Source organism: Acinonyx jubatus, chromosome C1 (assembly GCF_027475565.1).
Source record: "Acinonyx jubatus isolate Ajub_Pintada_27869175 chromosome C1, VMU_Ajub_asm_v1.0, whole genome shotgun sequence".
Taxonomy (NCBI): domain Eukaryota; kingdom Metazoa; phylum Chordata; class Mammalia; order Carnivora; family Felidae; genus Acinonyx; species Acinonyx jubatus.
The window spans coordinates 793,581-912,314 of record NC_069381.1 but is presented as its reverse complement, the minus strand read 5'-3'; the positions used below and the strand labels follow the sequence as shown (position 1 = coordinate 912,314).

The following is a 118,734-nucleotide window of genomic DNA, read 5'->3' as shown; positions in this document are numbered from 1 at the left end:
ACTCGCCCGGGCACCAGGTGGGCACCCCAGACTCAGGTCTGCTGTCCCCTCACCCCTGCCAAACCCCCTCCTCTCTGAGCCACCCCCCTGTTGCCTTCCTCCCCCACCCCACCCCCACCCACGCTGGCAACCCCTGACCCCCAAGCCTTCACTCCCCACTCGGACAATTGTAAGGGCTTCTCTTGCTCGGGCTCATTCCTCAGACACGCGCTGACACGTTCTTGGTACCCTGCTCGCGGGTGAGCCTGGAGAACCAGGTGAACAGTCTTTATGGTCATGGACCCCATATTCTGCCTAGACATGGACTCAGAGAAACCTGTTGGAGGCTCACCTCTCACGTACCTAAGATGCTGCGAACTCTCCCTTCTGGAAAAACAAAAGGTTGGGGCACCTGCCCCTGCCCATTTCCCTTTACAGCATAACTTCCAGGAGGCCCGCCCTCACCTCCACTTTCTCCCTTGTCACTTTCTCTTCAGCGTCCGGTCCCCCCCCCCCCAACCCCCCAGTATCCTTGCCACCTCCTGTGTTTTAAATACATGGTCTGGCCCCTCTGAGAAGCTCTTACCCTAGGATGCTGCCCTCTGCCTTCTCCCCTGCTGCTTCCTCCTGGTCTCTTAAAGGCTGCCCCGCCCCGCTTCTCATTTCCAGCCAACCTCCCTTGGCCACACTCTTCCTCGTCCAGTCAGTGCCGGCCCCATCTCTCCGGGTGCTCAGCTCAAAAACCTCCTTCCCCCTTATAGCCGCACCCCTCCATCTGCAAACCCTGGAGGCCTGACCTTCAACGTGGTTGCAGATTCCTAACACAGCCCATCACCTCCACTGCTACCACCTGGTCCAAGCCACATCCTCTGTGCAGGAATTTTTGCAGCAGCCTCCAGTTTCCTTAAAACATAAGTCAGTCCGTGTCCACCTAGCTGGTGTTCAAAACCCCCAGGATTCCCACTGTTCTCAGGAAAAGACCATAGGCCCTCCAGGCCCTCCAGGATCTGGGACCCCATTCTTTTCTGTCTTCGTCTCCCACCAACTTCATCCCCTCCAATACCTGGTCACTTTACTGTCTCTTGCCTCAGGGCCTTTGCACCTGCTGTTCCATCTCCCAGAAGCACCTTCGCCCAGACCCACACTTCCTTTGAGTCTCCACCTAATATCCCTGATGCCTGTATTACTCCCCCCGCCCCAACCCGATGGGTGGTTCCTCCACAGCCCCAGCACGGGCACACAGAGGTCTGTGGCGGTCCGCCACACATGAAGGGGAATGGGGTACAAGGGTTTGTCATGTCAGGGAGCAGCATGGTGCTCATGGGGACGAGGGGGAATCTGCCACGTGACCAGCACCCAGGAGACGAGTGTGTGGGACGCAGCTGTCCCTGAGTCAGGCCCCTCGGTCAGCCCCTGGGCAGCCGTCCAGAGCCCAGCTGGACATGACCTCGGGCAGTGGAGAAGAGCGAGGTTGCATCTCGGTGGGCACGGGCCGTCTCCGGCGGAGGGGGTCCCCCGAGATCCCGCCGCACCTCCCTGGCGCTCCGATTGCCTCCCTCAAAGGCAGAGAAGGAGGCAGCGAACCCAGGCCTTGATCCCCACCCCCCACTGCGGGCAGGAGGGGCCGGCAGATGTCCGTCCCAGTGCACACCAGCAGCCCAAGTGTGGCCCCACAGCCCTTTGTGACCAGGAAGCCCTTGCTGGGGTAGAAGCCTTGAGGGTCCTGGTGCCCCTGTGTGCCCTGGCCTTTCCTACAGATCTCAGCTGACATGTGAACCTCTCTCCTGGAGGCTGGCACCCAGCTCACTGCAGCACCCCCGGGGCCTCAATCTCGGGGAGGGAAGTCCGGAGAAGGGCCTGAAGCTTCGGAGCTTGGGGGCCAGGTCGGGGGGTGTTGGAGGGTGGGGTCTCTGGTCTCCAGCAGGGCTGGGGGAGGAGGAGAGGCCTACTCCAGGAGGAGGGCTGGGGAGGTTTCCACCCCTGGGTCTCACCACCTCCTGCCCCAGGCCGGGGTGAGGGCACACGGGTCATCTGCAGGGCCCGGAAAACCTCCCTGAGGGCCTCCCCCGAGCGTGGGGGGCTTTGGTGTCCTTCCCGGCAAACAGCTCCTAAAACATTGAGCCCCACCTGCCCCCCCCCGCGAATGGACAGCCCCCAGAGGGTGCCCCCCGCCCCCCGCCCGACAGTTAGGGCCTCAAGGACAGAGCGCGTGGCCCTGACCAAGCAGGCGGGTGGTGCCGCAGGCCCTGGGCCCTGGCAACGGGCACGAGGTGTTTGTTCCCAGATTTCCCAACCAGTCCCCACTCCACACGTGGCGGGGGTTGGACCCGGTCAGCAGAGGCCGCTGCCGCACCCTCACGGTGTCTCTGGCACATCCGGGAACGAGTGAGCGAGTGAATGAATGAACAGGTGCAGACCCCTCAGAACCACCAGCACCAGACTGACCTCCCAGCCCCTCAGGTCCTGCTCCGAGTGTCACCGGGCAGGGTTCCCACCTCTCTGGCCCGCCAAGCGAGGGAGCTTGGGAGGGTGGGCAGGGCGGTGGCCGTGGACGCCCAAGGACAGACTTGCCACAGGCCCTGGGGCTGCCTATCAGCAGCTTCTGCGTTTCCCAAGTCTCCCCGCAAACACCTCACGTACCTTCGTGATGACAAACACATTATTTCCAAAATGAAAACGTGCAAAGGTGCGGGCTTTTTACGCGGATTACAAAGGTGATGGAGGTTTGCCACACAACCCCAACAACACAGAAAGGTGTCAGGGGAGGCGAGCCCTGGTCCCCTGCCCCCCCCTCCTCCAGCAGACCCGGCTGGGAGGGTGTCCCTGTCTTGGGCCCCCGGGCCCCCAGAGTAAGTGTGGGGCTGGTGGGCGAGGAGGGTGACCAGGCCCTGTGGAGGGCAGAGCAGGGCTGCAAGGCCTTGGGTCAAGGCTCCTCCCAGCCAGGCCCCACCGAGGGCACCCTCAGATCTTCAATGTAAGCCCTCTATGAGGACTCTCAAACGACTCGGGGATGCCTCAGGGGAAGGGTGGAAGCAGGTGGAGCTTGTGCTCAGTGAGACTCCTGCTGCAGGAGGGACAGGACGTTTGCTCACACACATGGCTGTGGGAGGGACAGGACGTTTGCTGGGCGCATGGCTGAGGGAGGAATGGACAGCAGGTGTTTCCTTCCTTTGTCATGGATCATGGGATTTGGAAAAACTGGCTCAAGAGACAACATTCACTCCACTCGCTCATTAATTTGTTCAACGGATGTTGGCCAAGGGCCCGCTGGGTGCCTGGATACGGTGGGGATTCAGCCAGACATGGCTGCTCCCCGTGAACCTGCATGCCGGTGGGGAGACTGGCCACGGTCATTGGTCACACAGACATGGCAGTCTGTTGGAGAGAGGCAGGTTTGACCAGATCCCTGGAAGAAAGCCTGTCACCGGGATGACCATGTGTGTGGTGGAGAAGGATCGCAAGAGACGCAGGTCGGGCAGCCTGTGCAAAGGCTCTGTGGCCCCAGGGAGCAGTATGGGCCGGAGGCTGTGGAGGCGCGGCTGGAGAGGCTGCTGGAGCAGACCCTGAGGGGCCTCGAGGGCCACATCAAGGAGGGTGGGGAGCCAGCGACAGGGCCCTGGGAGCTTCCAGAAAAGGCTGCTCCATTCACTGGGCAAGGCCCTGCCCAGAGGGAGAGGGAGAGGGATGCCTTCATCTCCGTGGGCTTCTCGGCCCGGGTGTGTGTCCGTGTGTATTGTGCGACCATTCACATTCGGCGTCCGCATCGCGTGTGTGTCGGTACAGATGCTTCCCGTACATCTGTGTCTGTGGGCATCCGTGTGCATCTATGTGCCGGTGGCCAATTGGTTGCCTCTCTGCTCCAAATTCCCCCTTCCCTACTTGGGGGCCTAGATGCCATTCCTTCAGGACAAGGATGAGGGTCTGTCGCCCTGGGCACTGCTGACATTTGGGCGGGGTCGTTCATCACAGCGGGGCCAGCCTGTGCGCGGCAGGTGCCTGGCTCCGGGAGCCGCCGTCCTCCCTCTCTCCCAGCAGAGGGCGCCGGAGGGACGCGGCCGGAGGCGGGGCCCCGCGCGCGAGCGCCGCTCGGGCCCGGGTGGGTGGCCGCGTGGGCGGCGCGCCTCCTGGGCCCCCCGCTCCCCGCCGGGGACGCGGCCCGACTCCGGTCTGGGGAGAGGCGGCCCCTCAGCCCACCGGTACCAGTCCTGCCTCCTGCCTGCGGTCACTGGCCAAGCTTAATGGCCCGTTTTGGTAACTGGTCTCTGTTGGAAACCACCGACCGGACCCCGGTGGATACGGCCTGCCTGTGCACGTGCGCGTGTCTGTGTGTTCCACGTGGGGTCCCTGTGCGTGCTGCACGTGCGCCTTTGTGCGCCACGGGTGTTCCTGCGTGCACTCACTGGAGCGGGTGCCGGAAGAGCCCACCTCCGGCAGAGGCAGGACAGCAAGGAAGGGTGGCTTGCTGGGTGGGGGGCTGCAGGGCCGAACCGCCCCCCGGGACACCGACGGTCCGGAAGGGTTGGATCCTGCTGTGCCAGTGGCTTCCCGCATTCAGCAACTCTCACGAGCCCTGTAGTTGTTGTCCCATCGTACAAGCGAGGACAATGAGGCACCGGCACCTGCAGGGTCTGCACCCTGCCCGTTGGAGGACCCCTAGGCTGTGGGTCTCGTAGGCCCGTTTTCTGAACGAGGACACCGAGGGTCTGGGTGGCCCTGCGCTTTGTCCAGGGCTGCAGGGCCGGGATTGCCGGGGCCGGTGGGGACGCCCTGCACATCTCTGTCTTCCAGCTGGATGTGTCCACAGAGTGGAGCCCCTCTCCTTGGCGCCCAAGACAAGCAGGGCCAGGGCATCACGAGGGAGAGCTACTTCCCAGCCTGGGAGATGGAGTCTGTCCCGCTTTCGCTCCCCTCAGCTGCCTGGGATTATATTTAACACCCAAAACAAGCCTGACACGCATCTGAGGAGGCAGCACGCAAAACCCGCGGTCACCATGGCAATGCCACTCCGTGGGGGCTGCCAGCGGGTGCTATTTCAGCCACGAGAAAACCATAGTTAACTAGAAGCATCACAGGGAGACACAGTGGCAGAGTGAGACAGGTCCCCAGCTGCTTGGCTGAGCCCCCGCGTGTCTTTGTGGGGGAGCTGAGCTCGCCCGGGCGGGGGCCTGTCCGCGTCCGGCCAGGTGTCAGGGGACCCACTGCGCCCTGGTGCCTCCACCTTGCTGAGCTCGCCCTCCCCGGCTTTCTTTGCCTTTTATTCAGAGCCTGAGCTGGTGGCCCCCCAGGCGGGCCCCAAAGCCTACATTGTTTACAGACCGCTCCGCGGTCAGGCATCTGGTAACCCCGTCCTGGGAAGGGATTGGGAGGAGGTCCTCACGCACCCCGACCCAGGGAGGTGCAGCTGGGACCGCCTTCTAGAAGGCAAGGTGACGATATGCATCCGGGGCCTTAAAGGTGTCTGCGTCTTTGGGTGTCAACGCTCCGCTTCTGGAAATGCACTGTAAAGAGGGAACTGCAGGTACCGTCTGATGGTTGCAGGGTCGAGGGTGACAGGTGACGTGGCCCGCTGTGGAGCCGAGGCAAAGTCCACCGCAGGCCCCACCGCAGGCCCCGCGTGACCTTTGAGATCTAACGCTGCACACGTGGGCTCACGCTCACGCAGGCAGGGTGGCTTTGCCAGGACAGGAGGAGGCAGGACCCCTGCCCGTGGCCCCAGATGGCTGTGTGCAGGTGCCACGCTCATAGGAAAGCACCCCAGCGTCCCCGTGCGGGGAAAAGACTCCCTGGGACCTTGTCACCCGGGGTCAGCAGCTTCCCATGGGCCGGGCCCGGGCTGGCATCCCCAGAGGCAACGCGCAGCCCTCGCTGACCCCTGACGATTCCCGTCACCCCCCAGCGACCCCTCCCCAGCAGGACAGCTGGAGAGTTGACAAACTGCTCTCAGGACAGGACCCCACTGAATTCCTGCAACGGCCGCCTGGGGAAGGGCTAAGGCTTTGAGGGCTGCGGCACCTGGCAGGCGTCCACAGAAGGTCCCCGGTGCCTCCGAGCACATCTGTCTACCTCCTCGTCTCAGTGCCTCAGGGGAGCCCCGAGAGACGTGTCTTCAAGGCTGACTGAGGGCACCAGCCCCCAGATGAAGCCAGCCCATGTGCCTGACGGTTCCTGGGTCTGCAGCTGGGTCTTCAAGCTGCCCCAGGGCTGTGCTGGGGGTGTCGGTGTCCTTGGCACCTGGGGAAAAGTGGGGCATCCCAGGCTAAGGACGTGAAGCCCGCGGCCGCCCCATTCAGATGCTTGTGCGTCCGGGACCCCCTGGGAGGGGCCATCCGAGAGGGCCCTGGGAGGACCGGCCATCAGGTGTTTCCAAATGGAGTGGTACATGCAGGGGGGAGGGAGGCCCTTTTAGGGTGGAGCCAGGTGGCCTGGCTCAGGAGGGCAGGAGGCACCGGCCTGGGAGACTCTCAGGACACGGGGACACGGATGCCCGCAGCAGCTGGGATCCTTCCCACCACGTGGTCTGGAGCGCTTTCTTGCCTGGCTGGGCCTCAGGTTCTTCTCCTGGGATGCGGGGACTCTGTAGGTGGGAGGGGACGACCACGGAAGGCACAGCACTGGCTCCTGGCTCAGCTCTCGGAAAGCGGCAGGCCGTCACCGTGGTTCTGTTCGCCCGAGGACGTCTCGGCACCCAAGGGGCACAGCTGGTGCCGCGGGGTCCCGGGCAGCCCCAGGGGCGCCCCCTCTGCTCTGGCGGCCTGGGGCAGCTCTCAGCCCCTTCCGGGAGACTTCGCAGAGGGCGTTCAACAACCTGGCGGGGAAGAGCACGTTGCTTCGGGACTTTTACCCCCGTCCCGCCTTCCTCGAGAGCCCCGTCCACACGGCAGCAGGAAAAAACACCTAAAGCTTTCATGGGAACCGTTGATGCGTTCAGCCTCTGCAGTCCTGCCCAGTGTTCCTCCTCTCTACACACTCGCCTCCCCCGCACAGAGATGGGTCTGCGTGTGGCGGGAAGGGCCGATGCTCGCTCACGGCAGTGTGGCCTGAAGGGGCCCCGAGACCCTGGCTGGGCCTGCTGTGCAGTGACTGGCCCGGGGCCTGCAGAGTGAGAGCAGTCAGCTCCCCGCGGGGCATCCTGTCTGCAACCACAGTTGAGGGATCTTCTGGACTGTGAGCCCTCAGTGGCACAGAGGCCGTCAGAAGACATGAGAGTCCTGGTTCAGAGACAAAGGACCTTATTACTCACGGCACAGAGAGTGGCATGGGCGTCAGTGACTTGGCATCAGTCTGCTTGTGCCCCTGTCCCACAGGAGAACACGGGTGGCCCAGGTGGAGCCCCTGAGCCTCTGTCCCAGGGGTCATGCCACCCAACCTCAGGGCGGCCTGGACGCCTACCCCAGAGGCTCAGGAGAGCAGGCTGGACAAGCTGTCTGACCCTTCCATGCCCCCCTCTTAGCTGTGTTGAGTTTAGAGAGGGAGCAGCCATGCCCTTGATGGATGTCTCTTCCCCTTGTGCACCACACATCACGTGCCATTCTGGTAGACCAGCCGTCTGAAAACCAGAGCCCTGATTATAGTGTTTACTAAATTCCATGGCGTGAAGTCACTGAACTTGGAGTTGGATGTGCAGTCAGCTTCTGTGAGCCTGTGGGAGCCCCCTTCCTCCTCCAGCCTCTGGATGCCTCCTTCCTACAGCCCCCCAGGCTTTCCCCAGGATCAGTCCTCCCCCCCCCCCCCCCGCCGCACACACACACACACACACACACACACACACACACACCCAGGACAGCGGACCTTGGAGCCTGTGCTACGCCGCGCTGAGGAGTAAATCTGAGTCTCCTAGAACTGCCCTTCCTGTGCCAAATGGGAGCTTAAAGAGGGAAATTTCCGAGGCACAGCTGGATTGCGAGGCTATTTTCTTGCTGCAAATCCTATTTTGAATATCGAAACCCAAATACTAACTCTGCCCTTCTCTTTGCATTTCTGCTTTAGCAAAACGAATCACCCCCCTCCCCAAACCAGGCAGGGTGGGTGCCTGGGACCAACCAATAAAAAATAATCGCATTTACTAAATGGTACAAAGTATCAGGCAGTGTTCTAAGTGTTTTTTATTTCTATTTATTTATTTATTTATTTATTTATAATGTGTTTTTTTTATTTTAATGTTTATTTTTGAGACAGAAAGAGAGAGAGACAGAATGCCAGTGGGGGAGGGGCAGAGAGAGAGGGAGACACAGAATCCGAAGCAGGCTCCAGGCTCCGAGCCGTCAGCACAGAGCCTGACGCGGGGCTCGAACTCATGAACTGTGAGATCATGACCTGAGCTGAAGTCCAACGTTTAACAGACTGAGCCACCCGGGCGCCCTAAGTGCTTTTTATTTATGATGATACCAGTTACTCCTCACGACAGTCCTGTACCATCATTATCCCATTTTACAGATGAGGATGTTGAGGCCCTGGGATGTTAAATAACTTGCCCAAGGTTACGCAGACAGGAAGTGCTATCAGGTCGCCCCGAGCCCACACTCCTAACAACTAGGACTTCTCGACCAGGGGGAAGTCGTACTCAGAAAGCCAGGAGAGAGAGAGATGCACATTTACCTGCCCTCCCCCCAGCAATGGCTACATCTGTTACACTGAAAATCCCTAACCTCTTGGTCGTAGGTGCTTTTGGTGCCCTGGGCTCACCTCTAATTTCAGAGCAGCGAGGTAGACGGTCCTCAAGTACACCGGCAGGGTCCTGTCCCCAGTGCTCTCCTTGCCACCCGCTGTGCTGCCCCAGGACTTTCTCAGACATGGTCAGCCCAGGGCAGCCCGAAAGGGTGGGAAGTTACTGCCCTTGGGGGCAATTGTCAACCACTGGGGCATGAGAATTGGCTGATCCTTGAAAGATGGTTCCATGTGGCTCCTCAAAGGGTCTCCAGGGAGGTGCGGACCACCCACCCATGCACGTGAGCTGCCCCGTAAGCAGCCAGCTCAGGAACACGGACCCCACCCGCTTTTTCCTCCTTTCCACCTCTCCCCACTGGCTCCCGGTGACCTCCCGGATCCCCTGCCGGGCGGCTCCTGTAGCCGCCTCTGCCGTCAGGTACTGGCCGTGTGCGTGCGGCTGGGCCACTCACTAGTGTGGTGACCGAGAGGGCGCCCGCCGGTGGGGTGTGGGGTGGTGATCACCGGCCCGCAGAGCCCTCACCGTTATGGGTTCCGAGCCAACTGCGGCGAGCTGTGAAAGCCAGGAGGCCCACGCATCTCAAGGAGCCCTGCTGCCTCCAGCCAGAGGGCAGATGGTGCAGAAAATTGGGCCCAAGATGCAATCATAAGGGTGACAGATCCCAGAGAAGAATGACAAGGGGCCTTGCCAATCTCCTATGCCAAGATCGGGGCCCTGATGGGAAGGCGTAGGACCTGAGGCGGGTTTGCGGTGGTTACCAGCGAACCCACCTGGGAACCCTGTGTCCCTGTCTCACGTCCCGCTTGTTGGAGGGGTCCCAGAGAACACCTCATCTCAGGGGGACACCTGGCAAAGTGATGCTTGCATTAGTTCCCCGACGCTGCTCTAACAAAAGACCATAGACTGTGGGGCTTGAACTTCACCGTCTCGCAGTCTGGAGGCCAGAAGCCTGAGACCAAGGCACCAGTAGACTGGTCTTCCTGGAGGCTCCTGGGGGAGGGGGCGGGGGCTGTGCCTTGCCCCTCCCCCAGCTTCCTGTGTGGCCGGCAGGCCTCAGTGACCCTTGGCTTATAGACACGTCAGTCCAACCTCTGCCTCTGTCTTCACACAGCCCTTCCTCTCTGCGTGTCTCTGTGTCTCCCATATAAGGACACCAGTGGTTGGATTTAGGACCCCCCCCAACCCAGTTTGACCTCCTCTTTACCTGCATCCTGGTTACATCTTCAGAGACCCTACTTCCAAATAGCATCACACTCACAGGTACCAGGGGGGAGGACTTAACAAACCCCGTCCAGGTAGAAGGTACGGCTGTCAATGCCAACCTCAAAGACACCCCCCCATATTCCCATTCAGTTCACCGGTGTCGGCTCTGAACAGACCAGGAGGAGGGCAGCAGTGGCTCCAGCTGCCGTGGTGCTGGGGACGGTGTCTGCCCAGCGCGTCCCCCGCCGCTGGGGCGCAGATTGAGCTGCCCAGGGTCTTCTCCGCCTCCGCCGACGAGGACCGAACATTGTGGCCCTTGCGCAGGCCGGGCAGCCATCCACAGCCACCGTCCCGCTCTCCGGCTACGCTAGCTCTCCTGCACTGTTACAATATGGTGCACGGGGGTCTCGAACAGCGCACATCTGAGCACCTTCTCCGGGGTCCACCTTACCGAGGATATTCTGTTCGTCGGACCTGGTGCCCAGGAAGTGGCCAGGACTCTGTGCGTCCTACTGAGACGCCTGCTTGCCAGAAGACAGAGAAATACTACAGGGACTCGGCAGGGGAGAGGATGACCCTCAGTTCCAGCCTCAGGAACACCTGTAGCCGCGGGCGCGGACGATGGCTCCTTCCGCTTAGCTGGGTCGCCGCTCACTGCTGTTGCTGCTGTGACAGCCACCACCCTGAAGAGCCGGAGGTGCCCTGAGCAGACGTGAGTCCCCACTGCTGTGCGTCAGCCCCTGCCCTGCATTGACCGCAAGGCAGCCCTTCTAGCGCTTTCCGGGGGAGGGGGCAGGGCGGGCCTGGGCTTGCAGGCCGGTGGCCCTGGGGCAGGAGGTGGCCCTCATGCTTCAGAAGGACAATTCACAGAACATTCCACATGTTGGGCGGGGGCTCCCAGTGGGGCAGGGACCTGAGTGCTTCGGGCTGGAGCACCTGGCCAGCTTTCCTGCTTCCTCCTTTCCGGCCTCTGGGACATCACCCCCCCCCCCCCAGGCTTAAACAGTGCCCCCGGCCCCACCTCATGTCTCCCCAGTCCTTATTTGGAAATAAGGTCTTTGCAGTTATAAGGAGGTAGGATGAAGTCATACTGCATTGAGGGTCCCTAAATCCCATGACAGGTGCCTTTATAAGAAGAGGACACACAGAGAAAACGCCGGTGTCGTCAGGCAGAGACTGGGGTGCTGCCTCTTTAGAAAAGAGATGCCGAGGGCCTCCGGCAGCACCGGGAGCCTGGAGGAGGCTGGGACACATCTCCCCACAGCGTCTGGAGGAGATGAATCCTGCCGACTCCTTGGTCTCCGATGTCTGGCCTCCAGTCTGTGAGAAGGTAGATTTCTGTTGTTTTGAGCCCTCAGTCTGCGGCGGCCCCCGGGAAAGTAACCTCCCCAGAATAAATGCCCTGTACCGAAGTCCTTGTCCCAGCCTCTGCTTTTGCATCGTCAGGCTCGCCCTGCCCCCGCCACAGGCGGGAGAGCGGAGCTGGGCCCTGCCCCTGCCCCTGCCCCTCGGCCCCGCAGGAAAGAGCCGTCCCGGCCCTCAGGGAAGCATCTCAGGGTCTGTGTTGCCAACACACTTTCCGGCCTCCGCCAGAGACAACAGACCAGGAAGCCGCCGGCCCCCGAAAACTGTCGGTGCTGCAACGAGGCGCATCTGGAGGCAGCCTCCCCGCCCCACACCGGGCCCAGATGCCTCTGTCATGGGAACTGCTGACACCCCTTTCCCAAGCTGGCCCCTCTCAGCTGCAAACCTTGATCCGCCCGGGCCTTCAATCTGCCCATGTCATCACCACCGGAATAGAACTCCGCGTTTCAAAAGCGCCAGCCCTTCCCGTCCCTTTTTTCTGGCCCTGTAAATATGTGGGCAGAAATAGCAGCCTGCAGGCTGGAGGGAGTGATTGCTGGTTGCGGAACCAGGCGCAGGCTCCTGCCCGGGTGGGCCTCGCGCGTGGGTGCCCGAGGCAGTCACAAAGGCCGGCTTTAAATAGCTCCCTGTGGGTAAGTGCAGCGGAAGGAGGGCAGCCTGCAAGCAGCAGGGAAGGTGAGGAGAGGCGGGTGTGGGTGGGGCAAGATCCCAGCAGCAGGGGGCTTGCACCCAGGTGAGCGGGGCAGCTCCATGAACTTGAACCCACCTGCACCTCCCCTGGGGGCCCAGAAGATGGAGCTGACCCTCCCCGGCCTCCTGGTGGAAGGAAAGACTTGGGACAGGACCCAGGTTGCCTCCAGGGGAGGGCGGGTGGCCCTGAGCCCAGCCTGGCACCTTCAGCACACCATCTGGGGCCTGAACACCTCACCCCCAGGCAGTTCTCCAGGCTCCGGGGAGGAGGGGAGCCGTGACCCCGCGTGGGGCCACGCAGACCAGAGGGTGCCGGGGCGAGGCGGCGAGGGAGAAAGGGACCACTGCCTTGGGCGTCACCTTGCCCTGTTCATGGTGTTAGCCCAGCTTGGCTGCCCCCAAGCCCCCTGCTGTCCAGAGGCGACCCGGATCCCTGGCTGACCCAGATCCAAGCCACCTGCTCTCGGCTCGCCCCGAGGTCCACTCCACTTGCAGCTGCTGGTCACATCGGATCCTGGAGGTCTTGCTTCTTGGCCCATCCCACGGCCTGGCATGACTGTAACAAGTGCTGAAGCCTCGTCCTTTAGAGCAGGGGCCCAAAGTGGCAGCCTGGTGCCAGAAGGGGTCTTTAGGAGGTAAAGGGCCTTGGAGCTAGAGGTGGAGGTGGAGGTGGAGGAGACAGAGAGGAGGAAAAGGGGGAGGAGGGGGAGGAGGGGGAAGAGGGGAAGGAAAGGAGAGGGAGGGGGAGAGGTGCAGGTGGAGGAGGAGGAGGAGGAAGAGGAGGAGGAGGCAGAGGAGGAGTAGGAGGAGGAGGAAGAGGTGGAAGAGGAGGAAGAGGAGGAGGAAGAGGAGGAGGAGGAAGAGGAGGAGGAGGAGGAGGAAGCGGAGGAGGAGGAAGAGGAGGAGGAGGAGGAAGAGGGGGAGGAGGAGGAGGAAGAGGAGGAGGTGGAGGAGGAGGAGAAGGAAGAGGTGGAGGAGGAGGAGGAAGAGGAGGAGGTGGAGGAGGAGGAAGAGGAGGAGGTGGAGGAGGAGGAGGAGGTGGAGGAGGAGGAGGAGGTGGAGGAGGAGAAAGTGGAGGAGGTGGAGGAGGAGGAAGAGGAGGAAGAGGACGAGGAGGAGGAGGAAGAGGAGGAGGAGGTGGAGGAGGAGGAAGAGGAGGAAGAGGAGGAGGAAGAGGAGGAAGAGGAGGAGGTGGAGGAGGAGGAAGAGGGGGAGGAAGAGGAAGAGTAGGAAGAGGAGAAGGAGGCAAAGGAGGAGGAGGAGGCAAAGGAGGAGGAGGAGGAAGAGGAGGAGGTGGAGGAGGAGGAAGAGGTGGAGGTGGAGGAGGAGGAAGAGGAGGAGGTGGAGGAGGAGGAGGAGGTGGAGGAGGAGAAAGTGGAGGAGGTGGAGGAGGAGGAGGTGGAGGAGGAGGAGGTGGAGGAGGAGGAGGAGGTGGAGGAGGAGGAGGAGGTGGAGGAGGAGGAGGAGGAGGTGGAGGAGGAGGAAGAGGAGGAGGAAGAGGAGGAAGAGGAGGAGAAGGTGGAGGAGGAGGTGGAGGAGGAGGTGGAGGAGGAGGAGGAAGAGGAGGAGGAGGTGGAGGTGGGGGAAGTGGAGGTGATAAGCCGGGTTGTGGTTTGGGCAGATGGACCAATCCCCTCCTTTGCCCTTGGACGCAGCCTTGGTCTTCTGGGAGCGGCTGCCCGGCATCCCCGTGCTGGAACACCTGGACCTCAATGGTCCACTGAGCCCTTTTGTGAGTGGGCGTCCTCTAGCGTCCCGTCCCCAGGGCCTGGAGACACTGCAGACCCCTGGGCAGTTTGTGCAGGCTGGAGGCGGATGGTAGGACCACCCGATTCACAAAGTCTGAGTCACAGAGTCATCGTCATGCTCCCCTTGAGGTGGCTCGGGCTGGGGCCCACCAGGAGGGCACCGCGGGGCCAGCAGGGCAGTTGCCCGGCTGCCTCCTTGACCACAGCACGGCACGGACCTGGCTGACCTTGTCCGTGGGAGCCGGCTTCCCGGGCTCCACAGCGGCCGCAGAGCAGTCCGGTCCTCTCACTGCCGCTTCCGTTTCCTCCGAGTGTGAAGGCTCACCTTGCTTTGGTGCCATGGAAAACCCGAACACCCTTAGTAAGAGCTGCCTGTCAGATCTCCAGTGACGAACAACTCCCATCACCCTGCTTGCAACCGTGTCACCCCATGTGCGTGGTGGGAACTGGGGACTCAGTGGCCCCCTTTTACCCATCGCCACATCCGAGAAGGCAGTGTAATGGCACCCTGGCCACGGGACCAAGAGACCGAGGGGGGAGGGAGTGACTCCTCGAGCCTCTCTCCAGGACCCTGTAGCTCTGCCCCTCCCACCAAGGCCCAAGGACGTGGCCACATGGCTCTCCTCTGGGACACAGCTCCAAGCCCCTCTGTCTCGAGCCCACGGAGCCCCCAGCTCCAGAACAGCTCTCCGGGCAGCCAGGGTGCGGCCACGGCCCAGCCGCAGCAACAGAGAACGCAGCCAGCAGCCAAACGCTTCGTTTTATTTCATGCTGGGACCAAAGGCCCGTGGACGCCCTTCTCCACCGCTTTACCAAGAAAGTAGCACCGCCCACTCCCAGCCTCCTCCCGTGACCCGGTCCCAAGCCCACAGAGCAAGTGCCTAGAATCAGGATTGTTTTGTGAGTCAAATGCATAGCTTCCCAGAGGCCACGAGCCTGCCTGGCTCAGCCTTGGGTCAGGTGGACCCTGCCGCTAAGGGGGAGCTGGGCCGGGGGTCTGCAGGAAAGGTGCGTGGGAGAGCCCCGGGTGGTCTTCCAGGTGATGGCGGGGACAGCGCCTGGGGTACTTAGGGAGGCCGAGGCTTTCCTCTTGTTTCACGCGGCCTGTTGTCACGCCCCCTTCGAAACAGGCAGAGGGGGCAGATCCACCCGAGAGCCTTTCGCTCGGTGGCCGTGGGCTCCAGGATAGGTACCTGCAGCCTCACATGGTGTAGGCTGCCCAGTAGACGACATTGACCGCCACGAAGGCAGCAGGGAACACTGCGCGGGCGTAGATGTCGATGGTGTCTGCGTCGATGGGCTTGAAAAGCCCACGGAGGCCTCCCTGGCCCCCCGAGCGGTGCCCGCCCCGCTTCTTGGCCTCCCCCGTCTCCATCTCCACACACCTGTAGGTGCCCATGAGGTTCCCAGGCGTGCGGCAGGGCCGGCGGGACACTGCCAACTCCTGGGTGACGCCAGCGGCCGACAAGGAGAAGAGCACAATGGCATTCTTCACGTCCATCTGCACAGGGGGACGGGGCAGGGCTGAGCCAAGGGCGGGCTCCGCTCCAGGACCCCCCACCCGGGCCATGGCTGAGTCCCTCGGCAAGTGTCGCCGTGAGCAGCAGCAGGCAGGGCCTGCTCTCCTGTGCCCGGGGGCTGCAAGCGAACCCCCAGAGCAGTAGGCAGAGGGTCCTGAGTCGGTCCCGGGAAGAGTGGCCCCACCAGCACTGCCCCTCTGTGTCGGTGGGGGGGGGGGGGCGCGGGGGGGGGGGTGGAGGGCATGGGGGGCTGTCCTTGGTGCTGAACACAAGAGCGCCCACAGGCTCAGCCTCACCTCTGTTCTCTGCTCTGTGGCCTTGACCTTGGCCTTTTGCTTCTTCCGGTAGTCAGCATTGAAGTGGGCAAAGGCATACTCCACCAACGCAGCAAACACGAAGACGTAGCAGATCCAGAAGTACACGTCCAGCGCCTTGATGGCCGAGGCCCGCGGGAGGGAAGAGCGGGCACTCACCATCAGCGTGGTCATGGTCAGCACCGTGGTAATGCCTGCCGGGAATGGGTGGTGCCATTGCTGGGGCCCCTGCCACCTCCCTGCCCTCCCCACCCCTGCCCCAAGCCCAAGTGAAATTCAGACTCTTGTGACCAGGCCTGGCTGGCCACTGGCTTGGAACAAGGGGCTGGAAGGCAAAACATGGGCTCATGGGGAGCAGGGTTGGCGTCCTGCTTCTGGGCTCCCGCCCTTTCACCAGCTCCCTCGGAGGAAAGGTCAGGGCCCCGTACCTAGAGACACCCTGGCGGGCACCGCTGCCTGGCTGATCCAGAAGGAGACCCAGGACATGGCAACTAGGAGGATGGAGGGCATGTAGGACTGGATGATGTAGACGCCCCGATTCCTCCGGAGGTGGAAATGCAGGCTGAGCCGAGGGAACTGACCAGCTGCGGGAGAAACACTCCCTGCTGGGACCTGACCCACCACATACTGTGGCACCGGGGGGCAGGGGGTGCGGGTGGAGAGGAGGGCTTGGCAGGCACGGAGGGGGGCACCACTTCAAGCCTCAGACCCCTGCCTTCCCCACTTTCCCCACACAGCCTGATGGATCAGGAGTCTCCTGTGCCCTGGGCCTTGTCCTGGGAGAGAGGCAGGGCCACCTGGAGGCAGGAGAGGAGAAAGATCCCAGTGCTGCACTGGCCCAGGGCACTCTCCCGGAGTGTGGCCAGCTCTTCCAGCCCTCCCTGGAGCCCAGCCAAGCGAAAGGAAAGAGCCAGCTGGGCTGGCTGGCACCAATGAGCAGGCAGTAGGAGCTGGGAAGGGGCAGGAGGGGTCAGGACAAAGGCAGCCCCAGGTGAGCCCCACACCCTTCGTGTCCCCCCCAAACCGCAAGCACTGAGAGCCTGCAGGAAGCAACCAAGGACCGAGGAAAAAGGCAGAGAGAGCCTGACCCATATCCGCACTGTGGCGCCCTGAGTCCCTCGGTCGGGTGCAGCCTGTGCCCATCAGTGCTTTTCCAGGGGCATCCTCAGGGGGTCCTCAGAGCCAACTAATGGCTTGGTTAAAAGTGCTAGAAGACCGCGAGCCAGGCTCCCAAGAAGAGGCCGCGAGAAGCCGCGTTACCCGATTTGAAGTTCATGAGCTCCGTGGCAAAGTGGTAGCTGGTGATGGTGAACTGGGCCAGCTGCAGCTTGTTCAGCCCGTGGATCTGCTCCTGGTTCTCAGACCAGTAGTACACGATGTCCTCGGATGAGTAGCCATCTGCAGGAGAGCCCCAGGTGGTGTCCCCCGGCACAGGGGGCAGGGGACAGCACAGGACACCCAGCCAGGGTCGAGAAGGCCTGTGGCCGTGCCCAACCTCCGGCAGGCAGACAGGACCAGGAGAGCTGGAGAAAGGGCAGGCCGCCATCTCTAGGTGACTCGCAGGGGCTGTCACGCTGGCTCGATGACACAAATACATGCCTTGCCTGGGCTGCACACCCGTCTGTGACCCGTGGGAAGAGGGTCGGGCCGCCCAGGCCTTCCAGCTCCCTCTCTGCCTTCTCTTCAGCCCAGGCTCCTCGCTCCACAAGTCCTATCCCAGACGCTTCCCTGTCCCCGAGCCAGGCCGGCTGCAAAGGTCCCTGGCGGCCCGAGTCCCCTCTCCCCCCGCAGCACAGTTGCCGAGCAGAGCCCCCTGCCCGGCCCCGGAGGGGCACTCACAGCTCTCCAGATGCAGCATGCACTCTTGCTCGTCCATGGGGTATTTGGCCAGGTCCATGTCGCAGGCCACCGTGGAGGTGATTCTGCCCAGACAACATGCTGGTGAGGCCTCCAGGAGCGAGGCCAGCTCCCGAAATCCTGAGGTCCTCCTGCCCCACCCCCCAGATTTTTTTAATCTCCTGGTTTTTAAAATGTTGGCCGCTAACTCTGTTTTTAAAAGACACAGGTCAGAAAACACATATTCATACATGCACATGTATGTTCGGGACAGCTCAACACACAATAGCCAAAAAAGTGGAAACGGTCCAGTGTCCACGGACGGATGAGTGGATACCATGTGGCGGAAGGTTACTCGGCCGTAAACAGAAATGACATCCCGGTAAACACCATGACCCTCAAAAACACTGTGCTGGGTAAAGGACAGAAGGCAGACACAGAAGGTCACGCGCTGTATGATTCACTTTATCCAGAAGGTGAGGTCGGTGGGGCGGGCGGACGGATGGAGAGCGAGCACTAATGGGCGTGGGGTCTCCTTCCTGGGGAATGAGACCTTCTGGAGCCAGACGGGATGTTTGCACAACACTGAGAACGTGCTAAATGCCACTGGATCCTTCATGTTCAAATGGTGAATTGTATGTTATGTGAATTTCACCCCCACGTGGAAAACCAAAAGCCACCGTGTTGGCCACAGAGCTGCATCCGTGGGCTTCTTCCCGCGGCCGCCTCTGCAGCTGCCGTTACCAGGCGGTATGGGGCGCCGCCAGAGGACGGACGACCCATCCGGGCTCCCGTCTGAGCATCTTGGGGGGCCGGTCCAGGGCTCACCGGATGCTGTACAGGATCACCCCGTCAGGCTGCAGCCGGATAAGCTTGTTCTCCACGGTCACGTCGTGGAACCAGGCGGACTTGGCATTCACAATGAAGGTGTCCGGGAGCCACAGCTTGTCCACGAAGCGGCTGTCCAGGCCCAGGGTCTCGTTGGTGTGGTTGTAGGCCAGCCTGCTGTCCCGCCAACTCTGGTGCAGGAACACGGTCATGGTGTATTCCTGCAGTGGGAGGCGGGAAGGGCCACTGGCCGTCAGCCCCGCTCCTCTCGTGGGGGTCCACAGCCAGGGGTGGGTGGAGGCTGACCAGCACCTACCATGTTCACCTCTGAGATGTGGTCGATGCTGGCCACCTCGATGGCGAGGGCCACGTTCACAGGAGGCCCTGCAGGGAAGAGGCTGAAGCCAGGCTCCCCACCCAGTGCCAGCCCAGGCAGGCAGGACAGGGGTCAGCCAGGGTTTTGCAGGGAAGACCATGTTGGAGAGAGTCTGCCACGAGACCCTTCTGAGAAGACCCACCTTCCCAGCTGTCTCCTGGGGGCGGGGGGCTACCGTCGAGGTGTGACACATGCCCTGGGGACCACAGACGCACCCCTCGAGGGAGCCAGCCCAGGGCCGGCAGGGCTCACCCCCACAGCCGGACGCAGGAGACTCCCCCGTGCCCCCACTGGCCGCCCTCACCTCCAATGCCAGGCCGGAAGTTGCGAGCATAGCCCTCTATCAAGCCATCCAGGTTGGGAAGCCAGGATATCTCCAGATTGGAACCAACATAGTCCCCAATATCATTCATTGCTCTGGAAACGCAAGGCCCACTGGTCACAGGCAGGGTGCCAGGGACGGAGCCCAGCTCCCTTCCTCGGCACCTAAGCCAGGGGTGGGCGGGGGAGACCACGGCGAGAGCCCCTCCAAGCTGGACCTGGCCAGTCCCAGTGAATCCTGCCAGAAACGAGGAGCCCCAGGACCCTTCCACCTCACCCACCAGCCTCTGCTCAGCTTCCGCCGGCCCACCTAGCCTTGAGTGAGCCTTCCAGGTCACACAGAGTCCCCAGCCTCCCTCCACAACTGGTTCGAGGAGGGTGGCCAGCCCAGAGCCCCCGCCCCTGGGGACTCTGGACGAAGAGCCTCGGAGGACCCTGACAAGGCACATGGCCCCCCGTTCAGCCTCTGATGGCAAAGTGTCCTGCAGGAGGTGACCTGGGAGAAGAGCTGCGTGACCAGGAAGGTGAGAACAGAGAGCAGGAGGGGATGGGTGACGTCCCACACCTGACCCAGGCCAAGGCGAAGGGCCCATGGGGACGCTGGAGCCGACCTCCTGCTCTCTGTGCCTTTCCAGGCAGGCCCAGCCCTGGCGGCAGTGATCCCCAGTTGTCATGTGCTCCTGAGGCTTAGCCTGACCCCAGAGTGGGTCACAGACTAGTCCAAATGACAGCCTGTGCTGGTCGTCTCTGGCAGGGCTGCAGGGGTGTTCCACACGTGGCATCTTGTGGCCTGTACACACCAGACTGCCCAAAGCCCCCCAGCAGTCCACCCACCCACCCCTCCTTGTGCTTACCTGTCCTGGGGTGAACCGGGTCACCCAAAACTCACGTCCACCCAGAACCTCAGAATGGGACCTTATTTGGAAATTGGGCTATAATTAGTTAAGATGATACCACGCTTGATTGGGGTGGCCCTCAATCCAATGAGTGGTGTCCTTGTAAGAAGAGAAAGCAGACGCACAGGGAGAAGGACATGTGACAACAGAGGCAGCGACCAGAGACATGCAACCACAAGCCAGGGGACACCAAGGGCTGGAGAGAAGCATGGAATGGATCCTCCCCCAGAACCTCCGGAAGGAACCAACCCTGCCCTCGGACTTGATCTTGGGCTTCTGGCCTCCAGAGCTGGGAAGGAATAAATGTCTATTAAGCCCCCTAGCCTGTGGTCACTTGTTACTGCAGGCCCCAGGAAGTCACACAGCCACCCCCTCCCGCCCACAGGGCAAGGCCCATCCACAGTCAGGCAGGAAGTGAGGGGGGCATTCAGGAGGGCATTCAAGAATGACTCTCTTGTGTTATCTGTAATGACGCTGCACTCACAGGTGGGTTCTCAAACACCTGGAAGGCTGCCTGGGCTAGGGAAGCACCAGAAGCTAGGCACCCAGCCCCTCCTCTGTCCCACACGCTGGTCCTTGGAAGAAGGCCAAACTTGAACCAGGAGCTCCCTAGCCAAGGACACTCACAAACCCCTGACCTATCCCGTAGGACCACCTTAGGCAACGTCCCGGTCTGGTCCCGGGTGGGGGTAGGGCCGGTGATTTGCTAACAAAGTATAAGGAGGAACTGAATGAAGTCCTGGACCCAAGTAAAGCACAGTGAAAAGTGCACATGGAGGTCACCCTAACGATCAGACGTAAAGGGACTCGAATTAGGTTTTATTTTTGGACTGGCCCAGCTGCCATCTTGCTGCAGCGGCTTGCCTGCCGGGAACAGGGCTGTCCAGAGACATACCATCCTTGCCCGGCCTCAGGGTGGTGGCACAGGCAGGCGCCCCTTCCCTCAGCTGGGTCCCATGCCCACTCCCAGGCACAAGGCAAGGCCACAGGTAAGCCCCCGGCCACAAAGCTCGCCTTGACGTGGCAGGATGCCAGTGGACTTCCTAGACTTCGCCACCCCCAGGAGGTGTGAAGGGAACGGACTCCCTGCCCCGTGTCACGTCTCACCTAGCACAGGGGCTGTTCATTTTTCCAGCTGTGAAGAGATGCCGAGGGCCATCCAAGGAGGATGTACTAATGCTAGCCCGGGTGCTGGAGAGCCCTGCTTTCCTCGCACGGTTTAGGTGGGCAGGTAAAGGAGTGGACGGGGCACACACTCTATGTGGGGGGAGGTCGTGGTGCCTCTGATCAGCACCTTGGGGGAGAGGTTCTGCCTCATCTGGTCGCCTTGAAACCCAAGGTGGCCTAGGGTGGGGGCTCCCGTTGTGCAGACAGAGAAACTCAGAGACACATGCTCAAACTCCTGGGGTGAAGTGGGTGCCATGAAACACTGGCGGTGGCTGCTCGGGCGCCATCAGGCCTCCCTCCCTCGACTGGCCCCTTGAGTAAGCAAGCCCACCCTTGTCACTTGTCCGTGCCCCTGGGGCCAGAGAGGAAAGGTGGGTGCAGCTGAGCAAGGCGGTGGGGCTCTCCTCCCTGCAAGGACCCTTCCAGCGTGCACACACAAGCCCACAGTCCCTGGCAACTCTGCTCTCAGAGCAGCACTAGCTGCGCTGGCCCCTCAGTTACCAAGGATAAGAGGAACAGCACGACAGTCGCACGGTGAGCTAGCAAAGCAGGAGCCACACACACAGCTTCTCCAGGGAGGTGGAGGTGCCAGCAATCCAGAGGGCCACCCACGAGGGTGTGCAGCCGGCAAGCTCGGGCCCCTGCCACATGAGTGGGTCTTCAGACTCAGGGAAGGCACAGTTTTGACCCAACCCACAAACGCTGCGCAGCACATTTATTCTAACCCACCGAGACTTTCCTGCTGGGAAGCCCAGGATGTGACCTGAGCAGCGGCAGCCAGGACAGGCATATCCTGTCCCCCTACCACTCCGGATGTGAGGACCTGGAGACCGAGGGAAAGGAGGGTGCTGACCTGCTTCTGGAGTGGAGGGTGAAGGGACAGGAAGCTGGCAGGGGAGGAGGCGCCAGATTGACAGCACTGCACTGTCTGAAGGTCGCCCGCCAAGGCCCACAAAGCCCAGAGGCTCTCCTTCCGGCCGGGGCCACAGCCTTCCAGCCTTCCTGCACGGGCAGACGGGCACACCCGTTACCCCCACTTCCAAGCCAGATGTGGGACAGAGACCAGGATGTTTCAGTTTTTAGAAAGGCGATATAATGTACATATGGACTTGGGATGGGGGCGGGGGTGGTCTGGAGAATTTCCCAGCAGGAAAGTACAAACAGGTCCCAAAAGTAGGGTGAGTGAGCTTCACGTCAGAGCAGAACAGGCTTGGCCACCAAATGAGTTTTGGTGTCAAACTTGGGCTGAGGCTTTGAGGTTCAGAGCAGCTTGGACTCCAGAATCACAGCTACGTGGCTATGCTGGACCAACAGCTGATCCCAGGCCTCCAGCACATACATCCACGGCCACGCCTCAATGCTTTGCCCTTCCCCTTACCTTGAAGTAGGAAAAGGGAAAAGGGCCATGGAGCTGGATAAGAGAATGAAGCCTTCCGAGGACAGGGGCAGATCAACATTGCCTGTGACCTTCGGCACGATGACCACCCTATGGCCAGACTCAGACCTTCCTGGCTCTGCCCCCCCACCCCACAAACAAGGACATTCTGACCACATCCCCCCACCTCCGTGTCACATGCTGCCTGAGTGCCTACAGCCCAAACACAGGCTGATGTTCAACCATTTCCAGTTTCTAAGGCCTTTGACAGCAATTGATTGCCCAGAAGTCCGGAATGCTGGGGGGCAGAGGGGTGTGCTGTATTTGCTCTGGTTGTCTGCAGCCCATGCACTAAGATGATTTTCAAAAAGGGCCCTCACAACTCCCAGGAAGGTGGCGGGCATATGGCCATGGGATGCCAGACTACCTGGAGCCCATTTCAAGTCCCCAGAGAACAGAGAAGACGTTGGGGACCCTACTGGTCCCTAGAAGCCAAAGGGAGGAAGCCACAATCCATGGGGACCCTCCTTCTTAGCCTTTTCCTTCCTTGGGGAGACAGAGCCCTCCTCCCCTCCCCCAGCAGTTAGAAATCCTGAGTCTTCTCTGTCCTCCACCCCCTCACCGCCCCCCACCCCCAGAGGCAGCTCGCTCCTTCCCACCTGCATGCTCCAGAGTTGAGTGGCTGCCATTTGAAATGGCCCCTGGAAGGAGACTCCACAGCGTCCTGGGCCCGAACTTTCTAGCGACCACACACAGCCCTCATGCCGTCCCCCCAGCCCTGCGGGCTGCAGCGGAAGCGTGTCTGTGCAGCTCGGCTCCCATGGGGAAGGGGAGCCTCCTCCCCCGTGTCCGCGGGATGGTTCCTGTCTTCCTCCCTGCAGCTCGTGCCGCGCCGAGCGCTCAGCCCGCGCCTGGAGGGGCACCAGCAGCCAGGGACCGGCCAGGTGCCGCTGGGGCCGAGGACCCCACGCGAGCCCAGGCACCGGGGCGGGGGGTGGGGGGGCGGGAATTGGGAGCGGCTCCCACGTCCGCGCGCAGCTCGGCGGCGCCGGTTCAGCACCGGGACGGCGGACAGCACCCGGGGGCGGCCCCAAGGGCAGCGGTGAGTCCGAAGCTAGGGGCCCGCGGGGGACATGGGGTGGGGGTGGGGTGCTCGCGGGGAGAGGGGAGACGAAGACTGGAGTCGACGGGGGAGGTGAAGACGGGGGTAGACGGGGTGGGGGCGGGGAGGAAGACCGAGGGCGGCCCCGGGCGCCGCGCGGACCCGGCTCGCTCACCTGGCGCCGCGGTGCTGCTGCGCGCAGAGCATCAGGAGCGGGGGCAGCAGCCAGGCCAGCGCGTCCATGGCCTCGGCGCTCGGCGGGGACCGGGGGCGGCGCCGGGGTCCGGCCGGTCGCGGGCGCTCGCGAAGTTCTTCCCGGCGGCCGCGGCAGCGGCACAGGCGGGGCGGGGAGCGGGGAGGGCGCGCGGCGCGGGCGCGAGGGCGGACCGAGCGCGGAGCCCGGAGCCCGCCCCGCCCCGAACCGGGCCGCCCCGCCCGTCCGCCCCCACCTGCCGCCGCGCCCCCGCCGCACTTGGGAGCCGCGCCGATTCCTCCCCGCCCCTGGGCCACGCAGCCCTGCCCCGCCTCGGGCTCCCGCCCGGCCTGGCCGCGCCCCCCTCCCTGGCGGGCCGCGCTCCGGGCCCGGGGAGGGGGAGTCCCGCACTCCCCGTCGCACCACCGCTGCCAGGGAGGCGACCCAGGCCCACGACCCGCTTGGTCGCAGCCTCCCGCTGCCTGGCCAGGCGCCTGCAGACAGACGGGCGCGGTGAACTTCGTCCCGGGGCTGTTCGTGGGGGTCACAGGTCCCGGAGACTTGGCGGGTGCGGGGAGGGGGCTAGCGTTCCTGCGCCTTACCGGCTACTGGGAGAGACCCCCCCGCCCTCCAACCCTCAGCTCCTTCCAAGCCCCTCACACTCGCGGCAGAGCCAGAGCCCGAGCGACCACTGCCCCCACTGGGTCGGCCTGACGGGGAGGGAAGTGGGGGGGTGGGGGGCAGTGCGGCTGCTCCTCTGGCTGAGGTCCTGGTCACAGGATGCAGCGACTTCTCTGTCCCGCCTGGTCAGGCTCCGTCACACCTGTGCCCGCCTCTGCAAGGGCACTGCAGATGGCTGGGCTGTAAGGAAGGTGACATCTGCCCTCTGCGGCCCGCGAAGCGCTGAGGAAGTCAAGGCCCTAAGCATTCTCTATTTGAATTCTTTCCAACAGAAGCTGTGTGCAATTCCCCTCAAAAGACATCACAAACTTTAATCTCTGTTGGGTCTCATTTATTCACTTCTGGACTCCATATCAGCTGACAACAGAAAGTGAATTCCCATGAAAACACTAAGGACGGGCAAACTTGTCCCGGAGGGCATTAAGTCTGCTCCCATGACTGCAGACGCTGGCCAGAAAGGGGCAGGGAGAAAGGGCTTTGCTGCTGGGAATTTCCAGCACAGTCTTGAGTGCCAAGTGTCCAAGGATGGGACTGGTTCCCAGCTTTCTATCCTGAAGCCAGGAACAGGCCCTAAGAGAGCCAGTCAGGTCTCAGCGTGAACGCCTCCCTGCAGGGCTGTGCCAGCCCTCTTTGGGTATGGAAGCACTGATCCCAGAATGACCACACGCTGCACATATGTGCGTGTGCTCTGGACAAGTCTTGGGGCCTCCTGGCCTCATTCCTGGGTGTCCTTCTGCACACGTTTTGGGAGAGTAAGGAGTTCATCCCTCACAAAGTGTCCAGAGGACGGCCTGGCACAGAGCACGGGCTGTGAGCACCCACTGGCACTGTTATGACTCCCCCACCGGAACAGGGACCTTATCTGCTTGTTTCCTCACAGAACCCCTCATGTCTAAGCCTCTGGCACATAACAAGTGCTTAATAAATGTAGGAAAGGACACAGGCTCAGAGTCTCCAAAAGCCAGCAAAATGAGCCTGGTCAGCAGCACCTCTGCTGCTCAGGGTTTCTGCCTTTCAGTCCCAAGCTTTGATCTCTGTGCTGGTCAGGCAGCCAGGCGGGGCTCACCCACACAGCCCTTTCTGCACTTGAGAAGGTCCAGGGGCTGACAGCCTCTGAGAAATAGTGTTAACCTTGAATCACTTGATTCAATTAGTTCAAGGTGAACCAGACTCTATCGCTATTTTCTTCACTTGCCTCTATTACCTGAGGCATAAAATTAACCTTAAACCTCCCACTGCAAAGCTGTACTGGACGGGTATTTTAGCCATAGCTCTGGCTGTTTTCTCACCAAATCGCCTCATCTTCCTCGAGACCTGGAGGCAAGCATGTTTCAAAGCCGTGAATAGAGAAAGAGGGAAGGAAGTGGCGGGCACACACACGACCTGCCACCTGCCGTATGGTGCACCTCCCGCAGATCTCTCTAGAAGCAGCTCTGTCCGGAGTAACCAGGATATTTAGTGACCTTCAGTCGAAACGCTTAATTTCTTCCCCAGAGCCTGTAAGCTTCATTCTAGTTCTCCATTGCCCCTGATTGGTCTGTTTGGATCTGAAGAATGGGGATTTTCATTATTCCTGCTTCAAGTGTTTGGAAAATTAGCTTCTGGCCACTTCTGGATGTAACCGGGTAGTGCCCCCCCTTTTTCATTCTCAGCCCCATTCAGACAAGCTCCAGCTGCCCCAGCACAGAGAGCCAATGCAGGGCAGCCCCACCAAAGGTCAGGAAACAGGCCCTTGGTTCTGTGTTGGCCAGCCACCGGCCTGGCTGAGGCGAGCCCCAGACTATAACATCATCCACACCTGTGAAATGGAAACAGCCTACTTCTCCCCTCCCTTGGAGGATTCAGGAAATGCTCCCCGAGTCAGAGGTCTGGGTCAGGCCAACTCCCTTCTCTGGAAAATATGTAGGTTACTCCCTGGGTTAATTCCATGCCTGTTATGGCGGGGGGGGGGGGCGGAGAACCCACCCTCCAAGTACGACTCTGATGAAACTCAAAATCCGTAAGAAGAGGTCTCCCCCAGTGGAAGGCTCTTTGTTTCAGATGAGGTCTGTGCTGTTTCCCCAGACGCCCCGACAGCCCCAGCCCCTTTCTTGGTACCACCAGGAGCACAGAACAGGAGGCCTGGTGCCAGACCACAGGAATGAAGATAAAAAAGAAACTCAAATTTCAAACCTAACGCATTTGATCCCTGCACATCTACTTAACTTGTCCATGACCTCCCTTCGACATGGTGACCTCTCCGTCAGGCAGGACCCATGCAGAGCCCTCTGGTTTCAAGCTCAGGGCAGTGACGTCCGTCTCTTTCTCCTGTTTAGTGCAGGGAGGCGTCATGCTCTCCCCATATGGCACTGAGCAGGACAATCATGCATTCGGCCCTGGAAGGTATGGAAACCGTCTCCTTAGTTAGTCCCCGGGAGTCACGGGCAACACTTCCCCGGGACAGAGCACACCAATGCCCTAGGCTGCATCTAGAAAAGCCACAAAAGTGTGGTCTGCTGGTCTAGTTGGTTCTTGAAATCATCGGCCTGCAGCTTTTTTGTATTATTTACCTTTTGGGTAATCACTTTGCCGGGTGCTCACAGCAAAAGGGAAGGGACGGCACTAAGTCTGCAGCTTGGGCAGAGAGCTGGCCTGAACCCATCCTGGCAGCAGGATGGGCCCCGGGAGGTAGAGGTGAGTCATAGGGATCCGGGAGGGGAAACAGCACTAGCTAAATTTAAAATCCCTGCCTGATATATTTGTGAGGTTGCTTTATTATTTTCCTGGGGAAAAATGCACCAAATAGAGAAATGGCAGGGACACAGAAGAATTTTCTCGAGCTCAGGATGTAATTATTAACGCTATGATTTTCAGATGGAATCTATTCATTTGAGAAGCTGAGGAAACTTGGCAGAAAAGATCCAAAGCAAACTACTTGCAGTCGCCTGAGGTCGTCTGTCTGCTTAGACAGAGGACGGGCCCACAGGAAACAGGGCTTAGCTGGGATGCTGTTCTCAGTAATCAAGGCCCTGAGAACCGATGCACAATCGAACTTGGCCACTCAGAATGTTTTCTACACGAGTTAAATAGACACGCAAGTACAATTGGTCACGTTTAGGGGCACCTGGGTGGCTCAGTAGGTTAAGCATCTAACTTCAGCTCAGGTCATGACCTCACGGTTTGTGGGTTCGAGCCCTGCCTCAGGCTCCGTGCTGACAGTGCAGAGCCTGCTTGGGATTTTCTTTCTCCTTCCCTCTCTGCCCACTCATGCTTCCTCTCTGTCAAAATAAATAAACTTAAAAAAAACCTGGTCATATTTAATGTGGAGAAGTCAGAATTCTATTCTTCTATTTTGTATTTTTTAAAGCAGTGATTTGGGGATGCCTACGTGGCTCAGTCAGTAAAATGTCTGACTCCTGATTTCAGTTCAGGTCATGATCTCACAGTCTGTGGGATCGAGCCCCGAATCGGGCTCTGCACTGACAGCATGGAGCCGGCTTGGGATTCTGTCTCTCTCCCTCCCTCTCAGCCCCTCCCCCCGCTCACTGTCTCTCAAAAAAACAAAGTAGTGATTTGAATTCTTTCACGCGGCAGCAAACATTAAACACAAATTAGCATTCCTAACAACAAAGGCGGTCAGTCCAGTGGGGAAAACTTTCCACTTGGGATAGAGCCACACGGAATCAACCACATAGAAACTCTCGGGGAGCCGCTGGGGAGAAGGGGGTCCCGCTGGCAGCTGGGGTGAGGCTGCCCCCCGAACTCTGTGACAGGAAGACACTGTGCTTCCCTCACCTCTCGCTGGTCCTCCGTGCTGGTCCTCTGGACAGGACGCTGGGAAAATAAAAACAGTAATCTTTTTTATACTTAATATTCAATTACCTTCATCAAACTTCCTCAAGAAAACCCCACACACAGATCAATGTTCATTTAGCCAATATTAGTAGGATTATCCAGCCTGCTGCATGCCAAGTATTCGTCTAGATGTTGGGTGCGAAGAAGGTATAAAAGGTCCCGATCCCCACTGAGCTCCCCTTCTAGAGGGTGGAAGACGGACCATTAGTAAACGAACAAACCATTGTGAAGGATGAAATGCCTGCTGTGAAGGGGGACAGTTAGGGCGGTCAGGAAAGACCTTGTGGTGAGGTAACATTTTAGCTGAAACTTGAATTATATCCTATCCCTCCTGGAGCAAAAGCCAGCCACATCAAGGCCCAGGTAAGTGCTCTAGGTAGAGAATAGAAAATGCAAAGGTCCTGGGGTGCCTGGCTGGCTCAGTCGGTGGATGTGCAACTCTTGGTCTCTGGGTTGTGTGTTTGAGCCCCACATTGAGTGTAGAGATTACTTTAAAGTTTTTTTTAATTAAAAGAAAGAAAGAATGAAAGAAAGAAAGAAAGAAAGAAAGAAAGAAAGAAAGAAAGAGAGAGAGAGAGAGGAAGGAAGGAAGGAAGGAAGGAAGGAAGGAAGGAAGGAAGAAAGAAAGAAAGAAAGAAAGAAAGAAAGAAAGAAAGGAAGAAAGAAAGAAAGAAAGAAAATGCAAAGGTCCTGAGGCTGGAATGAGCCAGCAAGTTCAAAAAGAGACAAAGTCAGGCCAGTGCGGGCTGTGACAGAAGACGTGAGGGAGGGGAGGCAAGTAAGGCAGGGGGGGGGGGCTCCGGGTCAGGTCAGGCATGGCCTGTGGGGTTGTGGCCTGGATCTAGGTTCTGTTTCATTTTATTTCATTTTCCATCAGTTTTGTTGACATACAATTTACATATAATAAAACGCACCAACTTTAAGTATACAATTTTATGGGTTTTGAGCTGTGCGTAGGATTGCACAGCCACCATCTCGATCAAGACATTACACCTTTCCACCAGCTTAAAATGCTCCCTCCTGCCCCTTTGCGGTCAATCTCCCCCCGGCCCTGGTCCCAAGTGACCACTAGCGTCTGCTTTCTGTCACTCTAGTTTTGTTTTTCTAAAGTATAATATAAATGGCACCCCACAGCATGAGGTCGGTGGTGGCAGTCGCCTAAGCGATCCATGCGTCCTGATACTGGGCAACCCCTTCCCTGGCATGGGACCCGCATCCACGGACTTGTTTCAGTGATAGGTCAACAGTGACGAAACATCACTCCCAGGATCAGCTTGTAAAAAAACTGTGACTTGGGTCTAGCTGGCACTCTATTTGCTCACTTTGACGAAGCCAGCAGCCATGTTGAGAGCCGATATGGCAAGAGGCTCAGCGGGCCGGGAACGGGGGACTGTCAGCCCCTGGTCCAACAGAGCTGACAAACCTCTAGATGACTGTGGCCCTGGCCAATATCTTAGTCACAGCTTTGTGAGAGACAGAGCTGGGACCCCGACCTACAAAAGCTGGGTGATAACTGTGCTGTTTTATCCACCCTGTCCGTGGCCGTTTGTCACACAGCATGAATTCCTAGCACAGTAGTAACAAAGCAGACTTCTTTCACTTAGTACAATGTTTGAGATTCACCCACATAGTAGTGTGGATTGGATGTTTATTGTTTTATTGCTGAGGAGTGTTCCTTTGTATGAATATACCCCAGTTTGCCTCCACCCACCTGCTGATGGACATTCGGGCTGTACCCAGTTTTCGTCCATTTGGAATACAGCTGCTTTGAATGCTCAAGTGCAAGTCTTTGTGTGGTCACACATTCTCATTTTCTTGGAATAAATACCTACTTCTAGGATTGTGGGATCTTAAGGGGAATGTATGTTTATGAGAAACTACCAATCTATATTGGTGTGGCTGTACCATTTTGTATTCCCACCAGCGAGGGATAAGATTTTCAGATGCTCTGCTTCCCTATCCACATGTGCTTAGGAGTCTTTAATTTTGGCCATTTTTGTAACTATGTAGAGACATCTCATCGTGGGTTTAATGTGCATTTTCTTAATGACTGTTGACACTGAGCATCTCTTCATGTGCTTCTTCAAGTCTTTTGTCAAGATTTAAAAATGAGATCGTTGGTCTTCTTATTGAGTTGTAAGAGTTCTTTGTATATTGTAGATACAAGTGCTTTGTTGGATGTATGTTTTGCAAATACTTCCTCCCAGTCTGAGCTTATCTATTCATTTTTCCTCCCTTTTTCTCTTTCTTTCTTTCTTTCTTTCTTTCTTTCTTTCTTTCTTTCTTTCTTTCTTCCTTTTGACAGAGAGAGAGTGCATGCACACATGCAAGCAAGCAGGGTGGGGAGGGGCAAAGACAGAGAATCTCAAGCACGCTCCACATTCAAGGCAGAGCCTGACACGGGGCTCAATCTCACGACCCTGGGATCATGACTTGAGCCAAAATCAAGAGTCAGATGCCCAAGTGACTGAGCCACCCAGGTGTCCCATTGTCTATTCATTTTTTGCAACTATTCTTTCAAGAGGTAAAGGTTGGGTATGTATGTATGTATGTATGTATTTTGAAACAGAGACAGCATGAGCAGGGTAGGGGCAGAGAGGGAGAGACAGTATCCCAAGCACGCCCTGCACTGTCTGCAGAGTCCAACTCACAAACCTTGACCTGAGCCGCAATCAAGAGCTGGACATTTAACCGACTGAGCCACCAAGGCACCACAAAGTTTTTAGTCTTGATGAAATCCATTTTGTCAATTTTCCCTTATAGCTCGTGCTCCACCTGGGCCCCCCTTTTCTAAGTGGCCTGGGAGCTTTCTCCAGGCAAGAAGTGGGGATCCCCAAAGGGCTCACCTAACTTGCTCCCATCTCTCAGGGATCATTGTCCTTAATTCCCAGGTGTCCAAAAACCTGACAGCTGATGTCACTTTGTATATACATATTTTGTTCAGTTTCTTAGTTGTTTCAGGCAGGAAGGTAAATCTGTCTCTGTTACGCCATCTCAGTCAAAAGCAGAAGCTTGCCGTCGTTTAAAAAAAATTTTTTTTAAATAACAGCTTTATTGCCATATAATTCACATGCCATAAACTTGCTTTCACTTTTCAAAGCTGTTCTGAGTACAGAAGTTCCAATGGTCAGTGGTTTTTATTTGTTTTTCTTCTTTTCTCTCAGTGTCTTCGAGTTGTTGCCCCATTGTCCCTGGATGGTGTGGTTGCTCTCACTCAAAAAGATTATTGACATCCCTTTGTTGCTCTGTATGCAGTGCGTTTTTTCTCTGAGCGTTCTAAAGAGTTTTTCTTTAATTCTCATTTTCATCAATTTGATTATGATGTGCCCTGGTGCGATTTTCCTATATTTATTCTGCTTGAGGTTTGTTGAGCTTCTTGGATCTGTGGGCTTATTGTTTTCATCAAGTTTGGAAGATTTTCAGCCACTTTGGCAGCAAGTTTCCTATCCCCTGGGGTCCTTGCCAGGGTATTAAATCCATATCCTGAGAGAATGCCTTACGTCAACAAACTCTCCCTTTTATAGTCGCGTGTTTGGCCCCCTGATCAAGCACCTTCAAAATCCATTCCATGGCTCATTCTCGCAGCTCCTTTGGCAGATAGCCCCTGATAGCCTTAAAAATAAAACTTCCAGTTACCTTACCAGCAAAAGATAGGTTTATGGGGGAATAAAAGAGAATTGCCACGTGGGCAAGCAAACTACAGCAAAACCACTGGTGAGTCCAAAGAGCAAAGGGGAGGCGGACTCTTTTAAAGAGCAAAGAGGGGGAACGTAAGTTGGGCCGGCCGTTATAGGCACAAAGTCCAGGGGAGCAAACTAGGAGTTTGAAGTGAAGTGTCTTCTCATTGGCTGGGCTGTGAGAGTCTCCCATTGGCTGGGCTTGTTAGTCTCTCATTGGCTGGGCTGTTGCTGGGGTGATAAGTAAAGCCTTTCTTCCTGCAGGTGGAGTAGCCTGAAGTAGCATCCACCCGCAGGGTCCCTCTCTTCTTGGGTGAGCAGTTGATGAGGAGTGATAGGGCCTGAGAGCGCCCCCTGCATAACCTCCCAGCTACATTTTAGCGATTTTTTTCTGCTACTAATTTTCACACCCCTTTCTCTCTTATCAGGCCCAGCATTGATTTAATGAGGCTATGCTACGACTTTTCCCCAGTTGTCCGGCTGGCAACCAGGAGGGGGTGGGGGTGCAGATACTGAAAGGGACCTTGTTGTCTTGTTTTCGAAGCCTCTACAGAATCTTCCCGTAAGGGAACGCTAGCTCTTCCTAGTTAGGGGTGAGCAACCGTTGCAGGCTCTAAAGTTTCAGAAAAGTCTGAGGAGCCAAAACCTTTAGGGGCATCCACCCGGATATACTCATTGGATGTGTCAAGGTTTTCCCAACCAGGACCCTGACCTTGGCATTGCAAAGCTACCTTGAGTGAGATTCAAGGCAGCTCTATTTTTAATTTTTTGAGGAAACTTCATGCTGTTTTCCATAGTGCTTGCATCGATTTACATGTCCACCAAAGTGCACAAGGATTCCGTTTTCTCTACGTCCTCGCCAACTCTTGTTAATTCTTGTCTGTTTGATAGTAGCCATTCTAACAGGTGTGAGGTGATATCTCAGTGTGGGTTTGATTTGCATTTCCCCAATGATTAGTGACGTTGAGCATCTTTCAATGTACCTGTTGGACATCTGTATGTCTTTGTTTTCCTTGGGACAATGTCTATTCAAATACTCTGCCCATTTTTTTTTTTTAATCGTCAAATGGTTAACATACAGTGTAGTTTTGGCTTCAGGAGTAGATTCCCATAATTCATCACTTACAGACAACACCCAGTGGTCATTCCAACAAGTGCTCTCCTCAATGCCCATCACCCATTTTTCCCACCCTCCCAACCTCCCATCCACATCAACTCTCAGTGTCTCTGTATTTAAGAATCTCTTATGGTTTCCCTCTCTGTTTGTATCTTATTTTTCCTTCCATTCCCCTACGATCATCTGTTAAGTTTCTCAAAATCCACATATGAGTGAAATCATCTATCTGTCTTTTCTGACTGACTTATTTCACTTAGCGTAATATACTCCAGTTCCATCCACGTTGCTGCAAATGTACTCTGCCCATTTCTTAGTTGGATTGTTTGGATTTTTTGCTATTGAGTTGTGCGAGTTCTTTATATATTTTGGACATTAATCCTTTACCAGATACATGATTTGCCAGTATTGTCTCCCATTCCATAGGCTCCTTTTTATTTTGTGGATGGCTTCCTTTGCCGTGCAGACGGTGTTTAGTTTGATATAGTCCCGCTTGTTCATTTTTGCTTTTGTCACCTTTGCATTTGGTGCCAATACACTTACTTTCGGTTATTTGTTAACTGTCTCCAACTTCTCAGATCCCTGGACGGGGTGCCAGTGCCAGTCAGCATCAGCGAGATCATCGTGCTTGCATGTCTCTGTCACCCTCCCAAACAGACATCCTTCTCAGTCACTGTACTAACCACTCTTCTCCCAATTTATTCCTGGTGAAAATGTTGCCAGTGGGCTGCCTCCTCGTTCAAGGCGTCCACACACTATGCGGGATGAGCTGCTCACTACCAGCTGGGCAGCGAGTGATCTAGTTACAAATCCCCGCCTCACCATCTACTTTCTCAGACCATTGCTGCTACCAACCCTGTTAATTTGGGCCCTCTAGTAAGCATACCGTGAGATGCCATTCAGAATGCAAGAGATTCATTGGGGGCTCATGGCTATGAAAGATCAGGAGTGGGGGTGGGGAGTGAAATTGGGCCGAGGAAGTCGGCAGACTGCAATACTGATCTGAAGCCTGTCAATGGAAAGTGGGAAGAAGTAGGATCGGGCAGAGAGAATCTAACTCTAATGCAAATCTAGCGAAGTTTGGGCCAACCCAAAGGAAGGGGTTGGAGGAACTTTGGCGCAGAGATTGTCCATTAGAGGAGTCCCGGGTTGATGGGTATGGTCCACCTACAGCCCCCGCCATGCTCCATCTCTGACCAGAGACGACCCAGAAAGAGAGTGAACTCAGCGTACTGAACCCGGCGGGCAGCCACGGGCACTCCTAGCAGTTGAATGAAAATTCTCTCTGGAAGGGAGATCAGAGTGGAGCCTCCTCCATGGCTGGCTGCTACCACAGAATAGTCACTTAGTATCCTAGCATCTGTCAAAGATGATCAATGAAGATTTTATTTTTTTAATGCGCTCATGGATATTAACACATTTGCCATGCTTCAATCTGTTACATTTACTTTTCTTTTTGATACTCAAATTGTCCTTACTTTGGCTAGTGGCAGCGCCTCCGGCTAGCGAATCCTCTGATGCAATGCTAGTCTCACTGATAATTTCCTTGCTTTCTGTTGATAAGAGGCTCCAGGACCATCTTGTGTGGTTTTTTTTTTTATGTTTATTTATTTATTATGAGGGAGAGACAGTGCCTGTGCAAGGGGGAGGGGCAGTCTGGAATCCCAAAGCAGGCTCCGCACTGTCTGCACAGAGCCCAACACAGGGCTCAAACCCACAAACCGGGAGATCATGACCTGAGTCAAAATCAAGAGTCAGATGCTTAACCAACGGAGCCCCCCCCAGGTACCCCCATCATGTGTGCTTTCTGCCTCAGGTCTGAAATCAGTCATCTTCCTATGAAGCTATGGTTTGTTTTGGTGGGAAATGGCATGCAGGGACAACAATCTGGGTGCTAAGAGTGCTCGCTTGTCCTGAATTGGTTTGTTTTTAGACCAGTGCAGCCCGGGAGAACAATGAGAACTTTTTATATCTGCCCTAATATAGCAGCTACTAGCCACACGGGGCTATTGAACGCTTGAAACCAAGAAATGGAATTCTTAATGTTATTTAATTGAAATGTTTTTCTTACAGTAAAATATACATGACATAAATGTTACCTTTTTAACCACTTTTAAGTGTACAGGTCACAACATTGTGCACATTCACATTATTTGCAAGCATCACCACCGCCCATGGCCAAAACCCTTCCATTTTCCCAAACTGAAACTCTGCCCCATTAAACACTAACTCCCCATTTCACACCCACCCCGCCTCCTAGCAACCACTGCTTTACTTCCTGTCTCTCCGAATTTGACTACTCCATGTACCTCATAGAAGTGAAATCAAACAATATTTCTTCTTTTGTGTCTGGCTTTTTTCACTCAGCATAGTGTCTTCAAAGTTTACCCATGTTGTAGGTGTCAGAATTTCCTTTCTTTTTATGGCTAAATAGTCTATTATATCTATATATACATATCACATTTTGTTTTTCCATTCTTCCACTGATGGACATTTGGGTCGTTTCCACCTTTTGGCTATTATGAATAACACTGCTATGAACATTGGTGTAAAGATATCTGTTCAAATATTTAATTTTAATTAATTTAAAAAATTTTTAAATTTATTCATTTTTGAGAGACAGACTGTGAGTGGGGGAGGGGCAGAGAGAGAGAGACACACACACAGAATCTGAAACAGGCTCTAGGCTCTGAGCTGTCAGCACAGAGCCTGACACAGGGATCAAACTCACCAACCGTGAGATCATGACCTGAGCCAAAGTCGGACGCTTAACCGACTGAGCCACCCAGGCTCCCCTTTTTAATTTAATTTTCAATTTAAATAGCCACATGTGTCCAGTGGCTACCATATTGGACAGTTCTAGACCTTTCCAGTGGATAGAGCTAAGAAATACATTTTTAAAAGATATTAAGTCATACTAATATTTCCCATTGAAATCCAAGATTACAGGTTTTTAACTTATTTTCCATCTCTTCTCTCAAGCTAAAAGCATTGATATTTAAAAGTATCTAATATTTACAAAATTTTTTTTTAACGTTTATTCAATTTTGAGAGGTAGAGACAGAGCATGAGCAGGGAAGGGGGAGAGAGAGGGAGACACAGAATCCAAAACAGGCTCCAGGCTCTGAGCTGTCAGCACAGAGCCTGACGTGGGGCTTGAATTCACAAACTGCGAGATCCTGACCTGAGCCAAAGTTGGAGGCTCAACCTACTGAGCCACCCAGGTGCCCTTATTGGCTCCTAATATTAACCACACTAGGTAATTGCTCTATCCCACTTCACACAATTCCAAAATAGCAACGGCAATATTATTACCAAGACCAGGATTAATGCAAACAGTTTGAGATTTCTTTGCAGCTCTTTTTGCTCAGTTTGAGACTTCTTTGCAGCTGCCATTTCTTTGCAGCTACTTATGTACAAAGTGTTGGGTTTTAATGTCACTTGAATTATTTTCTGTGTGGTTAAGCCCCCAACCTGACATACCGTTAGGATCATTTGTTTCATTTTGCTTCCGATTTTTAGGAATTGATTTACTTTTGGCTTTGTCATTACACAGTTCCAAAGCCAAAGGGACAAGCACACGTGGAGAAATCTAGTTTCTGCACACACCTCACCTTCCTGACCCTTGTGGGTAACCGTTTGTACGTTACTTTTCAAGGTAGGAAAATAGCCACGTACATTCTTATTGCTTCTACCCCTTCTTAGTAAAATACCACACACGCTGTTCTGCAACTTTATTATTATCTTTCTTAACAATACGTTCTGAAGGCCACTCTGGGACAGAACATGGGAGCCGTCTTTCACAGCTGCTCCAGGGCGCGGCTGCACACCTTCGGGACACCTTCTTCCCGCAGCTCCTACTGGTGAACACTGGAGTGTTTCCAGTCTTTGCTCTCCTTTCCTTCTACAGTAGAAAGTGTATTGATGGTTAATGTGGAAAGGCCCAGAAAGGCAAAGCTGGGGAGAAAGAAGCCCCGCCATATAGCCATGTGCGTGGGTGGGGAAGAGAAGTAGAATTTCTGGTAAAGGGGCTACCACCGGGGGCTGATACGGTGACCTCGGTCTCCCCGAGGTCCTTCACTCTGAGCAGGGAGAAGCCCTGGCCAACACCAGCGAGCGATGAGGGCGCAGGAGCGTGCTGCTACCGGCTGGCTCCCACCGTTCCCACCTTTGCTGCGCTTTTTGCGAGGCTTGGTGGCCCTGATGGATCGTCTTCCCTGCACAAACTTAAAGGACTTCCTGGACCTCACTGTGGCACCAGGAGGCAGGGGTCAAAGCCAGCACGCGGCTAGCGGGGCCAGCCACCTTGCAAGTCACATGCAAGTCTCTGCAAAGGCAGAGGTGCACCCACGCCCTCGGGTGGCCGGACGCCCCCTGCGTGGCCTGGCGGGAGGTGCCCTTCGTCACACACACTCCCACGCCAGGCAGGTCGCCTGACAGGAAAGGCGGGCAGGAGTTACGGTATAACGGCGACCCCGGGCCTCGGGGGACGGGGGAAGGGGGGGAGCGAGGCGAGGCTCGATTCCGCTCCAGCGCAGCCAGCACGTTGTGCCCGCTCCCCCCCACCCTCCTTGCGCAAAGCAGGGCAAATGCCGATTTTACGTGAACACACCTAGTTTTTAGGGTTGACAGCCCGTCCGAACTTAGGTCGCCTTGGGCCAAACCCGGAGCGCCGACCCGGCGCCGGGTCCGGTCCTCCCGGCGGCGCAGTCCTCTCCGAGCCCCTCCGCACGCGGGCTGCATCCCGGGCGCACTGCGCTTGCGCGGGGCGCGCCGGACAGAACCATCGCGAGAACGGGGGTTGCGTGCGGCGCGCTAGCTGCCCCGCCGCGTGGGGCCGCCCGTTGCCATGGAGCCTCCCGCCGCCGACGCCGGAGGAGCTTCGGAGGAACCGCCGTGCGCGCCGTTTCGACCCGCTCCGGTCGGCAGAGAGGTGGGTCCGTCCGCCGCGTAGCTCCTCGGACGCGGCCCAGCGCCCTCGCCGCCCAAGTCCTGCCGGGCCGGCGCCTGCTGCGGCGGGTCTCGGGGGCCCTTGCGCCCGACGGTGCGCGCCCGCCGCGGCGGTGAGGGGACCTCGGGCGGGGTAGGAGGGCGCCCTGCGGAGTCCCCAGGGCCTCCCGACTCGGTTCTGCAAAGGATAACCGGGTCTGGGAAGCGGGAGGGCTTCCGCTCCGACGTCGTCCACCAGCGGATACTCGTTTATCCGCTCGCAGTTTTGGCTTGAGCGAGCCTTCCTTGAACGTGTGCAAGGACTGGGCACTGAGCAGGTGAGGAGCAGGTGAGGAGCAGGTGGGGACTGGGCACTTATTAGGTGAGGGACAGATGAGGAGCAGGTGCCGAGCAAGTGAGGGGGCAGGTGGGGGGCAGGTGGGGCCTGGGCGCCGAGCACGTGAGCAGGCCCCAGTCTGGTCTGCAGCAGCTCAGAAGACTCCCGCACTCACTCTCTGCGGGTAAGCCGTGCAGAAATTCATGCGCACAGCGTACACATTGGTTTTAAAGTGAACATCGGTGGCGACCCCCCAAGTCCAGAAATAAAAGCGTGTTAGCACCGCACAAGTCAACCCACCCCTCTCCTGCCTGGCAGACCTCCCCCCAGGACCATGAGCTGGTTTGTGAGTCTAACTCCCTTGCTTTTCTCTAGGTGTCCCACCTATGTGTGCATTCCTAAGCAATATGATTAAATTCCACATGTTGTTAAACTTCATATAAATGGAATGATACGGTGTATATTCTTTTTCAATTTTGAAACAACCCCAAGTTGGCATAAAAGTTGCCAGTTGAACACCAACAATCTTCCTTTTCCTGAAGCATTTGAGAATGAGTAGCTTGCATGAAGCTTTATCACCACCACCGTACTTTTGAGCATTTCCTACCTGCAAGGGCCCTCTCGGGCATGACCATGGTCCACATGACCATCAAGGTCAAGAGAGTCACATGGATGTGTCACTACTGCTGGTCCTCAGCCCAGTCAAGCACATTTTGACAGTTGATCCCGTAAAGTCACAAAAGCAAAAGGACTCAGTCTGGGACGTCGCACAGCACTCGGTCATCATAGCGACTTAGTGTTTGTTCGGTGTCTTTCGGTCCACAGCATTCCCCAGCCTTTCTTTGGCCCCCATGACCCTGGCACCTTTGATGGCTGCAGGCAGTGACTTTGTAGAAAGCTCTTCCATTTGGGTTGTCTGATGTTTCCTCAAGATTAGATTCGCATTATGCATCCTTGGCAGGAAAGTCACAGAACTTATGCACAACTTTCTTCATCCCATTCCATCCTGTCAGGTGGCTCATGGTGGCCCATTTGTCACATTACAGATGATGTTTGCCTTGATCACTTAATCAAAGTGGTGTCTGCCAATGTCTCCGCTGGGAAGTTACTTTTTCCCTCTGTAATTAACGCGTATTTTGTTGGGAGATACTTTGAGGCTAGTGGCCGCGTCACCTTCCCAGGCTTGAGCTGGGCGGCTCACCGCAGGCTCCCCCTCCACCCTGCTTGGGCTCTGGTGCCCTTCTCAGCGCTGCCTTCCTCCTACTCAGGCCCTGACAGCCAGCTCTGGGCCACCCCGGGTCCTACTTTGCCTGCCCCTCCTGGGGAACCTAGTCCGGAAGCTTCCAGAGGGGAGAAGGGTGTGTGCTGTGCACCATCTTCCCATCAGTCGTGTGGAAGAGGCGCACCCGCTCTGTGACACGGCGCCGGCTCCTTCCTCGTTACCATCCAGCACTCTGTAGGCCGGATCACGCTGTCGGTGTTTTCTGCTGTTGGTGGCCATGGGGCTTTGTTCCCAGAGTTGCTGCTGCTCTCTGAGGTCGTGTTATATCTCCTGTTGTTTAAGTCTGTGATGAATTGAATTGTGTTTCTTCAGGGGAAAAAAAAAAATCACAGGTTGAAGCTCTAACCCCTGGCATCTCAGAATGTGACCTCATTTGGGAATAGGGTCACTGGGGATGGAATTCAGTAAGATGAGGTCACACTGGAGGAGAGTGGGCCCCTGATCCCATATGTCAGGCGTCTTTATGCAAAGGAGGTATTTAAGGGGTGTCTGGGTGGCTCAGTAGGTTGAGCGTCTGACTTGGGCTCGGGTCATGATCTTGAGGTTCATGAGTTTGAGCCCTGCGTCGGGCTCTGTGCTGCCAGATTCTGTGTCTCCCTCTATCTCCGCCCCTCCCCCGCTCATGCTCTGTTTCTCTCTCCTTCCAAAATAAATAAACATTAAAAAAAAAAAAAGAGGTATTTGAACGTAGATGTGCACTCAGAGCATCACACGGAGGTTGGAGTTGCCCTGCCACAGGCCAGGAACTCTCGGAACCTGGGAGGGAGGCCTGGGACAGACCCTGCTGTAGTGCTTCAGAGGGAACAAGGCCCTGCCGGCACCTTGATGTCAGATTCCTGGCCTCCGGAAGTGTGAGAGAATACACTTCTGTTGTCCTGAGACGCCCTGTGTGCCATGCTTATGCTGCGACAGCTCCGGGACACGAGCATAACGGCTGAGACTTTCCATAGGGCACACACCTAGGAGAGGAACCGCTGAGTCAGAGAGTAGGGGGGCGCAGAATGGTGCCCAGAGAGATCCAAGACCTAATCCTTGGAATTTGGGAATATGTTAGATGACGCGGCAGGGGAACTGAGGTTGTTACCCAGGTGTCTGGAGATGGGGAGATTGTCCTGGATTATCCACATGTGCCCAGTGCAGACACAGGGTCCTCAGAAGTGGGACAGGGAGGCAGGAGAGAGAGAGTCAGGAGGCCCCAGGAGAAAGACCACACTGATGCTGCTGGCTTTGAAGGCGGTCCAGTGGGTCCAGGAGTGTGCGTGACCTCTGGAAACAAAAATCCTCCCTAGAGCGTCCAGAAGGGAACGCTGTCCTGCCCACACCTTGATTTTCACCCAGTGAGACTCATTTCAGAATCTGACGTCAGGATCGTAAGGCAGTAAATCTGTGAAGTCACTGGATTTGCGGGAAGTTGTTGCAGCAGCGGCGGGAGAGCCGCACGGAGGCGCACGCTCGTTAACTCTACCGGGTGACGCCGGACTCTCTGGAAGTAATTGTCCCTGCTCTCGCTCCCACGCTCCCGCCATGGCCGAGTGAACGTTCCCGCTGCTTCACTCACGCACCTGCCACTGTCGGGCTTGTGATGTCTTACCAAGTGTGATGACCACGTAACTATAGGAGTTTGTGACTTTAATTTTCGTTTCCCTAATTACAAATGAGGTTGGACAATTGTTGTTGTTGTTGTTGTTCATTACCAAGAAATAGTTTATCGTCCAAAGCACGACTTGGCTAAGAGTTAAAGGGAAACACTCTTTTTTTTTTTTAACGTTTATTTATTTTTGAGACAGAGAGACAGAGCATGAACGGGGGAGGGTCAGAGAGAGAGGGAGACACAGAATCCGAAACAGGCTCCAGGCTCTGAGCAGTCAGCACAGAGCCCGACGTGGGGCTCGAACTCACATACCGAGAGATCGTGACCTGAGCCAAAGTCGGACACTCAATCAACTGAGCCACCCAGGCGCCCGAAACACTCTTAATAATGCCAGGAAAACAAGCATGAAGCGGGGCACGCGGTCACACTGGACACATGGCTGCCCCACTTCCTGGCCATTTGAATGTCCTCAATGGTTAAGTGCCTGTGTGGGTCCTGCCATTGCCCCCGGACTGCCACCTTCTTTACTGATTTGTGGGTAATCCTTGCGTGGTCTTGATGGAGGACCTTTAGGATAATGTGTTGAATTTATCTTCTGGCTTGTAACTTTTTTCTCACTCTTCCGAGGGCATCATCTGAATGACAGTTTTTCATTTAAATGTACGTGACCACCTGCCAGCTTTTCCTCTCATGGCTAATGACTTTGGTGTCCTGTGTAAGAAACCCTGGAGGAGCCTGGGTGGCTCACTCGGTTGAGCATATGACTTTGGCTCAGGTCACGATCTCACGGTTCGTGGGTTTGGGCTGGTAAATACAGCTCCAACGGCTGAAGACTCACTTTTCGCATAACTGCAAAATCATCATCAACCCCAACAAAATTAACGTGAATTTCTTAATAAAATCTAATGCCAATTTGTGTTCACTTTCCCACATGATCTCAAAAACGTCTTTTACAGTTGCTTCCAAACAGGACCCCCACACCGCAGGAGGTGGACTTTTGTCTTCCGGACCTTTTCACTTAAAAAGGCCTCCCGATCCCTCTTTCCCCCATGACACCCACTTGTTGAAGTGTCAGGATCGTCTGTTCCGTGTATTTATTATTTAGGCCTCCTTTGCCGTCACCCGGTGAGGCTCCGTCATTTCCTCCTTAGCGGTCCTGCACCCTTTTGTTGTGTTTGTCCTTACGCGGTTCGTATTTTTTGGTGGGATTGTAAATGGCAGCTTTTCCAAATCTTTGATAAATGGGAATATATTTGGTTTTTATTATTGCATTTATATCTAACGACATTACGATATCGTCTCAATAACTTTCATGAGGGAGGTCTGTATACTCATTTGGATTTCCTATGTACACGGCTACGTTATCTGAAAACATTGCGATTTCTGAATGCCTTTTTGGTCCTTTTACCCCTAAAGGTTCTAGCTGGGAGGCAGGAGTGCCAGTGGAAGGAAGTAGCTCAGGGAAGCCCTTGTTTTGTTCTCCGTCTTTTTCTTTTTTTAATTTTTTATTCACCTTTTGGGGGGGGGAGGGGCAGAGAGAATCCGAAGCAGGCTCTAGGCTCCAGCTCTCAGCATGGAGCCTGACGCTGGGCTCGAACCCACGAACTCTGAGATCACGACCCGAGCCAAAGTCGGACACTTAACCAACTGAGCCACCCAGGCGCCCCTGTTTTCCGTCTTAAAAGAGCATTTTTAACGTCTAGGATGACGCGTGATGCCTCCTGTCCATTGTCGGCAGCGTGTAGCCTTTGTTACATGAAGGGAGACTGTTCCTAATGTAAGATTGCCAAGTTTTTTTTTAAAGCATAAGTGGCATGTTGAAGTTTATCAATACTTTTTCCCCACACTTGTCGAGTTGATCATATAATTCTCTTCCTTCGGTCTGTTACCGGGGTGAATTAAGCTGACTTCCGATGCTAAGTAAACGTGCCGTGGTCCTGAAGTTTTATGCCGTGTTGACACTGCGGATCCAGGCCAACGATGCCTCTCTCTGCATTTTCGTGTCTGCGCTCTGAGCGACAGGAGCTCCCCGTCTCCGGTCTCCGCTGTCGGTGTTGGGCTCTGGTGACGAAGGCTGCGTGAGCCCCACGAGAGAAGTCCGGACCTGCCTGTCCCTCCGGGCGGGGGTGCGTGTGAACCCAGTGGTCTGCGCCCGGCGTGTTTCCCACAACTGGATGGGGAAGCCTCTGAGCCTGGAGTGTTCTTCCTGGGAATGCATTTGACTATTGATTGAGTTTCTTTTATGTTTATGGGACTTTGGAAGGTTTTTTTGGTCAAACAATTCTGATTAGTAATATTTCTCTAATAATTTGTCCGTTGTCTACATTTTCAAATTTACTGGCATAAAGTTGTTCATGACTTCTTTAGTTTTTAATGTTTTCCTGACATATTTATCAATTTTAGTCTTTTAAAAATACAAACTCTTGGTTTCCAGGAACATCTCGATCACATACGTTCGTTTCTGTTGCATGAATTGTTAATATTTTCAATCTGCTTTCTTCCACTTTCTTTGGGTTCATCTCGCAGTTCTTTCTGTAGCCACTCGAACTGGATGTTTCGTGCATTAACTTTTAGCCTTTTCCTAATGCCGTATATGTGTGAAGTTCAGGAGTTTGCTCTGCGTGGGGTCAGCTGCGCTATGGTTGATTGGAGCTACTGTCCTTGTAACTCAGCTCAAAGTATTTTACTGTTTCCAGCATGATTTTTTTCCCTTGACCCATGGGTTATTTAGAAGTATGTTTCTTCTTTTCTAGAAATACTTCTCTATTTGTTATTGATTTGGGCTGGTGACTTTTGGTCAGAGAACAAGCTTTTTATGATTGTTTTTATTGAGGAATAATTGGCATACGATATTAATATTGTGTTTGTTTCAGGTCCACCCCGTAGTGATTTGATATTGTACATTGCAGAGTCACCACCGTGACAAGTGTAGTCACCGTCTGCCACCACACAAAGCTGTCACAGTATAACTGACTATGTTCCTTATGCTGTACAAAGCCTTGTACATTTTAGTCTCTTAAAATCTATTGTGACCTGCTTCGGGCCCAGGAGACGGCTTTTGTAAATATTCAGTGTGTGCCTTCAGGGAGCACTTACAATTCTGTCGCTGGTATGCTCTCTGTATGTCTGTCACGTTCAGTTTGTTCATGATGTCGAGTGTCATTAATGACTTCTGCTATCTGCTTTTGTTATCAGTTCCTGAGAGCGGTGTGTGAAATTTTCCCACGAGAGTTTGCATTTTGACTTCTTCCTTGTTCTGTCGATCTGTGCCGTTTCCTCTGTGACTCCATTAGTGAACACACGTGGATGTAAAATTGTCGCTTCGGGACGCCGGGGTGGCTCAGTCGGTTGAACGTCTGACTTTGGCTCAGGTCAAGGTCCCACAGTTCATGGGTTTGAGCCCTGCATCGAGCTCTGTGCTGACAACTCGGAGCCTGGAACCTGCTTTGGATTCTGTGTCTCCCTCTCTCTCTCTCTGCCCCTCTGCCACTTGCCCTCTCTCTCTCTCTCTCTCAAAAATAAATAAACATTAAAAAAATTTCAGTGCTTCTGTAAGCTTGTGTTTTAGATGTCTCTCCAATAGTGGACAGTTAGATTTTTTGGTTGTTGCTATGGGTCTTTTAATCCAATTTAAAAGGAGACCTTTTTTTTTTGTTTTTTGTTTTGTTTGGTTTTTTTTTGTTACACCTTGGCCCTTTCACCTGTTTACAATCTTGCCTTCACTTAGATTTTGACCTGATGATTTCTTACTTTCTAGTCAATTCTTCAAGGTTCTTAAGGCAATTAACATACAATTTTATGCGGCATTTGTGGTTATTTTTAGTGTGATGGCTGGCACGCTGGACAGCCACATGCCTAAAATGGAAATGGAAGTTCCAACTGCTTCTTACGCATGTTTTAGCAAATCTGTTTCCGATTCTACTTCATCCCCATAGACACGGAGTTCTGGGGCCTTCCACGGGCAGTGGGGCGCATGTGGGTTTTTATGGCTCAAGTTTTCCCTTGGAGGTCGGTCCGTACCTCTGCCTGCAGGGCTGCTACCGCCTCACACTCCCGGCTTCTGTTTTGTTCAAACTGTTTATTCTCCCATTTGCCGTGTCCTTGTAGATGCGTGTGTTGAAAAAACTGAATCCTTCTGCTGTGGTTTTAGTGAGAATTTAAGAGGCATCAGAGGCTCCCTGTCTGGAACTGCCCTGTTTCACTGGACATTCAAAGTGCATGTGGTTCAGCAGCACCTGGTGGCTCAGTACTGTTGAGCGTGTGACTCTTGATTTCATCTCAGGTCATGATCTCGTGGTTCGTGAGATCGAGCCCCATGTCGGGATCTGCGCTGACAGCATGGAGCCTGCTTGGGATTCATTCTCTCCCTCTCCCTCTCCCTCCCTCTCCCTCCCTCTCTCTCTCTCTCTCTCTCTCTCTCTCTCAAAGTAAATAAATAAACATTAGAAAACAAGAAGTGTCGGGGCACCTGGGTGGCTCAGTCGGTTAAGCGTCCGACTTCGGCCCAGGTCATGATCTCGCGGTCTGAGTTCGAGCCCCGCGTCGGGCTCTGTGCTGACAGCTCGGAGGCTGGAGCTGCTTCAGATTCTGTCTCCCTCTCTCTCTGCCCCTCCCCCACTCGTGCTCTGTCTCTCTCTATCAAAAATAAATAAAATGTAAAAAAAAATTTAAAAAAGAAGTGTATGTGGTTTAATGTCATCTTCAATGGAACTGTATGTGTGATGATCCACCTCGTACCAGGCTGCCATCCATCCGGGAGACAATTGAGCTGCGCTGTGATGAGCACATGGAGTTCATGAGCGCGACAGACTCGGCCACTTTGTAAATATGTTCTAAAAGCTCTGCCATTCACAGATGGGGGGGGGGGGGTTAATAGGTTTTCTCAAGTGGGAGGAATATTGTTGGCATTTGACAAGATGCGTTGAAATTTTGCCTCTCAGAACTGTAATGCGTGATTGTTTCTTTGTAGCATTTTTAAAAAGGAATCGCTGGCCTTGACTTATTGATTCATCCAGGAAACATTATTAGGCTTTGAAAATATTTTTCAGTCAATTATTCCGAAGCAATTGTAAAGTGAAACATGAAAGACAAATTCATCTACAATTGTAGCATCTCCTACATAATATCAACATTCCGCACGGAGTTCTGGGCAGGCAGGCTCCTAAGGTCCCTCAAAGAACTGAAGCGTGAGGCATGTTCTGAAATTCCTTAAGGGTTGCTTCTGACCTGCCCCGTAACACGCGACGTGCTATATAGCACGCACATCCCGAAGGTTCATTTGGATGAGGTTTGATCATCACGTGTGCAACCACCGCTAGAAACGATGCAGAACATCCCCCACCCCACTGTGCCCCTCGCGCCCCTCCCACTCCTTGCCTTTGACCGCAGATCCACGGCCGCCGGCAGGTAGTTTTGCCTGAATGGGGGTTTCCCGGTTCTCTTCCGTGTGTGGCTTCCTTCACCTCCGGCGAGGCTCCTGAGACATGCTCGTGCGCATCCGTTCGGTTCCTTCTTGTTCCCGAGCAGCAGCACGTGCTCACGATGACGGGCACTTGGGTTTTCCGGCTGGGGGCCCTCTGGGTAAACACTCGTGTGCCAGGTTGTTTGAGGGATGTGTTCTGGTTTCTCCCGGGCACGTCCTGGAGGAGGATTTCCGGGTCACGTGCTGGGCCAGTGTTCGTATTTTCGATTTGGCGCGTTCTCACAGGTGTGCAGCAGTGTCTCATGATGGTCTTACTTCACGTTTCCCCGGGGACTGATGCTGCGGCGCGAAGTGTCACAAGCTCGTTGGCCATCTGTGTATCTCCTCTTGCCACGTCTGTTCTAAAATTCCTGCCCCTTTTCAGTCGGAGTTTGGACTTTATGTTGTTGATGTTTAGGGGCTCTTTATATATTCTGGATATACGACTGTTGTCAGATTTCTCTGCTGCGGATATTTTCTCCTAGTTTGGGCTTGTCCATTTTCTTTTCTTCTTTTTTACAAAAGTTTATTTATTTATTTTGAGAGAGAGAGAGAGAGGGAGGGAGCGTGCACCTGGGAGGGACAGAGAGAGAGGGAAGGAGGGAGAATCCTTAGCAGGCTCTGCGCTGTCACCACAGAGCCCATCGTGGGGCTTGAGCCCACGAACCATGAGATCATAACCTGAGCCAAAGCCAAGAGTTGGGTGCTAAACTGACTGAGCCACCCAGGTGCCCCTCATCCATTTTCTTAATGCCTTTTTACAAGAGAAATTGTTAATTCGTATGAAATCTGATATTTATGTTTTTTAACTATGATCCTATTCATCTATACCTGTTACAATTTTTTTTGTAGCTAATTTCTGCTTCCCGAGATGGAAGAAGACGCTAACCAGTTCCCTACGAAGGAGCTTTTGGACAATGTCCCGATTGTGGAAGATGGTAATAAAAGTCTTTTCACAGATAACCGGTGTTTTGGCAACAATGAAGATAAATGATGTGCTTTATAGTTTCCCTGAATTCCTTTTCTTTAGAAAGACTATATCTTTTAGCCTTATTTTTTTTCCTCAAAGTTTATATCATTCTGTCTTTAGTTGGAAAAAAAAAGATAAATTATGGCCGAGATTCTTGAAAGCAACAGATTATAGTTTTCTCGTTTCCAGTGTCTCTATTGAGAAATAGGATGCCATTTTTATCCCTTTGATTGTGACCTATTTTGGTTTTCTTTCCCTGGAAGTTTATAGATTTAAAAATAATCCGATAATCCAAGATAGGCCTTGATTTGGGCTAGTGCTGGACACCAGGCGAGACAATCAAACCTGGACTAGTTTCCTCGGTCCTCCATCTAACTGCAGCGCGGCTCGTTTCTCAGTTTCTGAGCTGTGGTGAGGTGAGGTGAAGCGTGAGGTGAGGTGTGGTTAGGTAGGTGGGGTGAGGAACTGTGAGGTGAGGTGAGGTGTGGTGAGGTAAGGTGTGGTGAGGTGAAGTGAGGTAAGTTGTGGTTAGGTGTTGTGGTTAGACGCGGTGAGGTGCGGTGAGGTGAGCTGAGGAGTTGTAAGGTGAGGTGATGTGTGGTGAGCTGAGGTGAGGTGAGGTGAGGTATGGTATTTGTGACGTTTGGTGAGGTGAAGTGAGGTGAGGTACGGTAAGGTGAGGTGTGGTGAGGGGAGGCACAATGAGGTGAGGTGAGGTGTGGTGAGGTGAGGTGAGGAGTTGTGAGATGAGTTATGGTGTGGTGACGTGAGGTGATGTGTGGTGAGCTGGGGTGAGAGGTGAGGTGAGGTGTGGTGAGGTGAAGTGGGATACGGTGAGGTGAGTGAGGTGAGGTGTGTTGAGATGAGACGTGTGGTATGCTATGATGCCGTTTGTGGTGTTGTGAGGGTTAGGTGTGTTGAGGTGAGATGAAAGGGGAGAGGTGAGTTTGGTGAGGGGAGGTGTGGTGAGGTGAAGTGAGGTAAGTTGTGGTTAGGTGTTGTGGTTAGATGAGGTGAGGTGTGGTGAGGTGAGGTGAGGAGTTGTAAGGTGAGGTGATGTGTGGTGAGCTGAGGTGAGGTGAGGTACGGTGAGGTGAGGTGAGGTGAGGTGAGGTGAGGTGAGGTGAGGTATGGGGGGAGGTAGTAAATTCGTCCCCACCTTGCCGTCTTCCCAAACGTGTAGGCTTTTTGTCTACTCTCTTCCTGTACTCCTTGTGATTTTCACTGACGCCTTGTTGGATTCCTTTGTAGTCATTTTCACTGAGATTTAATGAAGGGGAGAGAGAAATTGCATAAGTTCGATTGGCCATGTTTGGCTCGAAGTCTACAGTGATTCTCTAAGATAATAATTCTCAAACTTTTTTGTCAGAGAACCCCTTTACATTCTTAAAAATCGTTGCAACCAGAAAGTGTTTTTCCTGTCGGTTACTATTTTTTTTTTTAACTTTTTAATGTTTATTTATTTTTGAGAGAGAGACAGAGCATGAGCAGGGGAGGGGCAGAGAGAGAGGGAGACAGAATCTGAAGCAGGTTCCAGGCTCTGAACTGTCAGCACAGAGCCTGATGTGGGGCTCGAACCCATGAACCGTGAGATCATGACTTGAGCTGAAGTCGGATGCTTGACCGACTGGGCCACCCAGGGGCCCCTCTGCCCTGTTTATTTTGATGCTCAATTTGTTCTAAATTTGGCCAGTAGGACCCTTCCCACTTCTGTGTTCTCTTAAAATTCTTTAAGCACGACTGAGCCACCCAGACACCCCTATGTCAGTTACATTTTTTAATATCGAGTGTATTAAAAATTAAAGCTGAAAAACTTTTTATATGTATTCAGTGAAAACAGCAAAACTGAACGTGTTGTATGTAACGAAAAGAGTCTGGCTCGTCAGAAGACAGCTGGATTCCCGTTCGGGCGTGTTAGTCTGTTGTGACACAGACGTCACGTGGACTTTGGGAAGCTCCATTCCACACTCGTGAAATGAGAGAGAAAGGACAAACGATGTTTCTGTACTACTAGGAAAATAGTTTTGACTGAAGATGCTCCGAGAGAGTTCTAGGCACTCCCGCCAGGGTTCCCCGGGCCGCGCTTTGACAACCATTGCTCTAAGGCCATCAGCATCGTCGCCTGCAGTTGCGAGCTTGTCTAGGTTCGTCCCAGTGCTTCAGACTTGAACGTCTGCATCTACTTTGTGTTTTTTCTCTTGCCTGGATTTCTAGAAAGAGATGAACTAGAGGCTCCAGAGTTCCAGGTTGAATTTCTTCCTCCGGCAGCTGAGAAGGGTGCCGACTCGGGAGGCCGCCGGTAACTACAACCCCGGGCGGGCCCCTTGCTCCCCGCACCCCAGCCTGGGCACCCCCGGCCGAAAGGTGGAGCCGGGCGGGGGCGAGCAGCGCGCGAGGGCCGCCGCTGTCCTTCCGCATTAAGCCCGGGGAACGCCGATGCTGACCCAAGTGGGAGGAAAACGGCCGCCGCAGCCAGGTTCCAGGCCTGTGGCCTGCGGAGGACCTTGGGCCGCCTGGAGACGCTGCAGGAGGAGAAAGAGCTGCTCGTTCGGAAAACCAGGTGGGCTCGGCGGCGATGGCGGCGGGTGGGCGGGGTGAGCAGGGGGCGGGGCGGCCGTCGTGGGCGGGGCGACCCGTGCTCCGGAGGCTCCAGAGGCTCCGGCTCTGCCGGGCCTCCGACCCTGGCGACCTCGGGGCCGGCCTCGATGGACGGATCTCCCCCTGCCCTCCTGGCCGTCACGTGAGGCGTGCAGAGGGTGTCCCCGTTGGTCGTGCGGGGCCCGGGCCTCGCTGGTGGCCTTCGTGGGGCTGGGCCCCGGGTCGGCCCGTCCTGCCCCGGGGTCCGCTCCGGCTTGACCCGCGCTAACACTGGTAGCGCATGTTCCCCAAACGTCTGCGAAGAGAAGGTCATACGGGAAAGTGGAAACCACACGGTCCCCGCCGTGACCCCCGTGCCCCTGCCCACCTTCGCCTGTGGGTTCTTTTCCTGTGGGTGCGTGTGCCTGTGATTTCTGTCTGCTGAGTGTGTGACCGCCGCCTGCAGGCATCACTCCTGCCTACTTGTCCCCGGAGCAAGTAAAAACCTCCTTCCACCGGACCTCCGCACGGTTCCTCCCCTGAGGAAGTGGGCATCTCCCGGCCGCGCAACCACGGCGGTTCCCTGCGTGTCCTCCAGGCTGGCTTAGAGCCCACGCTCTGGGTTTGGTTCTGCTGTTCTCATCACAGGAGCTAGAGTTTTGAATCGGATTCGATCCAGGCCCACACGTTGATCGCTTGTCCTGTCGGGTCTGGGAGTTCTAGAACGCTGACGAGGTGCTGCAGCTGTGTGCCGGGTGTGCGGCCCTCCCAGGCCTCTCCCCGGTGCCCTTACACGCCTGGCCACGTTCATGTGTGCCGGTTCCCGTGAACTCTCATTTGGGCTGGGGTCACACAGGTGGCCCCTCTGAAGGGCTTTCAGGAAACAAGACCCTGATCAGGCAGCTTGATTGTGTGAGAGAAATCCCTGGAAAGATGATGTCACCTCAGCTCCTAACCTGGGCAAGGGGGACAGATGACCGGGGTCCCTGGCCTGGACGAGGGGGGACAGATGACCAGGGCCCCTGGCCTGGGTGAGGGGGGACAGATGACCGGGGCCCCTGGCCTGGACGAGGGGGGACATATAACCGCGGCCCCTGGCCTGGGCCACGGGGGACATATAACCGCGGCCCCTGGCCTGGGCCACGGGGGACATATAACCACGGCTCCTGGCCTGGGTGAGGGGGGGCCGAAGACCGTGACCCCTGCCCTGGACGAGGGGGGACATATAGCCGCGGCCCCTGGCCTGGGTGAGGGGAGCTGAAGGAAGATGGGCTTCCATCCGAGGCTCCTGAGGGAGAGCGTGAGGAGAGGCTCGATCCCAGAGAACTGCTTATCCGGATTCTGACTTCCCTGCAGAGGAGAGCTGTGTGCTTGCCGCCAGAGGATAGAGCTCATCGCCAAGCAGCAGGCGAGCGTGGCGGCCGAGGTGGCTGCAAGGAGAGAGGCCAACAACACGTAGGTCGTGCGCCCCGGGCGCCGAGCGGGGCGGGTGGCGGGGGCCCCCAGTGCCGCAGCAGAAGGCGTCCGGTCACCCGACTGGTCATCTGTACTAACACCTGCTGCCTTCAGGTGCACGAGGAAGCAGACTGGCCACCCTCCAGGGTGGGGAACAGACGCACCCCGATATGGAAAGAGACCGGTGGTCACAAGGACAAGAGAGCTGGTGGCCGTGAGGTCAGGAGAGGTGGTCACTTTGAGGCAGGTGGCCAGGGAGGCTTCCTGAGGAGTTGCCTCCGGGCCGGAACCTGAGTGAGAAAAACAACTTGCCTGCAGTGACTAGGAAGGAACATTCTGGGGTGAGGATGTGCAAAGCCCTAGAAGTGCCCAAAAAGAGAGGCCACTCTGTGGGGACAGGGCAGGGACACCAATGAGCTTAGGGGAAGAAACATCAGGACTGGCTTTGTCTCGATCGACCAGCCAGGTAGTGCCACTACCCAGATGAGGGGACAGGACAGGCAGGGGGTCAGAGGCCTGCGCGGCTACCTCACGTGGACACATCTGCTTGGAGCTCCCCGCGCCTGGAGCTGGTGTCCACAGGTGAGCCAGGTGGCGTCCATGCACTTCAGGCCCTATCGGTCTCACAGCAGCCCTTTGAGGGACTCAGGGACACTAAATGAGCTGCCCGGGGTCACCCTGCTGAGCGGGGACACGGTGGGACGTTGGTCCTGGCGCTCTGAGCCAGAATCTGAATGTAGCTGCCCCACTTGCTGCCAGGAAGGGATGAGCGCCAGGCCCCACTGGCCCCAGGAGGGTAGAGGGCCTCCTGGCGGCTGGAGGCTGGAGTCCTGGGGGTCACAGGACAGACAGGACAAGGTGCCAGACAGTTCACCCAGCAGCAGCGTCGTGAGGCCTGCAGCCCAGCCCCCTGCAGGCAGAGACAGGCTCTTTTGTAGGACTTTAAAATCCACCTGATTCTATGGGACACAGCAGGCTGGATGTTGAGAAATGAGGGCCACACCAGCTGCTGGAAACCCACTCCCCAGCCGTACACGTGTGGGGTCCTGATCGGTGGTATGCACACACCAGTCCTGAGGTCTTTGTCACCCAAGGCTATTTCCACACAGCCCCACTGGCCACCCTGTGATCATCTGTGATTATCTCAGAACATGCCTGAGCGGTCGGGTGCCTGGGCGGTGCACTGAGCCGGCCACAGCCCAGGACAGAAGAGGGTGCAGAGTGGACTCCCTACCTAGAGTCTCCCAGGGGCGTTTTGGCCGCCTGACTGCTTCCAGTCGGGCAAGTGTGCAGGATCCTTCCCTGATCGGAATGGGCCCGCAACTCAGACAGGCTGGAACCAGGGGATCCGGCTCCCTGACCCCGGGAGGGAAGTGGGCACTGGTGTGGCCAGGGCAGGTGCTCTAGCGGCTTCTGTGCCTGGCCAAGCAGCCAGAAGTAGGCAGAGGGGCAGCTTTTCTTGAAGGCCTTTCCCGCTGGCCGGTGTAGACAGATTTCTCTCTTGAAAATGAAGAGGCCAGCTGAAGGCCTCAGTGGGATAGTGGCCACCAGGGGGCTTTCTCTGGGGGTCAGGCTGACGCCACCTCCCCGCCCCCCCACTCCCCTGCCCCCCTGTCCCTCTGCCCCCTTGCCTCAGCAGCGCCTCCGTGGGCCGCCTCCAGGTGGTGTCCAGACGCCTATGCACAGAGCTGGACGACGAGAGAGCCCTGCAGTCCCAGCTCAGAGCCACGTTGCTGAAGAGCGAGTGAGTTGGGTGGGGGGGCTCCCTGCGCACAGGCAGGACGCGGCCCGCGTAGTTTGCGTGCGACTTTTAAGCTGCCTAAGAGCGGGAAGGGAGCCCGTTAAATGAAATCATTGAAAGGATAAGACTTCACGTTTTTTGAAATGTTTCCCACTTTCCCCATGTTTGTTTGCATTTCTGAGAACTATGACACCTGCTTCTTTTCCTTTCCCCTCTTTCCTGCTTCCTGCTTCCGGAGAACCACCAGCACCGTTTAAACAGTGTTTCGCCGTTTCACAACCTTTCTAGAAGCAACTCCCAGCAAAGACACTGGTGCTTGGGTTTGGGTCGTAAACAGCAGCATTGCCTCTAGCTAGCTGCCACAAGAAAGGGGGTTTAGGAGGGGATCAGATTCCTGGTGTCCCTCGTGCCCTGCTTCCCCCCCCCACAGCGGCCCCCTTCCCCAGACGCTGGCCGGGCAGCCTCTGGGAAACACGCAGGAAGGCACAGAGGGCCAGGACAGGGCATTGGCGGCAGGGCACCCGCTGCTGGAAAAGCCACAGCTGTCCCCTGCCCCTCCCGACCACAGGGACTCTTGGGGAGCGGGGGGTGGGGACAGGAATCCGTCTCTAACCCAGCCCTCCTTTAAGTTAGGCACAGTCCAGCCCTGGGTCCTGTGGTGCTTTAGCATAATCTAGTGGGGAGGCGGGAGGACAGAGAGGTGGCCGGGATGGTAGGGCCATCTGTGAGTGAGCACGGGAGGACGATGGACGTTTATGTGGCCCTTGTTTGACGGCGCAAAACACCCCGAGCCCCCTTGGCCCCAGCCGTCCTAGTGACATCCTTTACGGCAAGGGGGTCCCACTTGGGGGTTGCAGGGGGTTATCCCATCTCCAGCCAGGAAGACCCCTCACCCTTCCATGACACTCATGGCCTCCACACTTTGAAGATTATGGGCCAGTGAAGGCCCCTTAAGTTGTCTTTGCCTGATGCTTCCTTGTGACTGTTGGCTGGAATACCCCCGAGTGATGCCATGTCCTTCTGGGGGGGCCTCTCAACGAGGCGCATGATGGCGACCGGTCCCGTTTCCGGTGGGGGGGACTTTGGTGGCTGGGTCGAGGTGGTGCCCGCCGGGGTTCTCCACACAACGCGACACCTTTGGAAACGAATCCGTAATGTGTGGTGGACACTCAGAGACTCTGGGATCCTGTCCTTGCCCCCTTGCGGGCGCTGGTGTCTGAATTCAGTGGTGTTTCTTGCCTGCACCAATCATGATGGCGGTGGTGATGGCGATGATGGCCCCCAAAGACGCTCTAAGTCCGCACTCCTTCCGCGGCCGCGGGCCGGCCTTCTGGTGTGAAGAACAGCGTGTCTTCTCCACATCCATTTGCTTATCGGCGTAGACTCTGATTTCTGTTTTAGTCAGCGGCATACGGTCACTTCCGTCATTATTTGCCTTGACCCTCCGGTCCTCCCAAGTTGGCTCCTAGGCCCTTTGACACGTCCCTGTCCCTGTCACTCTTGGAGTGCTCTCGGGCACCAGGACACGTTCCACGCCCCCCGATTCATCCTCCCACCCCAGCTCTGGACTCAGCCTGGTTTGTAACGGAGGAGTGGGGTTTGGAGGTCTAGAGCTGGGTGCCGCTGATGCCCGTGGCCGCAAGGACCTTGCTGCTCCCAGGCCCGTGCAGCAGGCGGGGACAGCAAACCCGTGCACGTCTGTGTGTGTCCCTGTCTTGAAACCAGTTCCAACAGAACTGCAGGCTCGTCCCCACCCTCCCCCGCCGTGTCTGCACCTCCTTCCTGTGGCAGTGACCAGCCTGCCTGTCGCTACCCTCAACGTTTTCACTGGTTTCCCCGGTCCCCACGTGTAGCCAGTCCGCCGACCCTTCCAGCGATCGTCCTGGGACCCGCCTCCTGCGGCCTGACCCCAGCAGCCTGCCCACCGGCCGCTGCTCACGTGGGCCTGGCTGCTGCCGGACTGTCATTTGCTGCCTTGTTAATCAGCTTTCCCTGAGTCTAATTTACACACGAGAAAATGTATCCCAGACGTTCCCTTGTGCCTCTCCTCAGTCAGCAGTCCTGCCCCAGGGGACCACTGGGGACCGCTGACACACTCTGTCCCTTCCTATTAAATGTGTTCAGTGTGCCGGGGCACCTGGTGGCTCAGTTGGTGGAGTGACTGACTTAATTTCTGCTCAGGTCATGATCTCATGGTTCGTGAGTCTGAGCCCCGCATCGGGCTCTGCATTGACAGCGTGGAGCCTGCTGGGGATTCTCTCTCTGCCCCTCTCCTGCTTGCGCTCTGTCTCTCTCTCAAAAATAAATAAACATTTTAAAAACATGTTTTAAATGTGCAGAACCATACCTGTTGACCCGGCGCCTGGTTTCTCCAGTCCACACAACGGCTCCCAGTTGCATCTGTGGTCTTGTGTGGAGCGGAAGTCCGGGCGCATCCGAGTTTTTTGTAATTATTTTAGACAGAGAGCAAGCAGGAGAGGGGGGCAGAGGGAGAGAGAGTATCTTTGGCGGGCTCCATACTCAGCACAGAGCCCGACATGGACCTCGACCCCCGCAGCCCTGAGATGACCTGAGCCACCCAGGCGCCCCCACATCCACATTTCTACATAGCAGGAGTCCAGGCGCGTCTGCAGGTTTTTTTTTTTTTAATGTTTTTATTTATTTTTGAGAGAGAGAGAGACAGAGTGTGAGTGGGTGAGGCGCAGAGACAGAGGGAGACACAGAATCCGAAGCGGGCTCCAGGCTTCGAGCTGTCAGCACAGAGCCCGACGTGGGGCTCGAGCTCACGGACTATGAGATCATGACCTGAGCTGAAGTCAGACGCTTCACCAACTGAGCCACCCGCATGCTCCGCGTCTGCGTTTTTATGTAGCGGGAGTCCCAGGTGCATCCAGGGTTTGACACGACAAGCATTATTACCTCCCCATCCCTGGATAGCCAGGAACCAAGAGCAGCGTAGCTGGGGTTCTGGCTCGAGATCTCCCAGGAGGTTACGGTTGAGATGTCAGTCAAGACGGCATCGTGTGGAGGTTCGCTGGGTTGGACGGAGGATCAGCTTCCAAGCTCGCTCAGATCAACCCCCCGCAGGCCTCTCCTGGGGCTGCTGACGAGGGACACTGAGCCCCCAGGGGTGAGCAAAAGCCCCAGTGTCCTCTCGGAAGTGACATCGCATCACCTCTGCCGCATTTGGATCAACCCTGAGACCGGGTGGGCGCGGCCTGCTCAACGGTGTGCGTGCAGGAGGCAGGGTCATGGGCTGTCATCCTGGGGACTGGTCACCTCATACTGAGTCTCACATAAGCCCTTCCCCCAGCAAAACCGGCTGCTGCGCGTGGCGCCTTTTGGGGGGGGGGGGGGGCGGTACACTGAGTGTTCCTCGCGCCTCTGTGCTTCCACTGTAAAATGTCATCGTGTGGACGTCCCGGCAACGCAAGATGAGCTGAGCGACTCTAGCCCCGCAGAGAATCGCAGCAGGTGACAAGAACACGGGTGGAGAAGGAAGCCCTGTGTGCAGAGGAAGTGACCGTTCCCAGGAGCACAGATCGCCACGCCTGCCTGGGTCCTGAGGGGCGCGTGTACCAGAGTGGGGCACGGCCTGCTGTCTGCTGCGGGCGGACAGGGCGCTCAGCGGATTGAGGCCAGCGCAGCCCTGGAGCGGGCGGGTCCGCGTGGCTGGCCCATCGGCCTCATCGACAGGAGCCTTCTCTCAAGTGGGGTCCTGACGTCCTCATGCACTGGGCCCATCCTGGGAAGTCCCGCCACCAGCCCCTGGGCCACCAGCCACACCACGAGCGCCGCCGCGGGGTCTCCGCGGATCTGTGCCTCCACAAGCGGTGCCCCCGGACGCACATTCTTGGGACTCTGCTCTCAGGGATGACGCGCCTTCAGGCCCTCCTGTGTCGCTGCCGACCACACGCTGGGCAGAAGCCCCCGTCAGCCAGGGACTCCGAGGAGGTGGAGGGGTGGGCAGGCGAGGCAGGCCCCTCCAGGGGCTCGTGTGCACTGGGGTGCAGGCGGGACGCCTGAATCTGTGGCTCCGTGGCTCAGGTAGTGCCGCTCACTCATTCGACAAACGGTAGTTGAGAACCTGCTGTAGGCCACACTCCGTTCGAAGCATTTAGGGCTCGCCGGTGAATAGAACAAGTGAAAAGCCGTGTCCGGGGAGCCTCTGTCTTCGTGGTAATGGGAGGCAGACGATCAGCCAAACGTGAAGTTCGGGACGGGTGGCCCGTGTCACGCGGTCCCTGCGTCCCTGGACTCGAGCTTCTGTCTCACCTGGGTCCAGCGGCAAGGCCAAAGGCCACGGGCAGCCTCGCACCGCAGGCTCCGTGCAGGGGCCTGGCCACGCCCGGGGCAGGGTGTCTGCCGCAGGGGCCCGGCTGAGAGCCTTTGCTGGCCTTCCTTCCGGCGCTGTGGCAGGCGGCACACGCGGACCTCGCGTCCCCGAAGGTGATGCCCACACAGATCTCACTGGGCTAAAACCAAGGGGCTGGCAGGACTGCCTTCTTTTCTAGGGAGAGCCTCTTTCCAGCCTTGTCCAGCCCCCAGACGTGCCCTCCTTCCTGGGCCCACGCCCCTGCCCCCTCCTCTAGGCCAGCAGCACCTCTGTGCCTCTGATCTTCCTTCCACCGTCACCTTCTCTTTATTCAGAGAAAGTGGGACGTCAGTCAAATCGCCCTCTTTTTCAGGCCTGGGGGCCAGCAATCTATCAGCCACGGTCAGACGTTCCCGCCGCCTGTCCACGCCCAGACACCTCCCCTGTAGGTCACAAAGGGTGCTCATATGGCAGCAGCCCACTTCCCCTCCGTGTCCTGTGCTGCCCCCCCCGGCCCTGTCTCTCGCTGCCGTGCCCCCGTGCCACAGGGAGCCTCTTTCAAAGGTGGCATCTCCCACCTGTGTCCCCGGCCTATTTCAGAGTGCCACACCGGTCCTCGGGCCAGCCGGGGACACTCAGGAAGTGCAGATCCACGTTCGAGCCAGGCCGGGGCCCGTAGTGCCGTGGGTGAAGGGGGGAGCCTTCCTCTCCCCTGCGGCTGCAGGCCCAGAGGGCTTCCAGGAGGAGGAGCTGCCCTTGACTGGTGGTCGTCAGAACTGCGTGGCCAGGCCCTCCCGGACCCCCTGGAACGGACGCTCCTCAGAGGGTGTGGCCTTGGCCGACACAAACAAAAGTGCCTCTTGTTTGAAGGAGCGCCACGTGGCACATTGCGATCCAGAAGGGACAGCTTGAGGATGTCCAAGCGTCTGCCCAAGAGAAGGAAGCAGCTGCCAGGAAGGGCCTCCGGGCACACGCGGCCGAGCAGCTGCCCCGCGAGGAGGAGGCCCTGAAGAAGGCCGAGAGGACCCGGCTGCTGAGGGTCAGGTGGGTGGCCAGGACCTGCGGGGCCTCAGCCTTCTCCAGAGCCAGCTCCTCTGTGGCCCCACCTGAGCCCCTGGCCAGGGCCCGCCCAGGGCCTCCTGTTTGGCCAGGCCGCTGAGTAGGGCAGAACAGCACCTGCAGGGGTGTCACAGGCCCACTCCTGCTCCCCAGGTGCGGTCCCCATTTCCTTCCCTCCCAGTCCTCGTCCAGGGTCCTCCCCACCCCTCCCCCTGCTCACTCCATCCGGCCCGTCGCCAGCTTTCCCTGCCGCTTCTATGTGAGCCAAGCCCCTGGACACCGGCAGCGCTCTCGCCCTGGGCACAGGTGCCGCCGGCCTGGCTCTCAGGGACACCTGTTCCCTCAAGAGCCGGTGCTCCATGAGTTTCCGTTCCCACTGTCCCCCGCCACCGCAGGAAGGCCATGCTTCTGCAGAAGGAGCACGGGCTCAGGCACCAGAAGCTGGTGGAAGACGCCAAGAAGAATCACAAGATCGCGGTGAAGTTCCTGAAGGCTTCCCTGGGAAGGTAGCGTCCTCAGACTCCCCCCATTGATACCCTGGAGGAGAAATATAAGAAATACAAGAATCTTTTTTTTGTTTTACTGTCCCCGATTTTATTATTAAATCATTACCCTACTGTCAGAACGTAATAAAGCTGTATTTTTAGTTTCGAGCTGACTTCCTGCTTGTGTTCAGAAAAGGACCTGCGGTGAGTTGCCAGGGGCCTGTCCAGAGAAGCCTGTTTCAGTGTTCCCTAGAAATTGACATTCAACATAACGCTTTCCATGTGTCTTTAACGTGGTCACGTTTAATTATTTCCTTGACGGACGTGACCACCGTGCAGTTCTGTAACCGCAAGTCAACGTGCCCCGGTACTCGTGGTTAAAAAACGTGCCTTCTTCTTCCAGAATCCGCGAGCAGGAGAGGGAGAAGGAGACGGGGTCCCAGGAGCACATGAAGAGGCGCATGGACGCCGTGCTGGCTTTGAAGAACAGTATCAGTGCCAACAGGGTAGGCGACCTGTGTCCACCCTTGCCCTCGGGGCACATCGCACTCCAGGAGGGACAGCTTGACACCCTTGGGGCCCCACACAGTCCTACAGGAGCCCTCCAGGCAGACGTGTTTCCTTCCAGGCGGGGGTCCACACCTCGACCCCTCAGCCTGCCCTGCCCTGTCATCTGGCTTCCCTGCCCCTTGGGACGGGGGTCCCGTGTCCTCAGACTCGCCACTCAGTCGCTTCCTGGGGGTTACAGAGCCTCCCCCCACAGGTCTGTTGCCCCTGGGCCCGTGCTGGCACTAGCCAGCTGCCCCGCCGGGCAGGAAGAAATCAGCGCAGGCCTGTCCTCCTGGGGCCTGGTCCACGGGAGGAGCCATGGCAGGGCTCCAGGGGGACCGGGGCTCAGCGAGGCCATGTACAGGGGTCCAGCGTCCTGTTGGAGGAAGTGATATCCCCCTGGGGCCCAAGGGTGTGGCAGTTAGGCCTGGAGAGTGGAGAGGGGAACAGCATTTGCAAAGGCTCAGAGGCAAGAGTGAGCAGGCCTCTTGGAGGGGAGCCCAGCATGGCAAGGGGGCAGAGGCGAGGCGCCAGTCCTGCAGCGCTGTGGACGACAGTCAGCTCGGGGGGCGGGAAGCCCCTGAGGATTTTAAGGACAGGTGGTCGGTGGGTGGGCGGGACCAGGCAAGGGTGGGGCTCTGCAAACCTGTGCTCCGGCATCTCAGGGCTGAGTTAACGTCACCGGCTCGACTGAGGAGCTGCCATGTGTGTGTGCGCACTTGTGTGCACACGCGTGTGCATGTGCCAATGGTATACCCTCACTTTTCTCTATTCCCAAGGAAACACTCCGGAAATTTCAAGCATGGGGCCAGGCCAGGGCAGAGCTGGCTGAGCAGAAGGCCCGGGCCCAGAAGGAGATGATTCTGGCCCAAGGTGGGGACGCTTTCAGACACCTTTTCCATCAACGCCAGCGCCAGGAGCTGGAAGCCCAGAACCGGTGAGTGCGAGGTGGCTTCCTGGGGGAGGTGCCCGCCTGGGCCGAGGGAGGCCTGTCCCTCACAATTAGCCAAGCTGCTTTCCTCCCTGGGCTTCTCCCCAGATGGGGCTCCAGCCCTCCCTCCACACCCTGCTCCCCAGACCCCAACAGGTGAGGCCTCCCGTGGGCCTCAGAGCACAGACCTTTCGACCCCCATCACCTCTAGTGCGGCCCCTGGCCTGGCTTCCTGGTTTCTCAGGAGCTGCCCCAAGCCCCCGACGCAGCTCACTCTCTGTGTCTCCGGGCTCTCCGGGCCCCTCCGTAGGGGGCCGTGGGGGGTCTGGGCTCACCCTTCACGCCCTCATGGGCTTCGCTTTCCGATTTCCTCCAAAGGGCACTCGGTGCTGCCTTCTCAGTATGCCCTGCACCCTCGTCATTCACCCTGAGAACCCCCCTCAGCCCTGCAAGGTCCCAGTACACAGCTCTCCAGGCCACACTCTGCCCTGCCTCCCGCCCCCACACCCCCCGCAGGCGTGGGCTTCCTGAGATCCAGAGGTCCGCGTTCTGGTCCTGCCCACCTCCTGAAGGGCACATCCCTTCTCCCCCCCCCCCCCCACACCCCCTTCACAGGCACGATTGGTGCGTACCCAGGTGTGGCCTCCTGGTCCTCTCCCTGGGGACAGCATCTCCTGCCAGGGAGTCACAGTGCTCTGGCTGTCACCACAGGAGCTGTGCCATCAGTCGTCCCGTTAGGGGCTCCCAGGGGTGGCTCCACCCGTGCCTTCGTCTGGCGCAGGCCGGGCACATAGGAAGAGCCAGGGACAGAGTTGGAATGAGTGAAGGAATGAATGAGTGAAGGAATGAATGAGCACGTGAGTGAATGGCCTCGAGCCCTAGTGAGGCCGTGGTTTGTGCCTCGCTGGAGTGCCCGGCTGCCAGCCTGGAAACCTGGAGTAAAAGGCACGTCCTGTGGGGTCAGGTTTGCTGTGGGGCCCCGGGCGGGGCAGGAATTTCAAGGCCCGGGTCTCCGGCCTGGCAGCCTTCCTGGGCCTCATCTGTCTGCTCCCTTGGGAGCCAGGGGGCCCGGCCAGAATCAGCTCCCGGCAGCCCTGAGCCCAGCGGGGCGGCACCTCCTGGGGGAGGGGCCCCAAAGGCAGCTCGCAACTCACCTTCCCTGGTTCCACATGGCGTTTTCCCACAGCGCCTTCGAGGAGCAGCAGAGGCTCAGAAAGCAGGAGATCGTAGGTCGGATTCTGAAAGAAGAGGCTGCGGGAGAAACCAGGAGGAAGAGGCAGTCTTCTCCCACCAAAGCCACGGGCCGGCTGACCCTGAGAGATGAGACGTGGGGCTACATCTCAGACGTCTGCGAGGACAGGGGCACGGTGGCCCTTCCCCGCAACCTGCCGGTGAGCCAGAGGCCCCTGTCTGGTCACAAGTCCCCGGGGACGTGGTTGGGCCTCGAGACATTGTGTGACCACCTCCGGCTAAGATCCCTCAGCCGAAACCGTGTGGCCTGCACCAGGCTGTCTTCCGGCCTCCCTGCTCCCCGGGGGCCCCGCGGGGGGGACGCGTTCGAGCTTCCCCACGGCTCCTCTCTGCGGCACACAAGATGGCGGGCCACACGGTGTCCACCTGGGAGCTGTCCTTTCCCAGGTGACGGCGCAGGTACAAGGGGCCGAGACCCAGGTCTCTGGTGGCTCATCCGCCACAGGATCCACCTCTGCGGACCCCACTGCAGGTGCGGAAGCCCGTAGCGTCCTCTGCAACAAGAGTGGCTCAGGCCGCCTTACCTGTCCCTAGACAAAAAGGCAGTGACCACAGGCCAGTCCCGGGCCACGGGGCTATCTGTGCACATGCCTGTCACCACCCTGGCACCAAATGCTCTCAACACCCCCCAGAGACCAGCCGCTTCCACGTCCTGTACTCCCTCGCCGCTTGTGCGTCATCCTCCTGAGGGCCGGCTCCAGGCCAGCACCCCCACCCCACCCCCGGGGCTGGTGACCCATACCTGTCCCCAGGAGTGAGGGGCAGGGACATCAGGACCCCTCCTGAGCCCAGTTCAGCACTCCCACTTCTGCCTCGTGCACCTCGAAACCCAAAGGTGCGGGTCGCCGGCTCCCCTGGGCCTCTGCGGACTCTTCACTCTGTTCCCAGGCATTTTCGGTCTCTGCCCGGTCCCTGCCCGCCACTGTGGAGTCTGCCCCTCCGGGCCGTCACCCCTGCCACCTCCTCCCTGGCCCGCCCCAGCCGCCTGCCCTGCCGTCCACACTAGGTGTCCTGTGTTTCTCCGTGTCAGCACCCAGTCTGCTTCCCCGGGAGCTTTCCACACGTTGCAGCCACATCCCCCTCTGTCTACGACTGATGCTCCCTAGAGGGAGGCCCCACGCCGTCCCCTCTGAAGCCCAGTCCCAGAACTGGTGTCCTCCCGAGGGAGGGCTTTTCCAGGGCGTGGTTTATATAAGCAAAAATTAGAAATAACACGAAACTGAGGATGGTGAAGAAGATTGTAGTAGGCCCATAAATCCATGTTCTGTGGACTCTTTTGTGGGTATTGGAGAAAAATACGTAATGATGTGTCTGAAGTTACTTATATTTGAAATGAGAAAGGGTTACGAAACAGACGGTGTTCTAGTCTCCGGGTAAAGAGGAAAAGAACCCGTAGAAGAGCCAGGTTGTCCGTGGCCATGTGCCCGAGGGTCTTGTGATGGCGGCTATGTTCTTCTCTCGCTGATCTGTAGGGTCCCTTGTCTTCTGTGATTAGCTCTGAATTTCTCTCCCCGACAGCAGGACAGCGAAGCGGTCTCACCCCCCAGAGCCTCTCAGTTACTGGAAGCCAACTCCTATGAGTCCGTCCAGGGGGACTCGGGGAGCATCACCCGGGAACATGACACGCTGGCCGAGCCAGAGATCCCCGGGCTCTGGAAGGAAGACTATAAGCCGAACCAGGTAAGCGCTTCCCGCCCTCAATTCCGAGAAGTTGGATAGCAGCCCCGACGCCGGCTGACCTGGAGTCAAGGCCGCAGACAGAGCCCCTTCCCCACTGCTGTCCCTCAGGGAGGCACCTTTATTTGTGCTGCCTGAGAAAACATGGCTCCGGCTAAACATTTCAAACCTTTCTCTTGGCCTAATTGAAAAATCTAGAAACCCCCCGCCTCTGCCGTCACTTCGCACAAATCCAACGGGATCCTGGACGTGCCTGCTCGTCCCTCTTTCCTTTTCCTCTGAAGTGAGGACCGCCAGCCTCGCTCAGGCCAGGGCTCTCTAAGTGGCCTGCCGGGCGGTCGCGCTCCCCCTGCCCCAGCCGCTCTGGGCCCTGACGCTGTGCCACTAAACTTCTGCGGCCCCCGGCTGCCCTAGGCCACCTGGAGCGGATCGCCTCGCTGGGCCTGGGCTTGCCCTCGAGCGCGACGCTGTTTCTGTGGAAACCCAGGTGCCGAAAGAGGAGGTGGACAGGAAGCCCGTGGGCGGGACAAAGATGGACAAGGACATCCTGGCGCGCACCATGGAGCAGCTGCGCAGCAGGGTGACCCACAGGCAGGTGGCATCCGGGCACGAGTTCAAAGGTCGCCCCTTCAATAGCAAACCCAAGCTCATCCACTTCAAGGTGAGGAGGGGCTGCTCGCCTGGCCTGGTGCTGAGAGTGTTGAGAGGGGTCGGACGCCAGCCCCAGAAGGGGACCTGGCCCGGGGGACAGCCTCCCTGAAAGGGACAGTGGGAGGTCGGTCCTCGCACGTAGTCACAGCCGCCAGACTCTGCAGGGGAGGAGGCTGGCGGGCTCCTGGGATGCCACACGGGCCCTAGTCCTTCAGATGGAGTGGGGTGCCGGCCCCAGAGCCCACACCGTCCGAGGTCCCCAGGAAGCCATTGCCTGCCCCCGCTGTCCCTACTCTCCATGCGTCCCCAGGGGAGTGCTTCCTGAGTCAGGAAACCTTGGGACTTGTTCCTGGTCTCCTATCAGGACGCTCCTCCGCTCGTCACCGAGACCTTCCTCGTGTGGTCACACGCTGGCCGTCGGGGGGCACACGAGGAGAGGCCGCCAGGCGCTCACACGGCGCCTTCCCCCCGACGGCTTCAAATGACTCCTCTGACTTTTCCAGGACTTCGACGTCGGCAAAGTGTACAAGAAGAAGATCACGCTGATAAACGCCACCTACACCATCAACCACTGCAAGCTGGTGGGCGTGGAGGAGCACCTCAGGGACTTCGTCCACGTCGAGTGAGAGCCGGCGGGGCGCGGGTGCGGGTGCGCTGTCCTCGGCCTTCACGCCCGCCTGGCGCTCGCTCTGGCGGCCGCTCCGTCTTCTTGTGCTGATGCGGCCCGAGGCCAGCCCAGGTGTGCGTGATGACTCTCCTTCCGGGTCAGAGTTTCGGTGCCCACCCCTCTGGGTGAGACGTCCCTGGCGGTTGTTGGGGCTTCTCGGGGTGAAGGTTCGAGCCGTCCCGCTTCAGGACTGTCCCCTCCCACTGTGTGCGTGTCCCCTGTGTAGCCGCGTTTCTGTTTTCCTTCTCTGAAGCCCCGCTGGTGCTTGAGAGGCGGCCCCGTCTACCATTTTCTTCCTGGCCCCTTTAATGCTTGCTCATGTCCCGCTTTAAGTTTTCCTCATTTTTCTCACATTCTTCTGTGTCTCGCTGCGTCTGCTGTAGTGTCTGTCTTTTCTCCTGCTCCGTAGCATTTTGCCTTTGGTTTTAAGAAGGTTTCTTCTGGTTCTGCCAGCTTTTGATAGACGGGTCTGCAGGCCCGAGATGGCCCAGGATGGCTCCCCACCGCCCGTCCCCACGGCCTCTCCCTGTGATCCGCACTCGCTGACCGTGGGACACACTGTTCTCTTCCGGGGGCTGCTTGTGGCTCAGACGTGGGATCTCTGTTCCCCCTTCTCTCTTTCCGCCAGCTTATCTGCAAAGGCGCGTGTGGGCAGAGCGTGGCCAGAAATTCCTGTGTATCACTAACTGATTCTGTCCTGCATTCGTGCTGGAGGCGCAGGATTTACTTGTGGTTTGCTAGTTTTTCATGTTGATCTGCGGGTCTCTGTGGGACTTGGGGCCCAGACTCGCGGTATCAGCCCCCCGGCGTCCTGAAGCACTCCTCCCCAGGACCGGGCTGGGGTCTGATTGGCGGCTGTCTCCCCCCCCACCCCCCACCATGGAGATTATCACCCTCCATCTGCTGGCTTCTGTGGCTGCTGCTGGGAAGGCCCAGCCCTGGGTCGTTGTCTGGCTTCCCGTGTGGTTGCCTTCAGACTCCCTTGCCCTGAGGTCCAGCAGCGCCTCCGTGGTGTGTCAAGTGCGGTTGATCTGCTTAGACGGGCTTAGGGCTCACTGAGGATTCAGACCTCCGAAAAAGCCTACACACTTCTCAGCCCCACCCTGTCCTCCACCCCTGAAGTGTGTGCTGTAGCATTTTCTCGAATCCAGCACCCCACTGGCCCTTCTCTCTTTGTGTCTCCAAGAGCCTCGTATTTCAGTGGCCATACTTCTTGTTTCTGGAAGCCTGGACTCTGCCTCAGGTCAGCAGCCACCGGACACTGTCTTCTTCCTTTGTCACCTCTGTGATTCTCTATTTCCATCTTGGATAATTTTGTTTGTCTTTAACTTTTTTTACGTTTATTTTTGAGAGACAGAGTGTGAGCAGGGGAGGGGCAGAGAGACAGGGAGACAGAATCCGAAGCAGGCTCCAGGCTCTGAGCTGTCAGCACAGAGCCTGACACAGGGGCTCGAACCCACGGACCGTGAGATCATGACCTGAGCCGAAGTCGGACGGTTCACCGACGGAGCCCCCAGGCGCCCCACCATCTCTGATAATTTTAACATGACATCTTTGAAAGTCTCCATGCAACCATTCTCTTATCGGAGGCTCTTGGAGTTTGGCCCTGCCGTCTGCATGTGCGTGGCTGGCTTACACGTGTCCTTTCCAGCCTGGGATCCCCATCTTCTCACCAGGGGGGGCTCCGTCCCCTGGAGTCTCTGTGATATAGTATCCAAAAGCTTCCCTCCCCCCTGGAGAAGTTTTGGATTTCTTCTGCCTGGTATGTGGGGTCATTACCAGGCAAGGGAAAGCAATTACATTAAATTTTTAGCTTGTGTATTTCTAATCCAAGCACCTTAGGTAAAATTCAACCTTGTGAAAACACACCTCACATTAGCAATTCTCTGGAAGCTGCTTTTCCTCACCCAGGATCCAGACCAAGACAGACCGACTGCCTTTGAGTCTCCCTGTGAAGCGGGGGCTCTTTTCCTGGCTCCTTCACTGAAAGTGGGGTTCAGAGGGTGCCAGCTGTGTGCAGGGTCCGCGCTAGCTCCCAGCTGGCTCCCAGCCCTCACGCTAGCGTTAAAACACGAGGCCCTTGGTTCCAGACCTGACACCGCATGTCCCCAGGGAACCGCGGCCACCGCTTGGCCCCTGGCATCCGTTCCCTCTGGGGACGCGCCTCACTCGCCCCTTTACTCACTCTGCACACATTCAGATGTTATTCGAGTGTCTCCTGGGGCCTGGGCACTGGGGCACAGCACCCAGGATGGGCAGGGAGCGCTCCAGAAGGCCCACTCGGTGCCTGCTCGGGGCCGTGGCTGTTGGGAAGTTCCAACAGCGCCTCCCCCGTCAATCTGATGACGAGCCCCATGGATTGTTGTGCCTATAGCTTTGACCCCCCTGGTCCCATGTCAGCCGGGATGTCCTGCGAAGTCCTTGTCACCTTCAAGCCCATGGTGAGTGTTCCAAAAGCAGATGATGCGCAGGGATCTTTCTCACCCGTTGTGAGTGGGTGGTGGGTAGAACGGGGTCTCTGCAGACACAGATGACGGGGGAAGGACTGCAAGGGCCTCAGCAGGGGTCACACACGCCCCTGTGCCGCTTTATCTCCAGGCACATGCGGCACGTACCTGACATTGGTCGCAATTAGGGGCCTGCGCTGAGGGTTCGTAGCCAGCAGGCGGGTCTGTAGGTGCTCTTGGGTCTAAGTGGGGTGTGTTAGAGTGTTCGGACGGGCCCAGGCCCAGCCCGTGGTTGTAGAGACACAGCCCGTGTCCCTGGGCAAAGTTACAAATGTTATGGTGCTTGGGTGTTTTATTTTTTAGATAAACAAGGATCTGGAAGGAAGCGTCTCATTTCTGGCTCAGACGGGTGGATTTTCTGTTCCACTGAAGTGTTCCACGAAGAAGTGTATGGTAGGTTCAGGGACGCCTGAGCTGGGTGGGGCTGCACCGTGCATCCTGGGTCTGGGCCCAGGTCCGAACAGCTCAGGTCAGGCTGGGGCCGACCCGGGGGTGGATCGGAGCACGCAGGCCGTTCTGGGGAGGTAAACACTCACATTGACGCTGGAAAGTGGGGTGCCGGGGCGGGGGGTGGGGTAAATCCCGTGCTGTGTAGAGCCCAGGTCACAGGAGACCCTCGGGCCCATCTCAGGAGATGCTGGTCCCCTCAGCAGCCCTGGGGTGTCCCCTCGATTTCCCTTTTAAAGCGTGGTCACCAGGCTGTGCGTTACGCCCCCAGAACCGATAACTCAAGTTTGTACCCTTTGACCCCCTTTCCCCATTTCAACCGCCCCCCTGCTTCCTCAACCACCACTCTGCTCTCTGTGTCTATGGGCTTGACTCCACACCTGTGTGAAGCCACACAGAATTTGTCTTTCTCTGTCTGGTTTATCTCACCTAGCCCAGTGCCCTCAAGGTCCATCGGTGCTATTACAAATGGCAAGATTTCCTTTTTTTTTAATTCCACTGTGTATATGCCCCACCTTCTTCCGTTCGTCCATTGACAGACACTTAGGCTGTCCTCACTGGCTGGTTATTGTAAATAATGTTGCTGTGAATATGAAGGTGCAGACAGTGGGGGTCCCCTTAGTGGTTTCATGTCCTTTGGATGTATTGTCAGAGGTGTGATGGCTGGGTCTAGGGTAGCTCTGTTTTAACTTTGGAGGAGCCTCCACACTGCTCCCGAGGGGCCGCACCAGCGTGCACTCCCCACAACGGTGCACGGTCCCCCTGTCTCCGCATCCTCGCCAACACCTGTTGTTTCCCGTGTTGTTGATTGAAGCCAGCCTGACAGGTGTGAGGTGGTTGCGCCTTGTGGCTGCGAGTGGTATTTCCCTGATGATCCGTGATGTTCAGCATCTTTCCATGTACCTGTTAGCCATCTGGATGTCTTCTTTGGAGAAATGTCTATTCAGATCCTCTGCCCAGTTTTTTTTTTAAATTTTTTTAAATGTTTATATTTGAGAGAGACATAGCATGAGCAGGGGAGGGGCAGAGAGAGAGGGAGACACAGAATCTGAAGCAGGCTCCAGGCTCTGAGCTGTCAGCACAGAACCCGATGTGGGGCTTGAACTCATGAACCACGAGATCATGACCTGAGCCAGAGTCGGATGCTTAGCTGACTGAGCCACCCAGGCATCCCTTTAATTTTTTTTCTCTTGAGAGAGAGACAGAGCATGAGCTGGGGAGAGGCAGAGCAAGAGAAGGACACAGAATCTGAAGCAGGTCCCAAGTTCTGAGCTGTCAGCACACGGCCCGACGCGGGGCTCAAACTCACAAGCTGTGAAATCATGACCTGAGCTGAGGTCGGACACTCATCAACCAACTGAGCCAGGTGCCCTCTCTGCCCAGTTTTAATCAAATTGCTTGGTGTTTTGCTATTGAGTTGTGTGAGTTCTTTACATTTTGAATTGCAAATATTTTCTCCCGTGCCAGAAGTTGCCTTTTCGCCCTATTTGCCTTTGCAGTGCAGAACTGGTTCTTTTTAAAACTTTATAATTAATTTTTAATCTTTATATTGGAGTGGAGTTGACATGCAGTGTCACATTCGTGTCAGGCATGCGACAAGGGATTCCGCACCTCCGTCACCTGGTGCTCACTATGGTAAGTGTAGTCACCACCCATTCTTCTTTTGATTAAGAAAATTTCAAACATAAGGAAAAGCAGGAAGCACAGCACAGTGAACGCCCGTGTGCCGCCTGGATCCCATCTGTTGGCATTCACCACATTTGCCTCGTCTGTCTGTCTGTCTGTCTTGCTGACCCACTTCCAAGTAGACCAGCAATAGCGTAACACTCAACACCGCACCCTCGCAAAACTTCCACACGCATCTCGAAGAAGGAGGTTCTGCCACAGAAACCGCCACGTCATCGCCTCTCCCGAGCGAGCAAGTCAGCACCGAGTGCGGTGATGCTGCGGAACAAAACCTCCTACATCTAGCAGCTTATCACAGCCACAAGCGTTCCGGCTCACGGTCACAGACACGCCGGCGACTGTGGTTTGGCCGACCCAGGCCGGGCTCGGCTGGGCGGCTGGCTCCAGGCTGCAGGTGACGGGGCCTCCTGGCAGGAGCCTCTCGCGGACGACGGTCGTCGCCCAGGCAACGAAGGCCGGCCACAGGAGCACATTTGACACCACTCTTGTCCCCTGTCGTAACTATGCTGACTAAAGCAAGTCGCGTGGCAGCGCCCTGCGTCAGTGGAGCAGAGAAGCCCCCCCGTCCCGGCAGCACGGGAGGGCGGGCCGAAGGAGGGAATGGATGAGGGGCGACTCCGGTCTGGAATTCTCGCCCGGAACATGAGCACTCCTAACCAGCGCCCGTTCCCGGTCCACGTTCACGCGCGCCAGCCGCCCCGAGCCGCCTCCTGTGTCTTCTGCTCTGTCAGCCGGGCACCGGCGTGTGACTGCTGTGTTGTTGGAAGCCATTCCCTTTTCTCTCTTCCATCTTTCGTAGTGGCAAAACACACGCGGCACGGAGTGCACCGTCTTGGCCGCGCGAGGGTCCGCGCTTCGGTAGGTTAAGTACATTCACAACAGGCAGGCGCCGCCCCCATCTTTCCGGAACTCTCCCACCTTCCGGAACCCAAGCTCTGTCCTGTGCCGCCCTCTCCGCCCCCGGGCGCCTCCTCCCCACCCTGGTCTCCAGGGATTTGAAAGCTCCAAGTGCCTTACATAAGTGGAATCACGTGGCACTTGTCCTTTGTGACGGGCTTCTGTGGCTTAGCACGTGTCCTCAGGAGCCATCCGCGCGGCAGCATCGGCCAGCTTGCTTCCGTCATGTTGCCCCGTGTTTTCACGCGTCCCTCATTTCCTGTGTGGCTGTCTTCTTTTGTGTTCAGTTGATTTTTTTATAGCGAAATGTTTAAGTTCCTTTCTCATTTCCTTTTGTGTTTGTGCTGTAGCTATTTTCTTTGTGGTTACCAAGGGATTACGTTCAACATCCTGAAGTTAAAGCATTCTGATTTGGATTTATAGCAGCTTAAATTCAGAAGCCTGTGAGACGTCCGCTCCTTTACAGCTCGGTCCCCACTCCCTTCAGCTGTTAATGTCACAGAATTGCATCTTTGTGACCGTGTGTCCAAGACCACAAACTAATAACGTCTCAAATGCATTAGTCTCTTAAAACAAAACGTGGAGTTACATACGAACCAAAGTGATGATAACATTAGCTTTTAGACTAATACCTGCTTTAAAAAAGAAAGTATTAGACTGTGAAATCATGTAGAAAACACACAGCGCGGTTACAGACCATCGTTACAAGAGCTCTAGCTTCTTTTTTTAATTTTTTTTTTTAACGTTTATTTATTTTTGAGACAGAGAGACAGAGCATGAACGGGGGAGGGGCAGAGAGAGAGGGAGACACAGAATTGGAAACAGGCTCCAGGCTCTGAGCCATCAGCCCAGAGCCCGACACGGGGCTCAAACTCACGGACCGCGAGATCGTGACCTGAGCTGAAGTCAGACGCTTAACCGACTGCGCCACCCAGGCGCCCCAAGAGCTCTAGCTTCTATACTGCCTGTGTGCTCGCTTCGATGGGGCTGTATTTCCCCTTAATGCTTCGAGCGACTGGCTTGTGTGCAGGAGCGTCTCCTGCAGGGCTGAGTGCCCACGGGGCTGTTCATCTGGGAATGTGGTTTCTCCCTCACTTTTGAAGGACAGTTTTGCTGGAGAAGGGTTTTTGGTTGATGCTGTTTCCTTTTGGCCCTTTGTATACACCGACCCACTGCCCTCTGGCCTCCGAAGCCCCTGAAATCTCTCCGAGGCCTAGTGTGCTGGGTCACATCTCCCCTGCAGCCCTCAGGAGTCTCTCTGTCTCGCAGCAGTTTGATTATGACGCGTCTCGGTGTGGGTCTCTTCGGGTCCATCTTACTTGGAGTTTATAGAGCTTCTTTGATATTCATATCCCCTTGGGAATTTGGGGCCAGATTCCTCCTTTTCTGCTCCTGGGCCCCCTGTGATGGGACACTGGTCCACCCGCGGTCCCGTAGGCCCTACTCGCTTTCCTTCAGACTCGACACCCTCGTTGTCCTGTCTTCAAGTCCCTGAGTCTTTCTTCCCACCTGCGCTGGTGCTGCCGCCAAGACTGTTCTCCTGGTGACAGATCTCCCGGGGATGGACCTCCTGGTGACAGAGTTCTGGGTGACAGGTCTCCTGGTGACGGCTCTCCCAGCGACACGGCGGCAGATCACTGTGCCTTGTACCCGGGCACGACAGGGATTGCCACCTCCCTACAGAGCAAGGCTGCCCCCTGCAGCCCCTTCCTCCGTGGGGGGGACAGGTCTTCGGTGACAGCTGTGCTTCCTCCGCCCGGGGCTCCGGAGGGAAGGCCGCTGATGTTGTTTTCTGCATGAAGCTGTTGCTTCTCATGTTCTCCCTCCTTCACTAGTGCTCCGTGTAAGGAGGGGTTGGAACAATTATCATTCCCCACGGCCGGTTAGCTTCTCTTTTTCCTGTTTTCTTGTGGATTTGTGGGTGTTGCGTGCTCTGCATGTTCCGATCGTATGGTCTCCGTTCTCCGCACTCAGGTCGCTCCGCCGTGGCCATGGCAGCCCTGGGCCCTGCCTGGGTTCACACACGGCCCGAGTACCGTGGCCTGGATGGTGGCAGCCCTGCCGGGGGCTGCCGAGCCTCGCTGAGGCCGTGGAGAGCCGACGTCTGCTGTGGCCTCCCGCACCCCTTGCCGCGTGTACACCCCCTTCTCGCAGTGGCCCAGGCAGCAGGGCTCGCTGGGGACAGGCCCCCAGAAGAAGCACGTGCGTGCCGGAGTCAGGATTCACACATAGGACCCAGCGTGGTGCTCCCTGCGTGGTGTGGCCTCGGGCTCCTTTCTGGGCAGGCCCGGAGGGTACTCACCTGCTGGCCCGGCCCTTCGCCAAGTGCACACGAGGCCAGCGCCCTCCAGTCACACACCCAGCTCGGGTCGGAGTGCCTCTGGCCTCCACCGAACCATCAGGTGGAGCTGCCGCGACAAAGGCGCCCTAAGCAAGGACTCATCTCTGCCTCCGATGCGAGGGTCTGGGCTGCGCCGCCCTGCCACCCTCCACAAATGGCTTCCAAGGCACCATCCCTCCTGTCAGGTCCCCTGCACCAGCCGGAAGTGACTGTCGCGTGGTGAGCCCTGGCTGCAAGGTAGGCTGGGCAGTAGAGTCTTCCCAGGGCGGCTCTGTGTCCCGCTGACGTTCAGGGCTCCATCGTGCACAGGAAAAAGGGAGAATGCCCCGCAGTATCGCCCCCTAGCCACGCAGTCGCGTGTCATCACCTGTCACCCCCATGCTCAGAACACACCGGCCTCTGCCCAGGCCCTGCCTGCAGCTGTGGGAGCGGCCACCCTCCCATCCTGCGTAGATGTGGCTCCTGGAAGTCTGGTGACCTGTAACCAGGAGACGGGTCACCTGCCACCTACTCCATACACACGCACGCGCGCTCACACATCCACATGCAGACGCACACCCATGCACACACGTGCACACCCACGTATGCGCACAGGCTGCTCCGTGTCTGGTCTGTGGGAAGCTCTCGTCTGTCTGCCGCCTCTGGTCCCGCGGGGGCAGAGAGGAGAGTGGGGCCCCTGGGTCTCCAAAACTGGCAGCCAGAAAAGCTGCCCGGGGTGGCAGGCTGCACACGACCTTCTTAGCCAGCACCCAGATGGCCAAGATGCCCATGCCCACGAGGGTGGGGGGAGGTGTGCCCTGGGGGATGTGCCTGCACCACATTGATCTCACAGGGACGGCAGCCTCGTCCCCAGACCCTCTGAGCCTTGCTGTGTCCACTCAGCCCCACAGCGAGGGGTGTGGTAGCTCGGCTCGTTTTGAAATGACTTTATTTTCTAGAATGGTTTTGGCATTAACACAAAACATGCGATTCTGGCTGACTCCCCACCCAGGTTGCCCCAGAAACATCTTATGTTAGTGTAGCATGTTTATTAAATTATTAACCAGTGTTGACGCGTTATGATGATTGTTAGCTGGAGAAGACAGGATATTCAAATTCCCTTCGATTTTACCTCACGTCCAATTTCTGTGCTGGCGTCACACCCCAGGAACGTGGCACGTTCCTTATGCTGCTGTTTTGCCGTAGGGTCTTTGCGGCCGTGACAGTTTCTGGGACTTTCTCTTTGTTGATGACCTGACGGTTTGGGAGGGTGCCAGGCAGTTGCTGTGTAGAATGTCCCCCGCTGGGATTTGTCCAGAGTTTATCTCATGAGTAGACTGGGGTGGCGGGTTTCTGGAAGGCTGCCACGGTGGTTCTGGCCGAGTCCCATCACAGGCGCGCACTGCCACCCAGCCTCGCGCTGTGACGTGGCCTTCACCGCCTGACTTCTCACCGTGACGCGTCTCTGCCTTCCTCCCGCCAAACCGCGCTCCGTGGGAGGCCCGGGGCCGGGAGGACTGGACGTCCCGGTGGACTGCTTGGAACTCTCTGTGAGGGACACTGAGCTCTTCCTCGTTCATTAATCCATAAAATCGTTGATTTATTTCACTCTCTGGACCAGAACCAAATACAACTTTCTGTCGCTGCTCACACTTTTCCCGTCCGCACCGTGGGAGCAGTTTCAGCTCCCTGTCCCTCAGGCGCACGGTTACACTGTGCTCGGAGCATTTCCCGTTGAGGACTTCCGTTCTTGCCAGACAACGCCCAGGGCTCACGTGCCCATCTCCTGTGCCAGCCCCGGAGCGAGACCTCCAGCAGCCCAGTTCCTCGTTCCAGACGGGGCGTGAGAAAGTTGTGCGTGCACAGGTGTGCCCGCCGCTGGCACGTCGGCCCTTCCACCTGCACCGACCGGACCAGCCTCTGCCCTTGCCTACCTGTGAGCTCCCGTCCAATAGCGGGGGCGGGGCTCCTGCACCTGCTGCCCGCACCCTGGTCGCCTTCAGCCCACAGACCCCACTCTCCCCCGGAGCGGCTCAGCTCACACCTTTCCCGACTCTCTGTCATCAGGCGCTTCATCAAACTGACCGAGCCAGATCGTGCCCCTGCGCCCACACACAGTTGTCCCCACCGTCGCCCTCCCCTCCGAGGGGCCGTCTGTGGCTGCAGACAAAGGACAGGGACACGGCATGGTCTCCCAGGGTGCCTGGTCTACAAAGGGTCGCTCGCTGCTGTGCTCTGTGGTTTGGGCAAAGCTGTAATGACGCACGGTCACCACTGGGTCACACGGAGTACTTTGACCGCCCCCCCAGATCCTCTGTGCTCCGCCTGTTCATCCCTCCCTCCCCACAAATCGCTGGCATCCACTGCTCTCCCTACTGTGTCCTGAATTTTGCCTTTTCCAGAATGCCACACAGTTGGAATCATGCCGTATGCCCTTTTCAGGTTCTTAGTAATGTGCATTTGAGGTTCCTCCGTCTTTCCAGGGCTTCATAGCTCGTTGCTTCTTAGCTGACTTGACTGTTCAAAATTTGGACTCAGGAGCTCCCAAATTGTCACGCTTCAAACCTATAATTTCTAGGACGCGGACCCTGTTCCTGGGGTGTGTAGAGGCCCCGCCTGGAGCCAGATGCTGACCCCGACCCTGAGCCCGAGTCCCCAGGGCCGCAGGGCCACAGGTGGGAGAGGAGAGCTGGCCGCAGACTCGGCGGCCGCCCTGGCTCATCCCTGGCTCTCTTGGCAGCTGTCTCTTGACAAGGAGCTCGTCGACTTTGGCAGCTACGTGGTGGGTGAGACCGCCTCCCGGATCGTCACGCTGACCAACATCGGAGGTCTGGGCACCAAGTTCAAGTTTCTTCGGGCATCGGAGTCCTGTGAGATGGACATCTCCCAGTCGGTCGCGAAAACAGTGAGTGTGTGGCCCGCTTCCGATCAATAGCCGTGGCTACTCAGCCAGGGGCACGGTGTGATGCCGCCCCCGCCCACGACACAGTCCTGGCAGCGTAGAGCTGGTGGTGAGGGGGAGGAGTCTGTCAGCGCAGGGCTGGAGGAGAAGGGGGAACAGGGGTGCCGTCGTCAGGCAAAGTGGGAGAGACTGGTCTCCGTAAGGAGGACACCTGGAGCCACCTGGCAGGTGCGGTGGCAACGGGACACTGACCCCTCTTGAGGGTGCGGTGACCGACAGGGCGGTGGCCAGGAGCTCCAAGCCTGAGAGCCACAAGGGTCCACCTTTCTCCTGACGCACCTGTCAGGTCCCAGCACGGGGCGGGCAGGCCGGGAGGACCTTTCCAAAGGGGCGAGGTGAGCCGCGGTCTTCTCCTGGGAAGGCTGTGCAGACATGCTCCTAAGTGAACGGAAATAGCCTGAGGGACATAGGTGGGACCCCATCTGTGGAGGCAACTCTGTCACAGCCAGGGGACGCTGGGAGGTCTTTCAGGGGTGTAGGGGTGAGGAAGGGTGAGAGAAACTTCCCACAGGAAGCCCTGAGCTGCTTTGCAGTTGGGTCCACTCGTTAAGGGGTCTCAGGAAAGACCCTGGAAGTGTCTCCCCTGAGGAAGGACAGGACCGATGGGGTGGGGGCAGAGGTGTGAGGGGCGGGGGGTGTGAACCCAGAGCAGGGCGAAGGGGTGGTGGGTGAGGTGGGGGGCGCAGGCCGGGCCAGCTCTCAGGCCCGAAGGCGTCGGAGCTGAAGCCAGGAGAGTGTGGAGCTGGAGCCTGGGGCCCCAGCCACACGCGGGTGGAGGAGCCAGGCCTCCCAAGGGAGGAGGGCACACAGTGCGGCGAGCACGGCAGAATTCACGACTGGGTGTCGGTGTCCACGGGGAACAAGGAGGAGCCAGCCAGCCTGGGCTAGAGACAAGAGAGGCGGGGGCCGGCCCTGGGTCCCTGGGCAAGGAGGCCCTGCTGTCATCTGGGTGCCTGGCTCGGGACAGAGTGGGAGCTGGCGAGGGGATCACGGTCGGGCTTTCCACGTGGCCCCCCGACAACGGGGGTCTGGGCAGTTGAGTGGGAAAGGCAAGCAGGAAACTGCCAGTAAAAGTCTCATGTTCTCTTTTTAGAGCAGTCTGTTCACATATCAAGATAAAGGTATTTACGATAAAATCACCACCAGCTTTTCTGAGCAAAAGATTGAGGGCAATGAGTCCCCTCCCATAGACATGACAAGCCAGAAGGAGTCTGGGAAGCTGGACGGCAAGAAGCAGGAAGAGGGGCGCCCTGCAGGTGAGCAGGGGTGGGGGTGAACCGCGTTACGGAAGCACATCGAGCACCTGCCGGCCTCCTGGGAGGCTCTGAGGAGCCCACGCTCCAGAGGGCTGGACTGTGTGGGGTGTTTCTAGGGCTTCGATGTTAAACAACAGTGTATTAGAGAGTGTGTGTGTGTGTGTGTGTGTGTGTGTGTGTGTGTGTGTGTTCGTGTTCAAATAAACACTGCTTATGGAGTGGATTGACATTTGTAATCATAGTTAAGCTAACATAACGTTTAAAGGAAATCCCAGCCTTGGACCACCAGGTCGGCCACAGCAGGCTTGCCTTCCTTGTGGCTCTTGGGGGTCCTTGTTGGGACAGTTGAGGAGTCCTGCTCCAGGGGTGTAGCAGCTGGGTGGAGGGCGGGGGTGGGGGGGGGAAGACCCGGAGGCTCCGCTGACTGGGTCATGGGGGAACAGGGCTGTCTAGGGCCACCCCGAGCCCTGCTGGTACAGGAGTCCCTATGACAGGTGAGGACAGTTCACAGAAGAGCCGGGAAATAGGCACCACTGCCCCCAGCCCCGGGCCGGTGAACTGGAGGAGGAAGAGCACTCCCCACAGGCCTGGCCTCGCCCCGACTCGCCCCCTTCTGCGCCAGCGACTACCATCGGAATGGTTTCCATCACCTCCCTGCCTCCGTGAACAGTTTCATTCAGCACACATCCAGAAATGGCAGGATTCCTCCTGTTCCAGCCTCATAGAAACAGAGCCTCGGGCAGCCTGTTGTTGACATTGCTGTGTAAGCTGTTGTTTCTGTTTCCGCGGCTGCGTGCCACCTGCTTCCGTGAACACACCTCGAGTCGCAGACCCGCTGGCCCTCGTCACGTGTGGGGACTTCAGGGTGTGTGGCGGCATCCCCGGGACCACGGCTCCCTGCGCGTGAGCATCTGCAAGGCGCACCCGCTGCTCTCCTGCTGCCTCTCTCCTTTGCCAACGTTAAGTTCTTTTTCAACGTGTTTGTGCTGGTTCAGACTCCCACCAGCAGTGTTGGGACCGAGCAACCCAGCACAGCTGCCACCAGCCTCTGTCTGTGGAAACCAACAGTTGGTTCCCAAGTTCTTATGGAAACCCCAAGGACCTTAAATTTCCAAAACAATTCCAAGAAAGAACAAAGTTGGAAGACTCAGACGACATCATGTCAAGATTCATCTGAAGCCACAGTGAGAAGACAGTGTAGTGCTGGCCAAGGGAGGGACATGGAGACTCAGTGGAACAGAACAGAGTCCAAACACAGACCCACACAAACATGGCCAATCAGACTTCACTAGGGATGCACAGGTAATTGCTCGGAGGAAAAAACAGTCTTTTCAACAAGTGAGACCTTAACAGTTAGATAAACATATGTGGAAAAAGTTAACCTCCATCCAGTCCTCATGCCATAAACAAAAATTGCTCAAAATAAATCATAGACCTAAATGTAAGACCTAAAACTATAAGCCTACAAAAACAAAACATAGGAGAAAATCTGTGTAATCACGTGTTGGTCAGAGATCTTTTAGAAGTGACATCAAAAACATGATTCATGTTTTAAAAATTAGAACCTGCTTTGGAATGCAGCAAAAGTGGCTCTAAGGGGGAGGTTTATAGCAACACAGGCTGACCTCCAGAATCTAGAAAAGTCTCAAACAACCTAACCTTCTAGCTAAAGGAACCAGGAGAAGAATAGACAAAACTCAAACCCAGCAGAAGGAAGCAAATAATAAAGATCAGAGCAGAAACAAATGTTCTAGAAACTTAAAAAACAAAAGAACAGATCAAGGAAACCAGAAGCTGGCTCTTTAGAAAGATGAACAAAATTAAGAAACCTCTAGCCAGACTCACCAAAGAGCAGGGGTGGGGCGGTGGGGACCCAAATAAATAAAATCACAAACGAGAGAGGAGAAATAACCACCACCAGCACAGAAATACAATTATAACAGTATTATGAAAACCTACGGCCAAAAAATTGGACAACCTAGAAGAAATGGATAAATTATTAGAAACACACAAACTACTAAAACTGAAGCAGGAAAAAATAAAAAATGTCACCACTCCAATTACCAGCAAAGAAATTGAGTCAGTAATCAGAAAACACCCAATGAACAAAAGTCCAGGACCAGATGGCTTCACAGGTGAACTCTACCAAACATTTAAAGAAGAGTTAATACCTGTTCTTCTCAAACTGTTCCAAAAAATAGAAAAGGAAGGAGAACTCTCAAATCCATTCTGTGAGGCTGGCATTACCCTGATACGAAACCAGATAAAGACGCCATTGAAGGAAAGAACTACTGGCCAACGTATCTGAAGAACACGGCTGCAAAAATGCTCAACAAAACTCTAGCAAACCAAATCCAACACTAATTAAAGGAATCATTCACCACAATCAAATGGGATTTATTCCTGGGTTGCAGCGGTGGTTCAGTGTTCGCAATCAACGTGATATGTCACAGCAATAAGAGAATAAAACCCATATGATGGTTTCAATGGACACGAAAAAAGCATTTGACAAAGTACAACATCCATTCGTGATATTAAAAAAAAAAAACCCTCTGCAAATAGCTTTAGAGGGAACATACTTCAACATGATAAAGGCCTTACATGAAAAATCCACAACCAACATCATCCTCAGTGGGGGAAAATCTTGAGAGCTTTCCCGCTAAGGTCAAGACCAAGACAGGATGCCCACTCTCACCACTGTTATTTAACACAGCAATAAAAAGAAATAAAAGGCATCCAGATCAACAATAAAGAAGTAAAAATTTGACTATTTGCAGATGACATGATACTTTTACATAGAAAACCCTGAAGACTCCACCAAAACACTGCCAGAACTGATGCACAAATTCAGGATACAAATTCAAGGTACAGAAATCTGTTGCATTTCCATACATCAATAATGAAGTTGCAGAACGTGAAATTAAGAAAACCATCCCATTTATAATTGCACGAAAACAAATAAAATACTGATGAAAGAACTTCTCAAGATGTCACAGGGAAAGGAAGGACATTCCACACTCATGGGTTGGAAGAAGAAATACTGTTAAAATGTCTCAATTACCCAGGGGGCGCCTGGGTGGCTCAGTCGGTTAAGCATCTGACTCTTGATTTCAGCTCAGGTTATGATCCCAGGGTCACGGGATCTGGCCCCGAGTTGGGCTCCACACTGACAGCATGGAGCCTGCTCGGGATTCTCTCTCTCTTTCCCTCTGCCCCTCCCTTGCTCATGCTCTCCCTCACTCTCCCCCTCTCAAAATAATAACTTTGTAAAAAAATAATAAGTAAACATTTTAAAAAATATTTATTAAAAAAATGTCTATACTACCTACCCAAAGCAAACCACAGATTTAATGCAACCTCCAGCAAAATGCCAATAGCATTTTGCACAGAATTGGAACAAGCGATTCTAAAATTTGTGCCGAGCCGGAAAAGACCCTGCGTAACTGAAGCAATCTTGAAAAAGAAAACCAAACTGGATGCCTCACAATTCTGGACTTCAAGTTACATTACAAAGTGGTAGTAATTACAACAGTATGGCACTGGCACGAAAATAGATGCTTAGATGGATAGGATGGGATAGGATAGGATAGGATGCCACAAAATAAACCCACAACTATATGGTCAGCTAACCTTTGACAAAGCAGGAAAGAGTGTCCAATGGAATAAAGACAGTCTCTTCAGCAAACGGTGCTGGGAAAACTGGACAGCGACATGCAGAAGAATGACACTGGACCACTTTCTCACACCAGACCCAAAAATAAATTCAAAATGGATGAAAGGCCTAAATGTGAGACCCAAAACCACAAAAATCCTAGAACGGAGCACAGGCAGTCATTTCTCTGACACGGATCATAGCAACATCTTTCTAGCGATGTCTCCCGAGGCAAGGGAAACAAAAGCAAAAATAAACTACTGGGACTTGATCAAAATAAACAGCTTCCGTACAGCAAAGGAAATCAACAAAACTAAAAAACCTAAACCTACCAGATGGGAGAAGATATTTGCAAATGACATACCCAATAAAGGGTTCGTATCTAAAATCTATAAAGCACTGATACGGCTCAACACCCAAAAGACAAATAATCCAACTAAAAAATGTATGGAAGACATGAACACACATTTCTCCAGAGAAGACATCCAGATGGGCAACTGACAACATGATGTTCATGTTGTCAAAGATGTTCAACATCACTCATTCTCGGGGAAACGGACATCAAAACCACCATGAGATGTCACCTCACACCTGTCAGGGTGGCTAAAGTCAACAACAGGTGTTGGCCAGGATGTGGAGAAAGGGGACCCTTTTGCACTCTTGGTGGGAATGCAGACCGGTGCAGCCACTGCGGACAACAGTATGGAGGTTCCTCAGAAACTCACAAATAGAACTACCCTACGACCCAGCAATTCACTACTAGGTATTTGCCTAAAGAACACAAAAACACGAATTCAAAGGGGTACATGCACCCTGATGTTTACAGCAGCATTATCTACAATAACCAAATTATGGAAGCAGCCCAAGTGTCCCTTGACTGATGAGTGGATAAAGAAGAGGTGGTATATACGTACAATGGAACTTTACTCAGCCATTAAAAAGAATGAAATCTTGCCATTTGCAACAACGTGGACAGAACCGAGTGTATTATGCCAAGTGAACTAAGTCAGCCAGAGAAAGCAAATACCATATGATTTCACTCATATGTGGAATTTAAGAAACAAATGAGCAAGTAATAAAATTTAAAAAAGAAACAGAGAGGTAAACCAGGAAACAGCCTCAACTGTAGACAACACACTGATGGTGTGTGGGAGGTGCAGGGGCGGGGGTGAAATAGGGAATGGGGATTGAGGGGTGCACTTCGGATGAAGAAGTAAAAGAAAATAATTCAAAAATAAAAATGAAAGCGATAGGGGCGCCTGGGTGGCTCAGCTGGTTAAGCATCCAACCTCAGCTTAGGTCATGATCTCATGGTTCATGAGTCCAAGCCCCACATCGGGCTCTCTGCTGTCAGCTCAGAACCTGCTTCAGATCTCTCTCTCTCTCTCTCTCTCTCTCTCTCTCTCTCTCTCTCTCTCCCCCTCTCTCTCTCTCTCTCTCTCCCCCTCTCTCCCCCCCTTCCTCCCTCCCCTGCTTGCTCATGCACTCTCTCTCTCAAAAAAAATAAACACCAAAAAATAAACATTATATATATATAACAAAAGTTGTAACTTGGACTTCATCAAAACTAAACATACCTGCTCTTCTAAGGATACTGTTCAGAGAGTGAAATAGTAAGCCACAGTTTGGCAGAAAATATTAGCAAATTACATGTCTGGTAAAGAACATACCCAAACTACGTAGAGAACTTTGAAAACTCAATTAGAAAACAAATAACCCAGTGTATTCAGAGAATCCCAAGCAGGCTCCACACTGTCAGCACAGAGCCCAGTGCAGGACTCCATCCCAAGAACTGAGAGATCACCAACTGACCCAAAATCAAGAGCCGGCCACTCGACCGACTGAGCCCCCCCGGGGTGGGCGCCCCAGCTGTCCTATCGAATGGTGTCTTCACGGCAGAATCGCAGAAAGACCTTCTCACACAAGAGGAATCAGCACCTGCTTTCAGGGGCCTTCCCGAGAAACGGCCAGGCTGGGTCAGAACGCTCGCCCCACCGGTGGGGAACATGGCAGCAGCTCGCACACAGACAAAACGAACTCACTGGCGATTAGGCTGTGACATTTGAGAGGCGATATCGTAGACCTTCAGGCCCCGGTCCCTCTGCTCCACCGGCCACCAGAAGCTCCTCCCACCCCTAGGCCGCACCCCAGCGCCTCTCCCCTCCCTCTGCATCAGCCCTCCCCTCTGCAGGGCCTTTCTGTTCCCCCCCTCTGAGCCCACTCTCCTGTCCCCAGACCCTGAAGGGCTGGCTCGCTCCGTCTTCTGCTCCGACGCTCAGGCCGCTGTACCCCATGGACCACCCCCACCCAACTCCTCTTGCCGGCCTGCCCTCCCCTAGCCGGGGTCCTGAGCGACTCCGGCCCCCTCCCACCCCCAGCCTCCAGCTGCTGAGGCCGTGGTGGCCGCCCTGCGTGTCCACTGGGGAAGCCCTGCCCCACTCTGCCCCTCCTGCACCGCCAGGTGGCTCCTCCTTGCAGGGCAGGGCCAGATGGAGGGCTGCAGCCCCGCCTAGGTCTTATCAGAACGTGGCTCAGTCGGTTAAGCGACTGACTTGGGCTCAGGTCATGATCTTGCCGTCCGTGAGTTCAAGCCCCACGTCGGGCTCTGTGCTGACAGCTCGGAGCCTGGAGCCTGTTTCGGATTCTGTGTCTCCCTCTCTCTTACCCTCCCCTGTTCATGCTCTGTCTCTCTGTCTCAAAAAATTAACAACAACAACAAAAAAAAACAACGTTAAAAAAAACGACAGCCGGTGGTCCAGGAGAGGGAGGGACCAGATTCCCCAGCACCCCAGCTCTCCCCTGGCCCCCATGGGCTGCCCAGCCAGCCCTCGCATCTGGACTCCCTTGTCTTCCAGAATCAGAGGGAGTGACCATGAGCACTGTGATGACCGTACCTCCCAACGAGGAGCAGACGGAGATCTCTCTGGGAGAGGTCAGCCGGGCCCGCTGGCTCCCAGCCCCCCTTCCTGAGCCTCCCCTGCCCACCCCGCCCGCAGGGTGGCCCAGGGTGACCCTTCCACTCGACTGGTCTGGACTCATAGCCTCTGCACAGTTTGCACTGTCAGTCAGCCTGCGGCCACCCCCGTCCCCCTGGGGCCAGGCAGGACTGGAGCAGCAGACACCATGTCCTGGGTGCAGGGCACTGGGTCCCACTCTGAGAAGACACGAGCGGGGCCTCCCAGGCTAGACCATGGTGTGCATGTGTGCGTGCGTGTGTGTGTGTGTGTGTGCGCGCCCGTGTGCAAGGGCCCTGGGGCATCGAGAGAGCAAGTACACACACGGGCAGGAAACATGCCGGGAGGGGTTCAACTGTGTTGCTGGGCAGTAAGTCCTCGAAGGGCAGGGCCAGGCCACCCAGGGACACTCCCACTCACGGTGATGCTGCCTGCGGTGAGGACATAGGGAGGCGCCTTGATAGAAACGGGAAGCCTGGCTGTGTCTGCGGCAACTGTCTTCGCCTGCAGGTGGCAGAGGGGGAGATTGGCCCCTTCGGCTCCATCAAAGTGCCGGTCGTCTTCACGCCCATCATCCCAGGAGCGGTCTACACCAAGTTCAAGGTCGTGTTTAAGAATCAGCAGTGTCCCACGGTGAGTACCCAGCCTGGGCGCCAGGGTCCCTGCCGCTCGCACTCCCCCCACCTGGACAGCCAGCTGGTGGCACAGATGGCCGGCACCGCCGCGCGCGCGCGAACGTGCACGTGCTCCCACACCCGTGCGCGCACACGGAGCCCTTGCTCTCCACTGCTAGAAGCGCCTTGCCTGGTTTCCAAGTGGTTAAAATTTTTACTTGTTAGTTTTTATTATTTATTTACTTACACGTTTATTAAATTTTTTCAGAGAACGTGATCTGCATACTTTTTTATTTTGTTTTTTTATTTTTTAAATTTTTATTCATTTTTGAGACAGAGTCAGAGAGGGGGCAGAGGGAGGGAGACGCAGAATCCGAAGCAGGCTCCAGGCTCTGAGCTGTCAGCACACAGCCCGACGTGGGGCTCGAACCCACGAACGTGAGATCACGACCTGAGCCCAAGGCAGATCTAACCCCAAGGCATCCGAATTAGTTGTTCGTTGTAACCAAAGGCAAGACTGAGATTGTAGATGTGACGCCAGCACCTGTCTAAGGGCTGCCAGCGGATTCAGGAGTTAGCTCGTTCCCCTCGGTTCCACCCTCAGTGCTTTCCGGGCGCTCGCTCCCAACAGACGGCCACTGCCGCTGCATCCTCGTCCCCGTCCAGCTGTGTTCCCGCCCGGCAGCCGGCCCCCTGCGCGACCTCCTGGGTCCAGTGACCGTGCCCAGGCCCCGCCAGCTCTTCTGGGGCTTGTGTCTGCCCACGCTGCCCGTGTCCCCTGACACCGTCCTTCTTGCCGGCCCCTCTGACGTCTTCAGTCCCCGCTGGGAGAGCCCAGCGCCCTGGCACAGCCTGGCAGGAAGTTGTTTCGCTCGGTCCCTCTTACTTCAGGCTGATTGTGTTACTTAGGGGGCCGTTGGCTCTCTCGCGGTTCTCTCGTCCACCCTGGCATGAGCACGTTGCTATTTATTCCATTTCCCCCTTTATCTGGAAATTCCACTTTCCATTCCACGAAGGGCCCCCCAAATCCCATGAGACTTTCTCTTCTCGGGTGGAGGGGCCCTCAGAGCCAGACGCTCGCCCTCACGTGCTGAAGACCAGACCACGGTGCAGCTTGGACCCTTTTATTTACCCCTTTCCTGGCCCTCAGCTACTCAGGTCAGCTAAGATTTCTTCCCACGGCGCCCATGGCCTCGGGGGCTCCTCCCTGACACCCACCACCCGCCGCCAGGATGACGGCCACCTCCGCTCAGGGGTGACCATTTGATGACGTGTCCGCCATCACCACATTCTCCTCATCCCCCTTCTCCTCGTTAGGTGTCTCTGCTCTGGAGAATGAGTCGTCAGGGCTCAGGGATTTGAGACGGCAATGCCTATTTATAACAGGAAGCCCCAGGCTTAGGGAAAACCCCGTCACCATACTGCACAGGCACCTCCAAACTCAACACTGCTCCAAGACATCCACAGTACCCATGGTGTCCCGCAACACTCCACAGGCCCCACAGCAACCCCACAGGACCCCACAACAGTCCACAGGACCCACAGTGACCCCACAGGACCCCACAACACTCCACAGGCCCCACAGTGACCCCACAGGACTCCACAGGACTCTACAACACTCCACAGGCCCCACAGTGACCCCACAGGACCCCACAACACTCCACAGGCCCCACAGTGACCCCACAGGACCCCACAACACTCCACAGGACCCACAGTGACCCCACAGGACCCCACAACACTCCACAGGACCCCACAACACTCCACAGGACCCACAGTGACCCCACAGGACCCCACAACACTCCAGAGGCCCCACAGTGATCCCACAGGACCCCACAACACTCCACAGGACCCACAGTGACCCCACAGGACCCCACAACACTCCACAGGCCCCACAGTGACCCCACAGGACCCCACAACACTCCACAGGCCCACAGTGACCCCACAGGACCCCACAACACTCCACAGGCCCCACAGTAACCCCACAGGATGCCACAACACTCCACAGGCCCCACAGTGACCCCACAGGACCCCACAACACTCCACAGGACCCATAGCGACCCCACAGGACCCACAGCGACCCCACAGGACCCCACAACACTCCACAGGACCCACAGCAACCCCACAACTCCTCGGGACCCACAGTGACCCCACAACACTCCACAGGCCCCACAGTGACCCCACAGGACCCCACAACACTCCACAGGCCCCACAGTAACCCCACAGGATGCCACAACACTCCACAGGCCCCACAGTGACCCCACAGGACCCCACAACACTCCACAGGACCCATAGCGACCCCACAGGACCCACAGCGACCCCACAGGACCCCACAACACTCCACAGGACCCACAGCAACCCCACAACTCCTCGGGACCCACAGTGACCCCACAATACTTCACAGGACCCACAGGGACCCCACAGGACCCCACAACACTCCACAGGACCCACAGTGACCCCACAGAACCCCACAACACTCCATAGGCCCCACAGTGACCCCACAGGACCCCACAACACTCCACAGGACCCACAGCGACCCCACAACTCCTCGGGACCCACAGTGACCCCACAACACTTCACAGGACCCACAGTGACTCTGCAGGACCCCACAACACTCCACAGGACCCACAGCGACCCCACAGGACCCCACAACACTCCACAGGACCCACAGCGACCCCACAGGACCCCACAACACTCCACAGGACCCACAGTGGCCCTGCAGTGACCCTACAGGACCCCACAGGACCCACAACACCCCAGAGTGACCCCATAGGACCCATAGTGACCCCACAGGACCCCACAGTGACCCCATCCCCACTGGACCCACAGCGACCCCACAGGACCCACAGTATCTCACAGTGACCCTGCAGGACCCCACACCGCCCCTACAGAGGTGACAGGAGGGAACAAAGTCTAGAACTTGGTGACCAAAAGCTCTTAAGAAGCCGGCCTGACAGGGGCTGTGACCTTGGGTCGCGGTGGCTCTGCTGGGTAATCTGGGCAGCAGGCACCCTGGCTGCTCTCCCTCCCTCTGGCCTCCCACCAGCAGGAGTGGGGCGTGCGCGGTCCCCACGCCGTCATCCTCCCCAGCTGAGAAGGGGCCTGCATCTCGAGCCCCGCTGCCCATCTCCAAGGTGGGCCTCCCCCCTGGCGGTCCACAGACGCTGCCCACTGTCTCTGGCGAGGACAGCCCCAGTGAGGGTGGCTCTCCTTTCGCAGGCCTGCGCGAGGCTCTGTCACGGAACCCGGCTGGACTGCCGCGCGGGGACTCCCATTGCGGGCAGCCCCCATTGTGGGCCCTCCGAATGTCCCTCATCCATCCTCCAAGTCTCTGTCTTTCCTCCACCTGGCATGTCCCGTGTCACCCTCCACCTCACCTGGCTGCTGACTCGGGTGCTCACGGGCATCGCCCTCCTCCTAACGGTTATCTGACGGCGCAGTCAGGCTCCTGGGCCTCATGACCCTCTGCAGGGGTGGCTCCATGCCATGAATCAGCTCGGCCACTTGCTAGGCACTCAGCCGCTCCCCCGACCTCGGAGCGATGCTACCTGCTTCCGCCCGAGTCCCCTCCTGTCCCCCGGCAGCCCATCTTCCCAGCGGGTGCCGTCTTTGTTCCCCACGTTCTTCTTGTCTCTGGCGCCAGAGACCCTGTGGCCTCTGGCCTGCTCGCTGATGTGTTCTAAGTGTCACAAGTCCTGGGCTCCGTAGCCCCCACCCCATCCTGTGGGCAGGTGGCCCCGTCTCAGGCTGGGGGTCCTGGAGGAAGGCATGTGGAGTCCTCAGCTCACCACCATAGCAGCAGGACAGGACCTGCCCTGCCAGGGCTCTGCCCAGCCCGAGGGACACATGCTCTCCCTGCAGGACACCCACAGACCCCCCAACCTCCCCAGACCCAGGACTCAGTTTGGCCAGAGGAGCCGGCAGCCGGGAAGGGGAGAGAAGTGGTTCCCACTCCTCCTCGTCCCTCAAGACCTCTGAGCCTCCTTTCTGTGTTGACTGTGACCGTTTTATGAAGTGTCCATCCCATCGTGTGATGCAATATTCTGTGATAAAAGGGTTTTTTTTTAAACAGCTAAAAATGTTGATAATTACGAAGCTATGTGATGGGCACATGACAATCCATTATACCGTTCTTTTTTTAACATTTCTTTACTTACTTTTTTGAGGGAGAGAGAGATGTGTGTGTGAGCTGGGGGGGGGGGGGGGGGGCGGGGCAGAGAGAGAGAGGGAGAGAGAGAGAAACCCCAGCAGGCTCCTTGCTGTCAGCACAGAGCCCGATGCAGGGCTCAGACCCACGAACAGTGAGATCGTGACCTGAGTCGAAATCAAGAGTCAGACCCTTAAGCAACTGAGCCACCCAGGCGCCCCACCATTCTATCTTTTTATGTTTGAAGATTTGGATAATAAAAAGGATTGTTTAAATGATCTGATATGAAAACGGCCACAGAACTCCAAAACATAGTTGGTTTAAGTATGAAGTTCCCAGCACTCGTAAGACTTGTAAAAAGCCTAGGCTGGGCTATGTTGGCATTCTCTGTCATTGCCTGCTTTGTGGACAAAAGCGTGTCCTAACATCACACCTTCAAACTTAGTTATATTTCAGAGTCACAGGCGTTGCTATCGACGTGCCCGTGTGGGTGCCAAAGCCCAGCGTAGACTTGAAGATCTGCATGTATGACCGGCTGTATCAGGACTCCATCCTCGTCCACACACGGTGAGCCCGGCAGGCAGGGGAGCCCGGGACCCCGGGACCCCTCCACGCCCAGGCCCTTGGCCCCTCGTGGACACAGACAGGAGAGTGGGGAGCCCAGCCAGGAAAGGAAATGTGGACAGAGGCCTGAGGAAGGAAACGTGTTTTCAAAGGCGTCCAGACCAGAGCAGTCAATTCTAAATACTTTTTACCAAAGTACAACTTAGGTGGAGAAAAGAGGGCAAATGCCATGGTTAGCGCTCAGTGGGCGCTCATTCCCCAGACCGCCTGGTGCCGGCACCTGCTGACACCAGGCCCACCGGGTGTAGCCCGGCCCTGCTTCCAGCCACAGAACAGCCTCGTAGGGGTGGAAGTCCTGCAGACTTCCTCTGTGACCATCCTTCCACATAGGGGACTTGCCTGTCTCAGCTTCAGGACCACAAATGTCAGGGGCCTCGAGAGGGGCTCCAGTGGATTTGTTTGGGGAACAAGGGCTGGCCAGCCTCTGCCAGTCAGTTTATCTCAGGGTGCAAGGTGCAGCCACTTTCTGGGGGAGGGCAGGGAAAGAGGAGGGGGGCAGCACTCGGCCTGTGGGGTAAAGGAAGACCCCAGCTGCATATGCAGGGCGTGTGTGTGTGACAGAGTTGGCCAGGTGACTTGGTTTGGTAGAGACTCGAAGAGAGGCAGGGGCGTGGGGAGCCCCATGGCAGAAAACAGGAAGGTTCCAGGTGAGGCCAGATGGGGGTGGGGCTCCCGGAGGCACTAACCAGAAGCAGGTGACTGTGTGTTTGGGGGCGCACACGGCTTCCTCCAGCTGCTCTGGAGTCGGAGGCGGACAAAACCTAGAGAAGCCACAAGGCCTGGCCATCCTGGGTCCTGTGGGGCCCAGCCTCCCCCAGAACCTTGGCCTGGGCAGGAGGCAGGCAGAGCTCCAGGTGGGTGGGGGTCCACCTCTGCCCCCACACCCCTCCAGGTCCTTGCGCCAGGTGCCTGCCCGGCAAAGGTCTTCCCAATAAAGTCTCAGGTTTCTGAGAACCACCTGGAGACATACTTTGGTGGCAGTGTTTCTGTTTGTAAGAATTCCGCAGCAACTTCTTCCTCGGCATGTCTCTGGAGGCCAGGGGAACAAAAAAAAGGAACTATTGGGACCCCATCAGGATAAAAGCTTCTGCCAGCAAAGGAAACAATCAGCAAAACTAAAAGACAGCCTACAGAATGGGAGAAGATATTTGCCAACGACGGATAAAGGGTTGGTATCCAAAAATCTAAAGAAATTATCAAACTCAACACCCAAAAAACAAATAATCCAGTGAAGAAGTGGGCAAAAAACATGAATAGACACTTCTCCAAAGAAGACATCCAGATGGCCAACTGACACATGAAAAAATGCTCAACATCACTCCTCATCAGGGAAATACAAATCAAAACCACAATGAGATACCACCTCACACCTGTCAGAAAGGCTAACATTAACAACTCAGGCAACAACAGATGTTGGCGAGGATGTGGAGAAACGGGAACACTCTTGCACTGTTGGTGGGAATGCAAACTGGTGCAGCCACTCTGAAAAACAGTGTGGAGGTTCCTCAAATAATTAAAAATAGAACCGCCCTACGACCCAGCAATTGCACTACTAGGCATTTATCCAAGGGATACAGGTGTGCTGTTTCGAAGGGACACATGCACCCCAATGCTTATAGCAGCACCAATCGACAATAGCCAAAGTATGGAAAGAGCCCAATGTCCATCGACGGATGAATGGATAAAGAAGATGTGGTATATACATACAATGGAGTATTACTCAGCAATCAAAAAGAATGAAATCTTGCCATTTGCAACTACGTGGATGGAACTGGAGGGTGTTCTGCTAAGTGAAATTACTCAGAGAAAGACAAAAATCGTATGACTTCACTCATATGAGGACCTTAAGACACAAAACAGATGAACATAAGGAAAGGGAAACAAAAGTAATATAAAAACAGGGAGGGGGACAAAACAGAAGAGACTCATAAATACGGAGAACAAACTGAGGGTGACTGAAGGGGTTGTGGGAGGGGGGAGGGGCTAAATGGGGGAGGGGCATCAAGGAATCTACTCCTGAAATCATTGTTGCACTATATGCTAACTAACTTGGATGTAAATTAAAAAAATAAATTAAAAAAAATTTTGGAGATGCAAAGTAAAAAAAAGTGCCTCATCAGGAGATCTGCCCCTTAGCAAGCGAGCTGTGAAAACCCACTCGCCCTCTGCCTTGTGAGGGCAGGCACCGTGCATCTGTGGGATGTCTGGCCCGTGAGAAGTGTGCCTGTCCCGCGGGACCAGACGCACAGCGTCTGTTTGATGTCCTTCCGTGTCCTGCAGGTCGAAAGTGGCCCTGCGTCTGAAGTTTGAAGTGTGCAAGGAGCTGAGGGGCCACATGGAGCTCCTGCCGGAGACGGGCTACATCCAGGCCCAGTCCTCCTGCACCGTGCAGCTCAAGTTCCTGCCGCGGTGAGCGCCCGGAGGCCGCGGGGCTGGGAGGCTGGGGGAGCACATCTCCTGACTCTTAGATTTCTTGTATTTCCTATCATTTGTAGCTCCTGTGTGACCTAAAACACACTCACAGGTCAGCTCTACGGTCGTTCTCCAAATATAAAGGAGAAAAGTACTTTTGAGCGCATCCTATCTCTTTCAGACACTCCCTCCCAGAAGATGCAGGGAAGTATTTCGACAAGGAAAGCAGAGTCCTGGAGGCCCCAATGACAATCCGGGTGGCTGACCAGGTCTGCATGGGACACTTCCCAGGAATGCTGGACACTCTTGGGGACCCGAGCGCCTCCCCCAAAAGGCAGGGCCCTGGCGGGTTCCGATGACCTGACCCGCAGCTCTGTCTCCCACCCTGGCTGCTGCTGCACAGTGGAGACGAGGAGGGGGTTGTGGATCGGAGGGAGAGACCTGAGGGCTGTGCAGGGCCAGCGGGGCGTCCCCCTGGCACCTGAGCCCGCACGTGCCCGGATGCACACGCCGAGTGTGCTCACGGCCACACGTGCACACTCACGGTGCACACTCGTGCGCACTCATTCCCTCCCGCGCCCCGCCCACCTGGGGCTCCTCCCCTCTTCTTTGGCACCTGCTTCCATGCCCTCCCAAGTCAGGCACCACAGGGAAGTGGCCGAGACAGAGAGTGTCGTGCCTGGGAAAGGGCACACCGTCAGCTGCCAGGTGGACACAATGCTTGTGCCCTCCTTGTCGGTGGAAACATTTGCGGAGACGGACGGGCAGTGACCGGCGCCCACTCGCCCTTTGCACTTCAGATCAAGCCAGTGGGGTTTACGGTACACGCAGTGGTCACCACCTCGGACCTGGAGCTCAGCCCCTCGGCAGTGGACTTTGGCCACTGCACCGTGTACGAGGCCGTCAGAACCCAAGTCAGCCTCTGCAACCTCTCCCTCCTGCCCCAGGGTTTTGGGTTCGTCAGGCTCCCCAAGGTGCCTCACTCGGTCGGGGAGGGGCACAGGGTGCGGGGACAGAGTCGGGAAGCTCTGGGGACGTACCGGGGCAGCTGCCACCCCAGGGTCCGGGCACCCAGCACCAGGTGGCCTCACCCCTCCCCAGGCCCCACGCCCACGCCAAGAGCCTCGGCCTGGCGTCTCCCACTGCCCGCACCACCGCCTCACCTCACCTCTCTCTGTCCCAGCCTCTCCCTCCTTCTCTGGCCCACTGCCCTGCCAGGACTTGGGACTCCCCTCCCTCCCTTCCTTCCAGAACTCCTGCCTGCCTGGCCCTGCAGGGCAGCCAGGATGGGGCTCAGACCAGGCTGCCCCCCCCAACCCCACCCACCCTCCACTTACATGCATGCAGACACACGTATGCGTGCACGAACATCACACTCACAGGGGTGTGCTCACGTACACGCACACACTCACACATGCACATAGACGTGCTCGCATATACCCGTGACCACACGTGTGGTGACAGACATGCCCCAGACACGCCGACACTCACGTACACACGAACGCGCTCACAAACACCACGTGCCGGTCTACGGTCGCTCCTCCATACACAGACATGCTTACACATGCCCGGACAGACAGACACTCACATCCTCGCAGACGCACTTACACACCCATGCGCTCACACCCCTGCCACGCGTGTCCACGCAGCCCCCACGATAAGCCCCAGATCACCGTGTTCTCACTTCGGCGTCGACGGTTTTCCATCCGCCAGTTTGTGGACGTCCAGCCCAGTGACGGGTTTGGGACAATCCTGCCGCTGGAAACGCTGCAACTTGACGTGATCTTCCAGCCCACCAAGGCCAAGGAGTACAACTTCGAGCTCGTCTGCAAGTCGGAGATCAACCGGTGAGCCTGGCAGGCGAGGGGCGCGCAGAGGGCCCCGTTCGGCAGGTTCAGCTGGCTCCGTCCTCGAGCGCTGGCGGCCGGGTTGACCGCGGGGCTGGGCTGAGACACCGCTGGCTGCAGGGACTTCAGACCCAGGCACAGGCTCCTGGGATCCGGAGCCTCGCACGCCGGGCCAGCTCGCCCATCTGTGTGCGTGCGTGCGCGCGTGCCTGTGTGTGTGTGTGAGTACATGTGCAGGAGAGCATGTGTGTGTGCATTGTGTGTGGGTGCACGTGTGGCCATGTGTGTGCGAGTGTGTGTGGTGTGTAGATTGCCTCTCTGCACTCAGGAGGACCTGGACATGAGCCCCACTTGTGCTGACATGCTGTGTGATGGGAACAGACCCTGGACCTCCCTGAGCCTCCCGTTCCCACCCTGACAGATGGGACGGAGGAAGTGGTAGGGAGAGAAATCGAACAGGATGCAGACCGGGTGGTCCGGGACGAGGGGCCGGTTCCTGTTGCTGCCCGAGACTATCAGTCCCCAGTGAGGAACGTCCTCACTGTCCTGTGCGGGTGTCCAGCCGGGCGCCGGACCACCTCCCCACAGAGCCGCGCCGCCCACCCGCCTCTAACCCTGACTCTTCTCCTGTCCCCACCTGCGTGCCAGCCTGTCTGGTCCCGCCTGGGGGCCTGGGCGGCCCCGGGTGGGGTCGGGCTGGCCAGGGCCCACGGGCCAAACCCTCTTCTGGTCCCGGGCATGTGACCATGGGCAGGAGTGGTGGCCACCTGGGATCTGACAGACTCGTGGGGGAGCAGGGATGAGTCCACGGGTGGGAAGAGTTGAGGGGGTGAAGTGCAGAGTTTGTGTATGTACTGAGTCCTGCACTTCATCCCTAACAATAACCCCAGTGTCTCTCCACCCACAAGGATTTGTTTTAACATTTAGAGCCTGTGGTCACACGACACAAAAAAATACATTTCAATATTTCAACATATGAGCAACATTACCATCACAGAGCAGTGTCGACATCAGCCTTTAAGGCATTAAAATATGCGTAATTAGGATGAAATCCAACGAGGAGAGCGTAGTAGCAATCAGGGTTCGAAGATCTGGAGTGTAAACATTCCACCAGCTAAAGTAACAAATATCTGTTCTTTTTTTTTTTAATACGTTATCTTATTTTATTCATATTCCAGTGTGATCACATGTGGTCCAAGAACACTCGCCCACGCACAAACACACCCACACCACGGAGGTGTGTGGACTACCTGTCTTTGTTTGAGACAGGTAATGACAGAAATGAACTCACTAGGGTTTATAGATTCCTGTGCTCGTATTTAAAGAGCAGTTTATCAGTTTTATTGTTTTAATGTTTATTTTTGAGAGAGACAGAGACAGAAACAGAGAGAGAGACAGAACATGAGCAGCGGAGGGGCAGAGAGAGAGGCGGACACAGAATCCTAAGCGGCTCCAGGCTCCGAGCTGTCAGCACAGAGCCCGACGTGGGGCTCGGACTCACGAACCGTGCAATCACAGCCTGAACCACCCAGGCGCCCCTATCCGTTTTATTTTCAAGTGTCAATGAGTGTCTAACAAAAATAAGCCAGAAATTCCCTCCTCAGCAAATTGGGATGAAATTTTTAACTGTCCACTTTTTTGGCTTCTGTGCAGGGGTCTGTGGTATTTTCAAAAGCTAGTAAAATTCATCAATGAGATAGCAAAACCTGAGCCACCGTCTCCGTTGGAGGCCACCTCCCACAGCACCCGGCCCCACGGCCAGCACCGCCTCTGAGCCACCCACACCTGCTCTTCCAGGTGCTTCAAGCTGTCGTGCCGAGCCGTGGGCGTCCGCCCGCCCCTGGGGCTGTCCCACTACCAGGTCAAGTTTGCAGCCACGTCCCTGTACCACACATCTGTGGCCACGCTATACGTCATCAACTCTCACGTGAGCATGAGCTCACTGACTCACTCCGCTCCCCGAGTCGGCTCCGAGGACGTCCCTCCCGTGGGGCCCACGACCTTCGAGTTCCTGCCGCCCCCCGACTCGCCCATCACCATCTCGCCCTTGGTGGGGACCGTGCTGCCAGGAAAGGCAGGTGTGGGCCCCCCAGGTGGGCCGGGCGGGGACGGGGGAGGCCTGGCCCGGCCCCAGAGGCAGGGGCACCCGCGGGCGGCTGACCCCGCAAGCACCTGCCTGGGGGCTCTGGCAGTTGGGACTGAGGGCACACAGACCCCCGGACCTCCCAGCAGCTGGGCACAGAGGGCCTGGTCACTAGAAGGGCAGGGTGTCCGTCCACTCCATTGAGAAGGGCTCTCTTGCCTCTGCTCTGCCTGACAGAGCTAGGGGGCCTGGAGGCAGTGGTTCCTCTCAGCCAGTCCCAGGGCCACCCCAGCCTCCTGGGGCTTGGGGTGGCTGCCACAAGGGCCAAGTAAGGAGGGGCATGTGAAGGTGCTGGGGACTCCTGGACCCTGGCAGGTTTCAATTAGTGTGGTTCTTTAAAATGCGTTTCTTTAAATTTAGCCAATACTGCCTAAGTATGGGTCCCCAAAAGGGGTGTTGCAGTTGGCTTCTGTGCTCCCTCCCTTCCTCTCCCTCCCTCTTTCCTTTATTCTCTCCCCCCAACCCATGCCACCTGCTCTGCCGCATGGTGTCCCGAGCACGGGGACACCTAGGATGAGCTTCCGTGGGGCCCGGGGCTACCCCGCAGCTGCACCAGCCACAGAGACAGGTTAGGGTGGACAGCTGAACACGGTTTCCTTTCCCACTCGGCCTCGTGAGCTGTGGGCGGGGTCTCTGTCGCCGGCCCCCCACCCTACGTGGTAAGAGTGGACTGGATGATCAGGCACTGGAACCTACCCAAGCCCCCAGGGGCAGTGCTCGGGGAGCATCTCCCTGGAAAGGGCCTTCACGAGCTGAAACCCCACAGGAGTGTCAGCGAGCCTGACCTGGGGGCACCCAGGGGAGGGGCACAGCGGGAGCTGAGGAGGGCGGGGCACCGGAGGGAGCCAGCTCCTCCCTCTGGGCTCCAGGCTCCTCTCTCTGCAGAGGTGCCTGGTCCAGGTGGCCTTCCGGCCCGTGCTCCCCACCAAGCTGATCCTCCAGGAAGCCCTCCAGACCCTGACCAAAGAAGCGGAGGTCAAGTCGGTACGTGGGGACATGGAGGAGAAGGGTGTGGGGCACAGGCTGGAGGGCTGAGTCTTCCTGCACAAAGGCTTTCAGCCGAACACCAGCACCACTTGAGGCTCCGGGACCCGGGCCAGCTTGCCTGCGGCAGCACTGCTGGGTCCCCAGAGGGCAGTTTCGGGAGGGCGAGCCACGGCAGGGCACGCTGATGGGCAGGTGTGGCTTCTTACAACCGGAAAGGAAAGCCCATGAAAACAGCCTCACACATGTAAACTTGAGGGGCGCCCGGGGGGCTCGGTGGGCTGAGCGTCCAACTTCGGCTCGGGTCGTGATCTCACGGTTCGTGGGTGCAAGCCCCGCGTCGGGCTCTGTGCTGACAGCATCCACCTGCTTCGGATCCTGCTTTGGATCCTCTGCCCACCCCTCCCACCCCTGGCTCTCTCTCTCTCAAATAAATAAACACACACAAAAATGTGAACTTGAAAGTATCAGCCCAGGGATAAACCCCACCCAAGGGCCAGGCCCCGCTGCCCCAGCGAGCCCCAGAGAGGTTGCAGTACGTGGGTTCCTGCCAGGAGAGGGGGTCCCACGGACCCACAGAGCTGTGCAGTCACATGGCCTAGAGCGACGCCCGCCCACTGCTGCCCTGGGGACGCACACTCGTCCAGCGTCTCGTGCCACCTTGAGCTGCTCCAGCACACACGGGGGGGAAGAAGCCCTTGCCTCCCTGCAGTGAGTGAGGGGAAGAGGCACCAGGAAGGAGGACCCCGGGCCCTGGACAAACCTTTACCCCTCTTTTGCCTCAGTTCCCTTGTTGCTGAGGGCAAACACGAGTTGGTGCGCAGGCCCACAGGGGTCTCTGCACTGGGAGCCTGTGTCTCCCTCTGGACACTCACCTGTCTCCGTTGCACCTGCAGTCAGTCTTCCTGATGGAGCCGCTTGGTGTTTGGGTCCCCATCCCCTTCGAACCCATGCCCCTGGGGTTCCTGCAGGAGTCAGTCCGCCGGGGGCCACAGCTCCCCCTCATAGCCCCTGCTGGGCTGAGCAGGGCTGGCCTCCACCCCGCAGCCCTGCAAAGACATGGTCACCCAGAGGAAGAACCTAAGGAGACAGTCCTCCACGCTGCGGCTGCAGGGCCGGGACCACCCGCCCCGGGCCTCCACCACCCAGGCTGCCAAGCTGCAGAAACTGGACCTCAAGCCCAGGTAGGCCCAAGAGAAGGCCACACCTCCCTCCGGGCCCGTCTGATGAGACCCCACCCTGACCCCCATGGAGACTTTCCCCACAGACGGCCTGAAGCAGAGCTGTTTTGAACCATGTGACCGCAAGTCCAGGGCTGGGCCGGCTTGAGACACAGTTGAATCTGGGCACCACTTCGAAGCCCCTCAAGCTCTGGCTTCCGAGGCATCTGCCCACCTCATTCTCCTGGGCCCGGTGTCCCTGTGCACAGCCTCACGCCGCGGGCTGGGGGAGACCCTGCTGTCCCTGACCCCTGTATTCCCAGCTCAGCAACCCCAGCCTCCCCGGGTGCAGAGTGAGGCTGGGAGAGCTCTGACGGGCTCAAGTCACTTGCCCACCCTGGACCCTTGCCTGGGGCCCCAGGAACGCGGCCCTCCGGTTAGGTGCCTGATCGGCACCCTGGGGTAGGGGAGGGCCCCCCAGCAAGCAGGGAAGGGTGGGAAAGCCAGCTGGTCAGACATACCTGGGACGGCCACAGCCGGGGCCTTACCCCTCCGGCCCGGGGCCCGGGAGAGTGTGGCAGGGCCCCCCGGGGCTTCTGGGGACAGTGTGGGTACAGGGGCGTGAGTGTGCGCTGCTGCTTAATTCCAGTTCGGACGAGTACCAGGCTGCCCAGGCCACCCTGGCCAGATCTTTCCAGGGGAGGTTTGACAAGTTTGTGGTTCCCTGTGTCGTTGCCAGTGGTGACACTGAAGACAGGAAGGGGACGGAACCCCTGAGCTTCAGGTGCAGTGCGCTGGTGGGGGAGGGGGTGTCTTCCAGAAAGTGGCTGTCCATCCTCTGCTACGAACCAGTTCTGGGGGCCCAGAGGGAAGGGCAGGGAGGCTGAAGTGGGCAGGCGAGGGCGGGGTGCAGAGCACAACGCCCCCAGCGCACCCTGCCCCACCCCCAGTCCCCACAATACCCTGTACCTGGAGCTGTGGTGTCCAGCCGTGGCACCGTCTCTCGTGGTGACCTCCGACAAAGGCAAAACCATCTTCAACTTCGGTGACATCGCTGTAGGTGAGCCCCAGTTGGGCCCAGCCCACCAGGCACACCCCCGCCCCGGGGGCCCAGGCCTGGGTGCCCGCCCCCCACCCCCGGGCCTCTGACTCCACGTTCCTATTTCAGGACACCGTGGCATAAAAAAGGTCTCCATCCAGAACATCTCCCCCGAGGACCTCACCGTATCCTTGTCCACACCCAGCCCGGGAAGCTCGCGGGGACCCAGGTGGCTCGCGGGGATGGGAGGGAGCAGCTGGGGGGGGGGGGGGGGCTGCAGCCCTGCTCTTGCCACCTCTCCTTGACACCGGGCCACAGGTGGAGTTCTCTGTGCTGAACCCCAGTGGCCCCTTCATCTTGCTGACCCCCATCGGCAAGCTGCCTGCAGGCGAGACCCAGGTCCTGACACTGTCCTTCTCTCCCCGGGAGAGCATCTTGGTGAGTCCCCGGGCCCACATGCTGCAGCCCGTGCGCTTGGGTCCCCGGAGGCAGTGGGTCCCCCGCACCGCCCCCCCTCCCCCCCCCCCCCCCCGCCGCCGGGCCTCACCTCTGGCGGGCAAGCAGGAGGAGGCTAGGGAGCTCAGATCACTCTGCTCCAGTCTGCCCGGACCCAGCTGCTCCCAGAGCCCCAGCACACGCCTCTGACAGATGTCTGCTCCGTGCTAATGGACGTGGTCTTCTCAGGCCCGAGAAACACTGGACATCATCACCAAGAGAGACACGCTGTCTCTGACCCTCGTGGGCACTGGCGTGGCATCCACGATCACGTGCTCCATTGAAGGGGACGTCCTCGACATGGGTTACGTGATTGCCGGAGAGTCTGCGTCCTCAAGCTTCAAGGTGAAACACATCACGGGGGACCTGGTGCCTGCCCTGGCCTCCGAGGAGAGGGCTCCACCCTGGGAGGGGTCAGACCCGCCTTGGTAGGGGAGCTAGTGGAGGTGCAGGCCCCCCCCATCCAGCCCCTACCTCCAGCAGCTGCCGCCTCCACTGCCCAGTCCAGCAGGGGGAAGGCTGAGTGCCCCTCCCTCCACGCCTCACCAGCTCCGCCTCTTAGTGCTCCCTGTCTTCCTGCCTCGGGGCCTTTGCAGGAGCCACCCCACCTGGGATGAGGAGGAGCTCAGCTTGGGCACTGCTGTGGAGGGTGGGGGTGGGGTTACAGACTTTCCTGGTGACGTGACACTGCCCTGTGGCCTCCCACCCCCTGTGGGAGGGCAGGCCTGGCTCCCCAGGTCTCTCCAATGTCTGAGGGACTCACCAGCCTTGGGATCAAGCAGCCAACTGCTTCCTCCACCGGCTTAGGTCGGGACCTGGCACCAGGTCCAGGATAGGGATTCCCTGAAGTGTTTATTGAGGAGGGGCGCTCTCAGAGAGGGGCGAGGGTGTTGGTTCAGCTGAAGGCCAGCCTGAGCCTGGCAGAGGGGGGCTCTGTGGAGCCCAAGGCGCACTACCACGGAGTTTCCCTCCCCGAGGCGCGTGGAGGGGGCTGGGCGCACCGGCCGGGAAAGGGGGCTAACGTGAGGCTGGGTGAGATGGACCAGCAGCCCAGGAAAGTGCCGGGAGCAAGGCGAAAATGGTTGGGCCGGAGGGCGGCTGGACAGCCAGCAGGGCGTGACCCCCAGCGAGGGCGAGCTGAGACCCCCTTCGCAGTGACCCGCGCGCCGGCGGTGGACGGCAGTGCGCTGAAGGTCCCTGTCCTCACAGCTGCAGAACAGCTCGGCGCTGCCCATCAGGTTCTCCATGCAGCTGGACAGCCTCTCCAGCTCCAGGAGGGGCAAAAGCCAGCAGCGGCTGCCGCAGTTCCTCGCCTTTCCCGCCCAGAGGACTGAAGTCGTGGGTGAGCTGGCGGGCGGGGGCGCGGGGCGGCTGCTGGGGAGGGCAGGTGTGAGCGGAGAGCGAGCCCTGGGGGCGGGGCAGGGGTGGAACTTGGGGCGAGGGGGCGCGGCCCGGGTGGGGTGGAGGGCGGGGCAGGGGTGGAGCTTGGGGCGGAGGGCGCGGCCTGGGTGGGGCGGGGACGGGGCAGGGGTGGAGCTTGGGGCGGGGCGCGGCCCTGGTGGGGCGGAGGGCGGGGCAGGAGTGGTGGGGGACGGGAGGGGGTGGAGCTTGGGGAGAGCGCGGCCCGGGGCAGGGGTGGCGTGGGGGGCGGGGCGGGGGGTGGAGCTTGGGGCGGGGGGGCGCGGCCCGGGTGGGGCGGGGACGGGGCAGGGGTGGGCCTTGGGGCGGGGGGGGGGGGGGGGCGCTGCGGGCAGTGGATTGGTTGGGGGCCAGAGCGTCGGGCTGGGGAGGGGCGCTGCAGGCGGAGCAAGGGACCCGCACGTTGCCGACCTTCGCGCAGGCACCCAAAACCACAGCGGCCAGAGCGTGTTCAGCGTGATCCCCGTCGAGGGCGTCATAGACCCCGGCAAGACGCAGGACTTTACCGTGACCTTTAGCCCGGACCACGACAGCCGTTACTTCTCCGACAGGCTGCAGGTGGTGCTCTTCGGAAAGGTGCGGCTCCACGAGCCTCGGCTCGACCCCCCCCTTCCCGCGTGTCCGGGGCCCTTCCGGCCTTCCCTGCCTGCCCCCCTTTGGAGACCCTGGCCCGTGCCTGAGGGCTCCACGCCGGGCTGGGTGTCGTCAAGTGGAGAGCCCACTGTCCCCGGTTCCACGGGCCCCCTTCCTCCTGGAGACCCCCCCGTCACGGGGACTTGGAACGAAACTGCTATGGTCCTTGTCCCCAGAAACTCTCCCACCAGATTCTTCTGAAGGGCGCGGCCCGTGAGCACATGATGTTCGTAGAGGGTGGAGACCCCCTGGACGTGCCTGTGGAGTCCCTGACCGTGATCCCCACCTGTGACCCTGAGCACAGAGAAGGTGTGTTTTCTGAGGTGTGGGAGCCCCCTCGTGGGGTGTGAGGACAGTAGGAGGAGCTGCCCGCCTGCACCCTTAGCCCTAGGAAGCCTGAAGGGTGGGGTGGGCATTCTGGCCCATCCCCCGGAGGGCGATTTCCCGAGGACCAGCTAACCCCTAGGCACCTCCATCACGCCCCGGGTGGCACAGCCCCCCACACACTGGCCCCCAGCCGGGTCCTCTCTCTCCAGAAGCCGAGGAGCTGAAGCCCATCCTGGTGACCCTAGATTACGTCCAGCTAGACACAGACATGCCAGCCCCTCCTGCCACCCGAGAGCTGCAGGTGGGCTGCATCCGGACCACCCAGCTGTCTCCAAAGAAGGTGACCAGGTCCACCCGGCCCCTCTGCAGCGTCCCCTGCCCTGGGTAGCCTGGTCCCTCCTGGCCTTGCCCCTTGGTGGATGTGGGTGGGCAGCCTGCCAGTCAGGGCTGAGAGGGCAGGTGGAGTCGGGCATCCTCGACCCCTGTCACACTGCTTCCTGGGCGCTGTGCCCGGCCTACCAGCCTACCTGTAACGCCAGTGCCCTGCAGACCGTCGAGTTCAGCCTGGACGGCGCTGCATCTCTGCAGCACAAGGGCTTCACCATTGAGCCCTCCAGAGGCTTCGTGGAGCGTGGCCAGACCAAGACCATCAGCATCTCCTGGCTGCCACCTGCAGACTTTGATGTAGGTGCCACAGACTCTGGCCAGGGAGCGCTGGGAGGGATGATACCCCCGCCCCACCCAGGTTGGGGGCTGTTGGGCGGGCCCTTGGCAGGTGAGGTGGGCAGTCGACTGAGGGGCTCCTTCCTTCCTCCCCGCCCGTTCCAGCTGGATCATCCACTCGTGGTGTCAGCCCTGCTGCAGCTCAAGGGGGATGTGAAGGAGACTTACAAGGTCTTCTTTGTAGCCCAGGTGGTGAGCGGCCCCTGAGGCCACAGGAGTCTCTCCACGCACCTCCTGCTCTCTCTTGAAGCCCTCCTGTGGTCCGCAAACCAGGCCAAGCCACCCGCAGGCCTGGGACCTGGGCATCCCCTGCTGGGCAAATTCAAACGTGCAGCCCTCTTCATGGCCCTATGGCCGGGACACCCCAGCCCTGCAGGCATGGCTGCTTCCTGCTGACCTGGACCCAGCAAGTCTAGAGGCCAAGAGCACCCCTCCCTGGCCCCACTGAGAACAAGGCAACAAGGCCAGTCCTACCCACACGTACTCTTACCCTGAGCCCCTCAGAGCCCCCAGCCCCACCAGTACCCTCCTGCCCAGCCTTTAGAAGCCCTGGTGCGGGGAAGAGCTGCCCCCACAAGTCTGCCAATAAACCTTCTGAGCTGCTTCGTACAGGCCTGCAGTGTGGGATGCATACTGAATGAGAGATGGGGACAGAGCCCTGGGGAGGCAGCCCCGTGCCTTCTACCCCACCCCACCCCCACCATGCACACAGATCAGTCCATATGATGAACTCTGCCCCTGTGGAGGGTGGGTGCCTGCAGCATTGGGGGAACAGCTAGCAGGACAGGGTGCTGGGGGTAGAGGGCTGGAGTTGAGACAAGCCCAGACCTAGGAGGCCCATCAAGGAGGGAGAAGGGTACAGGCGGCTTCAAAGCCAGGGTGACCCCTTAGGCTTCTCTGCTGCTCCCAAGTTTCAGGTTCCCTGGTGACCCTAAGCAAGGAGGGACCAAGTGTGGGGGACTCATGCTCGTGTCCTCCTTCAGAGCTAAGCTGGGGTCCAGGGTGAGACCCAGAACATGAGTTTGGTTTTCCATTTTTCTGGAACGAGTCCAGGCTCAGCCTTCTGGGCTCCAACAGGTCCTTCAAGGTAGAAGCCCCCACAGGCCATACAATACTCTTTGCAGCTCAGAATGTACCCATACCCCAGCCCCTGCCTTCTGGATAGTGCTGGTTGGACAGCGACCCCACAGAGCACATCCGGTCTGGCCCCCCGTGCACAGCATGTGCAACCCACCAAGCCTAGTCTCGCACCTGCCAGCAGGAGAGCAGGAGTGGAGGGTGTGGTGCATCTGGGGACCATGCTGGGCACAGGCTTCGGGATACCAGCCTGGAGCCACCTGCCCTAGTCCCAGTTCCTTGGTGCCCTTCATCCCCGGAAGCCTGCCATCTCCCTAACCTCAGGCCAGTGACAGTGACCCTAAAGTACTGTTTTGCAGGACTTCTGTCTGTGCCCTCACCAGTGCTGTCCAGCCATAGCCCAAGCCACTTTCTCACTAGGTAAGAGGAGAGGGCAGGTCCAGCAGCCCAGGCCAAACCCAGGCTCCAGGAGGGCCTGCTCCCTGCAGGCCATGGTCCTCGCGTCCTGCCCTGGCTAGTGGGCAGGAGGGTTAAGCCACTGTCTTGTAAACCCCGGCCTAGCTCTCCTGCTAACAGGCCCTGGTACTCACTGGCCAAGGCTCTGTCTGAACTCCTGTGCACTGGCTGGACTTCTGTCCATCCTTCTCCCTCCCATCCTGAGTTGGGCCTCCCAAGGCAGTGAAGGCAAGAAGGAGGAAAGATGGTCAAGAGCCAAACTTAGCCAGCTTGGCTACAGCAGGGTGAGCAAGGGGGCCCTTGGGGAGGGGGGGGGGGGGGCGGTGCCTGGCACAGCCTGGAGGTGTGGGACAGCTTCCAGGCAAAGCCCAGGTCAAGATCAAGCAAGATCAAAGAGCAGGTGCCTGGCAGGTCCAGGTGGGAGAGCCACGCCCAGGAGGCCCTCCCAATGGGGGAGATGCATGTAGAGTATGTCTTGAGTGCAATTAAGAAAGACAGGTCAAAAGTGGGGGGGGGGGGGTGCCTGGGTGGCTCAGTCGGTTGAGTGTCTGACTATTGGTTTCAGCTCAAGTCAAGATTTCACAACTTGTGGGATCGAGCCCCCCATCAGGCTCTTCACTGACAGCATGGAGCCTGCTTGGGATTCTCTCTCTCCCTCTCTCTCTGCCCCTGCCCTGCTCTCTCTCTCTCAAAATAAATAACCTTTAAAAAAGAAAACGAAAAGAAAGGTCAAAGGTAGCTTCCCCCCCCCCTCCCCAAACAAGACAGACCACCCTGCATCTTGCTGTACCGACCTCCTCCCTTAGCGTGACCACCGGTGGTGGAGCAGAGGGGAGAGGAAACCGACGAGCGCACTCAGCCTGGTGAGAAGAGCGGGGAGGTGCCAGAAATGGCCCCCAGTCTTTCCTAGAAGAATGGACAGCGGGCATTGTCACGGCCAGGCCCAGACACCACAGAGGCCACATTCCCTGGGTTGAGCATGGCTTTCAAGGCGAAGTGCGCCTGAAACGTGGTTTGCTTCCAGGGTACCGCAACGTCCGGGAGCCAGGGTTGGAATCCGGGTGGGCTTGGCCCGGGCAGCCCCAGGCAGTGAGCGCCCGCAGCGCGCCACCAAAATAAATACCGTTGAACAACACGCTTAGAACCCCCCAGAGTCTTGACTGTTGAAACCCTTCACCTTGAGCGCCGCGGTGTGTGAGTTGGCCCACATGTGTCCTGGCCGCCACCCTCCGAGGCCACACACCCTGTGCGGCCCTGGCCACAACAGGGCTGGCCCGGTCCGCACCGAGCCTGACTGCAGGACAGGCCTGGCCCGGCCGGGATGGGGGCTCTGCACCGCGCGGAGAGTGAGAACCTCCCCCACCCCGCGACCCGAGGCTCTGAGACGCGGAGGACACTACCCGGCGGTCGCGGCCCTGCGGCGGGACCCATGTTGGGCGCGGCTTCAAGGGGCGGTGCCTCTAGTGGGCGGGGCTCTAGGTCAGGGGCTCCGGGGTGTGGCCACGGGGCCGGGCCTCCGATGGGCGGAGCCTTCAGGGGCGGGGCCTCGTGAAGCGGCTCGGCCGTCGTGGGGCGGGGTCTGCGCGGGGCGGAGCCTCCATAAAGGGGCGCGGCGGGCGGGCTCAGGCTCCCTGTCCGTGCCGAGCATGGTAGTGGGGGTGCCGGCCGCCCGTGGGCTCCTGCTGCTGCCGCAGCTCCTGCAGCTGCCGCAGGTGGGTCGGCGGTGCTCGGCGCGGGCACCGCGGGGCGGGTGTGAGCTCGGCGCGCCCCGGCCCGGGCTCACCCTTGTCCCCACAGGTGGCGCTGGGCTTCGGAGACGGCAGCTGCGACCCCTCGGACCTGTAAGTCAGGGGGGTGGGAGCCGGGGCCTGGCCCCGCCCTGTCGGGAGGCTCGGGCGGGGCACTCGACCCTGCTGGTGCCCCACCTGCTCCAGGTGCCGCCGTCCCCGCAGGTGCCCGCCCCAGGCCCGCTGGAGCAGCCTGTGGCACGTGGGGTAAGTGGAGGCCTCGGCGCTGAGCCGGGTCCGACGGTTCTCCCCTGGCCGGGCCCACCAGACCCCGAACCCTCTCGGCCGAGTCGCCAGGACCTCCTGCCCTCAGCACCAGGGCAGCCAGCCTCCCACGTGGGCCCTGCCCCGATCCCGGACAGCTCTGGGCACACAGGCCCTTGGCTGGACTTCCTTTCATCGCTTGCTTCCCGCCCCCTCCTTCCTCACCCCTGCAGGAGGCCCCCTTGAGCGCGGTCATCGGTCTGGGCACAGGATTGTGCAGATGGCCTGGGACAGTGTGTCCTGGGAGTGAGCCCAAGGCACTTGTGGCCAGCCCTGGAGACAGCCAGGACAGGCCCAGCAGCAAGAGGCCAGGAGGGGCCAGCTCCTCAGGCCCAGCTCTGGCCTGGTGAAAGGTCTCTGGCCTGGAGAGACACTCATTCTCTGGTTTTCTTTTATCCTGCCCGTTGTCCTGTCTTGGGCAGTCGGGCCCTGACTGCCCCTGGGGAGCAGGCTCCTGGTGGCCAGGGGTCAGTCCAGTGGTAGGCTCCCGCTCCTCCCTGCACAGGCTTATCTTACTCGCTGTCCTTCTGCTGCTGCTGTGTGGGGTCACAGCCAGCTGTGTCCGGTTCTGCTGCCTCCGGAAGCGGGCACACACCCAGCCACACCTGCCAGCAACACCTCAGCCTTGTGGCCTGACGGTCAGCCCTACAGACAGTGACAGCCCGGTGCACAGCACTGTGACTTGTGAGTGCCTGCAGGGGGAGTGGGGGGGCGAGTGAGAGCCAGACTTATCCCCACACAAACCCACTCTGGTTCCCTGCAGCTTACAGTTCTGTGCAGTATCCGCTGGGCACGCAGCTGCCTCTGCCCTTTGGGGAGCTGGACCTCGACTCCATGACCCCTCCTGCCTACAGCCCGTATGCCCCTGAGCTGCCACCCTCCTACGAAGAGGCTGTCAAGATGTCCAAACCCAGACAGAAAGAGCCACCCTCCTCTTAGTAACCCAGGCTTCTCCCTGGGGCCTGAGGCCTAGAGACATCAGCAGGGCCCCGGGAGCCAGGCTCCAGTGCCCAGCACCCCTGGCTGTAGCCCTGGTGCCCCTCAAAGGCAGAGGAAGGTCCTCTTGAACCTCCCAGTGCTGCCAGCCACCCCGTGCTCAGAGGGACCCGGTGCGAGGGCACTTGCAGCCGGGGACCCCCCAGCACACCCCTACCATCCTTCCCCAGGGAAGGCTGGCCGTCCAGCACATTGCTGCAGCCCTGGCCTCGTTGCTATGTAACGCCAGGCAGCCAAGCCGGCCGGCCTCGTGTTGGCCACACACACACACACACACACACACACGCACACACGCACACACGCACACACGCACAGGCATGCACACGAAGGCTGCTGCATTCAGCCCTGACCCCACAGGCCTAAGCCTCAGGCTGGCCGTGACAACCCCGGCTTTTGGAGACAGAATAAAATTTGTCCCTAAGTGATCTCCTCTGTAGGGGCTCCGGGAGGGGCCTGTGGGTGGTCACCCCCCTCCCCCATGCAGGCAGGCAGGGCAAATGGTAGTCTTCGCCCTGCCCCCAACCTGGCCTTCAGGCTGCCGTCCAGAGCCCAGAGCTGGGCAGCGGGAGGGACAGGCCATGCGCCATGCGCCATGCGCCATGGCTGCCTGGACAAAACCCTCTCCTCTCTCCAGACACACATCTCTGTCAGCCCCTCCTTTCCAGGCTATGGACAGTAAAGCACACATGAGTCTGTCTGGAGTGTTTATTGGCCGGGGGGGGGGGGGGGGGGGCGGGGGGGGGCAGGCTGGGCAGCAGCGTGGGCCGCAGCAGGCAGTGGCCTTCTTCGGGCAGGCCTCCCAGGGCCATAGCACCTGCTCCTACTGGACTAGCTTGAAGGACTCTCCGGTCATCATGGCCACAAACTCTGGGAGCAGGAGGACAGGTCAGCCACCGGCCTGGCCCAGCCACCCAGCTCCCAGGCCTGTCCCCGACTCACCCTCATAGTCAATGGTTCCGTCTCCGTCCTTGTCAGCCTCCTTCATCATCTGCTCGGCCTCTACCTCATTGAGGGGCTCACCTGCATTCATGAGCACGTACCTGCGGGGCCCCCACACTGAGTGACAGCCCATAGGGTTCTGGCCCTCGCCCACCCCCTGCCCAGCCCCAGGCCCTACTTAAGCGTGTTCCAGTCGATGTAGCCCTTGCCCTCCTTGTCGAAGACACGGAAGGCTGCCCTCAGCTCGCCCTCCTGGTTCTGGGCCTTCTCCCAGTAAATCCCCATCAGGGCCAGGAAGCTGTCACAATTGAAGAATCCTTTGTCTGCAGGGAGCAAGCAGAGGGCCAGGCCGCGTGAGGGCAGGCGGCTGCAGCCCTCCCCACTCACGCTCGCGGGTGACCCCCAGCCGCCCTGCCCCCTGCCCGGCCTCACTGTCTCTGTCCACGTCCTTGGCCATGGAAGCCAGCTCGCTCTTGGTGGGGTTGATGCCCAGCAGGCTCATGAGCCGTTCCAGCTCCGCCGTCTTCACCTCCCCGTTGCCCTCCTCGTCGAACATCTCAAAGACCCCCTTGTACTCCTTGATCTGCTCGGCCGTCAGGCGCTCCGTCTACAGGGACAGCCGCCCGGCTTCACCAGGGCCCCCCTCTGCCCCTCCGTCCGAGGGAGCTCGGAGGCCCCGGCACATGTGGCACAAGGCACCCTGCCCCGTCCATCCGTCCGGCAACCCGTCGAGGCCTGTGCTTACAAAAGGAGGCCCCCGGCCCAGAGCGGCTTCCGGATAAGGTGGCACAAGCGACGGGTCTCAAGGAGGGAGCGGGAGTCCGCCAGGCAGGGTAGAGGGACGGGCACGAGGGGCAGAGACCAGGTGTGGGACACCGAGGCTCGGGCCAGCCACGGGAGGGAGGACCGGCTGGGCCAGGCCCAGTCTCTGGGACGAAGGCAGGGGACACCAGGGGAGACCGGGCGAAGGGCACCGTGGGGGAGCACGACACAGGTCAGGGTGGAGGACCCCAGCCTGTTCTGGCGTTTCCAGGGGTGGTCTAGCCCCCGACAGCCCTGCCTGTCCCTGCCATCGCAGCCTTCAGAAAGGGCTGCTCTGTCCCGGCCCCCAGCGCGAGGGTGGTGTCAGCAGCCGGCGAAGCCCCCACTCCGCCCCTTCCCTCTAGCCCGTGCGGGTGCCTGGAGGCACTGACCCGTCCTCTCTCCCCCTGGGCCCTGCTCCCAGCTCCCGTTCCACCACCCGGGAGCCCACCGTGGCTCCGCCGGGTGCCGGGACCAGGCTTACCATGTCTGTGGCTGGCTGGGAGAACGCCTCTCGGTGGCACCAGATCTGCTGTGCACACAGTACGAGGTATGGGGTGTCGGCAGCGTTTTAGCTGGGCCCAGCTGCCTGGGGTCCCCAGGGTCCAGATTCCAAGAGCCTTGTACGGCCAGGAGATCCCGCAGCCCTATTTGGGGGCAGGTTTGGCCCCGACCCACAAAGCCCCTTTCTGGCCTGCCCTGGCCTGGGCATCCCCTCACCCTGAAGCTCCCCCTCGGATCCTAGGTCCCAGGTAAGGCCCCTGCCCCAGCCTCAGCCGTTCTGCCTCAGAACCCTCTCAGCCTGTCATCGCTTCAGTTGCGAGGGTTCTTTTGGGATGCCCACCCTAGCCAGGTGACACTCTCGTATCCCCGCGGGCCAGATGCTTCGCAGACACTCTCTGAAGGCAGGTGGGGAGAACACACCAGGCCAGAGCGCCCCCCCCCCACCCCTCGCAGAAGGGGCTGGGGGTCTGCAGCCCAGGGAGGAGACAGCTGGCCATGGGGTGGAGGCAAGAGGGGGTGGGACAGACAGGACCAGGGCGCTTCACCGGCTCCCGGGAGGCCAGACCAGGTTTCCTCTGCGCGGCCAGAGGCTATTCTGGGGTTTCTCCGAGAAACCTGACCTCCCTTCCACTCAGAACAGCAAAGCTGGCTCTCAGGGGAGCCTCGTGGCCAGGCTGTTCGGTGACAAGATGTCTCAGCAGCACACACACCTGCGTACGTGTGCTGAGCCCTCACACACACCCCGTCACGTCCAGCGAGCGCCTCCCTGCTCCCCGCACCCACCGGCAGTGGGCACAGGGCTCGGAGGCTGGCAGGTGCTGGTCAGAGCCCCATGGGCTGAGGGGCGCCTCCCGTCCCTGCCTCCGGTCCCCCTGCACCGGGGAGGGTCGCAGATGGGCTCCCACCTAATTGCCCCCCCCCCCGCCCCGTGCACGGCCCCCGGAGTCACGTGGGCACACGCCCGCCTGACGGATCCGAGCAGGTGGGGTGTGCCCGGCCCCGCCCGCTCGGCTCTGGGCCTGACCGGGTATCCGAAGCCTCCGGGACTTACCCCACTGAGGCCCAGGCCAGCTGCTGAGGCCGCAAGATTTGTGCTGACGGACGGGATGGCTCCGGCGGGCACAAGACCAGCGGGCCTCGGGGACGGGGCGCAGCAAAAGCTGGCCCCAGGTCTGGGGGGGGTGGCCCGCCTCTGCCCTGGCTGCTTGCTCCGGCCCGCTGGCTCCAGGCTTGGTGATGAGGAGGAAAGACTTTCCCACCCCTTCCCTCAAAGATGTCAAACCAGAACAGGAGTCCAAAGTACGACAGCTCTTCCGTGACACTAGTCACATCTATGAGCCCAAACCACGCGTGAGGAAGTCAGTGGGGACCGAGAGCAAGACAGGGTCGCGGCGCCAGGAGCAGGACAGCCCGACGGCTGATTTCACGGCTCTCGCCAGGGCCGCAGTGCCCAGAGTTGTCCAGATACTGGTAAGGTGTTGCCGCGAAGGGTTTTTCCACATATATTGATTACAGTGGCGAAGCTAATGTAAAATATCACTCAGAAAGGGGAACTGACATTCATTAAACATCTATCACATACCACGATCTTTTTTTTTTTTAATTTGTGGCAACCACACACGTACACACAAGCACGCACATAGAAATTTACCATCCTAACCGTTTGTGAGTGCACAGCTCAGGGGCATTGAAAATTGAGCACATTCACACTGCTGTGCAACCATCCCCACTGTCCATCTCCAGAATTTTCCATCTTCCCAAACTGAAACTCCCCATTAAACACTAACCCCCCCAGCCCCTGGCGCCCACCATCGACCGATCTCCATGGATCTGACTCCTGCGGGCCCTTCATATAAGTGGGCTCACTCAGGATTTGTCCTTTCGGATGGGCTTACTTCACGAAGCATGATGTCTTCAGGGTCCATCCATGCTGAAGCAGGTGCCAGCATTTCCTCCTTTTTAAGGTGGAATAACATTCCACTGGACAGAAAGAACACAAAGCTTTCCTAGGTGTGATTAACATTTAAATCAGCAGATGACCCTCGTAATGTGGGCGGGCCTCATCCAATCAGTTGAAGGCCTTAAGAGAAAAGACTGAGCTCCCCAGAGGAGGAGGGAATTCTGCTCCGGAGGGCCTCTGGGTTCGAGCTGCAACATCAGCTCCTTCCTGGGTCTCCAGCTGCACTCGCCAACCCCACTGTCGCCACAACTGGAGCCCATTCCTCAAAATAAATCACCCTGTCCCTCACTTTCTCCCTGCCACCCACCCCTAGTGGTCTGTTTTTCTGGAGATCCCTGGCTGATACAGAAGGCCATCGAGGGCAGTGCGTTCCAAGAACCTGGGCACCTGTGCACGTGCCCCCGGGGCCATCCTCCGACTGCAGGGCACACGGTGTTTCCTCCAGGCAGGTCCGGAAGGGAGGCTCAGGCACCTGCAGGGAGCAGCTGAACTCACAGACTGAAAACCCAGGCCAGGTTGTGGTGAAAGACTGCACGTGCTTCCCCAGTGACCCCTTCCTGGAAGAGAGGAGCCCGTAGACTTCTCCGGGGTCCCCGGGGTCCTCCGGGGTCCCCGGTGGGAAGACGCCACAAGGCCCCCCACCCCTCAAGGGCGGACCAACTGTGCCGCCGCGGGGCCCAGGTGGAGCCTCGGAAGGGGTTATCGCTCCCGAGTCCGCATGGCTGGCCTGAGGCTTCCTGCTGCACAGCCGACTTCCCCCACCCGATCCTGCCCCCTCCCTGCCTCTGGGACTGACCCCTGTGCGTAGTGTGAACGCAAACCCCATCCCGGGGTCGGCTTCCTGAGGGCCCACTCCGCAACTAGAAGGGGTATTGGAAATGGATTCCTCGCCGCCCGGCTGCAACGAGGTGCCGCTGGGGTCGGACACACACACGTCTCCCTAGTGGCCCACCCGCCCCAGCTGTCACTGTGGCGATCGGGCAGGGTGGGCCAGAGACCAGGCGGCCGCTGCCCAGCCCCTGACCGTTGTCAGAACCTCGACAGGGAAAGCTGGGACCTCGCCATGTGGGTGGGGGACATCCAGGTGGGTGTCCTTCGGAACATTCTGCCTCTGCAGGGTTTGCTCACCTCTCCCTGGGAAGAGCCGCACCCCCGCCCCCAGCCGAAATAGAACGCGGAGGCCTCATCGTCCCCCCTGCCCTTGCCAATCCCCGGCAACATTTGTCCCCTTCAGGACGTCCACCTCCCCTCCTGGCCACTGGGCTGACACCCAGGGTTAAATTGCAGCATAACCGGGCTGGGGACGAGCTGGGTCTGACAGCTCAAGGACGGCGGAGGATGAAGAGACCGATGGGCTGTGTTGGCAGGAGCCGGGGACACGGGCGGCCCCAGCGGCTCCGCTGAGGGGCCGGAGCACGAGCCAGGCAGGTGTGAGACCCCACACGTACCAAGGGTTCTCAAAGCCCCCCTTCTTCTTGCGGCTCCTGCCTGAGGCTTCCTGAGCCAGCACAGGGCAGGCCAGAGTCTGGAACCCACACGCTGCACGGTGCCTGCAGCCAGCCCCCTCACCCACCGGCAACGGCGTGCACCCGTGACACGTCTCCCCTGGGTCCCAGTGTGCTGAGTACGGTTGCCCAGGAACGCCCCCTCCCCACCCCCTCTTACCTCATACGCCCAAGAAAAATTCCGTGCCCTAGTCTTGAGTCTTTGTTTCAGGGTCCGCAAGGGGAGCCTGGACCAGGGGAGTAAAATCAAGCCAGCCCGGGACCATCAACCGTGGCAGGTGGCCAGGAATGCAAGTGTAAGATCCCAGTCCTGTTCAGGGATGGCCAGCGCCGGTGACTGAGGTGAAAATGTGATGTGAGGGGTGCCTGGGCAGGGGTGCTCCGTCAGCTGAGCGGCTGACTTCGGCTCAGGTCATGATCTCGCGGTTCATGGGTTCGAGCCCCACGTCCGGCTCTGGCTGACAGCTCTGAGCCTGGAGCCTGCTTCGGATTCTGTGTCTCCCTCTCTCTGCCCCACCCCTGTTTGTGTGCTCTCTCACTCTCTCTCTCTCTCTCTCAAAAACAAACATTTTTTAAAAATTTGTTAATGTAATGTGAAACTTTAAGGTAACCACTAAAATAATAGAAATAAGTTGCATCAAGTCCACATCTGTGGAGGGAAAAAAGAATAAAGAAAATGTAATGAACCTAACAAAATGCAGGACAGAAGACAGAAGCCTGAGAAAAGCAGCATAACTTGAAAGCAGAAAGTAATGTCATGCAAGTAAACCGAGCCACCTGACGGAGCTCCCGGGGGCCAGTGCAGGAACAATGAGAGCAAGAAATGAATCAAGCAGGATCGGATTATAACCGCATATATCCATTGTGCACGGAAGCATGCCACCAACAGACCGGAAGAAAATACCCACAAACCCCATCTCTGATGAGGGATTCGCGTCCAGAATATGTAAGGGATTCCTACAACTCGGGCCCCTGGCTGGCTCAGTCGGTAGAGCATGTGACCCTTCCTCTCAGGGTCACGAGTTCAAGCCCCACATCGGGCATGGAGTGTACTTTAAGAAAATACGTTAAAAAAAAAAAAAAGAATTCCTACACCTCAACAACAACAGAAATAAACAACCCAATTGAAAATGGGCAAAGGACTTGCACAGACATTTTTGCAACAGGAGATCCACACATGGCAAAGAAGCACACGGAAAGCTGCTCACCGTCACTAATCATTAGGAAAATGCAACTCAAAACCACAGTGACTTATCCCTTCCCACCCAGTAGGATGGCTATTCTCAAAAAACAGAGAGCGACAAGGGTTAGGGAAGAGGCGGAGAGATCGGGATCCTGTGCGCAGACGGTGGGAATGCGAAATGGCTGCGTGGAAAAGTCTGGCGAGTCCTCAGAAAAGCAGACGTAGGATGACCACGCTATCCACGTATGTACCTAAGAGAACTGCGAGCAGGGGGATCCACGTCCGCCTGTGTTCATAGCAGCGTTATTCACGATACATAAAAGGTGGAGACAACCCAAAGCACCCCAAGGGAGGGACGGATGGATGGAGAAACGAAACATAGTGTATACATATGTGATAATAAAAATTATGCGTCAGCTCCACTGGGCTAAGGGCCCCCGACAGCGGCGAAGCGGTATTTCTGGATGCGTCTGTGAGGGCTTCTCTGGAAGAGACAAGCGTTTGGTTCTGTAAGCTGACTGTCCTCACCAAGCCAGGTGGGCCTTGTCCAGTCTGGTGAGGGCCCAAACGGAACGAAAAAGACAGAGGAAGGGTGAGTTTGCCCTCTGCCTGCGTGGGACGTCCTGCCTCTCTGGCCTTCGGACGCAGACTGAATCGCCACGGGCTCTCCCGGGTCCGCAGCCCGCAGAGGGCAGAGGGTGGGACGCCGTGGCCTGCACAGCTGCGTGGATCAGTTCCCGTGATCAGTCTCCTCAGCTCAGTGTGCGTGTGTGCGTGCATGCGCATGTGTGTGCGTGCACGTGTGTGCATACGTGCGTGTGTGCACGTGAGTGCGTGCGCATGTGTGCGTGCGTGCGTGTGTATCCTGTTTCTCTGGAGAACCCGCATAGAATGTACGATGGAATTATTCAGCCATAAAAAGGAACAAAATGCTGGCAACTGCTACAACGTGGACGCACCTGGAAGACACTATATTCAGTGAAACAAGCCAGTCACAAAGGACAAATACTAAGAGAACATCCAGATGGCCAACAGACAAATGAAAAGATGCTCAACTTCATTAGTCATCAGGGAAATGCAAATCAAAACCACAATGAGATGTCACCTCACACCTGTCAGAATGGTAGAATCAAAAACACAGTTGGGGCACCCGGGTGGCTCAGTGGGTTCAGCCTCTGACTTCAGCTCAGGTCGTGATCTCACGTTTATGAGTTTGGGCCCCGTGTCGGGCTCTGTGCTGTCAGTTCGGAGTCTGGAGCTGCTTCGGATTCTGTGTCTTGCCCTCTCTCTGTCCCTCCCCCACTCACGTTCTGTCTTTCTCTGTCCCTCAAAAAATGAATAAACGTTAAAAAATTTTTTTTAATATTTCACCACTACAATAAACATAAATATTGATGAGTCCATATTGGTATAAGTGATTCATAAATACATGGGGGAGCAGAGCCACCTCTCCCGTACACAATTCCAAATAATTCATGTAGCTATTCTAGCCTCACGGAGGGGGGGACACAACCCAGGCCCCAACAGTGACTTCCCTCCACAGAGTAGAGTATGGAAACGGAGAACCAGGGGCTGCCCCCCTCAGGTGATCAAGGTCAACATGGCAGTGATGAGTCACCCCCAATACGATGTGACGAGAGGGCACTGCACCCCCGCTGTGGTCCTCCTGAAACCCACACCCCCAGTCTAATCATGAGACAGCACCGGACAAATCCCAGGAGGGGCACATTCTACAAAGTGTCCTGACCAGCGCTCTTGAAAACTGTCAAGGACATTAAAATAAAGAGAAAGTCTGAGAAACTGTCACAGCCCAGAGGAGCCCAAGGAGATGTGATGACTTCATGCGGGATGGGATCCTGGGACATAAGGAGGACGTTCGTTAAAAACCGAGGAAATCTGAATAAAGCAAGGACTTTAGTTAAGAATAGTATGTAAATACTGGTTGATGGTGACAAAGTCAAATGTATCATGCTAGTAAGATAGTCCTATCATAGGTGTGAAGTGTGAAGTGCATGGGAACTCTGTACTGTCAGCAATTTTTCTGTAAATCTAAAACTGTTCTAAAAATAAAGTTTATTTTTTTAATGTTTATTTATTTTTGAGAGAGAGCGCGAGCGGGGGTGGGCAGAGAGAGAGAGAGAGAGGAAGACACAGAATCCGAAGAAGCAGGTTCCAGGCTCCCAGCTGTCAGCACAGAGCCCGCCGGGGGAGGGGGGAGGGGGGCTCAGACCCACAAACCATGAGATCATGACCTGAGCCGAAGTCTGACGCTTAACCGACTGAGCCACCCAGGCGCCCCCAAGTAAAGTTTATTTTAAAAAATAAATCTAAAAAAAAAAAATCTAAATACGTCAATAATCAAAAGAACTCATTTAAAACAATCGCCACATAAACCGAAGTCTGTCCGACTCGATAAAAACAGACCCCAGCTGCTTTCTGCTCAGACACAACCTTCAGAGAGAGGTTGCAGGAAGGCGGGCAGGGCGGGTGGCTGCACCCAGGCTGCAGGGGCGGCAGCTCCCCTCCAGGGGGCGCGTCTGGGGGCGGGGAGCCCCTCCGCACCCCGCGCTCCGCACGCGTGCTAAGTCTGCGGGCGCAGCCCCAGAGCATCCTTCCTCAGCACCCCCTGAGTCTGAACATCGACCACTTATTGATCCACAAGGAAATCTCCACATTGGAGATCGACAGCAATCTGACCGCTGACTACCGAGATTCCGATTAATTTCGAAATCAAGACGAGAGGAAACAGCCAGAGGAGTGGCAGGGGGCTGTTTCTGCTAAGGGAGGGGGCGGGGGAGGGACACAAGTTTGCAACAAACCAGAGATCAGCGGCCACGGCTGATCTCTTCCTGGAGAAGGCCGGACCAGGGGCCCAAAGCCCCCGCGAGGTCCGAGGCGGGGCTTCTCTCCGCCCAGGCCCGCCCCTCAGCCAAGGCCCCGCCCCTTGCCCGTCACTCGGCGCAGGCCCCGCCCCAGACCGCACCCTGCCCCGTCACTCAGAGAAGGCCCCACCCCCGGCCCCAGGCCCGTCTCTCGGCGCTGGCCCCGCCCCCGGCCGCACCCTGTCCCGTCACTCGGCCTCAGCCCCGCCCCCGGCCCGTCGCTCGGCCGGCCCTCGGCTCCCGCCCGGAAGCAGCGAGGCTGGCGGCGTCTCCACGCGTGGGCACCAGGCGGCGCTCGTGAGCCGTGCGGAGCCCGGCGGGCCGCGATTCCCCGCTAGAGGTCATTTAGGGTCTGGGGTCGGACGGCCCCGCGTTGGAACTGGGCCAAGGTCGCCGCCTAGGCCGCTGGTGCGTGCCGCTCTCTACCCCTCGTCTCAAAGTCTTGTCTTCAAAGCCTCGCTTTTGGATCCGACAATTGGCAGGAGAAAAATAGACATAAACATCCCTTTCCATTCACTCCTAAGGCGGACCCCACAGGTGGCGGGCCTTGGGGAAGGGCACAGGCTGTGGGAAAGTGGAGCCTTTGGCGGTCTTGGGCTGACCTCCGACCCGCATGTGCAGGCCCCCAGGTAAGCCCTTGAGCCAGGGGGACCACAGCCACACGCACACACGCCCCGCCCCGCCTTGGGCTCCTGGGACACGGCCTGGCTGCTGTGTGACCCTCCTGGCTGTCGGGGGGGGGGGGGGGGGGGGGGGGGGGGGGGGGGGGGGGGGGGGGGGTGGGGGGGGGGGTCAGCTGGTGCCTGGAAGTCCTGTGCTCCCTACCCCTGCTCCTCCCACACCTCTGAGACTCTTCCTGCTCCCTTTCCGTCTTGTTTGCACGTGAACACACCAAGGACATGGTGTCCAAAGCTAAAAGAGGTTTCAAATGCATCAAGAGCCTCTGGGGCACCTGGGTGGCTCAGCTGGTTGAGCCCTGGCCTCTTGATTTCACAGTTTGTGGGATCGAGGCCTGAGTTGGGCTCCGCGCTGAGTGTGGAGCCTGCTTGGGATTCTTTCTCCCCCTGCCCCTCCCTGTTCATGCTGTTTTCAAAATAAACTTTAAGAAATATATGTTGAAGGGGTGCCTGGGTGGCTCAGCGGGGTAAGCGTCCGATTCTTGACTTCAGCTCAGGTTATGATCTCACGGTTTGTGAGTCTGAGCCCTGCAACCAGCTCTGCGCTGACACTCGGAGCCTGCTTGGGTTTCTCTCTTTCCTTCCCTCTGCCCCTCCCCTACCTGCGCTCTCTCTCACAAAAATAAATAAATTTACAAAATAGAAATATGTGTATATGTGTGTACATATGTAAAGCCTCAGACTTCTGTCGCGGAGTCCCAGTGGGCCCAGCAGCCAGAGGGGGGCAGCGGCCTGAAGGTCTGCCCTGCACGGAGGGGAAACAGGTTCCAGGTAAAGCCCCTGGGGGGGTGGGGGGCGCTTAGCCTAAGGCAGCACCCATGGCCTGTGGGGCACCCCTGGCCCTGGCCTCAGTCGTGTTGCAGGTGGTGCCCAGTCGGGGGTGACCCACAGCCCCTCACCCTGCACCCTCTTCAAGGGCTTCCTCCCCATTGTCTCTCTCAGAAGTCTGGGCACCAAAGTGCCTACCCAAGGCCTGGGCCCCGGGGCCACCAGGGGCTGCTGGAGGAGCAGTGGGGGGCAGGGGGGGACAGACAGGCCCTTAGGAGTGGGATCCAGCAGATGAGCCACTCCCCCCACCAGGGCACTCCAGAGCAGGTCTGGGCATGGGACTTGGGCAGATGCCCAGGGGAATATAGCGGGGCCCAGCAGGTCCCCGACACACGTCACAGTGAGAGCTCCAGGGCCCCTGGCACCAGGCAGCCGCCCCACGTGCCTAGCCACACCTGCTGGTTTCCAAAACACCCGGTGCCTGCAGGCCCAGCCTCCCCGGGAGGGGCAGCCCAAGGGCCCGCAGTGCTCCTGACTCCTGTCAGCACCCCTGCTGCTTGAGGTCCCAGCCCCCCACTTCCTCTTCCACCTCCTCAGGCCCCAGGCCCCCCCCCCCCCCCCCCCCCCCCCACCCCCCCCCCCCCCCCCCCCCCCCCCCCCCGTCTCTGGCACCACTGCCCTTGCACACCATCTTCTCCAGGCCACGTGGCCCCCAGGTCCCATCCCGCCTCTCAGCGCCCCTTCCAGGCACACCTTGCATCACCTCCCAGGTGTCCATGGGCTGGGCCTCAGGGGGCAGGATTCTCAACAAACAGCCTCAGGCGCCAGGAGTACTCCTGAGTTGGGTTGAGGCCAGCCACCCAGCCAGGCAGGACGGA

The 118,734-nt window shown here is 57.7% G+C and overlaps 4 protein-coding genes and 2 long non-coding RNA genes across 26 annotated transcripts; 3 read left to right on the top strand and 3 right to left on the bottom strand.

Annotated features, from left to right (window-relative positions):
• Nucleotides 1–14,834: 14,834 nt before the first annotated feature.
• On the bottom strand, nt 14,835–23,752 carry GABRD (gamma-aminobutyric acid type A receptor subunit delta). 4 transcript variants are annotated; one of them, XM_053205564.1, is made up of 9 exons: nt 23,561–23,752; nt 18,829–18,941; nt 18,465–18,532; nt 18,149–18,369; nt 17,324–17,406; nt 16,745–16,882; nt 15,913–16,068; nt 15,467–15,678; nt 14,835–15,151 (listed from the first exon to the last, which is right to left on the bottom strand). In XM_053205564.1, exons 1-9 carry the CDS (start codon nt 23,626–23,628, stop codon nt 14,852–14,854), a joined length of 1,359 nt encoding a protein of 452 aa, XP_053061539.1. In that variant the 5' UTR covers nt 23,629–23,752; the 3' UTR covers nt 14,835–14,851. The 4 variants fall into 4 exon arrangements, with proteins under 4 accessions (XP_053061539.1, XP_053061548.1, XP_053061541.1 ...); XM_053205573.1 differs by lacking the exon at nt 23,561–23,752 and adding an exon at nt 22,943–23,449; XM_053205566.1 differs by lacking the exon at nt 23,561–23,752 and adding an exon at nt 19,700–20,245.
• CFAP74 (cilia and flagella associated protein 74) lies at nt 23,307–102,666 on the top strand. 10 transcript variants are annotated; one of them, XM_027060696.2, is made up of 39 exons: nt 37,678–37,817; nt 47,337–47,422; nt 49,669–49,753; nt 49,877–50,014; nt 51,388–51,486; nt 53,126–53,230; nt 58,413–58,586; nt 58,997–59,107; nt 59,490–59,592; nt 60,415–60,572; nt 61,753–61,957; nt 63,339–63,497; nt 63,982–64,155; nt 64,649–64,767; nt 67,187–67,253; nt 67,623–67,712; nt 75,410–75,574; nt 76,725–76,887; nt 83,395–83,471; nt 84,004–84,126; nt 88,697–88,818; nt 91,156–91,284; nt 91,469–91,556; nt 92,088–92,261; nt 93,001–93,134; nt 94,932–95,208; nt 96,163–96,261; nt 97,309–97,445; nt 98,071–98,205; nt 98,372–98,481; nt 98,590–98,645; nt 98,779–98,898; nt 99,145–99,300; nt 100,165–100,297; nt 100,796–100,950; nt 101,184–101,316; nt 101,544–101,674; nt 101,884–102,018; nt 102,163–102,666. In XM_027060696.2, the coding sequence occupies exons 2-39, from the start codon at nt 47,356–47,358 to the stop codon at nt 102,262–102,264; spliced, it is 4,908 nt and encodes a 1,635-aa protein (XP_026916497.1). In that variant the 5' UTR covers nt 37,678–37,817; nt 47,337–47,355; the 3' UTR covers nt 102,265–102,666. The 10 variants fall into 10 exon arrangements, 7 of the variants coding, with proteins under 7 accessions (XP_053061480.1, XP_026916497.1, XP_026916494.1 ...); XM_027060693.2 differs by having other exon boundaries at nt 63,336–63,497; XM_053205505.1 differs by lacking the exons at nt 37,678–37,817; nt 98,071–98,205 and adding an exon at nt 23,307–23,385 and having other exon boundaries at nt 63,336–63,497; nt 98,228–98,481.
• Nucleotides 97,970–100,365, bottom strand: LOC128312326 (uncharacterized). 3 transcript variants are annotated; one of them, XR_008291454.1, is made up of 4 exons: nt 99,719–100,365; nt 99,008–99,595; nt 98,391–98,475; nt 97,970–98,168 (listed from the first exon to the last, which is right to left on the bottom strand). It is a non-coding gene; the product is annotated as an uncharacterized LOC128312326 (long non-coding RNA). The 3 variants fall into 3 exon arrangements; XR_008291452.1 differs by having other exon boundaries at nt 97,970–98,475; XR_008291453.1 differs by having other exon boundaries at nt 97,970–98,434.
• Nucleotides 102,667–102,812: 146 nt separating the features above from the next.
• TMEM52 (transmembrane protein 52) lies at nt 102,813–107,330 on the top strand. 3 transcript variants are annotated; one of them, XM_027060699.2, is made up of 5 exons: nt 105,193–105,302; nt 105,388–105,431; nt 105,525–105,584; nt 106,147–106,325; nt 106,405–107,330. In XM_027060699.2, the coding sequence occupies exons 1-5, from the start codon at nt 105,237–105,239 to the stop codon at nt 106,578–106,580; spliced, it is 525 nt and encodes a 174-aa protein (XP_026916500.1). In that variant the 5' UTR covers nt 105,193–105,236; the 3' UTR covers nt 106,581–107,330. The 3 variants fall into 3 exon arrangements, with proteins under 3 accessions (XP_053061563.1, XP_053061557.1, XP_026916500.1); XM_053205588.1 differs by lacking the exons at nt 106,147–106,325; nt 106,405–107,330 and adding an exon at nt 105,815–106,140 and having other exon boundaries at nt 102,813–105,302; XM_053205582.1 differs by lacking the exon at nt 106,405–107,330 and having other exon boundaries at nt 103,908–105,302; nt 106,194–106,325.
• Nucleotides 107,331–107,340: 10 nt separating this feature from the next.
• On the bottom strand, nt 107,341–110,168 carry CALML6 (calmodulin like 6). 5 transcript variants are annotated; one of them, XM_053205621.1, is made up of 5 exons: nt 108,862–109,471; nt 108,009–108,183; nt 107,755–107,899; nt 107,577–107,677; nt 107,341–107,504 (listed from the first exon to the last, which is right to left on the bottom strand). In XM_053205621.1, the coding sequence occupies exons 1-5, from the start codon at nt 108,862–108,864 to the stop codon at nt 107,458–107,460; spliced, it is 471 nt and encodes a 156-aa protein (XP_053061596.1). In that variant the 5' UTR covers nt 108,865–109,471; the 3' UTR covers nt 107,341–107,457. The 5 variants fall into 5 exon arrangements, with proteins under 5 accessions (XP_053061596.1, XP_053061585.1, XP_026916503.2 ...); XM_053205610.1 differs by having other exon boundaries at nt 107,365–107,677; nt 108,862–108,906; nt 109,222–109,475; XM_027060702.2 differs by lacking the exon at nt 108,862–109,471 and adding an exon at nt 109,933–110,168 and having other exon boundaries at nt 107,365–107,677.
• A 1,322-nt stretch (nt 110,169–111,490) lies between these two features.
• Nucleotides 111,491–114,932, top strand: LOC128311949 (uncharacterized). The gene is made up of 2 exons (XR_008290699.1): nt 111,491–112,688; nt 113,048–114,932. It is a non-coding gene; the product is annotated as an uncharacterized LOC128311949 (long non-coding RNA).
• Nucleotides 114,933–118,734: the final 3,802 nt, after the last annotated feature.

Excerpts from the sequence above, each read along its gene's own strand:
- TMEM52 (XM_053205582.1), top strand. The coding sequence starts at position 104,799 with ATGTGTCCTGGCCGCCACCCTCCGAGGCCACACACCCTGTGCGGCCCT. Across the intron at positions 105,303-105,387 it reads AGCTCCTGCAGCTGCCGCAG|GTGGCGCTGGGCTTCGGAGA; the intron begins GTGGGTCGGCGG and ends TTGTCCCCACAG. Across the intron at positions 105,585-106,193 it reads AGCAGCCTGTGGCACGTGGG|CCAGCTGTGTCCGGTTCTGC; the intron begins GTAAGTGGAGGC and ends GTGGGGTCACAG.
- CFAP74 (XM_053205505.1), top strand. The coding sequence starts at position 47,356 with ATGGAAGAAGACGCTAACCAGTTCCCTACGAAGGAGCTTTTGGACAAT. Across the intron at positions 61,958-63,335 it reads CCCTTCCCCGCAACCTGCCG|CAGGACAGCGAAGCGGTCTC; the intron begins GTGAGCCAGAGG and ends TCTCCCCGACAG. Across the intron at positions 98,899-99,144 it reads CTCCCCGGGAGAGCATCTTG|GCCCGAGAAACACTGGACAT; the intron begins GTGAGTCCCCGG and ends TGGTCTTCTCAG.
- GABRD (XM_053205564.1), bottom strand. The coding sequence starts at position 23,628 with ATGGACGCGCTGGCCTGGCTGCTGCCCCCGCTCCTGATGCTCTGCGCG. Across the intron at positions 18,942-23,560 it reads CAGCAGCACCGCGGCGCCAG|AGCAATGAATGATATTGGGG; the intron begins GTGAGCGAGCCG and ends TTGCGTTTCCAG. Across the intron at positions 18,533-18,828 it reads CTTCCGGCCTGGCATTGGAG|GGCCTCCTGTGAACGTGGCC; the intron begins GTGAGGGCGGCC and ends TCTTCCCTGCAG.
- CALML6 (XM_053205610.1), bottom strand. Across the intron at positions 107,900-108,008 it reads CAAGGACGTGGACAGAGACA|ACAAAGGATTCTTCAATTGT; the intron begins GTGAGGCCGGGC and ends TGCTCCCTGCAG. Across the intron at positions 107,678-107,754 it reads ATCGACTGGAACACGCTTAA|GTACGTGCTCATGAATGCAG; the intron begins GTAGGGCCTGGG and ends GGGGCCCCGCAG.